Source organism: Tenrec ecaudatus, chromosome 10 (genome assembly GCF_050624435.1).
Source record: "Tenrec ecaudatus isolate mTenEca1 chromosome 10, mTenEca1.hap1, whole genome shotgun sequence".
Taxonomy (NCBI): Eukaryota; Metazoa; Chordata; class Mammalia; order Afrosoricida; family Tenrecidae; genus Tenrec; species Tenrec ecaudatus.
Genome location: NC_134539.1, coordinates 37,078,661 through 37,222,839, shown reverse-complemented (window position 1 = coordinate 37,222,839; position 144,179 = coordinate 37,078,661). Strand labels below are relative to the sequence as shown.

The window sequence follows — 144,179 nt, the reverse complement described above, 5'->3', positions numbered from 1 at the left end:
AAGAGCTAAAGTATGCGGTGGTTGAAAGTAAGTGGCAGGGCCCTTCTGAGACGGACTCCCTAAAAAGAAGGAGGAACTAGGCACACAGTGACACCAACACCTCTGTTTTCTTACATCTTCACGTGTGTGGCAGCAAGTTCACGTGTGCAGGAAACAGGACGGTGACGCTCCCGATGATGAGAAAGCAGGAATGCCCAGACAGCATGACGGAGAGGCTGACCTCACTTCCTGTGGGACAGGGCTACCCAATCCCATGGCACCCCATACCACAGAGACTGCAGTCAGCAGTTAGGAGAAAGGGCCCTCATATTACACATAGGGAAACTGAGGATCACAGCGAAGTGACAGCTGACTTGGAGTGTGGGTGTTCCATGTTCATGGGCTGTTTGCTTTTTTATGTTATCATTCGGTCACCTGACTCACCAGACCATCCATGTGAACTCAAGTGACCCAGGACGGCCAAAGTTACAGCCATATTCGCTCCTTAGCATAAACGTACTGCCATGTACCTGTGGCCTCCCTCTCAAGTGGGACTGAGAGTGACTCTCGGTGCTGTGGATAGCTTAGGGACTTCTGATGATTTGTCACCGTGAGGGGAAAGGGCACCTGATTCAAGTCACGGTATTTCCAACCATCTCTTTTGCAGGTGAAATCTAGACGATGGAAAAAGAGGATGGAACAATCGCTGCACTTGAATGATGATGAATATTGAAAGTGCCGTGGACTGTCAAAAGAACAAATAGTCACGCCTTACAAGGACAGCCAGGATGTTCCTTAGACGTAATGATGAAGGGACATTATCTCACACGCTTTGGACATATTATCAGGAGAGACCAGTCCCTGGAAAGGACGTCATGTTTGGTAAAGTGGGGGAGGGGGTTGTCAAAGAAAAAGAGGAAAACCCTCCACCCCTTGGCGAGATGGGATGACCCAGGGTCCAAACACAGGAACAACTGTGAGGATGGCTGGGGATGGGGCAGTGTTTCCTTCCAACAACGACAAGCAATGATGACATGAAGGACACTGCATTTGAAGTTAAACAATCTAGGCCTGAATCCAAGTATCACCAGGGTGATCCTGGGCACATCCCGTTAACCCCTCTGCACCTCCTTGCCCAGCTGTAACACTAAAGGACCGGCCACATTAAGTTCTAAAGTCCAGCCCTGCTCTAGCACTCTAGAAAGCTATCTATTGGAGCCAGACCATTAAAATAAGTTTACGTCTGTTAAGCATGAAAATAGAGAGCAAATTCCGTTTTATACAAGTGCATGCAACATAAGAAGACGTTATTCCAAAAATTCATGGTTCTTCAGAGACCAATAGGGATCTACAAGTAAATGAGCCAAGGCTGCCTGGACGCGCATCCCTCTACTACCTGTCAGTCATTCTCTACGTGATGCATATGAGAGCAAATGGTCTACCTTCAGATACTGAGGTACCTTTACATGAGAAAATCCACTTTAAACCCTGAAATAATTTCCTTTACGTTAAATAGACACAATGGGAATTTAAATACATCCTGAGACTGTCCTGACCACATAGGAGTGTGTGCCATGGAGCTAGTCACAGCAGCCGGGTCAAGGGAGGACTTTATGAGACACACCGAATCGTTGATTAAACCGCCCAGAGCCTTCTGCCTGTGAATGCAGCCGAGCAGCCTGGAATGACAGGACAGAGCCCCTTGTGGGCAATGCGCTCTTTACGCTGGCATTTAACAAGCCGGAGAAACCCGGGGCGGCCGTGATCATTGATGAGTCCGCGTGCACCCAGGAAAAGGCTGGTTGCAAAGCTTCCTCCGGGGTCTTTGAGGCCATGTCTACACACTAAACCTGGACTAGCGGAGTCCCTCTTCAGAACAGAGTCCTGTCCATCTGGACCTGATGCCGGTGACCTAGGTCAGGGAGGGGGAGACGCTGGAACCTCTGAGTCAATGGCGTCATGGCATCCTCTGCAGGATTGCCCTTTGGGTCTCGTTTCTGAAACTGGAAAGCATGTAAAAGACATCACACCTGTAGACAAACTCCTACTAGGTCGCTATAGAGTGGCTGCGGGAGGCAGGGGGTTTCCACAAGAAGAGTGAGAGAGGCCAAAGCAGAATCAAAAACTGAATTATGCACTTCGATATCAAACCATATGGGAAAGGAAGGAGAGGGGGCAGGCCTGGGCCGCCTATGTGACTTCATGTCCTTTTCAGCCCTAAGAGTCTAGGGTCCTGCTACAGAACCAAATGCGACGCGGCGTGATGGTAATACAGGCCTGTATGTACCGGGCATTTCTTTCCCGGACTGTGCTTGGTATTGCCCTTGAATTCTTCCATGTGCCCCTGGATAAAAGAGAGTGTCTGCCCACTGTGTTTCTATGGTGCTACATCCGATTACCCAAATGAGGACACCGAGAGGCTCAGGGCCACTCCTAAGTAGTAGATTGGGTCCCAGCTCTGGTCTGAGGCCCCCAGTGCATTCGATCCCAAGGGACAGGAGCTACAGCAACTGGGTGGTAAAGGAAGCTGGCCAGAGGCCCAGCCTGCAATCAATTGTCCCTCCTCCTCTGGTGACCTCTTATCAGGGTCTGCTTAGAAGAACAGGAGATTCCGCGGTGAAGGGGCATGGAGAAGCTGCGACGACGTCAAGGGCTGGTCAGAGAATTGTGCTGAGATCCTGAGAAAGAGGGCCAGGAAGTAAGATGCTAATGCTTTGGTTTCTTGGGGAACATTTCAGGGAAGGGAAATCCCCACCCCAAAGCGTGCCCTGTTCCTCAAAGGAGCCACACAGCCTCCTTCACCCTGAGAACCTAGACGCAGCAAGATGCCTGAGATGGGTCAGCGCACCACCACTCCTCCCCATCCCTAACCATCCTGGCAAAGGCCGCCATTTTAGCTGTCCTCGCCAGGGTCTCCCAGTGTGTTCAGGGCCTGTAACCCCTTAGCCCGGGGTTCTCTGCCTGCACTTAGTTCCTAAGGCTAGAGCCAGTAGGACATGAGAAAGAGATTTAAAACTTTGTCTTTCTGTCCCTCACCCTCTCCCTCCCTACAGCCTCTCCTCTCAAAAGGCAACCCCCAGGGGTGTTTGTTCTCCAAGAGGTCCTGGGAAGAAGGATGGTCACTCTCCTTTCTCCCAAAGATAATTGAAAAGAAGTGGGAAGGTACCTGCGTTTTCAGGAGAAATGACGACAATTAATCTCTAAGCAATAGACCTAGCCGTTTAATTCTTTGGAGAAACAACTTTAGGAGTTTAATGACAATCAAGAGAATGAAATTGGATTAAGAGAAACCAGAATTAAATCAGGGAAGACGCTTTTGCAAAGGGGATATCTCGTAAAGGAAATTAAAAGCAGTAATGCTGAAAAATGTGGTGGGCAGAGGTGGGAAAGGGGAGAGCCTGGTGAAGAAGACTCAGCAGCAAAGCAAAGAATACTGGGCTGGGAGATGCACAGTGCGTGGCACGGAACAGGGAGTTTGGAAAGCGTTCTCCTTAAGACACCAGGCGTCTGTTACTTCATATTCATGTCTATAGATACACAACTCCTTTAGGACACACAATCTCCTTTAGGGAACCAGAAACCTCCAATCAGATATAGTCTGAAGGAGCCATAGACTTGAAGAAGGGTGGAGAGCTACCCTGGTTTGCTCAGAACTCAGTTTCAGGACTGAAAGTCCCAGGTCTCAGAAAACGCCTCAATACTTGGTAAACTGAGGTGGCTGGCCACCCCAACTTGGCTTTCAACTCTGGTTCCCAGTGCTGGTCTCAACGCTTCAACTCAGTCAGAGGGTACATGGCTTTGGATGAGCCATTCCACTTCTCCGGGCCTCAGATTTCTCACTTACAAAACGAAGATCTCATGCATTACACAGAAGATTAAAGGAGTTGTGACAAGGGGTCTTTAAAGAGTTGGGGGGGGGGATATGAAATTAAATGATAAAAATAGAAAACAGAAGACTTATTTCTCAACATAACTGCCAACAATGTTGGCACTTTTGTAAGCAACAATGCCAATCATTTCATTATCCCTGAAAACTTGAAGGTCTTGGAAGTTAACCATAGAATGAAATATTTTTACATTGTTTAACTGAAGAAAAATGGGTAATCATTAAAGATTTTTTTAAAGGATTAGGAAACACACATACACACAGAGGTTGGAGGAGCCAAATCCAGGTGATAAAGTGAATGCATAATAATTTCCCATAGAAACTCTTGCAAAACTGCCGTTTTTTGATGAGAGGAATGAGCAGGCGCATTGTCAGTGCATGACTCTCTCATGAAACTTCACTGGGTTTTTTTCTGCTAAATTTTTGGCTAATTCCCTTGAAATAGTCTCATAAGAAGTAGATTTATCATTTTTGGGCCTTCCAGAAAGTCAACAAGTAAAATGCCTTGAACATTCTAAAAACCTATTGCCTTGATCTTTGTTCTTGACCAATGACTCCACTTTGGTGGCCACTGCTGTGATTTTGTCTTGTCTTCAGAGCCATGAATGAGAAATACAGGTATTCCCAGAATTCACAGGAGAAAGTCAGGCCCGCACAGAGGTATCATTGGCCATCTCTGGATTGACAGGCCTTTCCACCCCTACACTCTTAATCCTCATATTGACACCAGATTATGTAACTATCACAGATACTCTTGAGCAGATCTCATCATAGAGATGATTACATTGTATCAGTTCTCATCTGGCATGATTACATCATAATTACTAAACTAATGAGAATCATGGTCCAGTCAAGTTGGTATACAACGTTAACCAGCATGAGGACCTATGATTGACAGCAGAAACAATAGACAACATTATAGACATTTCACTTGGTTCAATTTATACAATTCTGACTGAAAAACTAAAGTTGAACAAATTTCTGCTTGAGGAGGGCCCAAACTGTTACACTCAGATCAGCTGCAGACAAGGGCAGAATTTTCTTTGTTTTGTTTTATTTAGACAGAATTTTCAGTGGAAGTTTTAAACAAGTGGAATCAAGATATTGAAGCATAGTCCTGGAACTATGTATGTTTTTTCTTTATCCTTTTTTCAATCTTTTGTTTTCTTATGTTTGGTCTATGTCATTGTTGGTTTGCCTACTTATATAAGACAGGCATGGGAAGCAAGCTCAGGGAGAAAGCAACCACACCAACAGCTCCAGAGGGTCTTGGAGGAGAAGGTAGGGAGGGGGGAGGGTAAACAAACAATGCCACAGATAGGGGAACAACAAGGGCAGTGGTTCTCAACCTGGGGGTCAAAAGACCTTTGGTGGTCAAATGATCCTTTCATAGGGGTTGCTAGATTCATAACAGTAGCAAAATTACAGTTATGAAGTAGCAACGAAAGTGATTTTATGGTTGGGGGACCATCACAACATGAGGGACTGTATTAAAGGTCATGGCATTAGGAAGGTTGAGAACCAATGAACTAGGGAATTAAAACCAACAAGAAGGAGGCTGTAGAGATCCTGAGCGTGTTGGAGCAACAGCAGTCTAGCTGAGAGGAAGTACTGAGGGGGATTGTGATGGTGGGGCAGGAGGAAGGCAAAGGAAACAGAGGAAGGCTCCAGGGAGCAAAACTATGGATAGAGGTATAAGCATAGTTGTGTCCATATGTAAATACATTATTCCATAAAAATATAGGTTTTGGCCTACGTACATATATTTATATGGCAATACACTGTGGTTGTGGATGGACCTTGGGCCTCAGCTCATTACAAGAACACTTTGTTCTAATAAACTGGCATTTTGTGATGCTCACCCCCACCCCCTGACACAATCACTGGTGTGTTAAAGGCTTGAAGTTAAACAAGTGACCATCAAGAACTGAAGCAACAAGCCCACATGGAAAAAGCACACCATCGGGACCAGGTAAGAGGCATCAGAAGGTTCCTAATAAACAACAAACAAACAAAAACACATTGTCGAGAACAAAGGGGATTGGAGTAGAGACCCAAAGCCCATCTGTAGTCATTGGTACACCACCACCACCACCCACCATAGAGGGGTCATAGGGAAGAGATGAGTCCAGGGTGCAGTAAAGCACCGATGGAACACAAAATATTCCGCTGGTTCCTTGAGGCTTCCTCACCCCCCACTATCATGACCCCAGTGTTGCTTCTTACTCTGGACTAAACCGGAGCATGTACACAGGTATAGATAAGAGATAAAGGTTCACACACATGGAATCCAGGAACAGGAATGGGAATAGATACCAGAAGGGTAGGGGGAAAGGGGTAAGAAAGTGGGAACCAATCTCAATGTTCACACGTAACCACACACACCCCTCCAGGGGGAAGAACAACAGAAACCATGGGGGAAGGGAGACAGTGGTTGGTGTGAGATATGAAATAATCATTTATAACCCATCAAGGGTGGTCACGAGGGTGGGAGGTGGGAAAAAAGAGCTGATCCCTAGGGATCAATAGAAAATAAATGTCTAGAGAAGGATGGCAATAGCCTGATACAATAGATGTGTGGATTGTAGTTAAGAGTTGGAAGAGCCCCCAATAAAATATTTTAATTAAAATATACTCCCCTCTCTCTGCTGACTCCCTGGGAGACATTGCAGCTGACAAGACACGTGGAACTACACTGGTGCCCTGACCTGGAGAAGCCACATGGACCTACCCTGATGCAACTAGACCTCTGAAACCCGAGAAGCCACGTAGGGACCCCTGCCAGCGCTGAGATGCTTACACCACCACTGGATCCAGACACTTTCTACCCACTGGCCTGTGATCATCCTGAATTTGGTGTCATTGCATGTGTTTTGTGAGTCTGAAGAGGACTTTATAGATTGGTATAGGATGTATGGAGTAACACCAGACTTATGGGCTTGGACTGGTCTGGGTTGGGATGCTTTCTTAATGTACAATTACCCTTTATATAAAACTTTCTCTTCTACACACGAGTTTCTCGGGATTTGTTTCCCTAGTCCACCTGGACTAACATAGCAGCCAATCAGGTGAAAGGGTCTTTCTTCGAGGATATGGCCTGCTACTCGGGTTGGTTGATCCTCTGTCAAAGTTCATTTGCTTTTGGCTGGATGTCGATCCTGCATCTGGCTCATCTGACCTCTGGTTCTTTGAACTTGAGCCAGTAGCCTGCTGGTCTGATTAATTCGCCTTTTCACCAAGCAGCCAGCTGTCTGACCAGCTGATCTTGGGCTCATCAGTCCCTGCAGTGCTGTGAGTCAGAAGCTTCCAACTTGCATCTGACCCACAGATTTAGTGTGCCAGCCTCTACAACTGTGTGGGTCATTTCCTTGAGATAAATCGCTTTGATGAGTATGAGGAGCGGGGGGACGTTAAACATAAGCAGAAGCCATTCGAGCTAGTGGTGAAGAAGCATTTCTGGAGATCAAGGAGCCCCACAGCAGCTACAGGTGTGAACGTGCTGCGAAGGGGAGTTTCGAAGCATTGCTGAGAGTTATGCATCGGCTTCCCCTCTCATTTGCTTGGGGGGGGGGGGGGGGCGTAGGCGCAGCTCTAAATGACTTTCATTGTCTTTGTTGGGAGACTGTGTTTACCTGAATGGCATTTTGAGTACATATATTGAAACCCAGAAATATGTGAGTGATAGAGACGACAGATGAGAGTGATGGAGGGTGGAAAGAGAGGAGGACCACAGAAAGAGGAGGAGGAGGGGGGACAGAGGAAGGAAAAAGAGAAAGAAACAACACTGACCCCACTTACATCAGGCTGCTGAGCCTGAGCCAGCACCAGTGATCAGTGAGGATGAAGCGCACTCCTCGCTGCAGTTTGCTTTGATTGTGGTTCACTACCAAACCCACCGACAAGCACTGCGAAAGCTATCCACAGCATCGACAAGTGTCCCATGGTAGATAGCATCTTTTGGCTCTCACAGACCACGCCCCTGCCAAAAAAACCAAACCCATTGCAACCGAGTGGATTCCGAGTTCTCCTGGTACAGTGGGTTACATGTTGGGCAGCTACCTGCAGGGCCAGCAGTTCAAAATCACCAGTCACTCCTCAGGAGAAAGATGAGGCTTTCTACTGCCGTGACAATTTAGTCTGGAAAACCCAGAGGCAGTTCTACTCTGTCTGATACAGCGGCAGTGAGTTTGATTTGGGGGTTTCGTATAGGGTATCCCAGACTATGAATCTTGACAGGAAAAGTCCCATCTTCCTCCCGCAGAGCAGCTGGTAGGTTTGCACCACCCACCTTGAGCTGAACAGCGCATCACACATCACCATGCCATTCTGGTGGATTCCGCAATGTTCTCACAGGAAGAACTGCTGCGTCAGACACGCAGAACCACGACTGCCTGACACCATTGGGATGAGGGTGGGTGGTGGCTCGGGTGCCACACCAGTAGTTAGTGGTCCATCTGGTAAGTAAATGCTTGCCCAGCGTCATGTCCACAGACTTCTGTCTTCCATTTCTTACTGCATCCAGGAGCCAACTGAAGGTTTCCATTACAAGAGTCTACCACAGGAAAGGAAGGGAGGGTCAAGAGGAAGTCTAATAACAGTCTGTTTGGTATAGTTTGTTGTTTGGACAGCATGCCATTTCTCAAGGAATATATCGATGAGTCACAATGAGAGAAGGGAAGGAAGAATCAGGGTTCTGGTCTCTCGGGGCCTCCCAGCCCAACAGGCATCTAATGGTGCATACAACCAGGTTATTAATATACAAAATACAGAATCAAAATGCAGAGTGAGTTTCCCTGGGCACATTACAGACTGCAAAATAAATAGTACCGTGGTTGAAGCTTCAAAGAAGAGTGGAACAAAGCTAACATCTTTGTATGAGTGATATGTCTAGAATAGACTACAGGCTCATGAGACATGGCCAATGGATGACTGCCTTAGAGCAGGGCCTCCCAAAGTCAACGGCCATGGAAGCAACCAACACATCAAGCAACATTGCATTAGGAAATCTGCTCCCTTTAAAAGAGAGGTTCTCAACCTGGGGGTCGAGACCCTTTTGGGGGTCGAATGACCCTTTCACAGGGGTCGCCTAAGACCATTGGAAAACACATATTTCCAATGGTCTTAGGAACTGAGACACCACTCCTCAGTCTCCAAGCTTATCTGCCCCCATGCAGATATGCCCCCATTTGAGTAACCGGCATGATGACATCATCACGCCAAACCCATCACATACACCCGATACAAATGCAGGTGAATGTGACGGTTGGTGCCATAATGTACTTATGCAGACCAGTCACATGTGTGTAGAGAACAGCTACTGTGTAGAGAGCAGCTGCTGTGTAGAAAGTGGCTGCTATGTTGAAAGCAGCTACTCTGTTAAAAGCAGTTACTGTGTTCAAAGCAGCAGTATTGGAGGTAAAATGACACTTCGTGAATTAAAAATACTGGGTAAATGCAAAATCATGTACTGTAAAATCATCAACTACTGCAAATACACACACACACACACACACACACACACACACCATGGGAACTTAATCTGGATGCTGATCGGTCTTTTTATATTCAGCTGTGGTTGATGTGAATACTGCCCCCTTGTGATAGTAACAGGTATGTAAAAAAACAACACAGAATGGTAAATCATAGGAAAATTTAATTAACTGTATTGACTGAACTATGCCATGTATCATCCTTTGTATTATTAAAGCTATTGTCACATATTCTTTTCATTAGCAAACCACCCCATGACAGTGGATCATGTAGAGAAGAACGTTAGGAAAAGGTAGTGAGGATATTTTACAGTATAGTTTTACCTCAATAATCACAGCTGAAATTGAGAAACTGCAATGCATTATTTGTTGTGAAGTTCTATCAGCCAAACTAAAATGCCATTTTGATAGCAAGCATCTGAGCTTTGCCAGCAAGGATACCAACTATTTTAGAAGCAAAGCTGATGGACTCAAGAAAGCCAGGCTTGACACTGGTGGAAAGTACCGCAGACAAAACATAGCAGCCGTTGAAGCTTCCTGTTTGGTGGCACTCACAATGGCCAGAGCTATGAAACCTCACACCATTGCTGAGGATTTACTGTTGCCAGCGGCCAAAGACATTGTTTGAGTTATGATTGGAGACGAATTTGTTATGAAATCGAGTGCAATTTCCTTATCTAATGACACGGTCTGCAGAAGAATAGATGACATGTCTGCTGATATTCTTGATCAGGTAATCCTGGAAATTAAATGTTCCACTTCCAATATTTAGCATCCAGCTTGATGAATATACAGACGTTGCACTGTTCAGTTATTGGTTTATGTGAGGTATATTAATAATGGTGACTTTAAAGATGTTTCTTTTTAGCAAACCTCTTGAAACAACGCACGTGATGTATTTGACACGGTTCATTTCTGAAAGAGCATAAGATCTCTTGGAGAAAGGTTTGTGGTGTTTGCACAGATGGTGCTCCAGCTATGCTAGGATGTCGATCTGGATTTCAACGTTTGGTACTGAATGAGTCACCGAAAGTCATCGGAACTCACTGTGTGATTCATTGGCAAATATTAGCAACAAAATCACTGCCACGATTTACGAGTTACAAGAAGTCATGAAAAGCGTCATAAGTTCTGTCAATTTTGTAAAGGCGAGCCCTTTAAACAGTCGACTGTTTTCACAACCGTGCAATGAGTTGGATGCACCTAATAGTGCTCTGCTATTTCACACTGAAGTGAGATAGTTGTCAAAGGAAAAGTTTTAAAGCGTGTTTTTGAGCTTTGTGATATAATCGAAACGTGTTTTAATCAGAAAGCAAGACCGCAAATCGCTGAAAAGTAAGCACTTTTCAGCGATAAAAGTGAACTGCAGAAAATAGCTTACTTGGTCAACATCTTTGTCATCTTGAATGAATTCAATTTATTACTGCAAGGGCCAAATGCAACATGCCTCGATTTGTCTGAAAAGATCCCATCATTCCAAATGGAACTTCAGCTTCGGCAAAAAAAAAAAGGATGAAAATTTACAAGTTGCCTACCTTATCTGCCTTCTTTGAGGAGCATAACATTGAACCAAACAAAAGGATTACAATGACAATTTCTGTGAAAGAACTCTTGCACATGCTTGCAGACGAAATGCCATCTTACTTTCCAAATCTACCTGACACCCCGTTTGCACTTGCCAGAAGCACATTCACAATCAGATGAGGATGTTCCTGAGACGGCACAAGAGTTCATTGAACTTATCAAAAGCGTTGCAGTGAGAACTGATTTCTCTACAATGCCAGTTACAAAATTCTGCATCAAGTGTTTGCAGTCCTGTCCTGTTCTGAGACTGTTTTGCGCCTCCTTCTGCCATTTCCAACAACATATCTTTGTGAAACAGGGTTTTCCAGCTTGTTGGTTGTCAAGTTTAAACAAAGAAGTAGACTTATGGAAGATGATCTTCGTTGGACTCTTGCAAAGACTGTCCAGGGAATTTCTGAACTGGTGAGAAAGAAGCTATCTGAACCTTCGCACTGACGTTGACTTTTTACGCATACTGTCGCAAAATGTAGTAATGTAGTTACTGTTGTTTCTATTATGACTGCTACCCATGCTCCAAGACAAAATTTCATTTATTTGTAATTAGAAATAAATATTTCACAATGTTTTTGTGATTAATCATTATGCTTTATGTTCAACTTGTAACAATGAAAAGAAATCCTGCATATCAGATATATACATTAGGTTCATAACAGTAGAAAAATATAGTTATGAAGTAGCAACGAAAATACATTTATGGTTGGGGGGCCACAACATGAGGAACTGTACGAAAGGGTCACGGCATGAGGAAAGTTGAGAACCAGTGCTTTAAAGGGTTCAAAAGCACGATGTCACCTTGAGAACTAACCCAAACCACGCTATTTTCAATGACTTCATATGGTTGTGAATGCTGAATCCATGACTACAGAAGGCAGAATCGATGCCTTTGAATTGTGGTACTGGCGATAAGCACTGACTATCCCAGATTGCCAGAACAAACAGGCAAGAATAGGTCTTGGAAGAAGTGCTGGCAGCATACTCCTTGCAAGCAAAGCTGGCAAGGCTCTGTCTCATGTTGGCAGGAGGGTCTTTCCCTGGAGAAGGGTATCACTCGTGATAAGGCATGGGGTCGGCTAAGAGTTCTCAATGGGGACTGGGACAACGGCTCAAGCGGCATCAATTGTGAGGACGGCACAGGACTAGGCAATGGCTTGTTCTGTTGTACAGGGGGGTGTTGAGTCCAATCCAGCCCGATGGCACAGCCTGAGTCACAGGACAAGGAGGCTGGGATCTCCTGCAGGACTGAATGCCCTTGTGGCTCCTGCCTCGGGGAGTCTGGTGTGTCAAAATGTGACGTAAGGCAGTACACATTCCCTCCAGGTGATTGTGAAGCACTCTGAAGTGTGAGAATCACTGAGACAGGGTCTAGGAGGAGTTCCCTCTGGTTTTGTTGTTTTAAAGCCAGCAACTACTCTTTTGAATTTCCACTGATACACAAGCATGGTGGCACCGTGTTTAAAAGCTTTGCCACAAACCCCAGGTTAGCTGTTCAAACCCGCCAGCTGCTCCCCGAGCATTAGAGCAGCACTTTCCCTGCACAGATGGTGCCCTTGGAAACGCTGGGTTAGTGCTCCTCTGCCTGGAGACTCGCTGTGAATCCGTAGACACGTGCTCCCACGGGTGGTTTGCTAGACTCCGGAGGAAAACTGGTGATGCGCGATAGGCATCCGCTTCATGATCTAGTCATACTGCCTTTTACCAGTCAGCGGGAGAAACAAGCATATTTGTGGCACCAATTCAACCCTTTTATGTCTAATTCAAGTGCTTTCTTTTGCTTTCATTTGTTATCAAAGGTACCAACTTCTAGAACTCTCCTCAAAATGGAACCGTCTAGACCATTCACTCAGTTCATTCATGTCCTTACCTCATTTAATGTCTTTTAGCTTGAGATTGACAGAGCAACTGAAGCTGTATGATTCAGACTTACTGTTCTTGACTCATTTTTAAATGGCGTGGGGATGGCATCTGGCCTTCTCAAATGTCATGAGAAGCGTTATTTCTAACAGTCACCCAAAGCGGACTCCTATGAGACAAGGTCAGCCATGCTTCAATCTTCCAACTTTTAAAACTAAAACAATCCTGACACGAACTATTCCTCATGGCCCCTCTACTTCTCCACTACATTTGATGTCATTACAATGGCCATATGAACTCAGAGCCAATACTCACGATTGTGAGGTTTATTAGGGACGTAATAGGTAACGAGTCAGGTTCATGAACACTCAATAGTTATTCAATCAGGACGGCCTCTTCTCAGCCACGCGTGGATGCCACTCTCTGGCTCTCAAACCCTCGGTCCCAGTCTAGCCACTGTTCTCCTTCAAGCAAGTGTTACCCTACTCCAGTAAGCCTCGGCTCCGAGGTGCTGAGTCCTAGTTCCACGGGTCCCCACGCTAACCACCAAGTCCTGAGACATCCCACTCCACTGGCACACCTCCTGCCCAAGGGCAGTCAGCTTCTCCTCCCATGGGCTGGGAAACCCACCCGTCTTGGGTTGCCTCTTGCTTCTGCTGTCTGCTGCCACCATTTCTCTGCCAATGTACCTTGCCATCTCTGGTGTCACAACTGTCTCCTGGAGCGGTCCAGAGCAGTGAAAGTATATGCTCCACTCCTGGCTCTTCTTTGATGGTACTGAATGCCCCACTTCCTGCCTCACAGATGGTGAGTTTTAAGCCTAGCAGGAGGGGAAAACTGGCCAATCCCCATGTTAGGGTTCCAGTCAGTCCCCAAGGGTGCCAGGCAGGCGACACACATTATTTTAGCGTGTGTGTTACTGAAGCAAACACGGTGACATACATTATTAGCAAGCTGTCTAATCCCCTTGGTGGGCTACAAGCACCTCTTATTTGCAAAGTCCTACGTAGTCATGTGGTGGAAATGACAAAGACTATAGATGACTGCCATCAACAGGATGGAGTAGAACTGGCCCCGTGGGTTTCTGAGACTGCACATCTTTAGTCGAGTAGAAAGCCTCGTCCTTCTTCGGCACAGTGGCTGGTGACCTTGTAGTTAGCAGCCCAAAGCGTAACCTATCATGCTGCCGGGGCTCCTACTCCAAAGCTAGAGGAGCCCTGCACCACAGCTCACCTGACACGTGCGGCCATGAGAATTTAACTGTTGAATCAGGTCTGACCGGAATACCTCCACACCTGGAGGGTGGGAGAAGGGAGGTGTGGTCACCCTGGAAGACCCAACCGTGTACTCAAAGGTCACACAGAGGGTGCAGCCTGCAGCCTCCTCCTCCAGTCTGAGGGCAGTGCTGCTTCTGTGCATTGAGGGCTCTGCACACCACGCGGTGTTCTGATGAGAGCAGCTCCATGGAAGGCCTCCTTGTCCACTTTAACTCGGTGCCAGCACCGGCAGGATCTTTCTCAGTTCTTCCTGCAGGGGCACTGGCACCTGGAGAGAACAGGAGGCAGAGTAGCAGAGGGGTGAAGGCGGGAGCAAAGTGGTCCCGAGCCTCTCCAGGAACAGACCGAGCCCCAGCCGCTCTGAGCCCAGAACAGGGGCAGGGCCTAGTCTTTCTACCTCCACTCCCCCTGCCCCGTCTCAGGATTTGAGGCCCCTTCCCTAAGGTGGTCTTTCCCAAGGCTTCAGCAGCCCAACCTCACCGACACAGAACGCATGTCCTCGCCGTCTCTGAGCTCTGGCGGGCTCTCCTCAGCAGGGGCTAGCTTGCCCGTGTCCACTCGGAAGTGGGCAGACTTGCTGTTACCTCACACTGATGGGACAGGCCCCTTTATTCTTCAAAATGAAAACCATTTTACTCAAAATACAATCTCCCAAATGAATGCTTTCAAAATGTGGGTCTGGCGGGAAGAAATAAATGATGACAGACCCAGGTTACATTCATACAATTAAGAACTGGGATGAAAAGAAAGAAAAATATGATGTATGATTCTAGAGACAAAGAACAAAAAAAACCACACCCCACTTCATCCACGATTTCTGGCTTGTGACTTCTTTGCCTATTCCCCTGGTACCAGATGCCCTTCAGCAGATCTGCCTGATGGAGTTCCGGGCACACTCCCTGGAAATCACAGAACACCCAGAGTGACAATCACCAGGGCAGCAATACCTAGAAGAAAACAAGCTGAGGCCACTTACAGCATCCTGGTTCTAAATGAGTCCCTGGTCCTGAAAAGAACTGTCAATCCAACACAGGAAATAAGACAGACATTCTACATAAGTACTTGAACCACTAAAGGCAGAGAGATGACAAGCACTCACAGTCAGGTGCCAGTAATCACACTTGGTATAAAATAATTAAAAAGTTTATTAGCTAAAGGAAAAAACTGTTTTTAATTCATCAAAAGTCAATTCTCATGAAATTCCCTGTAAAACAGTAAGCTTACAGAAAACGTCTTTCTGGTGAACAACAAAAAACCACTATGCTTTTGGTCCAAGATCTGTTGGGTTGCTTCCTCCTCCTTCAGATGAAAGACAGATGGATGTAGCTGAATCTATGAACGAGTGTACTTGCCCCAAATGTGCAACATAAACACAGAAGCGATGAACAGAAGACTCATGACCAATACTGGAACGGGGCCACTAGAAATAAGAAGAGAAGGCATACTTACTTTTAATAATATGTCATTAGATGTCCAATACTCCTGAGGGCCTAGGAAATGGGAGGGGGGGGTGCACACTCTGGGGACCACTTAAGACACATCCAGGAATATGATCCACATCATTATGAAACATTCCCCAAACTGACCTTGTGTGTGTTCCGAGAGTGTGGCGGTGGTCTGGGGGTGGTATTTAGGTAGGAGGAGTCCTGTCTAAGCAAAGCACACTGAACTGCAGTCAGCTAAAGTATGTGATGCCCCAGACTTGCTTGAGAATGGCTTGGTGTGGAGCGGGTGGGGCAGAGCCACGGGATGGGGGTCTGGGGGCTCTGCACACTAGTCTCTCTGCTTTCACCTATTTGCTGTTTCCCACAATAAAAGGATGACAACGGAAATCTGACCAAGCTCCTAGTGCAAATGATCCAGTAACCAAACTCACTTTTCAAATTAAAATTCATCTAGAGACAACCACCTCTGTTGCATAACCACGACTTACTAGGTATACAAAGATAAGTCTCATGTTCTAATTTAAAGCATTTCAGATACGTGATCAAAATAAATTCATCCCTAGTTAATATCTCTAGGAAAGGGATATTAATTTCTATGAATAAGAAAAACCAAGGCTGAGAGAGATATTTACTTCCTAACACAGACTCCGATTTTCTGATTTTGACCTGTGTCACTCATTTGACTGCACTGAGGGGCAGTTTATGCAATATGCATTAAGTCTGATTTCTATTTATGCATTTTTGGAGAAGGAAGTTTATTTCACTCATCGGCTCATCCTTAAATCTAACACTTTGAGAATTTTAAAGCAAGTATAGGGGTTCTTTTTAAAGGGAAAGCCCAAAGGTCTTACACGGCCTGTGAATAGTTCATGTGAAATGTTACAGGCTCAGTCCCTTTCACAGACTCTCACCTCATCACCCAAACACAATGGGGAGCAGGCAATGGGACAGACCTGAGAAGGAGCCTTGCTCATCCTCGAGGCAACATGAGAAACACTGGTGGTGTAGCAGGAGCAACAGCATCGATGCACTAGTGGACAGTCAGTGATGCCCTGGGCACAAGACCTTGTTCCACTACTCCCTTGTTCTCCCACCTGTAGATGATGCTACAGGGCATAACAAACGGAAACACTGCATTTGCTCCCATGCCCCTACTTGCCAGTAAGCAATACCAGTGACATCAGTCGCTGAGCATCCTAACTCAGTACAGCTCTGGTCAGAAAGCAAAGGTGCTGGAAACCAGATGTCACGTGGGAATGGTGTGCTTGGCCCTGTTACTAACCTTCTCCAAGTCCCATTTCCTCATCGGTAAAGTGGAGACAATCACAGCTCCTACCACTCCAAAGGGTTGCTGAGATAGTAGATAAATGGACACATAGACAATGCTAGCTTACAGCAAACACGCATTTAAACATTACTTCTATTACCTGAGAGGGGAAAAATGTTCTATACTCTTAGGGAGGACCAAAAATATAGTTAAGCTGTTTGAATATGTGGACTTGGGGGCAGGAATGTCCAACTGTATCATCTCACCAAAAACACCTTTATGATACCTCAAGGGACCCAAACTTCCTGCCACCGAGTCAATGCTGACTCATGCCACCTATAAGACAGGGTAGAACTGCCCCTTTGGGTTCCGAGCCTGTAACTCTTTATGGAGACAGAACGCTGCTGATCCTCCAGATCGCAGGCCAGCTCACAACCACTAGGGCACCAGGGCTCCTACCCATCTCTGGAGGCCCCCAGGAGCAGTAAGCAAGCCCGGCAGCACACCAGCGGGAGGCCCGCGCACCCACAAGTCACACTCCCCAGGGAGCAAGTTTTCAGGGGACCTTCAACTTTCCTCTCAGAAAGGTGACCTCTGGCCTCTAACAGACACCCAAAGGTTCTCAGTTGGACTGCTGACAATCCCCAGGTCCTCAGCCCCAACAATCACTTCCTAAATAGTCTTGCCTTCCTATACAAATCTCCACTATAATAAAACGGGGGAAAACCAAACCAAGAATTTGAGGGAAGCCTACATAAACCCTAACTGCAGCCTGAGTAAACCAGGTGCGCCAATCAGCTAAACAAATCCAGGCATCTCGTTTCATTTTGTAAGTGGCAGTATGGGGAGAGGCTGGGGTTTATTGAATGGTTCCACTTCTTGGATCTGTTTTGTCTTTGACTGTGTCACCTGAGTCCTGAGTCCCCAAAGTGTCACCCATCTATTTCACAAGACCACCGGGCAGATCAAATTCCATACTGAAAGCTCCGTGCAAAGCCCCCGGCCCAAACCAGAGTCATCATTGTTAGCCAGCCCATCCTTCGCCCACACGGCTCATCACGAACGAGCAGTGCACGGGATCCCCAGGGGTGAGGGCTACTGCCCTGTACCAGCATGCACAGTGGGTGAGGTGAGCTGAGCTTGGGGACCAGAGCATGCACTGCCCACTGCCCATCACCCAATGAGTTCTCAGAGGCCTAAGAACCTGGAGAGCGGCCTTTCCCTCTCTGGGGCGTACTCACCACCCACTGGGGGCAAGGAGGCCAAGAATTTTTGGTACCTCCGTCTAATGGAGAACCCTCTTTCAGGCTGGAGCCCTATCAACTGTGCCTCCAGAAAAGCTGTGAAAAATCACCCCAATTCCTATTCCAACGGGGACTCTGCTTTCTCAGTGTGGGGCGAGCACACCAAAGGAAGGGCAATCCCCGCTAACACGGCCCGGTTCCCTCCAGTGCTCGCTGTGCTCATCACTACCTTGACGGGGCTCCACGCAGGGCCGTCCTTCTCTCCCTCCGTGCAGGAAGGGGTGTCATTCCTGGGCCTAACCTGTCTCAGCCCAGCCCCAGCCCACCTGGCACAAAGGAGGCCCTGCCAGTGTACAGCGCATCAAAGCAAGCCCCAGTGGTGGGGGTGGCAGAGGTACGCACTGTGCCCGCACGCTGCTGAGAAGCACAGGGTCTGGTGCTGAGACTTACACTTTGAGGCCCGGTGAGTCTTCCGTGTAGAAACGCCACATCCCCCCAGTGCCGGCTGAGGTCGTGCGGCCGGCGCTCCGTGTTCCGCAGCTGGCATTTTTCCTGTGGGAGCACAAAGTGTCACTGCCCGCCTTCTCTTGGGGATCTCTGCCACAGCACCGAGAGCAAATACGGAATTCCAGTTGAAAATTGATGGGGTTTTTCTTTTTAAAGCAGCCTTTCTCTTGGCGCCCTCCTGCCCCCCCCCCCCAAATCCCTGTCTGACTCCGCTGGGCTAATAAGACAGCCACTCAGAGCAGAGTCCCTGCCACACGCCACTGCTTACAAGAAGCCTGGGGAGCAGGTCTTGCTTCCATCTTCTAAGTGAGGAAAATCAGGCTCAGAAATGGGGGAGCCAAGTGCTTGAGCCCGATTCTGACTCCAGGCCCAGCCACTTTCCAGTGTCAGGCCACCTCAGCTGGACAAGGCCTTTCGGTGTCTCTTCCCAGCCAATAAAACCTCTGTTTAAAAATGCTTTGAATGCTATAACCTAATCTTCCATAAGACTGTACTTACAACGAGCTTTCAATGTGTCAGGAAAACAGAGCCTACATAGACGCAAACTGCCTTGGAATATAATATTCTATTTTGATTCCTTGCCCACATATCGCAGACGGGAACACACGGGGACAGAGCTTGTGGCAGGCACTGTAAGAAACAGAAGTCGTCCAACAGCAGGGATGTGACAACGCTTGACCACTGCCAGGCCCAGGCCCCTCCCCTCCCTTCCCCTTCCCTCCGGAAGACGCCCTCAGGCCCTGGACAGGAGACCACTTGAACAGGAGACCAGGTCCCCTGCAGCCCGATGCCAATCCCAGCTGGGCATCTCCCTCCAGAGCTCCAGGGGGACAGCGGGAGAGGGGCTACTGAGCGGTGAGGGAAGTCAGCAGGCATCCTCTTCAGTGCATTCAGGTGAGAAACCCCAGAGGTGGGAGGGAAAATCTGGAAGAAAAGGCCCATGGCCACCAAGGTCCCTCTGACTCAGTCCGGCCCCAGGGGGGTTTCCAAGGCTGCAAATTGCTATGGACGAGAGCCTCATCTTTCTCCCTGGGAGCAGCTGGGGAGTTTGGACTGAGGACTTTGGGGTGAGCAGTCCAGCACTTAACCGACTTTGCCCCCATGGCTCCTCCCTCACCCGTCTCCTCTCCCTAATACACTGTCCCAGTGCCTGTGGGCTGCTGAGTCTTAAGCTTTGGGAAAAAGGCAAACAGAAGTGGCCACCACATTCCTACCATCTCTTCTCACTGCCTGCCCAGCGTTGATCATAATCCCCACTCACTTGATGTTACGGACTGAATTCCATGTCCCCACAAAAGCTATGCCTAAGCCCTCACCTCTGGTACCTGTGAGCATGACCCGATACGAAAATAGTGTCCCTGAAATGGCATCCATGAACATGAGGTCTGTGGTAGTTATGTATTCTGGTGCCAACTTGAGACTATTAAGAGTGAAGGGGTGGAGTTAAGCCTGTCAATCAGGGCACAGCTTGAGGACCTCATTTAGACGTGCTATGGAGATAAATAGCTCGCTGGAGGTGGGACACTCCTTCCCTCTTACACATTCCTGTTTACAAGACACATGGAGCTATGTTAGAGCCCTGGCGCTGGAAGACCCACACGGAGACCCTGCCAGGGCCGAGATGCTTCCACTACAACTGGATCCACAGACTTTCCACCCACTGGCCTGTGACCTTCCTGCATTCGGCATCATTGCATGTATTGCGTGAGTCTAAAAAGGAATTTATAGATTCGTATGGGAAATATGGGCTAATATCAGAATTACGGACTTGCTCTGGACTGGGCTGGGATGTTTCTCAATATCCAGTGACGCTTCACATAAAGCTCTTTCTTGCACACATAAGTCTCTCTGAAGTCGTTTCTCTAGTCTATGCAGACTGGATTAGAACAGGTCCTAATCTCGCTGTGAGGCCTTTGTAAAAGGAGGGGAGAGGAGAGGGGAAAGGGGGTTAAGCCAACACGGAGAGACAACAGAGCCTCTCGGGAGAGAACACGACCCTGCCACAGTGTGAATTCAGATTCCTAGCCTCCAGAAGTGTGAGCAATTCCTGTTGTGTAAACCCGGCTACTTTGTGGAGCTCTCAGAAACTCACCACCCCCTGCCACAACCAGAAGCCCACATTCTAAACACAAGCAGCACTGTATACTACAAGGCACTTAATTCAGAGCCATTGGTTACAGGCTATATGGTGATCAGTCTTCATGAGTCTGCCCAGGAAATTTTAACTTCCTTTGTATGATTCATGTTATAAATCCTAAATACAGTTGTACGAAGATTTATAGAGCAACTAGTACACTTAGAATACACACACACACACACACACACACTAAATTAACCAAATTCAGAATCAAGTAGATTCTGACTCATAGTTGGAATAAGCGGAGAGGGTAGAACTTCCCCTGTGGGTTTTGGAGCCTCTAACTCTTTCCATTACTACAAAGTCTCATCTTTCTCCCAAGTAGCGGCTGGTGGTTGTGAACTGCTGACATTGCAAATAGCAGGTAACAACATAACCATTATGCCACCAGGGTGCTCGAGAGCGTGCGTGTGCACACACACCACTTAATCTGGAAGGTAGGGAGCTATGTCACCACAGTTACGCAGTGTGGTGACAGGGTAAGTCACCAGCTGATCCAGGACCAGCTCCCTCACACTTTCTGCTCTCCCCACAACAGCTTCCCAACTTCAGTTCCTACCTTCAAAATCTTCTGAATGACAGACGCCATAGATGAGTCTGAGACTGCCCTCTTTGAGGTTTTTCCTCTCTGCAGGCACATGGGTTATAGCAGAGGATTTGAAAACCAGGGCACCCAGAAACACCAACATGTTCTCAAAATATCTCCCATCACCCGCCACCGGAAAACTGGGGAGGGGCTTAAAGAGAGACCACATGAACCTTTTCAATTCCTGCTTGGAGTGTATTCTACCCTTTCTTCCTGGTCACTGGGTAACTGCCACCCTCTTCCTATACCTTAATATGATGAATTTCATAACTAACCATTTACCTGGTCCGTTCTAACATGATGGCTTACTGGCTCTTGCTCCCAGAAGCCAAGGCCATCCCCGTCTCAGCCTGCAACTAACTATGGGAAAGCCCCGGCCTCCAGAGCGCTGCAGGATTTGCTCCCATGCTTTTTACAGGACTGTCACCTTCTCTAAGTGCTCTATCAAAACACCATCCATGTTCCCTCTATCCCACCACTCTTTATCTCAAACCACCCAACCCACTGCTACTGAGTGGATCCCAACCCACAGCCACGCTGTGGGACAGAGCACAACGCCTCTATACATTTGTAAGGAAGCAAAAAGCTCATCCTTCTCTCCCATGGAGGGACTTCTGGGTTCGAACTGCTGCCCCTGCAGTCAGCAGCGCAACCTGTGCCCCACTACGCCGCCAAGTTACGTTCTTTACTCCGACCAAATGTGATTTTTCTTGATAGGCCTAAAATCACATTATTGCTTTGTCTTTTGTACAGTCCCCACACCAGAATGCCAAGCCAAACCAAAGCCACTGCCATCAAGTCAATATGAACTCATAGAAACCCCCTGTGGGTTTCTGAGACTGTAACTATTCATGGGAATATACAGCGGGCTTCAAAATGATCCATTAAAAAAAAGGGAATGAAACAATAATGGAATTTTTCCACGAACTTTCTGAAACATCCTCATATAAGGCTCATGGGCACAACCCTGTCTTATTCACAGATCTGTCCTCAACAGCGCCTGGCATGTGGGGGCTCCACAGTAACTAATCTTCTAACGACCGTAATGCTCCAGACCCCGGGCCCTGCTCCACCACTATTCACCCTTTAAAGTTCACAGCGCAGTTTTGTTCCTTCCATTTTCACAGCAGCTTCTGTTTACACTGTGGTCAGCAGGGCTAGACTTCAAGCCGGGTCTGACCTTAAACTCCATTCCATTTTCTCTCCAAAGTGCTACGTCTCCTGCCTAACTGAACAGAGAAACAATGCCGATCTGCAGGCAACAAAATGAAAACAGGATTGGTCATGTGCTTCAACTTTCAGATTCACAAAGCGCAAATTCTAAAACAGGACACACTACATGACACACATGAAATAACTCATAAGCGGTGCCAAAATGCCTATAAGGGGACATAGTTGGGTCTCTCACTACATACAACCAGTCTGGTTGTACAATCACACTAGCCTTAGCCACACTGAATCCTAAAGATGGCACCACCCCACAGTACACTTTAGAAGCTGCATCTGCCCTAGCTGCTTATTTCACTAATCCATCAGTTAATCATTTTTGTGCTTGGGATTTTTTTTTTCACCTGTAAACCTATCTTGCCATTACAAGATAACCTTGGGATTCATCTTTAATAAGTTACGAATCGTGATAGCTAGATGTTTGGGTCAATTTGGGTAGGTCAAAATTCTCTGGTTTGGGAGTTTAAGACCTAGTAATCCCCCATGAGGTGACCCGATGCAAAGTAACCACTTGCATAACAGGCTCTGCTGTAAGCAGCCAATCAGCTGTAATGAGACTGGGCTAAGATGCAACCCACTTACTCTCATCACCACCTGAGGCAACCCACTGAAAGTTTCCTCAGGGGAGTGGCCTGCTTTCAACACTCTGGACACTACTGAAAAGGTCCCTTTCTTTTGGCAGAGTCTGGATCCTGTATCTGGCTCATCGACCTCCAGTTCTTTGGCCTTGAGCTCATATAAACTAACCCCCAGCACCACTCCCGCTCTACCCCTCATGTTTCTGTGAATCCCCGTTGATAGCAAATTCTCCACTGTTCCAGGCAAGGTTACCATTTCTGACAGCTGTAGCCAAATGTCTGTGCTCTGAACTGAAACTGTCTCCTCTAACTTCAAAGCATCAGTTAAAGATTTACATGTGGTAGCCAAGATGGGCAAACAGATGGGGCTTTCTACTGCCATAACAAGGTACAGTCTCAGCCACTCACAAGGGAAGTTCTACCTTGTCCTAAAGTGGTGGTTCTCAACCTTCCTGATGCTGAGGCCCTTTCAGGTTCTCAACCTTCCTGATGCTGACTCCAACCATAAAATTATTTTTGTTGCTACTTCAAATATGTAATTTTGCTACTGTTATGAATCGAGTGACACTTGTGAAAGGGTCATTCAACCCCAAAAGGGGTCACGACCCACAGGCTGAGAACCGCTGTCCTAGAGGGATGATGACAGTAGCCCTGGGGTGAGCTCTGCTGACACAATGGTAAAACAAGCAGCTGCTAAACAAAAGATCGACAGTTCAAATCTACCAGCTGCTCCATGAGAGAATGATGAGGCTTTCATGAAGATTTACAGCCTTAGAAATCCTATGGGGCAGTTCTACTCTGATCCCTATGATCAGAAGCGACCTGGTAGGTTTGGGGCCCAAGAAGAAACGTTCCTTCTTTCATTATACCCTTAGACAGTTGTCACTCACGACCCCTGCCAAGTCTTCAATATAGGTAAAAATCCCAACATAACAGAGTTGCTGGAGTCTTTCATTCCTTCGTCATTTATTGTTGGGTCATTTATTGTTGGGTCCGACACTATGAGAACTGGAGATTGAGAAAGTAACTAGTGGCTACTGCCTGCCTGCAGAGGAAATCATTCCTGAGTTTAGTCTTGAGGAATACATGGAGATACAAGCAGAAGGGTTAACAAGAAGGCCTAGGGCCACCAAATGAGATAATAAGTTCTGAAACAGAAATACGCCCCACAGCTACCGGATCTCTAAAGTGAGGCCTAGGCCATGTAAAGCCTCATCCCATTTTCAAACTCCAGCAACAGGAAACTAGCAGAGGCTTTATGCCCAAGAGTGACAGCTGCTGTGTGGAGGGCAGATTTACAGGGGAGGAGAAGTACCAAATGCAGAAAGTCCAGCTGAAAATGGCTGGGGGCTAACAGGTGGTCGTGGAAACTGGGAAGGAAAAACCTGTTGACTTTAAAGTCTGGTAAATGATTGGACAGAGAGAGCAAGAGAAATCTACTGAAACTTCTATTTTGGGTGGAGGAGTGAATAACAATGTCACTTGGAAATAGAGGTATAACTTGGGGCCCAAAAGGGCCTACGTTTTGTGTCAGAGACGTTAAGCGAATAGAAGTGCGTCTGGGACCTCAGCTCAGCTCCAGAGCCACGAGTTTGGAAACACCAATTCCTCCCAGCAGTTGGCTGACCGTATTCCAGTCTGCTACCGTTCTTGTAAGCGCAGGGCCCGAAACCGAGTGGATCCAAGAGGCCCGCAATCCCCGCTACTGCCACGTCGCGTAAGGCTCAAAGCGGGTGAATTTCGAAATCCCCAGCTCTCCCTTCTGTCCTGTCGCGCCGAACCCACAGCCCCGAGGGTCTCACGGATCCTCACCTCTGCCGGACGGTGGATCCCGCCGCCCGGGCGGCCACTGCTTTGCTGGGAGAGCGTCCCGAGGAGCCCACGTTGGTGCCACTGGGGGTCGGGCCAGGCTGCAGTGGGAGACAAGAAGGCGCACCCATCAGCTCCGCGAGCCCCGGCCCTGACAGCGGGGACCCGCACCCGCAACGGGGACTCGGGACAGCGAAAGAGACACGAGGAGAAAACAGGGCTTAGGTAGAAGCCAGGGAGCCTGGGGGCGGAATCAAGCAGGGGAGACAGACCACCATACCATGCTGAAACTACAGGCTGGCAGTAGGCTGAAGCGGGCCGCCGGAAGCTGAGTAGCCTGCGGAAGACCGGCGGCTGGCGAGCCTGGCTCAGACCCCGCCCCCAGACCCGCTGGCAGGGTCCTCACGGACTCCAGGGACGCCTAGGCTGTCCACACGATTTGCCTGTATGAAATTTCTCTCCAGGCGTCTTGGTCAGCTGTTATATGGAAAGCACAGACCTATATCTCCTTGATTTGTACAAAGATCCCTTTCTTTAGTCAGATCCCTACCATAAAAGAGGGCACAGCCAACGTTTGGCAAGAAATTGTATCCGGCAGTTCCTAGGCACCCACAGATGTAGGCTGATGTGGCCTAACCGATTTCCGCACGGCGGGGCGGGGCCTGCCTCCCAGTGGCCGCTGGGAGCCGGGGAGGCCGGGCATTTCCGGAAACTCTACTGGGTACCAGACGGCGGGCCGCTCCCAGGCCATGGCAGGGGAGCCGGACCACGACTGGGACCCGGGGCCCGGCCCGTCTGTGCTTTTCCTGCACCCGGACTTAGGCGTGGGTGGCGCCGAGCGGCTGGTGCTGGACGCGGCGCTGGCCCTGCGGGCGCGCGGATGCGACGTGCAGATCTGGACCGCGCACTACGACCCGGGCCATTGCTTCGCCGAGAGTCGCGAGCTCCCGGTGCACTGCGCGGGGGACTGGCTGCCGCGCAGCCTGGGCTGGGGCGGCCGCGGCGCTGCGCTCTGCGCCTACGTGCGCATGGTCTACCTGGCGCTCTACGTAGTGCTGCTCAGCGGCGTGCAGTTCGACGTGGTGGTGTGCGACCAGGTGAGGCATCTACGGAGCTGCCCTCGACCTGGCTGAGCCGCTGTGCCAGTGCGGCCACGCCCCTGCCCTCGCTGTCCTTCCCTTTCTTTTTATGGGGTTGCACCGCTTGACCCCTTGAGTACTCCTGCTCTCATGTGCTTTGGAAAGACCCGAACTGATCTGGAGAAGTCAGCTGTGGGTGGGAATACGGCTGTCAACCTTTAGTGTTGGCACGCATTGCAGATTCCAGGCACCCACCCTCAGGATTTTTCTTTCTGGAGTCTTCGGATGGATCCCAGAAATCTGCATGTTAACTGGATCACTTGCGGTTCTCAAACAGGAGCCTGAAGAAACACTAGCTTTACCAGCTTTTACTTCGGAGAAGCTCCTTCTCCTTCCCCATCATTTCTAAGGACTCTACTTTTAGTCACATGCATTTCACTAGCCCACGGAGCCCGGTCACCCCACTCCATAGCAGTGCCATGTTAGGAGCACCAAGCAAAACATCTCTTGCTTGTAGTAAAACTTTAAACATGGCTCCCCACTGCACTCTGGAGCAAAGAACAGGATTTTTACCTTGTTCAACCACTACACCACGAGGGCCCACCTGGAGCCCTCGTGGTGTAGTGGTTGATGTGTGTGCATGGCCGGCAGTTGGAAACCACCAGCAGCCCCTCTGGAGACAGGCAGGGCTTTCCACTCTGGGAAGCCATTACAGCCTCGGAAACCCACAGGGAGGTCGCTATGAGTCGGCACTGACTCAATGGCAGTGAGTTTCTTGAGTTTGGCCCTACCCTCTAGTTATTCTAAGCATTTCCTTTCTTATGCGATACCCCAAGTTTATTCTTTTAAGTAATATGCACGATTAAAATTCCAAGTGGTATAAAAGGGAATCCAGTTAAAAGCCCCACCCCAGTTGCACTCCTTGATCCTTCCGGGAATGCCCATGACTGGGCCAGCCTATGTGTGAACTTACGGATACTTAATGGAGACTTGAATTTGACTGCTTAACACATTTTACTATTGGAAGAAAGGCCTGACAGCCTCTTGCCCAAAAACCAGTCCATGAAAAACCCTGTAGCTCACCACGGCCCAGTCCCTCTGTGTACAACATCGCCTTTTTGGAGATCAACTAACAGCAGCTAACAGCACCATCGGGCAGCTTGGATTGTTTCCACCAAAAATTTCTATTCTAGGCATCAATATCAATACAGAGTTGCTTCCTTCTTTGCAACTGAGTTGATTCTGACTCATAGCAACCCTGCCAGCACTGCCCTTTTGGATTTTTAAGGCTGTACATTTTTAGGGGAGCAGAAAGTGTGAACTTTCTTCCATGGAGCAACTGGTAGATTCGAACTGCTGACTTTGCAGCCCAACACATAACCCACTACACCACCATCATTTTTTGTACTGGTTAGAAAATTCACGTTTGTTTGCATATAAAACTCAACACGATTTTCTGTTAAAGGACACTACTGTCTTGGCCAGTTATTTTGTGACTAGGTTAGCATCTGGGTGGGGGTGGGGTGTAGTCTGTTGTTTGGGGAATTCTGGAAACATGTTTTAGGATTAGATTCCTGGGAGAAGGGGTTGTTGGGCCGCAGAGTGTTCATTTTCAAATGCCAAAAGCTATTGCCAAATGTGCCTTCCAAGGAAGTTCTGACATTTTATTTCCACAATGTATATTTAGCACTCACCCAGCAAATGCCTGCCAGCCTCCTATACTCCATCCATTGTACTAGGTAAGTAAGAGTCGGAGGGTACACAGAGCAGCTTCCGTTACCATCCGGGAGGAACCTGCGGACTTGCCACCAGGGGAGTGTCTGTGCTCTTGGTTGATCAGAGTGGAGTTGAGCTGTCCCTTTATGTGCTGTGGTTTTTGCTTTTAGGTATCTGCTTGTATCCCAGTGCTCAGACTGGCCAGACGCCGGAAGAAGATCCTATTTTACTGTCACTTCCCAGATCTGCTGCTCACCAAGAGAGATTCTTTTCTTAAGCGGCTCTATAGGGCGCCAATTGACTGGGTAGAAGAATATACCACAGGCATGGCCGACTGCATCGTGGTTAACAGCCGATTTACAGCTAATGTTTTTAAAGACACATTCAAGACCTTGTCTCAAATAGACCCTGATGTCCTGTATCCATCGCTGAATGTCACCCGTTTTGACTCAGCTGTTCCTGAGGAACTAGATGACCTGGTTCCCAAAGGGAGACCATTCCTATTCCTCTCCATCAACAGATATGAGAGGAAGAAGAACCTGCCCCTGGCGCTACAAGCCCTAGTAGAGCTGCGCGGACAGTTGGCATCCCAGGACTGGGACAGGGTGCACCTCATCATAGCGGGTGGTTATGATGACCGAGTCCTGGAGAACGTGGAACACTATCAGGAATTGAAGGCGATGGTCCAGCAGTCTGACCTTGGCCAGCATGTGACCTTCCTGCGGTCTTTCTCGGACACGCAGAAGATCTCACTCCTGCATAGCTGCACGTGTGTGCTTTACACACCAAGCAACGAGCACTTTGGCATCGTCCCCCTGGAGGCCATGTACATGCAGTGCCCAGTCATCGCTGTTAATTCAGGCGGGCCCCTGGAGTCCATCCTGCACAACGTCACGGGGTTTCTGTGTGAGCCTGACCCAGTGTGCTTCTCGGAAGCCATGGCAAAGTTCATCCACCAGCCTTCCCTGAAAGCCACAATGGGACTGGCTGGGAGAGCCAGAGTGCAGGAGAAGTTTTCCTCGGAAGCGTTTGCTGACCAGCTTTACCAGTATGTCACCTACCTGCCGGCGTCATCAGGTTCCCTTTCGTAAGCTCTGTACACTGCAGGTGTGGGTAGCAGGTGTACAATTGGGAGACCTGAAGTCAACAAAGAAGCCTAGAACCTTACAAACAAACAAACACTTGAGCTACCTTCTTAGAACACCATACCTTCCACCCTTCAGGGGAGGGAAACATCTCAGGTGCTCCAATCAGTCCTTCGCTTACCAGTGTTAAGGTACAAATGCCGGATCCCACGTTTGGCAGAAGACTCATTCTGTTTCTTCTGGGTTATTACTAGTCTGCCACTTCATTTTGAATCCCGTCTGCCTTAATTGGTTTTGATAGTCTGTGTCTCCTTCTCAAAGTTGATTCCGTCGACATCAGCATACCCGAAAGAATTCCTGTCATTCCCAGAAACCTGAGTGTCTGCTGTCTTCTTGGGGGAGATGGTGTCAATCATACTTTTGCCTGAATCCTTAGCAAGAGTACTCTGTTTTTCTTTGCACAGATGATGTGGGTTTTGTTGTTGTTGCGTGTGGAGACCCTTACATGGAAGACAATAAAATTTTACGTTTTGGCCTCTCGGTTTATTTTGTATTTTTAGGCATGTAGCTGTAACAGCCAAGCTGAAGATGGAAAACAAGAGTCCCCCGAGTTGGGGTGAATAGAGTGTTTGCAGTCATGCAGTGTGCATCTTGCTCTGGGCTGGCATCTTAATGTCACCTGAAGCGGTCACCCAGCTTTGTTGATATTAGTGGTTTAGGAACTAACTGTAGGACACCAATGCCTTTTATCCTTCAGGAACTAGTTCAGATGCCACTGCTCTGAAAGTTTCCTGCCTCTCACATTGGAAGAGCTCCTCCCTTCCATCTACTCCAACCCTTTCAGGGCACTGAGCAGCCACAGACTTCACAATTTACCTGTTAACTACCAGCAGCCCGGGCTCCTAGCTGCTAGCAGGCACTTGACCCTTACCTCCCCCGCAACTAGCTTGGTGAACAGGTAATGTTTGTTGAAAAACTAAGAAGCAGGCGCCAATTTTCAACATGCCTTTACAAGGCTAAGGCAAAAAGTATTGCTACAAAGTCATAGAAACTTCATTTTAAAATAACCGAAAGATAAAACATACCTTCCATATATGCCTAGACACTCCTGAAGTGGTTCCATCTCTCCAAACAATCTCGCACTCTGCGGTGCAAGCAATGTCAAACGGCAGTTCAGCACCCTTTGGACTCAAATTGTGTTTGGGTTCTTTGAGTTTGGGAAACAGAAGTCTGAGGGGCACGGCCAGGGCTGAAGGGTAAATGAGTAAGGTTTCTCATGGGGATTCTCATGAGAGCCCCTGCTGCTACCCTTGATGGTGGGGAGATAATCCTTGGGTCGACGTCATTAGCCTTTTCCTCAGCAGTGCAATTCCCCATGTTCTTAAAACTTCTTAAGTAAGCGCCCCTGATCAACCTGTGTCCCCGGACCAGAGGAATTCCCAGAATGAGTCACCAAAACCCTCTGAGCTGACCACTGCCTTGAATCGAACTAACCAGCAGATGCGCTCAGAAGCCACTATTTTGAGTGAACCTTTTTTTTAACCCCCAAGGCACCAAAAATAAGTGCAACAGGCCTGTCTACAGCCATCCGCGTATCCCCAAGCTAAGGTCAGAGATGAGTCCATCTGCTTCCTTAAAGAATTACAGCCTCACACTGAGTCTGCTGTAACTCAGTGGCAGTGGGATGGGCAGCTGAAGAGCCCTGTCTGTCAAGAGGTTCTGCAGTGACTTCTCGGACCATGGGAGGAGCTTTCCCCATAGAAGGTGTCCACAGCTTCTGAAACAGCTCGAGTTAGGGGCCATAGAAGCATGGGACATTGAAGGTGGCTATATTTTTTCTAGTACTTAACTCTGTGCCAAGCCTGTGCTATCTGGCAGCCAACAAGAGCCCCGGGAGGTACAGCTAACTGTCTTTGGCTGGGTGCTTGAGAGAAGGAAAATCAGATGCTGGTTTAGAAAGATGTAGATCAACACATGACTCATGCAGTCACAGAAGTTGACAACTCTGGGGTCAGATGTCAGCTGGCAGCTCCTGACTGGTTTCACTGCAGGCACTGATGAACAGGAAGCAGGAGGACTGCAGGCTGGTAGAAAGAGTGGAATGAACCCAGGTCAGCTGACTGCTGAAGGCTCCTAAGATCAGCAGGTGATAAAATAGGTCTGTGAACCAGAAGCTGGATCAAGATCCAAAGGAAGAGGTGAACTAGCTTCCAACTAGGTGTCAGTTTACACAAGAGTAGAATACACCCAGAATAAAGCCTGTCTACATAGTATCAAGGCTGGCCAGACTAAAGAGGTGGTCTTCCCATCTATTCTTCCCACAGCTGGTTGCTTTACGAAAGATCCATCCCATTGTGGAGTTGACCACCCTGTTAAGATCATATCATAGGAGAGTCTTGACCCAGCCAAGTCGACACCCTATCACAATAATCTAACCACTTTAAATGAGGTGGTTAAGTCACTTGGCCAGTGTGACCCAGCTTTGAAGGAAACTGGGCTGATGGTAAGTCTGCTCCTAGAGCCCAAACCCTTAGCCATCTTCACATCCACCGCCTTTGCTCGCACCAGCTTCCTGACGTTTCTTCCGCCCCTCTGCAGCACTGCACTCGCAGTGGTTCAAACGAGATCGCGGTTTCAAAAGGCTTGCCGATTTTCTCCTCGTTACTTTTAGGGGATCCTGGGCCCCTTTCCACGTGACCATCAAAGAGGCAAACTGAACCCAGGGCTCAAAGTCACAACGAGACAAGAGCCGGATTTAGTCCAGGATTGCCTGGCCCCATCCAGAACTCCCAACACATTACAGGATTCCTCCGCCTGCTCTTGATATGTCCTGCCACGCTTCAGGAAATTCAAAAGAAACACCATTCTCAATGATAGCAAAGGTAGGGGATAAGGGATTCTGTCTTCTCACCCTTTGACCCTGAAGTGACGCTGACATCCCCCGACCCTGTGCCAGTCGCTGTGGGGATTGATCCACCCAAGACCAGCTCAGCACTTCACAAGTCTGCTTCTCTCCATCAGTTATTGCTTTCAAGAAGCAGAAATTTAAGTCAGGTTAGCACAAGAAAATTGATTTTTTAAGAATTGATTTTTTTTCGGTTTTTTTTTTTTTGAGGAAACCAAGCCAGAAATGATGGTGAGGCCTTTCCAAAGACTTGTGAACTGGGAATCAAAGCTGCTTTCTCTCTCTCTCTCAGGTGGCTGTGTTCCCGTTTGTGCTTACTCACCTGTACTCACCTATGCACAAGATGGCTGCCCAACCTCTGACCTTCCAGGCATCCAACGGCCACCAATTAGCTCAAGATCGATACCTACATTCCACAGGAGGGTGGGCATGGATATAGCTGGACTTAAGTTACAAATGGAGTCAAGAATCCCAATGACCACAAAACACAGGCCCATGGTTAAGAGGATTTATTAGAGAAGTCAAGAAGTTAACACAAGTCAGGATCCGTAAACAGTAAGGATAGAAACATCGGTCTACTTAGCCACTGCCACATCTCTGGCTCACAGCCTCACAGCCATGTGGTAGTCAAATCGCTCTCTAGCCTTCCATCTCTCTGTCAATGTCCCTTAGCCTTGGGTTCCACTGGCCAGTAAGGCAGCCTACCAGCCACTGTCCCATATTTCTGTAGTGTTGGGACAGTCTTACTCCGTGGTCTCAGAGCTGCTTCTCCGGGTCTCCGTGGCACAGTCCATGAAGCATCTGGTCTCAGTGGCCTCCCCCACAGCAGACAGAAATTTTGAATGTGCTCTTTCCAGGTCCTTGAGCTGTCTCCCTCACAAAACACTATTTTTTTAAAAGTTATTTTATTGGGGACTCATACAACTCTTATCACAATCCACACATCCATCCACTGTGTCAAGCACATTTGTACATTTGTTGCCATCATCATTCCCAAAACATTTGCTTTCTATTTGAGCCCTTGGTATCAACTCCTCATTCCCCGCCTCTTTGTTCCCCCGTCCCTCATAAACCCTTGATTATTTATAAACTGTTATTATTTTGTCCTATCTTACACTGTCCAACATCTCCCTTCACCCATTTTTCTGCTGTCCATCCCCCAGGGAGAAGGTTATATGTAGATCCTTGTATTTGGTTCCCCCTTTCCACCCCACCCTCCCTCCACCCTCCTGGTATCGCCACTCTCACCACTGGTCCTGAAGGGCTCATCTGTCCTGGATTCCCTGTGTTTCCAGTTCCCATCTGTACCAGTGTACATCCTCTGGTCTAGCCGGACTTGTAAGGCAGAATTGGGATCATGATAGTGCGGGGTAGGAAGCATTTAAGAACTAGAGGAAAGTTGTATGTTTCATTGTTGCTACACTGCACCCTGACTGGCTCGTCGTCTCCTCCTGGCGACCCTTCTGTAAAGGGATGTCCAGTTGACTACAGATGGGTTTTGGGTCTCTACTCTGGACTTCCCCTCATTCACAATGATATGAGTTTTTGTTCTTTGATGCCTGATACCTGATCCCTTCAACACCTTATAATCACACAGGCTGGTGCTGCTTCCATCTGGGCTTTGTTGCTTCTGAGCTAGATGGCCACTTGTTTACCTTCAAGATTTTAAGACCCAAGATGCTATCTCTTTTGATAGCCAGGCACCATCAGCATTCTTCACCACATTTGCTTATGTGCCTGCTTGTCTTCGGCAGTCGTGTCTGGAAGGTGAGCATCATGGAATGCCAATTTAATAGAACAAAGTGTTCTTGCATTGCGGGAGTACTTGAGTGGAGGCCCAATGTCCATCTGCTACCTTAATACTAAACCTATAAATAAATGCACATAGATCTATTTCCCCATCGTCATATATAAATATATGTACATGCCTATATTTAGACCTCTATAAATGCCCTTTGCCTCCTTTTCTGTTTCCCTGAAAATAAAGCAGTGTCTTATATTAATTTTTGCTCCCAAAGATGCACTAGGTCTTATTGTCAGGGGATGTCTTATTTTTCCATGAAAAATACGGTACACATTTACTGTTGAACAACAAAAAAGGAAATTTATTACCTGTGTTCGGTATGGTAGTAGTTGTGGATATTCTTAAAGACAGTTCATTTCACTGAAGGAAACTATCCAGCCAGTGTTGTGATGCTTAGAAGTCTTCGGGGGCGATGTCAAACTTTGGTGCCATCGCAAGGGCAAATTCTTGAATCTGAGCCCTCTTCACAACCAAAGCCTTTGCTCCCCTGTCAACAACCCATTCACAGATCAGGTCTTCCATCTCGGGAAATAACGGTTGCCGACCTGATCCACACTTGCGCTTTTTAGCCTTTCCCTTGTCCACTTGTTCAAAGAGGTGACCATACTCTGCTCGCCATTTGCGGACCAATCGGATACTCACCTCTTTGCAGAAAGCAGTAAGATTTTGGCCTGAAGAGTCTTCCACGATTCCTTTCTTGTCCTCCATGGAGTAGCTTTTTCTTTTTGCGTTCATGTCTAGGGATAAAAATAAATGACACTGGAGTATCAGGGTGGGGGCAGGGGGATCACTTAAAATGACACAGGAGGATCAGAGGGGGGAATCAAAATGACACAGGAGACTGAGAGGGGGGATTACCATTTTATAACCCCTTCTGATCCTCCTGTGTCATTTTACGTGATCCCCTCCCCCCACCCCTGTGCCAGTGGACACCTTCACCAGACACCCCCCACCCCTTTATCAGACATTTCCCCCCTACCTCAGTTACAATGTGCCCGACTCCTGCTCCGCGCGACTCACTGTCTCATTGTGAGTCAGCCAGAATGTGTCAGGCAGAGGGACCAGCAGGTGGCAGCTTATCCTGCTGCAGTGCAGGCTCTCATTAAAAGAGACCTGCCACTTCCTGTCTGCTCCGGTCGCACCGCAGCCATCAGTGAGCTGCTCGGCAGCAGCTGCCGCCACTACAGTCCAAAGTTAGGGTAGCTTCGGGGGACCTTATTATCGAAAGGCCTTATGTTCGTGTGAGGCCTTATTTTGGGGGAGGTCTTATTTTCGGGGGATGCCGTATATTTCAGCGAGAGGCAAAACTGTAAGTAGGTCTTATTTGGGGGGATGTCTTACTTTCAGGGAAACACAGTAGTTCTTTCCTCTATTTCCTTTGACTTTCCTCTTGTCCCACTATCATGTTCAGCCTACATTTGGGTTTCAGTAATTCCTCTCAGAAAAACACTATTTTTAAATCAACAATGCCATCGTCTTTCATCGCACCCATTTCCTCTTTGCAGCAGGACGCATGGCTACTAAAGAACATGGAACCCTTCAGCTAGGGTTTCCATCCCAGCAAGGAACTGGCCTTCTTTCTCAGAACTGGAAAAGGCATCTGTGCAGGACTACGGGGGGCCCCTCTTGGTGCCTTTCCTAGGTCTAGATTTTGGATTTAAGTTTGTTCTGTTTTTCCTTCGAGGTTCTAAGAGGGTTTGTGTTTAGCATTTATTATAAAGGGTACTGGGACTGCTTTTACTATACCTTTTAATAATCATTCTTTATAATCATGGCTCTGTTGGTTAGGCATTGGGCTGCCAATCGCAAGGTAGGCAGTTCAAACTCCCGAGCCACTCTGGGAGAAAGACGCCGCCGTCCTGCTCACCATGTTCTGAGATCGACAGTCTTGGAAGCCCTGCATTAGGTTGCTTTGAGTTGCAAGGATCTGATGGCAATCGGTTTGATGGAGACACATATGCTTCATTTTTACCTTTTCGTCTGTAGCCTGATCAAGACACTGGCTCTCCCTTTTCCCACCCTCAGTTTTTATCCACATTGGTGCATGCTGTTCCTCCGTTATTTTAATACAAATCATTTATTTCGAGTAGTTTCATCTTTCTATTTTCATTTCAACCACATACTTACTTCAATGGCTTGCATTTATTTCCTACACTCTGCTGCCCTCAGCACCTTCCAGACGTTCTCATCCGCTGCTCTGGCAGATCTTCACCCGAGCAGATCTTCAAGATTTGTCTTTACCCAGAGACAGCCTAGTGGCTCCATGATTTGTTCCATGCCGTCACCTATCAACAGCTTGATAATCTCGAACATTCTAGAGGTAGGGTTGTGCTTATCATCGTTTTCTCTGGCAGCTTTTTCCAGCACGTTCCGGGGAAAGTAAATGTAAAACATGCTTCAGGAAGAAGCTTGCCTTGGCATGTAAATATGAGAAATGTCCGGGACCACTGCAACTGCACCAGGTACATTCGCATAGTCACGAGTGAGGCAATGAAGCCGGTCTAGGCTTGTGTGCAGTGTAGCCAAGCCATGCGACCAGGGCACCATGAAAGATCGCAGTAGGTGTTAGCACGCACGATGCAGAAGTCACCTCCTTCCACCCTCACATCAACTCTGTATTGGAGGCAGCCTGGTTATCAGTGGACGAGACCCAGAAACACAACACATTTTAGTGAGCAAGGCAAGGAAGCCCCAGCCGTCCGCTCCCATGGCAGAGCCTAACAGTTGCAGGTGAGAGCAAAAGGAAGCCGCATCTCTGTCTTTCCCGAGTCTGAGCCCCGTAGCTAAACATCTAATTTCTCTGCACAAGAAAGAGAACTTTCCACCAACCAGAACAACCCCGGCGAGGGTGTAATAGAATTTGCGGCAGAATATCAGCAAAGGCCCTTTTGGAGGTAATCTGATTATCGTGGGCGCGAGGGCTCCGACTCTGCTGTTGGCCAACGTCCAGGCCCTCATTGAATGCTCATCACCTCATCAATTCATTCTCCCCAACTGACGGGCAAAACAACATCCAGATATTCATTGCACATCTGTGCCAGGCAGATTATCCATTAGCAATTCAAATCTGGCCAGTGCTCCGGCCGGCCCTGTAAATGCAACTGTTTGGGTGAGATGCCTTGTTGTCTGGGACAGATAATAAGGCAACTCAGTCTAATCTTGAAGAACAATCAACCCATCTTGCGAAGGTGACTGGCTGTGAGTGTCCTTGCCCTGGCATCGCTGCAACAATGGCCCCATCATGCACTCGACTCAGCTGGCCATGAAGTCCCATCCTGATTAGTAGCCCTGGCTGGTGTCAATCACCACAGGATGGATCATTGTCCTCTGGTCCCCAACACCGCTTATTTACAGGAAAACAAAGGCACTGGGGGGGCTATGCCTGCTTCCCAGAGATTGCAAAATAGATTGAGCTGTCAAGCACACAAAGTAGATGAAGATTAATGAGTTGTGTGGACAATAAATATGAAGAGATGACCATGAATATGCTAATGGGCATTATCCATAGACACCATAATTGCCACCAAAATTAAAAGGTGGCACGAAGGCGGTGGGTCACAATGTGACAGGGAGATAATCTTGGATGCTTGAGACACTCACCCCAGATAAGACTCTACAGGTGTCCTTTCCCAATCAAGCCATCCGAAAGCATCATTGTTCACAAGCTGGCTGCTTGAGCTTGCTCCTTTAAATGGGAGCTGGGAGGGCAGGGGGAAGTGAAGACAGCTGAAGAAGTTACTTCAGGGAGAGGTGTCATTAGAATAAGAAAGGTGCGTATCAAGGGGAGCTGTCTTCAGCTGTGGAGCTCCCGCTTCATCCCCAAGGAAAGAGCCCTTGAGGGTTGTCAGTTCCAACTTCAGAAGGCTCACCCCGGAGCTGGGGGCTTCTTCTCACTATGAGACAGTTGTTTAGAGCCCCTTCCAGGGAGGAGTGGGTGATTTTCAAAAGTGTTCTCAGACTCAGCCGGTTTTAAAAATCAACACAACGGAGAAGCTGAGAAAACCACATCGAAAGGCAAAGGAGTCGCTGCCTCTGTGAGTTGTGTTATTTTGGAACAGTGATGCTCTGTAAGGCTGTGACCTGCGTTTCACCCAGCTGTGCACTCAGCCAGTCCTTGCTTGGCCTCTTCTACGCGGCAGGATGGTGTTCTCCATCCCCATTCACCCCTTTCTGTTTCCACGTCTATGGATGGTCACTTAGCATCGTGATATACCGAGGTCACGCTCTGAAAGCCCTTGAACCTTCGAGAGAGATGGGTGCTCTCTTCTGAAGATCCTGGGATCCTAGACCTCCTTTCCCACGGTTTGTGGAATCTCACCCTCTGATCTTAAGAACTCACCATTGCTTCAAGATAGAGGCTGTGTTCGTCTGGGTGGACTAGAAAAACAAAACCAGGTAGACGCATATGTGTGTAAGAGAGACTTTTATATCAAAGAGTAATTGTATATTGAGAAAACATCCCAGCCCAGTCCAGATCAAGTCCATAAGTCCAATATTAGCCCATATGTCTGATACCAGTCAATAAATTTCTCTTCAGACTCATGCAACACATGAAATGTCACCAAGAACAGGAAGATCACCTGCCAGTGGGTGGAAAGTCTTGTGGATCCAGTGGTGGTAGAAGTATCTCAGTACTGTTGTGGGTCTCCGCGTGGCTCCTCCAGCTCCAGGGTTCTGACTGCCATCAGCATGGCTCCATGTGGCTTGTCAACAGGAATGTCTCACAGGGAGACAAGCAGAGAATCTGTGTGTATCCGGCCTCCAGTGAGCTATTTATCTCCTTGGCACCTACAAATGAGGCCATCAAGCTGCAACCTGATTGACAGGCTAGACCCCACCCCTTCTTAAGTTGACACCAGATTACTTAATTACTGTTAGGTTCAAGCTCCCAACCAGGAAGGGGTGGTACACCTAGGTGGGCATTACACCTGGAATGGCCAGGTGAGTTTGATTCAGCCAATGGGGTTGACCAGTGTTGTTGACCACACCTCCCCAACAGGGCCCCTGAAAAGCCAGAGGCTTTGCTCTGGCATTCTCTCCCAGGAGTTCCAACACACGGTTCAGCCCAGCCAGCTGTACAGCCCAGGTCATGGGCTCTGTCCGCCTCGTATTCCATTTACTGTAGAACCTGAAACTGCTTCTCACTTTCATGAAACTCACTTGGATCACAAACCAGGCTTCGGCGTGCATTCTTTCTCGCGCCGAGCCAAGGACCAAGGTATATCCCGAGAGAGAAAGAGAGAGAGAGAGAGAGAGAGAGAGAGAGAGAGAGAGAGATCTAACACTATCACAGAGACCAAAGGCTATACAGCTTACCCTGTGAATGAGTCCCTGAGTGGTGCAGATGGTTAAGTGCTCAACTACTAACCAAAAGGTTTGCTTTTCAAACACAACTAGAGGCACCTAGAAGACAGGCCTGCAATCCACTTCGCAGAGGTCACACCTTGAACGCCCCTGAGTGTGTGTACTGGGGCACATGGGTTGGGGGTTCCTGGTGAATCAGATGGATGAGCAGTAACTGCACCCACGGGAGGTGCTGGCAGGATGTAACCTGGGTTTAGGGATGGAGATAGAAGTGTTAGAAAAGAGGACGAGAAATCAGGGAAAAGAAGGGGCCCCAGGGGACTGTCTAGGCTGATTCTATGTGGACAGAAAACCCGCCAGCATGCAGATACAGCTGTGTGGGTTGGTGCAAATATATGAACCTACCTTACTTAAAGGGATGGGGGAAAGGGGGCCGGCCTACGTCACCCTGAAAAGTAAGGGGGTCTGTGCAATTAAAAGCAGCAGAGACTCCACATCAACCTTGCACTCCTGTCGGTAAGTCTGTCCCCAGTGGGGTGGGGGAGGGCATGCCATCGCTACCCAGCTGCTTCCAACTCTAGCGATCCTGCGGGAGAAAGGAGCTAGCTGCCTGCGGAGTTCCCAAGGCTGTAATGGTCACGCAAGCAGACTGTCACATCCTTCTCCTGGGACTGTCGGTGAGTTCACGTAGCCAACCTTTTGGCCACCAGCCTCCTGTTCAACTGTTCACACCCACTAGGGGAGAGCAAGAGAGAGAGAATAGAGAGAGACGCCAGTAGGATAGTGGATACATATTGGGCTGCTAACCCAAAGGTCAGCAGTTCAAAACCACCAGCCACTCCACAGGACACAGATGGGGCTTTCTACTCCCATAAAGAGTCACAGTCTCAGAAACCCACAGGGAGAGTTCTACCCTGTCCTATAGGGTCACTGTGAGTCAAAATCGGCTCAATGGCAGTGAGTTTGGTTTTACGTGTATATATTTTTTTTAATTCACAAAATTAATTAAGTGAATGAATGGCAGGTAGTGGGAGATTATGAATAAGTAAGAGGTTAAGGTTAGGACATTCGTGTGCTGATAGATTAGCATTGAAGATATAAGTATAAATTAATGTTAGCTTAAATAGATACATACAATATTGATACATATGTGCATATACATGGGTTAGCATATATACATATATTCCCTTGATTTTTTAGCTAAGAACTCAATGTAAGAGGATCCTAGTAGCTACAAAGTTAGCCAACACTCAGATCCTGGTTCCTAATATTATTTCCAACAAAAGGAACCAGGATTCATTGGAGAATTGACTGGTTCTATGACTCAGCAGGAAGTGTACAAGCACCCAGGGATGGGGCCGTGTCAAAGGGACACAGGAGCCAACGGAATGAGCCCCCAGTGGCCAAACCTGGAACCATTTGAGCAGCAAAATATGAAAAACAATCTTTTCTTTTTCGTTATATAATAAACACCCGTGAGCTCACACTAACGTAAATAAACGGACAAGTCAGCATATGAGAGAGAAGAGATACAACCCCCCGGGCTAACGCATTCCAAACCCATTATGTAGACCCTCACCCTGATGGAGGTGGTACACAGCTGCCCATCCAGACTTGCTAGTGCGGTCTTAACCTTGACCTGTGACTTTCTTTTAAATAGGACTCTATCGTGTTTTGGATTCTCGAATGCCAGATGGTGAACAGAAATGTCTTCAGTACACTGGTCAAAGGTCAGCTTTAACTTGCTCATTCATGACTCATAGAGACCCTATAAGATAGACGTGAATTGCCCCATAGGGTCCGTTTCCTCACTCACTGCCATCAATCAAGTCAATGCTGACTCATAGCAACCCCACAGAACAGGGTGGAACTGCCCCTGTGAGTTTCCAAGACCGTAACACTTTATGGGAGTAAAAAGTCCCATCTTTCTCTGGAGGACCATCTGGTGAGGTGATTTCGAACTGCTGACCTTGAGGATCCCAGCCCAATGAATAACTCTACAAATCAGGGCTCAGGTCAGTTTTACTTCCAGTGATTAAAAAAACAAAGTAAAAACCAACTGAATGGATCATAAACACACAGAGTTATAAAATCCTTTTTGGGGGTATTTGAATATCAATTTTACTTTAAATGATATTAGGATTATTATGAATTTTCTTGGTGATAATGGTATTAGGGTGACATAGGAGTATGCTCTTATTTTTAGGAGATTTTTATGCTGAAATATATAGGGATTAAGTTTCATGCCATCAGGAACTTAATTTTAAATGGTTTCACACAAAAAAAATTTTTAAGAAAAAAATGTTTTTTAAAGACAGAGATAAATAAACTACAGAGCTAGTTTATTGTGCCAATCTGGCTGATAAACACATGTGGGGTTAATTGGAGAGCGGGGGGCGGGGGATAAATTGCTCAGTGAGCCTCGCCTTTCTAGTTCTCGGGTCTCTTGCTTTGTGGTGGTCGGACCAGGGTGCAGCTTCCTTAGCCACTTCCGTGCTTCAGCTTGCAAGGCTCACTTCCTGCCAGATATCCCTGAGGAGAAGCCACATGGACCTACCCTGATGCAGCGCTGGGTGCTGGAGCAGCCACATGGAGACCCCAGACAGCACTGAGATGCTTACACGTTCATTGACTCAGCTTTCCTCCTGTAGTCAGCATCATTGGGTGTGTTTTGTGAGATGGAGGAGGACTTTATGGATTGGTGTTGGACATATGGGTTAATGTTGGACTTGTGTGCCTGGGCAGCACTGGGTTGGAATGTTTTCTTTTTTGGTGGGGGGGGGGGATGTTTTCTTGATGCACACTTAACCTTTATATAAAACTCTCTATATACATGAGTTTCTGTGGATTTCTTTAAAGTACCCAGACTAACACAATACAAAAAAATGCTGAAGTACATAAACTCATTGAAATCGGTGACCTTGGTTAATACTTTTTTGTGTTCCTCGTCATCAGCCCTCCACTTCCCTCCCAAATCAATTTTCTGGTCTACCTGGAAATCTGTTTGCTGAATATTAAGATAAAAATTCTCTTTTCCTGCTAATATTTGCACAACAAAATAAAGGCCCAGTTTTAAGCCGTTTGCAAAGAAATTCAACTAGCTACTTCCTTACGTAAATGTATTTTGCTTAAAAGTCACCCTGATTTATCTCGCGCATTAAATGTGATCCCAGAAGGGAAATCTCCTTCTCTGCCCTCTGTCCCAAGATGCTCCTGCCGGCCCCCAGGTCTCCAGAAGGTCTAGCTCCCCACGCCAACACCGCCTTTCCCTCCCCGGTCTGTGTGCCTGCTGCCCTCCCTCTAGAGCCCTCCTACAGGAAAACCTTTCGGGCCAACCATCTGGACGAAAGCAAAAAAGAAAGATGATTTTAAGGAACTGGCAGGTGGCACAAATGGTTTGGGCTCAACCACTCACCGAAAGGTTGGCAGTTCAAACCCCACACCCTACGGCACCAAGGAAGAAAGCCCTGACCATCAGCATTGGGGGGCAAGCGCAGCCAAGAAAGCCCTGCGGCGCTTGATCCTGCTCTGGAACTGTGGCTTCGCCAGCAGTCAGAACCAACCGACTTCAGGGGTGTGGCTCGGCTTGTCTGTGACGGAAAAGCCCTGGCCGCAGTCAGTCGGTGAGAGGGGGATCCATGAAGGCATTCTCAAAGCAACACCTGAACCCCAAGTCCGCGATGGAGAAGGGAATTGATGTTTTAAAAGCCCTGAACGTTGGCAGATTCTTTTCTATTAGTAATTTGTTGCTGCTTTTTATTCAAAGGGATTTATGTCCATTGTGGAAAAATCAGAAATGCGGACAAGAGAAGTGTCATCCTCACCTGAGATGACTGTTACTGTGCAGATGGCATTGCTATGTTGGGAACCAGGATAATCGAAATCCGTGCTCAGTGAGGGCGTGCGCCAGGTGCCCATAGAGCAAGACTCAGAGGGAAAGCTCCCCATTTGACAGGTGAAAACCAGATTTAGAGAGAGGCGGTCCCTCGCCCAGGATCACCCAGCTGGTTAGTTCAGTCTAGAACCAGAATCGGACTCCCACTCAGGCTCCCCTCCAATGCCCAAACACGTCTCCCTCCCTTTGCTTTCTTTCTCTTCTCTCTGTCTCTCAGTCTTTCATCTTTTTATTGTGATCTGGTGACAGCTTACAGAGCACACGTGGTTTTCCATGCAGCAGTTCATGCGCATTGCCTGTGGTGAGGTGGATTACCACACCCCACTGTAACAGCGCTCTTCCCACTTCCTCCCTGTCTCTGTCCTTCAGTCCTCTCTCTCCCTGCCTTCTGAGCTTTCTCTGGGGACAAATGCTGTCCGTTTGAGCTCCCACAGTTGATTGCTCTAAAGAGTGACCCAAGGTCAGCAGTTCAAACCCACCCTTTGCTCCTCAGGAGAAAGGTGAGGCTGTCTGCTCCCATTAAGATTTTCATCCTCCAAAACCCCAAAGGGCAGTTCTTCTCTGTCCTGCAGGGCTGCTACGAATCAGAATGGACCCGATGGCAGTGGGGTCTGGTTTGAGATCTCCCATCAATGCCTGATACTTTCTTTACAAACACAGGATTCCGCCACGCAAGTCCTTCGTGTTGGATGGAGATATCGCTTCCAGGTTGTGGTTGATTCTTAACGCCGCTGCAACAAACCACCACAAAATGAGCAGCTTAAAGCAACAGACATGTAGTTATTCTCTTTTTGTTCTGTAGCTCAGGAGTCCAGAGTGAGTCTTCTAGGTGAGAGTCCGCCCCACGCCTCTCCCTGCATCTCCAGGCATTCCTTGACTGGAGGCTAACTCACACCACCTCTGCTTCCTGTCACCAGCCCCTCCTCCCTGCTCTGAAAGACCTTGTGATTACATCAAGTCCACCAACGAATCCAGAACAAACACCTCATCATGTTCACCAGGTCCAGGGATTACAACATGGGCAACGTAGGGACACCGTTAGTCAGCCTGTCAGCCAGCTTTTCAACCCATAGCGGCTCCTCTAAGTCAGCCCCTCCTCCACGCTCAGGCCGCCATCAGCCTCGAGACTGGCCTCACCCTGATTGTCTTGGGCACGAAGCAGTCGATCAGTGTGGTCTTTGCCCGGTCCTTTCAGGGGATCTAGATGACTCCCGTCCCCACCTCCCATCATCCCTGTCCCGTCCCCGAGGGCAGTGCTGGAACCAATCCCACCCACCCTCTCCATCCCACAAAAAACGAAAGGGTCATCCGCAGGGGTCCTCCAGCCCTCTGGGGCCATCCTTCGCCTTGACATTCCAGTCCAATGACCTTGACCCTCCATCCCTAGGGACTGGAGAACAGGATCTCCCGCCGATATCTTGGAAGAGTTTCGGAAGTAAAAGATGGTCCCTTGCCTTCCGGTTTTCTGCTTCTCATCACCAGGGATGGGAAAGCCCCTGGGGACCCAGACCAGCCCAAACAGCTGAGCACTCAACTGCTAGCCGAAAAGGCTGGCAGTTCGCACCCACCCAGCGGTTCCGGGTGAGGAAGGCAGTGTTCTTCCCGAAGGTCCCAGCCTTGAAAACCCCACGGAGCAGTTCTGTTCAGCAGCATGTGGGTCCCCACGAGTTGATGACAACTTTGCCCCGAAACAATTCTACCCACATTGAACATCAAACAGTGCTGTCCGGAGTTAGTCACTACGGCGGGACCCCCTGCCATCGAGTCTAACTCAGAGCAAGGGACCATCTAGCCGCCCCTGCAGGACAGAGTAGAGCGGCTCCCTGGGAGTCTGAGATGCAGAAACCCTACGGAGCAGTTCTACTCTGCCCTGCAACTTAGATACCAAAAGAAGAGCACAGCTGTTCTCCGTCGCAGCTCTTATTTTGTACCCACAGCTCCCTGCTTTCTGATGGGGAAACAGCCCAGCACAGAAGCCCGTAGATAGGTCAGCCTGTCTATGACACAGTCACTTCCCATTTAGCACAGTATCTTTGGGGCACATCTTTAACTGATATTAGGACACCTGGTGCCACTGCGGGTTTAGAGCTGGGCAGCCAACCACAGGTGGGTGGTAGAAACCCTCTGTGGGGAAAGAGGAGACTGTCTCCCCCCCATAGAGATGGACAGATTGGAAGCCGCGATGAGTCAGAATACTTGATGTCAGGGGCTGGGTTTTTCTTGTTTTAATTCCTTTAATAAAAAGTTCAAGTCCACAAAGGCCTGGATTGTTTTTGTTTTGTTTTGTTTTTCACTCGTAGCTTCTCCTTATTCCCAGCACACTCTCTGGGTTGAAGGTGAAGCACAGAAGTCAGCTCGCGGTGGGCAGAGGAACCTTTGGTCCTCCCGCCAGGCCCTCGCTGGCTGCCAGGAGGATGCCCTGGGCACCCTGGGTAGGGTCTTATAGGGTGGCTGGTCTCGACTGCTCTGGAGAGGTGTGATGTGAGGCTGATAGGTTAAAAAAATCTTCTACAACCCGAGATTCCCATCTTGAACCCTAAACTATCCAGGCCAAAGAGGGTCTCGGGACAGCCTGGATCTCCAACAAGGAGAGGGTATCCCTCAGGAGCACAGCCCCTGCCCCGTCTCTCGAGATCTTGTTCTCCTGTAATGCTGCTTCATCACCTCCAGCCACACCAGGGTGCCTTGTCAAATGGGGGATTCTGTGAGAGGCCCTGATACTTTTTTTTTTTTTAACCCAGGGGATTTCTTCTACCTACATTTCCTCTCTGAGGCTCAGCCCCAAAGTGATGCGGTACATTAGTCAGCAAGTCCCACAACTATGTTGCATAACAAGCTACCTCCAAACCCAGTAGCCAACTGCACCAGCTGCTGACTCTCCTCCCTTACAGCTCTGGGGCTGGACTGGGCAGCTCTGCTCCCAGCTGCAGGCCAGCTGGGGTCAGCTCCAGGCTTGGGGTGGATTCAGATTGGTTTCTTGTGCTCTTTGCAAACTAGCAGCTGCCAAGTGCTATCCATGGAAAACCACAGAGGCACCGAGAGCCTGAAACGCATTTGTCTCTCAGGGCCTGTGTTCCCCACAGCCCCCGCCGTCTCCGCCCACATGTCACCTGCCCCATGAGTCAACTGTCCCTGCTCGCTCAGTTGGTGCATGGTTCAGACAGCAAGGGGTGGATCCCTATTCAGGGCTGAACCTTGTGATCCCGTCAAACCACCCTTCCCCAATGACACGACTCACAACACCCACTTATCTGCTTCTAACAAGACCACACAGAGACCCTCCTTATCTCTGCCTCTTACATGAAGAACGTGTCCCAATCAGAAATGAGATCTTTAGTAACCAAAGATTACTTGGCTCAGCTTCTCTACTTCCTTGAATGTCGGCTTGCCCTCCATCAACAGATGGGTGGCCAAGGAGTTGATTCCAACTCATGGCAACCCCAAGTCCATTGGCGTAGAACTGCCCTTCATTGGATGTTCAATGACCAATTCTTCAGAAAGACATCGCCAGGCCTTTCTTCTGAGACCCTTCTGGGTGAGCTCGAACCTACAACCTTGCAGTTAGCAGCCCAGTGCATTAACATTTGCATCATCAGGGACTCCCGGGCCCATATGTCACCCCCCTTGAAGGGCCTTTGGAGCCCTGGTGGCACAGTGGTGGTCTATTTGGCTGCTAACTGCAAGGTCTGCAGTTCCAAACCATCAACCACTCCTCAGGAGAAAGACGAGGCTTTTGACTCACGTACAGCACAACAGTCTCTTAAACCCACAGAGACAGTCCGATCCTGCCCCGTAGGGTGGCTCTGAGTCGCCATCAACCTGTTGGCAGTGAGTTTGGAGTGGGGTTGATAAGGGCCTTTCCAGGAGACTAGGTGTACTAGTCTGGGTACTTAAGAGAAACAAATCCACAGCAACTCATGTATAAGAGAGAGTTTTATATAAAGGGTAAGTGCATATCAAGAAAACATCCCAACCCAGTGCTGCCCAAGCCCACAAGTCCAACATTAACTTATTAACCCATATGTCCAACACCAATCCGCAAAGTCCTCCTCCATCTCACAAAACAGACACAACAATGCCAACTGCAGGAGGAAAGCCGAATCAGTGAGCGTGTAAGCATCTCGGTGCTGGCAGGGGTCTCCACATGGCTGCTCCAGCACCCAGGGCTGCATCAGGGTAGGTCCATGTGGCTTCTCCTCGGGGATGTCTTGCAGGAAATGAGCCTTGCCAGCTGGAGCAGGGGACTGGCTAAGGCGGCTGCACCCTGGTTCGACCATCAGAAAGCAAGAGACCCGAGAACTAGAAAGGCGAGGCTCACTGAGCCATTTATCCCTCCACGCTTCAATTAACTCCACATGTGTTATTCGGCCCGATTGGCACAATAAACTTACTACCTCACTAGACTAACCCTAGCAGTAACTGTGCTGACTTCCTGTCCAAGAAAACCACTCTCCCACCCCACTTGCCCTCTCACTCTGGGCCGGCATGAGTGGAGTGGCCATCAACTTGAGGGCAACTGGTCAAAGTGAGAGGAGTCCTGAGGGTCAGACTCTGCTCTAGAGCCCCGAGGCATGTGTGATGGGTGTTCTACAAAGACCTTGACACGCTGGCTAACCAGGGCCATCCAGTGGAGAGGGGACAGGGCACGGTCTTCTCACTCACAAACCAGGTCCCTGCCCTCCTCCTTCCAGTCACGCGAATCTCCAAATCTCAAGACGTCTTGGTTTGGCCCAGCCCAAACCCAGGATTCCCACCCATCCCTCCCACTGATGGGGAAAGAGGGAGATGGGAGAGGCTTCTTTGTGAATTCTGGGACAAGGCCCTGCTCCAGGTCACAGAACAAAACGTGAAGGGCTGTACATCATCAGTATAAATTCCTGGCCCTAGCCTATTTATTTTAGTTGGTGACTAGGAATGTATGAGCAGTGTATAAATTTATGGTCAGAAAACATTAGCATTGAAACCCAGTCCACCTGCCCCCCCCCCAGCCCCTGCCGTCACTTCTATGCATTCAGATTGTTTTCCTATTTTTTCATTTGCCATCAAAGCTTCCAGGGCAGACAGATTTTAACAGGTCAGTCCTAGATCTTGGATTTATTCTTGCCCATAAACAAAACTCTGATATTAATTGCAAACTATTTCTGATTCTCAGTGAACGGTCTTAAACATCTTGTGCCCCGGGGGACTCTTTGCCCTGTCATATGAAGATGATGTTTCAAGATTAATATTTCCCCAAAGAAGCAAGTAGATCATAAAACCTAATGTATTCCGTGGTTTGGAATGATAATTTCACCAAGAGATCAGGGAATATTTCACCGTGGGTCATTACAAGCTCCACATAAGGTGTTAATATACTACTGCCCTCTAAATATTCATCTGGCTACTCTATAAAGCAGGTCCTCTGCCCTCAGAGTGGGCTGGGGGTGGGGGAGGGATCATACGGTGGGTGGGAGGCCTAATGAGGACAAAACTGTGGGCAGTTCTTGGATTTAGGAAGAAGGACAGGAGGGTCCTGGGACAGGAGCAGAAGGGGGGAAGCTGTTGGAGGCAAACTGACCAGTGCTGGGCCGCGCAGATTGCCCCCTTCTCCCTGCCAGTCACCTTTCTCCGCTGCCCCCAGCCTGCTGCCCAGGGCTGCTCTCTGTAGAACCAACGTTGTCTGTCCAAGGAGGCGTGGCTGGGGCGGAGCCAGGCCGTGTGCAAAAGCCAGGTGCTCCCAGGGAGGGTGAGGAAGGAGGGAAAAGAAAGAGGCATGTGACCCAGAGAAGCCACCTTGACCCTGTTCAAACAGAATCAATACGTCTGATGGCGGAAGTCACCTGCTCTAAGTCTTTTCTACATTACTGGCAGAAATACGAAGGGGCTTCAGAAAGCTCATGGAAGAATTCTATTTTCTTTTCCTTCCACTTTCCGCGAACTTTTTAAAGCCCCCTTTGTATATGGTATAACTTCTCTGGGCAACTTGGAGTCTCTCTCAAGCTTACAAAAGCAAGTCCCTAGTGAGCAGGTGTAACGAGTTGAATTGTGTTTCCACAATTGTTTTGTTGTTGTTCCTGTTGTTTGCTAATCTCTTCCGGGTCGCTTGGGGGTTTCCTTCCGTACCAGATTATTGATTGTGGGCCGCCTCCTGAGAGGATCGAATGTGGACCAGTTCTCTTTGGTACAACGACTCTGTAGCTTCCTTCCATCTTCTTTTGCAGCTTCCTGCATCGTTCGATAGTTTGCTGATGAAATCATTCAGTGTTTCAACTCTGAGGCTTGAATGGTTTTCTTCGGGTCTGTCCATTTGAGAAATGCAGAACGTAGTCTCCCCGTGGGGATTTCAAACTCCAGGTCTGAGCACATTTCATTACACAGAACACTTTACCTTGTCTTCGAGTGCCCTTTGAAATCTTCTGTTTAGCTCTGTGACATCATTATTTTTTTCCCCTTCTAGTTGCTCGAGAGCAAGTTTCAGAGTCTCTTCTGTCATTCAGCTTGCTTGCTTTTTCTTTTGTTTTTCCTGTGTTTTTATGACATTTGCTTTCTTCCTGTTTCATGTCTGTGAAGTCACCCCACAATTCACCTGGTCCTCCATTTGTGTTCAAAGCATCAGCTCTGTTCTTGAACTGACCTCTAAACTCAGGTGAAATATACTCACGGTCACATGCGGGCTCTCGTAGACATGTTTTCACTTTCTTCGGCTTCAACTTGAAATGCATATGAGCACTTGGTGGTCTTTCCCAAAGTTGGCCCTGGCTTTGTTCTGACTGTGATGTTGAACTTCTCATCATCCCTTCCCATAGTTGAAGTCAAGGTCATGCTCACACATTCCATCTGGCAAGGCCCATCTGTACAGTCACCACTTAAGTTGTTGGGTGGGGGGGAGGAAGAGTATTTGCAATGAAAAAGTCATTGGTACTGTAAAATTCTCTCATATGATCTCCAGAATTATTATTTTTAAAACATGTTATTAGGGACTCATACAACTCTTATCATTATTTTATCCCTGAGGCCATTAGTTTTCCAACTGCAGAGCCTCCTCGTTTCCTAGTTTTGCATTCCAATCACCAATAAATATTAGTGCATGTTTGATCGATTTCAGACTGCGAGACTTGATAAAAATCTTCAATTTCTTCATCTTTGACATTAGTGGTTATTTGAATAATAGTCATATTAAGTGGTCTTCTTTGTGCGTACATGTATATTACCCTATCCCTGACAACACTGTACTTCAAGATGGCTCTTGAAATGTTCTTTTAATGATAAATTTTGTGCCAGGCCTCATCAATTTGTCAGGCCGAGAATAGTAGGCAAATGGTTCAAAATGGCCCCACTGGTCCATGTTAGCTCTTTAGTGCCTAGGATATTGATCATTATGTATTTCACTTTATTTATGTATTTATTTTTAATGTATTTTTATTTATTTATGTGTTTATTTATTTATGTATTTTATTGATCATTATGTATTTCACTGATGATACCTATTTTCCTCAATTCATACTTCACACGTTCCATGTTCAGATTATCAATGGATGCTTTCTGCTATTTCTACACAACTTCAGTTGTGCAGGTCCCAAAGCGTTGCTCCGCCCCTTCATTAAGGTCAACTCCACTTTGAGCTCTTCCCCAGTCATGGAGTGAGCACCTTTTAGCTCGAGGGACTGAGCTTCTGGCCTTGAATCAGATGATGTCCCTCTGCTATTCTGAAGGTCCTCAGTGACTACATTCTCAGAGTGCACCCCCTCTTCCTCCTCCCTAGCCCGCCCGAGTCTGGAGACTGCTGAGCCCTGTTCACCACGAGTGGCCCTCCTGGTATTTGAAATGCCGATGGCATGACTTCTAGCACCTCAAAAGCCACCCCCACAGCCTGACAAACTGACAGTCAAGTGATGGGATAGACTGTGCACTGCCAGAAGAGCAAAAAGACCTTTCTTGGAATAAGAACAGTCAGAAAGCCCTGTAGAAGCTGGCATGGGGGTGTGGGAGGAATGAGGAGCTGATCCCAAGGACTCAAGTAGAAAGCAAATGTTTTGAGAATGATGATAGCAACAAATGTACAACTGTGCTTGATTGGATGGATGGATGGATGGATGGATGGATGGATGGATGGATGGATGGATGGATGGAATGTGATAAGAGCTGAATGGGCCTCCAATAAAATGATTTTTTTAAAAAGCTGGCATGGTGAAACTTCATTTGCCACACATACTTTGGACATGCTATCTAGAAGGTACACTCCCTGGGAAAGGACATCATGCTTGGGACTGCAGAGAATCAGTGGAAGAAGAAAAAAGGAAGGCCCACAATTAGATGGCCTGATACAGTGGCTGCAAGAACAGGCTCAAACTTAAGACTAATCCCGAGGCTGAAGCAGGACTGAGTGGGGGATTGTCCTGTTGTCCACAGGGCTGAGATGGGTCTGAGTGCACTCAACAGCACCCTGACAAGAAGAGTGATCTCGATGGGTGCGCATCACCAGGCCTCTCTCCTGCAGAGCCTCTGTGTGGGGTCAGTCCTGCAGCCAGTCAGCTAGCAGTCGAGCCCAACCCAGTGCAGCACAGCAGAAGCTGTAGAAAATGCCTGTAGCCAGTGAGTCCATTCTGTCTCAGTAGTTGAAAGGTCGGTGGCAATAGATTCGAATAGGAGGAGCTGCCACGATCAAGGAATTTTGCTTAAATAAACGGTGCCAATTAGAGGGGGGGGGGTTCTACAAAAAAGTTGCTGCGTAGTGAATTACTGTATTTGCTGTTAGTAAATTACACACCTCTAAAAAGTTGAATTGGCAATGTTTATATATCTATGCATATACATAGGTCTATTCAACAATAATTACTAAAAAGTAGCTGCCGGGGCTGCTTACGTACACTGAAACTCCTCATGAGATTTGGTCCTTGCTTTGAGATAACGGTCTCATGAGATAGCCCAGTTCATTGTCGTAACTACGGGCTGTGTTTCCGTTCTGCCAGCCAGTTCATTGTGTAGAGTCATCGAGTAGAGCCTGGTGGCTCAGGAGCTTGCAAGAGGCAAGCCAAGGCACAGCAATTGTTTCCTGTTTCTTGGAGCAACCGGGGAGCCAGGAGAATAAGGAACAGGGTAGGATGTGGGGTGTATGGCTAATGTCCTCCACGAACAACCGGCCCTTGGGCATCAGACTGGAAGACCTGGGTGGTGCCCGCTAGTGAGCAGGCTCCTCACCAAAGGGGCAGGGCCCAGGTAGAGCATAATTTCACATCTTCATGGGCTCCCAGACTCTCCGGAACCATGGGGGCTGGATGAAGCCCGCAACTATTGCCTTGAGATGATCCTGAAGCCTTACATCGAAAATAGCCCCTGAAGTTTTTTGAAAGGCCAAATACTAGGTTAGCTTAACAAGCAAAGCATGTCCACCTTGAGCATTAAGCTCCTTTAAAGGCGATGCAGATGGGCTCACACTGACAACAGCAGCTTGGTGGGCACGTCACAGGGGCACTGGGTCTAAGTTAAGAGGGACCAAGTAGAAAAGAAGATGAGCATGGCTGGGCAGCGCCAAGAATGTAATCAAAGTCACCGAACTGTGCATGCAGGAGCTGTTGGATTTGAGCATGCTTTGCTGTGTATATTCTCAAAACAATAAAACAGGAATGGGAGTAGCGATGCCAGGTAGAGGGAAGATGGGGATAGGAGGGAAGGAAAGGGGAACCAATTGCAATGATCCACACAGAACCACCCCCACCCCATCCCCCAGGGGACGAACAACAGAAACCACGAAGGAAGGGAGACTGTGGGCAGAATAGGATATGAAAATAATATTAATTTATAATTAATTAAGGGCCCACGAAGGTTGGAGAGTGGGGGAGGGAGAAAAAAAGAGGAGCTGATACCAAGGGCTCAAATAGAAAATGTTTTGAAATGATGATGGCAACGTATGTACAAATGTGCTTGACACCATTGATGTATGGGTTGCTACAAGAGCTGTAAGAGTTCTGTTTGCCATCAGAACTTCAGTGCGAACGCCTGGCTGGCAGAAGGAGAGGAACGGAAGCAGGGTGGGCTCGCTGGGACAAAGGCAGTCACAACTGACCGTGAGGGAGCTGCTTTCCTGGAGGAGAGTCGACCAGGTGACGTGAGCCTGGTGAAGTCTGTGGGAGTGGGGCCTTCAGGATTTACGTTTGCTGAGGGGGCACAGCTCAAGGCCAGGTGACACAGCTGCCAAAGTTTTCTAATGATCAGAACTTGGAATATCAAGGTATGAATCTAAGAATATTAGAAGCTATCAGATATGACATGGAATGCATAAAGATTGATACCCTTAGCACTAGTGAGCTGAGATGGACTGGCATTGCCCACTTGGAATCAGAAAATAATATGGCTTAGTCTTCTGAGAATGGCACCATCGAGAGGAATGGCATGACATTCATGGTCAGAAAGGACCTTCTAGAATCCATGTTCAAGTGCAACGCTGTCTATGGTAGGGTTTTATCTATCCGCCTTGAAGGAAATCCAACGATCACTCAGATTTATGCACCAAACCACAAAAGACAGTGATGAAGAAATTGAAGAATTCTACCAAAGACTTCGGTTGGAAATTGATCAAATATGCAATTAAACATGCATTGATAATTCTTGGTGATTGAAATGCAAAAGTTGGAAACAAAGAGGAAGGAATAGTAGTTGGAAAAGAAGGACTTGGTGATAGAAATGAAACCACAGATCTCACGATAGGATTCTGTAAGACCAACTACTTGATCATAGGAAATGCCTTTTTTCAAAAGCAATTACACGACTGGATTTCTACAGATGGAACACACAGAAATCACATCACCTACATCTGTGGGAAAAGACGATGGAGGAGCTCAATATCAGTGTCTAAAATCAGGTCAGGGGCCCACTGTGGAACAGACCATCAATTGCTCTTTTGTACGTTCAAGTTCAAGCTGAATACAATTAAAATAATCCTATCAAAGCCAAAACATGATTGTGAGTCTAACCCACCAGAATTTCGAGAACACCTCCAGAACAGATTCGACACCATGACGCTAGTGACAGAAGACCCGCCGAGCGGTGGGAGGACATGAAGACCATCCTTCATGAAGAGAGCAAAAGGCCATTAAAAGGACAAGAAAGAAACAGAAGCTCAAAGTGGATGTCAGAAGAGACCCTGAACTTTCTCTTAATCATAGAGCAGCTAAAGCAAAAGGCAGCAATGATGACGTCAGAGAGCTGAATGGAAAATGTCAAAGGACAGCTTGAGAAGACAAAGCCAAGCGTTATCATGAAACGTGCAAAGATCTAGAGAAACGCAAGAAGGAAGAACACACTCAGCATTGTTTAAACTAAAAGAACTCAAGAAAAAATTCAAACCCAAATTGCACTATCGAAAGAGTCTCTGGCCAAATATTGAAGGATGCAGGGGGTATCAAAAGAGGGTGGAGAGAATCCACAAAGTCCCTGTCCCACAAAGAAGGAGTTCACATTCCACCATTTCAGGGGTAGCATATACGCAAGAACCAACGATGCTGAAGGAAGAAGTTCAAGGTTCACTGAAAGCATCAGCCAAAAACAAGGCTCCAGGAAGTGGTGGAATCCCAATGGAAATGTTCCAACAAACTGATGAAGCACAGGAACACATACTCAACCATGCCAAGAAATTTGGAAGATGGATACTTGGCCACCTGACTGGAAGAGATCCATATCTGTGCCCATTCCAAAGAAAGATGACCCAACAGAATGCTCACACTACAGAACAATGTCATTGATAGCACATGCAAGCAAAATCTTGCTGAAGATCACCCAGTAACGGTTTCAGCAGTACACAGACAGGGAGCTTCCAGAGGTTCAGGCCGGATTCAGAAGAGGACGTGGAACAAGGGACATCATTGCAGATATCAGGTGGATCTTGATGCAAAGGCGAGAGTACCGGAAAGATGCTCACTTGTGTTTCATTGACGATGCAAAGGCCGTTAACTGAGTGGCCCATAATAAACCACGGACAACCTTAGGAAGATGGGAATTCCAGAATACCTCATTGTGTTCCTGAGGAACTTGTGCATAGATCGAGAGGGTTGTATTCTCTCACCATACTTGTTCCATCTGTATGCTGTGCAAATCCTCAGAGAATCTGGGTCACATGAAGAAAAATGTGGCATCGGGATTGGAAGGAGGCTTATTAACAACCTGCAATATGCAGACGACACAGCCTTGCTTGCTGAAAGCGAGGAGGACTTGAAGCACTTGCTGCTGAAGATCAAGGATCGCAGTCTTCTGTATGGATTATAATTCAATGGAAAAATGGCCCAAATCCTCACAACAGGACCAAGAGGTAACACCACACAAAAAAATGTAGAACAGGCTGAAGTCGTAAAGGATTGTGTCTTGCTTTGATCCATAATCAACGATCATAGAAGCAGCCGTCAAGAGATCAGAAGACACATCGCATTAGGTCAATCTGCTGCACAAGACCGCTTTGGAGGACTGAAAATCAAGGATGATAATTTGAAGACTGTGGTGCGCCTGACCCAAGCCATGGCATTTTTAATGACCTCATGTGCATGTGAAAGTTGGACATTGAAGAAGGCGCCGGAGAAGAAAATTGAAAGTACCATGGGCGGTTAAAAAGACAAACGGATCTTTCTTGGAAGAAGTATGGCCAGCGTGTTCCTTAGAGGCAAGGATGGCAAGACTTCATCTTACCTACTTTGGACATGTTGTCAGGAGAGACCGGCCCTCGGAGAAGGACAGCATGGTACAGTGGAGGGGCTGTGAGAGAGAGGAAGGCCCTCGGAGAGGTGGATCGCCACCATGGCTGAAAGAATTGGCTAAGCTTAGGAGCAGTTGTGAGAATGGTGCAGGACCTGACACGATTGCCATCGGCTGTGCGAACGAGTCGGAACCAACTCGACGGCCTCCAACAACAACTACACAGGTGACAACAGAAGCCGCAACCCATGTGCTGGGTCCACACAGGGATCAAGCCTCGGGTGAGTCCCCTGTGACCATAGCTGAGGGCTGGGACAGCCTTGTCATCAGGACATCGTGAGTTCAACTGTGGTAGTCGATGCAGCTAGGTTAGAATATACTGGCTTATCACTTGCTCTCCCTTTGACTCATGTTAAAGTTGTTTCACGATACAGGTATAGAGTGAAGGGCACATACAAGTAGATTAAACTTCTGGGGAATCCCTTCTGCTCAGGGACCAGGGATGTGAACAGTCTTGCTAACATGCAGAACGCACTGGAAATCGGATTATTGCAGGTGCAGTTAGGTTAAAATTTAGCACCTTATCAGTTGATACACCTTACGGCCTATTTTAAATTTGTTCTAGTTTTAAAAATATTTTCTGCTTTTTTTATTGTGATTTTTCATCTGTTTTACTTTGTTATTTTTGTTAGTTTTTTATAAAAGGTTTTTTTTGTATGTAAAATCCAGGAGAGATAAATCTACAGAGATGGTAACTACATCAATGGTTCCTGGGGTGGAAGGAGGGGGAGGTTGGGGATATGGGGAGCTATTAATCATGAATGCAGGCATGAGGAAAATGTTCTAGAACTGATCGTGGTGGCGATTGAACAACTCCTCTTGATGTGATTGAACGATTGAATTGGATGACATGTGAATTAAGAGTTGCTGCTGACTGGCTCCTGGCAACCTCAGGTGTGTCAGAGAGATTGCTTCACCTTTTGGTGAGCAAGTCAAGCACTTAGGCATTTGCACCTCAAGGGCTCTGGTCTCCTTACGAATTTAAGCAGCTCCTTTGCTTCTTCAGAGGGTAGAGGCGAGGCTGGCTGCTCCTATGAAGATGGACAGTCTCAAACCCTATACAGCGCCACTCTGAACCAGAATTGATTCAGCGGCAAAGGGCTTGGTTGGGTTTGCTCCCTTTCTTTCATTCAACCACCTAGATGTGGCAGACAGTCCTCACCAGTCCTGCCAAGCCTCCCCCAAACCCAAATGCTACCTCGCCAATTCTGACTCATAGTGACCAACACGGAGTCTATTCCAACTCACAGTGAGCAGCTCGTGGGTTTGAACCACCGACTTTCAGCAGTCCAGTAGCACCAGGGCTTCTTCAAACTCACTGCCATCGAGTCAGTTCAGACTCTTAGACATATTATAGGATGGTGTAGAACTGACCCTGTGGGTCTCTGAGACTATACATCTTTTTTTAAAGTCATTTTATTGGGGCCGCATACAATTCTTATCACAATCCATACATATATCCATTGTGTCAAGAACATATGTACATTTGTTGCCATCATCATTCTCAAAACATTTGCCTTCCACATGAGCCCTTACTATCTGCTCCTCATTTTCCCCCTCCCTCCCGAGACTATACATCTTAATGGGCGTAGGAAACCTCATCTTTCTCCAAATGGAGCAGCAAGTGGTTTTGAACTGCCAAACTCATGGTTAGTAGGCCAATGTGTAACCCACAACACCCCAAGGGTCCTCAGATGAGGGAACTAGAGCTCACACAGAGCATCTGCTGAAATATCCAAGTGGAGGCCTGAACCCAGTTCTCTTGATTTCTCACAGTTCAACGATCCTTAACCACCTCAGAGTCATTCGTAAACCAGATTGCTCCCTAGGGCGGCAACATGCCACCCTAAAGGTTTTTTTTTTTTACAAGCTCTGGAGGCAGGGGAATGGGGGTGGGGAGGGCTGGATTTCTCCAACAAAATCATCTTTTTACAATTCCCCAGGTTTCCCAACCAAACAAATGCTGGCACGCGGGGATTGCCAATGTGTGGACGACAGCCGCCCTCTTGTGGCTGCTGGGCAGAGTGCTTTGCAGCTGTAACTGGGAGAACAAAGGCCAGTCAGTACCCGAGGGGCTTCCACTGGCAGTGGGCAGGGGTGGGCACAGCAGTTTTCTATCCGGGGACTCTTCGCTGCCAGGCTTCACTGACGAAGGAGTGTGCATCAGCCCAAGAAGCAGCAGTTGAGCGCCTGTCCAGAGGCTGAGTCTGAAGGGTGTCCACTGCTGAGAAACTGCCTGCCCTGGTGCTGCTCCCCTCCTGGGAGAACAACGCCCCTCCCTCCTGCCTGCAACCCACCCCCCACCCCAGTCCCTCAGCTGGCACTGATATCCAGCCACAGGGACCAGCTCTCACACCCTGTGCTCCAAACGCCTTGCTTGAGCTCTGGGGCTCCCCGGAGGAGATAACCACTCACACTTCTGACACCCGCTCTGCCATCGCAGAAAGAGGCAGGTCTGTAGCCACGGATCTACTCCGAAGTTTAAGGCTGAGGGCAGAGGTGGGGTCCCGTTCAGCTCCAGGCTGAACTCCATGAGGGTGCGTGCATACGCACGTGCATCTGTTGATGGAGAGGGAAATTTCAGTCCAGCCCTCCTTCTCCCAAACCCACCCCGAGCCCAACAGGAGGCCCAGGCTGCTCTGGAGCAGCCTGGGCCCTGTGGGTGTCCTGAATGTCAGTGCTTTGTACCGGGTTGAGGATGAGAATGACTCTTCAGAAAACATTTCGAAGAGGAGGGGGGTGGACTGTACAGCCAGCTTCCAAGCTTGCTGCTTCCCCTGCGGACAGCCTCCCCTTCCCAAGGAGCCTCAGAAAGCAAGCCTGTTCTCACACCCCTCTAGGCACCCATCAGTGGGGGAAAGAGTCCTCTGGGCCTGAGCTTGGCTCTGCAGGGTGGGTAGCTCGACACCTCCTTTCCTCAGTAGACACAAGGAGTAAAGAGGACACGCGCCCACAGACATGTTGTCCTGTACCCAGCAGGCGCGTCTGCTCCCTATGCCCGGGCTCTGAGTTCTGTGGGGGCCTTTCCCACCAGAGCACTCACCCAGCTCCTGCCGCAACCTTACAGAACAGTGGTCCGGAGCCCGGGTGCTGCCTTTCTGTGTGAGATCCGATTTGTTCCAACTGGAGAGGGGAGACGGCACCAGCATTACCAGGGGCGCGGGAGGAACTGACAATCACAACGCGCTTAGGAAGGGGATCGGCACTTCAGAAATGCTCCTGCGTCCTGCTGTACAAGCAGCAGCATGGAGTCTTGCTGCTTGCTGGAATGGTGGCTCTCAAAGACAGGGGGGGGGGGGGGAGGAGAGAGAGAGAGAGAGAGAGAGAGAGAGAGAAATGTAGTACAGCTTGAGTACATTCGTTGCTTTTAAAGTTTATCGAATGAAGCGTGGATCAGGTTTTGTTTTTTCCACACACTGCCTTGCCCTGCACGCATGGGTCTGGAAGTGAAGAAACAATAAGCCACAACAGAGATGCCGGGTGGCATTCTGCACCTGCCCGCCACACCCCCACCGAGGCTGCCAGCAGATAGGGGAGCCATACATCTCCAGGGAACCCCGAAGCCCTTCGTGCCAAACCAAGACCATTTAATATTTCCACTAATGACCTGAAGGATGGAACCGAGACTTGGCTAATGAGATTTCTGGCTGATGCGAGGCTAGAAGGGATCTAAGCTACTTTTGGAGGGCAAGATTAAAAAGCCATCCAAGCCTGACGAATTACAGAGGTGGGTCTAAATCAATAAAGAGAACAGCGATCGAGCTGAAGGCAAGCGGCACTGTGCAGAGCCCAGAGAATGGCCCCTGCCCAGATGTGGAGGAGCGAAATGTGCTTCAGGAGGCAGGGAGGAAGCATCTGGGCTTGAACTGACACTCAAGACACAGTATCTACTTCTAAAGTGGAAGCCCAGCCCTGGCATCCTGTGGACAGTGCACAGGCCAGGTGGGAAGTTCGGCCCTGGCCAGAGACTGCTGTTTGGTCAGCTGGGCATGGGGCTGAGGGGCCCAGACTGGCAGACAATCCATAAACAGACCGCAGACAAAACCCTCTGGCTTATACACTTATTCTCCAAATATTTTACTCTGTGCAGCACTTAACCGTGGCCGTCTCTGTGAGATGTGGGCTTCACGGTCAAGTAAGCTTGGGAAAGGGTCTGGTAGGGCGGGCGGGGGGGAGGGGGCGGATCATGAGGCAAATGAGCATAATAAGAAAGCAAAAATGCAAACTCACTGCCATCAAATGACGCCGACTCACAGCGACCCTGTAGGACAGGGTAAAACTGCCCATGTGGGTTTTCCAGGGCTGAGCCCCTCTACGGGAGTGGAAAGCCCTATCTTTCTCCAGTGGAGCAGCTGGTGGTCTCAAACTGCTAACCCCGTGGATCACAGCCCAACAAGAAGCCACTATGACTCCTCTACGCTCAGCCATCAGAGAAGCCACTGCACTTGCCTGGCAACCTGCTTCCGAAAGATCTGGGCCTTGACATCCAACAGAGGCTGTCTGCGCTGGGATTCCTGTGGGATTCCCGGGAGTCGGGGTCCCCTCGATGGCAACTGCTTTGGGTTCGATTTGGGGTTGTTTTTGTCTCTTAAGAGTGCACCATCACCCCAGATCGGAGGAATGGGGGAAGCAGTTTTCTTCTCTGTGTACATTGTCTTGGTTGAGAATAAGCCAAAAGGTGTTGTCTGCTTCACCATTCTCTGTCCCGTCCTGGCCCAGAGTAAGAGCACTCCGTAGTGTTGAGTATGGCCAGGGGCCAAGGCCAAGGCATAACCAGTACACCACCAGGGCTCCTCAGATACTTTCCTAGCAGTAAGAAACACTGGAAGAGCCGGTCACAGTGAGCCTACCTTCCCACATGGCTGCCTGGAGCTGGGGCAGACTCCTTCCATTCATCCAACTCCCACAGAATTACTGCGGGGCATGATGCCTTTCTCTTTCTGGAGTCATCCTCACGCAGCCATTTTTACCAAAACGTGGAATAAACTAAAACCCACAACCAAAATCATTTGGAAGGACTGCCCAAAGCAGTAGAAATGAAGCAGGAGACAGAGCAGGGAGACTCACATGAGGTGAGGAAGAGAGGTGGGGGGAGTAAGGCAGCAGGCCCGAGAGAGAGAGAGAGAGAGAGAGAGAGAGAGAGAGAGAGAGAGAGAGAGAGAGAGAGAGAGAGAGAGAGAGAGAGAGAGAAACATATTGCTAGACAGATGGACATTGGGCCTCTACTCAAGTACTCCCTCAATGCAAGAACACTTTGTTCTATTAAACTGGCATTCCATGATGCTCACCTTCCCGACACGATCGCTGAAAACAAAGCAGGTGCATAAGCAAATGTGGTGAAGAAAGCTGATGGTGCACGACTATCAAAAGATATAGCGTCTGGGGTCTTAAAGGCTGGAAGGTAAACAAGCGGTCATCTAGCTCAGAAGCAACCAAGTCAACATGGAAGAACCAGCCTGTGTGATCACAAGGTGTCTATGGGATCAGATATCAAGCATCAAAGAGCAAAAAATCATATCATTGTGAAGGGGGGGTGGTGCAGAGTGGAGACCCAAAGCCCATCTGTAGGCAACTGGACATCCCCTTACAGAAGGATCACGGGGAGGAGAAGAGACAGGGTGCAGTGTAAGCAACGATGAAACATATAACTTTCCTGTAGTTCCTTAATGCTTCCTCCGCACCACCACCCCTGCCGCCCCCACTATCATGATCCCAATTCTACCTTACAAATCTGGCTAGACCAGAGGATGCACACTGGTGCAGATAGGAACTGAAAACACAGGAAATACAGGACAGATGAACCCCTCAGGACCAGTGGGGAGAGTGGTGATACCAGGAGGGTGGAGGGAAAGTGGGGTAGAGAGGGGGAACCAATCACAAGCATCTACATATAACCCCCTCCTATGGGGACAAACAACAGAAAAGAGGGTAAAGGGAGATGCCAAACAGTGTAAGATATAACAAAATAATAATAATTCATAAATTATAAAGGGTTCATGAGGGAGGGGGGAACAGGGAGGAAGAGAAAAAATGAGGAGCTGATACCAAGGGCTCAAGTAGAAAGCAAATGTTTTGAGAATGATGATGGCAACAAATGTACAAAGGTGTTTGACCTAGTGGATGTATGGATTGTGATAAGAGTTGTATGAGCCCCCAATAAAATGATTTTTAAAAGAAAAAAATAAAACAAAACAAAAAACACACTGCTAGAAAGTGAGGCCCACCCGAATGGAATGGGCAGGACTGCAGTCACATGCATGCAACATGGGGTTGTAGAAGTTATTGGTTAGCCTGCCCCTCCCCACTGAAGAATTTATTTTAAAAGACGGCATTGAATCTGCAGCTCGGGAGAGGGTCTTATCTGATCGAGCACACGGGAGCAGATGAAGGGTGAGGAGGAGAGAGTGGAGCACATCCAGGTCCACCAGGCCTTGAGGACTACTTCCAATTAGAGCAGCCAGTCCACAGAGAGGACCACATGGCCAGCCCTACTATGAGACATGTCGCCCCTCACTGACCCACAGTCCTACAGGGGACAACGCCGGAGACACAGTATGGGAATTGAACCCGATCTGATCCCGCCACACCGAAGCAAAACACTAAGGGGGTGCAACAGAACAGCAAGGGAATAGAGTGGCGAGGTCCCCAGGGAATGCTGAAGGTGGACTTTGGGGCCAGGGCGTGGTGCCCCAACAGATTGGACTGAAAAACACTCCTAAAGGCCAACAATCCTTTAACTAACCACAAGCTTTTCTTGTGTTTTGTCATTGGTTTGTTGTTGTTGTGTTGTATATTGTTACTTGGTTTTGCTCTGTCTTGTTTTTGTGCATGTTATTATCTCCACAGGTCTGTCTAAATAAGATAGGCTGGATGAACAATCTGGAGGAGAAAACGGGGCCAACAGTTCCGGGGGGACATGGGAGAGGGGGAGGGGGAGGAAAGGAAGTGATGTTAACAAACCTAGGGACAAGGGAACAACAAGTGATCCAAATAGGTGGTGAGGAGGGTATGGGAGGCATGGTAGGTTATGATCAAGGGTAATGTAACCAAGAGGAATTGCTGAAACCCTGGTGGGGACTGAGCATGATATTGGGACAGGAGGAAAGTCAAAAGAAATCGAGGAAAGAGCTGGGAGGCAAAGGGCATTCATAGAGGTCTAGATAATGACATGTATATATGCAAATATATTTATATATGATGATTGGGAAATAGATCTATGTGCCTATATTTATAGAATTAGTATTAAGGTAGCAGAAGGACATTAGTCCTCCACTCAAGTACTCCCTCAATGCAAGAATACTTTCTTCTATTAAATTGGCATTCTATGATGCTCACCTTCCCAACACAACCGCTGAAGACAAAGAGGGTGCATAAGCAAATGTGGCGAAGGAAGCTGATGGTGCCTGGCTATCAAAAGATATAGTATCTGGGTCTTAAAGGCTTGAAGGTAAACAAGCAGCCATCTAGCTCAGAAGCCACAAAGCCCACATGGAAGAAGCACACCAGCCTGTGCGATCATGAGGTGTCAAAGGGATCAGGTATCAGGCATCATAACAAAAAATCTTACCATAGTGAATGAGGCGGGGAGTGTGGAGTGGAGACCCAAAGCCCATTTGTAGGCCACTTGAGGTCCCCTGGCAGAGGGGTCTCGGAGAGGAGATGAGTCAGTCAGGGTGTGATGTAGCAATGATGAAAAATACAACTTTCCTCTAGTTCCTAAATGCTTCTTCTCCCCCACCCCTCACTATCATGATCCAAATTCTCCCTTGCAAGTATGGCTAGACCAGAGGATGTACACTGGTACAGACAGGAACCGGAAACACAGGGAATCCAGGACAGATGATCCCTTCAGGACCAGTGGTGTGAGTGGTGATACTGAGAGGGTAGAGGGAGGGTGGGTTGGAAAAGGGGAACCAATTACAAGGATCTACATATAAACTCCTCCCTGGGGGACGGACAACAGAAAAGTGAGTGAAGGGAGATGTCAGACAGGGCAAGATATGACACAATAATAATTTATAAATTATCAAGGGCTCATGAGGGAGGGGGAAGAGGGAGGGAGGGGGAAAATGAGGAGCTGATGCCAGGGGCTTAAGTGGAGAGCAAATGTTTTGAGAATGATGAGGGCAATGAATGTACAGATGTGCTTTACGCAATTGATATATGTATGGATTGTGATAAGCGTTGTATGAGCCCCTAATAAAATGATGAAAAAAGAGAGAAGTTATTGGTTCGCATGAGGAATTTCTCCAGGCTTGCTGTGATGCTCAGGAAGTGGGGGGCCCAAAGAGAAACCCCTCAAAGGGGACATCTTGCTGGAAAGCAGCTTCCCTCAGAAGCAGCTGAAAACACAGCATGCGTGGTCCACGCAAACAGCCGACCCATTCCCCTGGGGAGAGAAACACAACAAGATACACTCTCTCGTCACTGCTTGGGAGGCATGCTAAACAAACTCGTGTGCAATACCTTGTTTCTTTACGAACCGGTGCGGAGAGGAGCCTGTGGAAACAACCAGGCACCATTCTGGTTCTGTGGACTCCGCTGGGCGGGTGGGGAGACAAAGGTCTTTCTCAAAACAATCACACAACCTGCAAAGGCAATGCCATGCTTACCATTCAGGACCGAACTCCTGCTCAGTACCCCGCCTCTCCGAGACTCTTCTCTGATCACTTGTTGGTGGGTCCCTGCCAGGGTCTGTCGAAAAGTTTTGCTACCGGAATTCTAGTTCCTACACGGCGAGTTTAATGCAGACAAAACGTGTCCAAGCTCATCTCTGTCCGCGGTGGGCGCCACCTCGGTGTTACGCTTGTCTTAGCTTCATTAGGGCGTCTTCAAATAAGGAGAGAGAGCTTCTGGTGCCAGGAAAAGGGGTGGGGGAGGGCTTTGAGATCAGAGTGACTTCCAGATTTGTTACAAAATCCAAGTGGGCATCTTCTCTAATCATTGAAACTTGGCGACAAGTTCACAGAAAACGACAGGTTTGAAATGGATCAAGGATTTCCAGGAAGGTCAGAAGGATCCAAAAGATGCGCCTGCGTCTTTGATGGGAAGACCAGCATGCATCTCTGCAAATGAAGAAACGGTAGCCAGCGTCTCGGAAGCGGAAGGAGATTGCAGATTCACCATTGATGCCATAGAGACTGAAGTTAGGATCTCACATGATTGGCATTTTCACCTGTAGGCAAACCCTGGGCTTCAGCACTCTTTCGGCTGGATGGGTACCCGAAGCGTGACGCACACCTCAGCCCCATCATCAGTCCTTTCCGCAAGATCAAGGCTATGACGATGACTTCCCGGACCAAATCGACTGGGATGCGTCTTGGATTGACCAATACTGATGGGCATCATTGCCGTGTGCAGGGTTCTTCAGGACAATGGTAGAGAGGAAAGCCCTGTGTTCAGAAGTATGCGGGTCCGGCTGGAAGAGGTGTGGAGAAACAATAGCTTCCAAGTGTGGCATGCTTGCTTAGTAAGGGGGTCTCTGATTTTGTAGCAAGATTTCTGGACTGACCCGGCTAGAATAGCGCCTGTCTCGTAGGATGGTTGGGTCATTTTCAAAAGACCGTGTGTGTAAGACCCTTAGCTCAGTGCCAACCCATAGTAGATGCTGGTGCTTGTGGCCATTAGCATGATCAGTAGTGGCCTCCGCCGTGAGTAGCGGAAGTGGTAAGAACAGTACGAGGCTGGAGAAGTTGTTGTGAGAGTGTGTATCAGGGCAGGGCTGGAGGGACCGTGAAAGGCTCTCTGGGAAAGAGCAGAAGTCAGTAGGCAGAACAAAAACAGATTTATAAAAATCTTGGAAATGATTCGGATTTCTCCAGTGTGTGGCACAGGGATGCAAGCTGAGCTGGGCTATTTAGCTAGATCCCAGGGGCCCTGGGACCACTGCGGACATCTGAGACAGCCGTGAGCTTCCGCCCCCAGCCCACTCCGCCTTTCCTGTCTCCTGTCAGCACATATGAGCAGCCTGGCGGGAGCTAATGAAATGTTTACTGAAAAGATTAGCTTGTCAGTGGAGCCTGGACAGATGGCTATTGATCCTCTCCTTGTCTGTCATCCCAATCCCACGGGAGAGGCTGTGTGAGAGCAGCGTCTCTCTGACCCAGCACTCAGGGCTGGGGCTCAGGCTCCAGGTACAGAGCCAGGTGACCTACTCTCCCCAGCGGGTCACAGGAAAAGGCACTTGCAAGGTGACAGCGTCTCATTCCTGCTCCCTTGTGTGGTTCCACTGGGGGATCACAGGAAGAGACTCAAAACTAAAGCCACTGCTTTCAAGTCCGTTCCGACTTACCGTGGGCGCAGAGGGCTTCTGAAGCTGTAAACCTGGAACAGGAAGCCTAGTTCTTCTCCTGTGGAGCCGCTGGTGGGTTCAAACTGCTGGCCTTGTGGGCAGGCCAATGGGTCACCCACTACACCAGGGGCCCTCAAACTTTTTTAACGGGACCAGTTCACTGTCCCTCAGACCCGCTGGAGAGCCAGACTATAGTTTTTTAAAAAAACAAACAACAAATTCCTATGCACACTGCACATATCTTATTTTGAAGTAAAAAAATAAATGGGGAAAAAGCACCCGGCGGGCCGGATAAATGTCCTCGGTGGGCCGCATGTGGCCCGCGGGCCGTAGTTTGAGGACGCCTGCACCGCACCACGAGCACGCTAGGAGAAAAAAAAGCATAGGATAATCTAGCTCCAATCCTGCCTTGATTGTTTGTGACGTTTAATTCTCTGAGACTCAAGTCTTCTCATCTACAAACTGGAGACAATAACACCTACTTCATGGACATGTCACAAGATTTACATTATGAAGTGAGATGTCGACAAAGTCCACGTGGAAGAAGCACGTCGACGTGGAAGAAGCACGTCGACGTCCAGGACCCAAGGATGTAATGAGACAATCTGAAACCGGAGGAAGGAACAGTACCAGAGCCTAAAGGGTGAGGTTTGGGTTTGCAGCAGGCTATGGGTGACAGTGGAAGCCCAAGATACATTGTTGCTACATTGCGGTGAAGACAGGAAATGAGCCTTTGGTGACTTCCCTCTATCTATGATCGAGGGAGGGGAATAAACTGGTTACCAAACAGAGTATTGGAGAGATGAGTACAGGAGATAAAAATGATAACCCGACCTGAACAGTTACAGCCTAATCACCGATTCCCCTTCGCATACACGTTGGACCAGATCTGGTTCTTAACATTTCTGTGGTTTGGGTTTTCATATTGGAGTTTATCTCTGGTATATTTTGTCATTGTGGGTAGCCCTTTGTATGTTTTAATACATTTTTGTTTTCCAGTAAGGGAGCAAGACCCAGAATTGATGCGCCTGTCGAGATGACAAGTAGAACAGGCCTCCTGGGAGGTACCGAGGGCAAGGGTGGGGCCTAGGGGAGCAGATATCAGGGAGCTAAAGAAGGAAGAAAACGGACTGTCCTGGCAAGTGTACAACACTGCTTGATGTCACTGAACTACCGAATGCTATCTGTATTGGCCCCTAATAAAATGATTGGCCGGTGAGGGCGGGGGAGACTTAAATTATGACCCGAGTGTCAAAATTCCCAGACGCAACATTGCTGAGATGTCTGTTTCCTTTGTACAAATGAGAGCACTGAGGCTGGGATTAGAAAGCCTGCTCTAATCCAGAATGATTCCAATGTCTAACACCAGCTCGTCTCCAGGACTCACGGGACTGTCCCCAGAGCCTGATCTCGAAGGAGCCGAACCACTGAGGAAAGGGTCTCCTTAAACATGGTAGGTCAGTAAGAATGAGAGGGACACAGTGACCATAATGGCAGAGGGAATGCAGAAGACAAGATGGTTCTAGAGGTTCTTCAGAGACTGACTACATAGGGGTTGATGATTGATTGATAGACAAGACCTGAGGTTGGGGAGGCGGCACGATTTCCCTGAGCATAGGGATGGATACCTTTCAACGAAAAGGTTAACACTGGCGAAGCTCATTTTGAACATGGTGCACATGAGATGCTTACAATGCTTTCAAGTGCGGTATCTTCAAGGCAGTTGGATCCCTGAGGAGCCTAATGTTCACGAGTCAGGTCCTGACACCGTTCAGCTGTGTGACGAAAGCCTAAAAGCGTCACCAGCTAACAAACCCACTGCCACTGAGTTGATTCCAACGCATCTTGACGCTAGCAGATATCGTAGAAAGCATCCCTTTGGGTTTTCAAAATTGTCAACCGTTTACAAAATAGTTTTATCAAAATATAATGCACATATCACCCAATTCAGTAACTCAATCACATTAAGCAGGGTTGTTTGTACAAACACACCGCCACCAGCTTTGGAACATTACTTTCTTCTTGTGCCCATGGGTGTCGACTCCGCCCCCCTCCCCCCCAACTTCTTCCGTGTCCCAGGTCATTAATCTAGTTTTTGTTTCCTTAGACCCACCTATCCCGAATTCCCTATAGAGAAAAACATACAAAGACAACAAAAAAATGACCCAGTAACAATGACAAGGGCAGAGAAACAATGAAAACAGAGGAAAATGTCAATCGAAAAGAAGCAAAACATATTTAAAAACTGGTCAAAAGGGAGCTCAAATGACAAGGTGTTACATGTCAGCCTACCTACAGCTGCCGACAGCACCTAACAATGCTGTCTGACATGAAGGCGGCTTACATCCCTAGGCTGGGGTCAGAGGAGACTCAACAGGCTTAATCCATGTAGGACCTTGCGAATGGGTTTGGGGCTTACACTACCATTCAGTGTTCTGTAAATTGGGTGTGTAGAATTTAAGCTGACACCATTCCCTTCCCTGGGTTTGGATTTTACTATTTAAGCTCCTTGATGACACAGGCTAGTTGGCTTCTTCCATGTGGACTTAGCTGACCTCGCATTTAGATGGCTGCTCTGTAAGACTCCAGACCTTATTCTGTCTGGTAGCCGGGCACCATCTGACTGCTTCACTACATTTTGCTATAACACCCCTCTCTTCAGTGATCTCATGAGGGCGAGTCTGGAAGAGGCAAGGCAGGGCCTGTACGGGGGAAGAAAGCCTATCCTTCTCGTAGGGAGCAGCTGGTGGGTTTGAACTGCCAAGCTTGCAGCTAGCAGTGCACCGTGGTGCAACCCACTACACTGTCAGAGGTTCTGTGGGCAAGCGTAGAAGGGCACGTTAGAATGGGCTGCCTTTCGGAAAGCCTGCGCTGCCCTCCAGTTGTGAGTAGGCACGCCACCTCTTCCTTTCCTCCAAAACCCACTGGGCGTGGGCTTCCTGAAGTGGGAAAACCCCAAACCAGACAGACATGCTGCGGCCAGGGCACGTCAGCATTCTCTTCCGTTTTCTTGGCCTCCATTCCCCACTCAAGCTATCAAGAAGGTCGGATCTAGGAGATCTCTGGTAAAAGTGGGGTTTTATTTCTGAGTGCTTTCTGTAACGTGAGGTGCTGGCCAGAGACGGGTAGGGTCCAGCTCAGAAACACAAAACGCAGAGTTAGCGGTGAACAGTCTACACAAGATCTGGACTTGAGAGGGTGCTCTGCTAATGAATGGCTTCCTTTGAGGTTATTAAGTTAGACTGGGTAGGTGTGTGGCCTTTCTTTCTACTGCCCTTCCAATTACCCGGTGCTGGCTTGGTAAATGTTAATTTAGAGTAATTGGGCGTGCAGATGAGGGCAGCAGGCAGGCAGGGAAAACAAAGCTCCTTCTACTGCAGGTTAATTGCCAGTAAGTGCTGGTCCCCAAGCCCGGTCCTGAATGATTAATGGCCTCCAAGTGCCTGCTGCTGCTGGAACCCAGGAGGATCTGGAGGCACAGCCTGCAGGTTTAACCCCTCAGCGACCAGGACGAGGACAGAAAAAAGTCCTAGTGGGTCTAGGCTTAGGAGCAGACCTTGCAGTGACTGGCAAGTCAGTGGCCCGGTTCCGCACCTCGTGTGCTCACCTGTGAAGCGGGCTCATCAGACCACCTGTCCACTGTCTCGCTACAAAATCACGTATCCACGAGGCTAACCACGGCAAAACTAGCTGAGCTGGTGGCTCTTCCCTATTTTACATCGAGAAGAACTGAGTGGATGGTCAGCAGTGGTCTGGCACCACTCCCTCAGCTCCTGCTCGCAAGCATGTCCGATCGACTAGGTCAGCCTGTGATGGTCAGTTTGCTGTGCCCAATTGGTTAGACTACCGTTCCTCACCCCGTGAGCCGCAGCACGACCTCATGCCCACAAATTAGCCTGCCCTGTGGATTTTGGATTCACCGAACCAATTACCTGAACTGGTCCCTTGCTATAGGAGCCCTGATAGCATAATGGTTATGCTTTGGGCTACAAACCACAAGGTTGGCAGTTCAAAACCACCAGCTTCTCCACTGGAAAAAGATGAGGCTTTTTCCAGTTAGTCTTGGAAACCCATAGGGGCAGTCTTACCTTGTGCTACAAGGTCACTGTTAAGTCGGAATCAGCTCCAGTGAGTTATCTCTTGCTATCAGGAGCCCTTGTGTATTGTGAGTTAGGCTGCTAACTCCAAGGTCGGAGGATCAAACCCACCAGTGGGTCCATGGGAGAAAGATGGGACTGTCTGCTCCCATAAAGATTGATAGTCTTAGAAACCCCTTTTACAGCCACTGTCAGAAATGACTTCATGGCAGTGGGTTTGGGCTTGGTGTTTTGGTTCTTTGCTTAGAATGTGTACTACTGGTTCTGTTTCTGTTGAACCCGACTGACCCAGTCCATAGGGCATCCCGACCTGGGCCTGTCCTCTGGGCCACACCTATCTCCTCCACTGCAAGTCCTGGAAATGCAGAGCTGGAGGGGCTCCCAGCCTCAGAGAAACTCCTTGCTCCCACCTGGACTCCGAGAACCCCCCCACCTCAGCTGTCACAGCATGTGTCCCTGACGTCTTCCTTTCAGGATAGATAGTAGTTATAGAAAAGAAAAAAGAATTGTAACCTGCATGGGATACTAGCTATACATGCTTAGTTGTGAAAAAGAAAATGTTATAAATATTTATTATTTGGGTAGAAAGGTGGTATATGATATACATTCATATTTACAAAAAAGAACCACTGGGAGGATAAGAAATGAACAAACTAGGTTATCATTGGGACTGGTGGAATCAGGTGAATTGGACAAGGAAGAGTGACATAAGTTTTACATTTTAAAAAAAGCTATCAGCCATTTTAAAAAGTGCCCTAGTGGTATAGTGATGATGTGTTGGTCTGTGATCTGCATAGTCAGCAGTTCAAAACCACCAGCAGTTCTAAGGGAGAAAGACTGGGCTTTCTACTCCCATAAACAATCTCACAAACACACAGCGGGTTGATATGAGTCAGCATTGACTCAAGGGCATATTTAAAAAGGAGTCCTTGGTGGTACAATGTGTTGGACTGCTAACCTCAAGATCAACAGTTCAAACGCAGTTCTGCTCCCATAAAGACCTACCGCCTCAGTAGCCAGCAGCCTCGCAACCCACAGGCAATTCTACTTATAGGATCACTGTGACACAGAATCTACTCAACTACAGAGAGAGAGAGACAAGGACAGAAGACCTTGTGATGGACGGAGAAGAAAGCTTTCCTGGAAGATATAAAATGGGTGCTCGACAGAATTCAGACAGGATGGCGGAATGTCGGGAAGACAAAGTTGACAGTACACCAAGACGGCCAGTGTCCCCTGGGAGACAGAGGGGCCCTCTACAGAGGCTCTCTTATGGGAGTGAGACCATCCTCCCCCACCAACCCACACCTTTTCCATCTAAGATGAGTTGTCTTCTCTCTTCTTGGAAAAGTTCCAGCAAGAAATGGTCTCAGACTCAGTGCTTCTGTGAAGCCCGCACATCTACAGTGCAATGGGAACTACAGATGGTCTATTGCTGTTCTAAGTCTGACACGCACGCACACATGCACGAACGCACGCACACACGCACGCGGCAGTGAAGGAACAACACTGCCATCTACTGAGCTGCTGCCGAGGTCTTGGAGGAGTTGGGAAAGCTTCCTGCTCGGAATAATTGTTTTATAGCGAAGCTTTACACAGCCGTTCGGCTCCATCAACAGCTGGAACGTGACGCTGGCTGCCTTCGTCACCACGTGGACACAGCCTCCCTGTCTTTGTTCGGGTTGTTCCCTTCTCTCCCGGGAATCTAGCGTCCCTGCCCTCTGCCCGGCTCACCTGTTTAAAGGAAGTGCCGACTGTTGGGTCTCATCAAGGTCATGTTTTGGTGGGGTTTTTATAAATTAAAAAGGGGTGATTTTATCTTAAGGGTGATATTATCTTGTGAGCCAAGTTGTTATTGAGCTACACGCCGACAGTAGGACTCCCGTCCTGCTTTTAAAGGGAACAATGCCTTTTCAGATCAACACCGCCGGAAGTCTGGTTTCTCTGGTTTCCACCAGGCCCACAAATTACTAGATGCACGTGGCGGAAGAGCGCAGGTCCCGGCACCGCCCTGGGAGGCGAGGGGAGCCGGTGAACGATCGGTCTCAGGCAGAGCGAGGACGCAGGGGCACGTGCTCTGGAAGTCTGCAGCGCTGAGCAAGGCAACGGCGCAGGGCGTGGGGGCCCCGGAGACAAATCGGCGAGGTGAGAGTAACTTTAGTAAATAAAAAAGAGTGTTTATTTTCCCCAATAGCTTATGTTGTTCCGTGACCAGTGGGTGGTCAGACAATCTGTCCACAGAGGGAGTCTGATCCCCATCTGGAAGTTACGGAGAACCAGTAAGCCACCACCTCCGAGTTGGTGCCGGCTCCCAGGGTAGACCTGTCCCGAGGTCCTGAGTAAAGCCCCGTCTTTCCCCCTCCGAGCGAGCCGCTGTCTGTGGAATTCTGAAGGAGTCCTGACCGTACGTTGGACTCTGTAATTACAAAGCCTGCAGCTCAAACCCCCCAGCTGCTCCTCGGGAGAAAGGCGAGGCTCTCTGTACAGCCTCAGAAACCCTGCTGTAGGGGCTGCCGCCATGCGGTGACAGTGACTCAGTGAGTTTGGGCTCGAGCAGGAAGTTACTTAGATGCTCCCTGCAGGCATTCATGACTCAACCAATACTGAGTGCCACTCTATGCCAGTCTTCATGCAACCCACAACCACGGCTCCGCGGGGGGCTGGCTTTCGGAATGACTTAAAGGTCAAGGTCCACTGGGGCGGTACAAATGGTTTGCACTCAGCTCCTCACTGGAAAGTGAAAGGTTTGAATCCACCCACCAGCACTATGTAAGAAGGGGATTCCTGGCGATCTCTTTCCGTAAGACTATAGCCGTGATGTTTTCCCTCGTTCCATACAGTTTGCAGTGGCTTTATGAAGTGAGCTGCAAACGCCTCCTGCGTGATCTTAGTCCGGAAGCTCTGCTGAAACCTGTTCACTTCCCATGATCTTGCTGGCATCTGCAATACTGGTGACATGGCTTTCAGCAACACACAAGCCACTAAGTGGTGGTCCTCTAAGGTGCATTCTGGCCGGCTATCCTTCTCCCAAGACCAACCTTGGCAGTCCACATACTTTCACGAGTCCTCACCAGCACCCTAATTCAAAGCCATCGATTCTTCCGTCCTCTTTATTCGATGCCCCACTTTCACATGCGTATGAGGCGGTTGAACATGGCTTGTGTCAGGTGCACCGGAGCCCTCAACGTAACACCTTTGCTTCACAACACTTTAAAGAGGTCTCGGCAGCAAATTTACCCAATGCATCCTTAGAGCTTGACTGCAGGAGAGATGAAATCCTTGACAACTTCAACCTTTTCTTCATTTATCTTGGTGTTACCGATTGGTCCAGTTGAGGATTTTGGTTTTCTTTACATCAAGTTGTAATCCACCAAAGGCTGCACTCCTTGATCGTCATCAAGTGCCTCGTCCCGCTCCTTCAGCAAGCACTTATGTCATCTTCACATTGCCCTCCTCCAATCCCGATGCCGCCCTCTTCAGTTAGCACCCTATTCTATTGGTACCTTAAGTGCTTGGGAGGGGAAACAGAAACGCTACCTGCTTCCTTAAGTAGAACCAGAGTCCCAAAGTTCCCCCACCATGTGAGCCTCTGCTCCCTGGCGACTCTGGGCACCAGAACACTGCCCCTGGGCCAGTGGGTACGGGCGGTGGGAAGCCATGGGTTTCTAGTGGCTAACTTCTGGAAGTAGGTCTCTACTCCTTTCTTCTGAGCTTTCACCGGAAAACTCTGCTGAAATCTGTCCACCACCAAGGTCACATATCGGCCTGCATTGAGGGGGAGGTGGTGGTTGTGGCTGAGGAGCACTGGCTGGGGAGGGACCTTTGACTCCCACAGGGAAGGTGGCAGGCAGGTAGGGGTGGGGGTGGACACAGGGATGAGTTCGATTTGAAATTAGGCTGAAGTGATTGGAAATAGTGCAAGGGAATAAACCCGTGGAGCCACCCGAGGGGAATGACACTGGAGGGGAACCTGTGAAGTGATTCATTAGCATGACAGGAAAAAGAAGAGTGTGGTGTTAGCAGCGAGAAGTGTCTGCACAGAGAAGCAGCAGGTGTGGCAGGGTCGGGTGTGGGGGCATGAGATTATGTAGTGCGACTGACAAGCACACTAGGCAGGAGAATGGCAGTGACTCCCCCAACCCCACAAGTCTTATGGAGGTAAAACTCACGTACCATAAAACGCACCCTTTGCTTACGCACAGTGAACGGTTCCTAGTAAATTTATAGTTGTGCCTTCAACACCCAAGTCTAGTATCAGTGTGTTTTCCAGTCTCTTTAAATCTCCTGCCTGTATAGGATCAGGTATCACACATAAAAGAAGAAAAACCCTATCATTGTGAGTGAGGGGAGTGCAGAGTAGACGCTAAGCCCATCTGTAGGCAAATGCACATCCCCTCACAGAAGGGTTGTGGGAGGAGACGAGCCAGTCAGGGTGCAGTATAGCAACGATGAAACATGCAACTTTCTTCTACTTCAGCGGTTTTCAACCTGTACGTCCCGACCCCTTTGGGGGTTGAACGACCCTTTCACAGGGTCACCAGATTCGTAACAGGAGCAAAATTACAGTGATGAAGTAGTGTTAGGTTTCTCTCTCCGGCCTAAATCTCAGCCTCGGTCCTTGGCTCCACGCAAGAAAGATTTCCTGCCGAAGGCGGGCTTGTGATCCAAGTGAATTTAATGAAAGTTCAAAGAAGCATCAGGTTTTACGCGGCGGCACCCATAGGATTCCTTTGACCATGCGGCCTGGCAGAGACTGCTCCGGGACACGCAAGGATCTCTCTCCTCCCACGAAGACCACCAGACCGCCCAAGCGAGACAAGACCAAGAGCCCAAGAGCCCCTCTCCCTTCAGGTCCCTGCCTTTTAAGGGTTCCCGGGGGAGGTGTGGTGAACGACCCCAGGTCGCTCCCATTGGCTGAATTGCAATCACCTGGCCCAGGTGGGCTGCTCCAGGTGTAACGCCCATCCAAGCCCACCGGCGGGAAAATCCAGCTTTGTCCTATGCTGGCTCTCCTGGGCATGCGTAATGGACTTCCCAATTCCCCAGGCTAAGCTACCTAACAGTAGCAGCGAAAGTAATTGTAGGGGTGGGGGTGGGGGTGACAACATGAGGAACTGCATTGAGGGTCGTGGCACTAGGAAGGCTGAGAACCTCTGCTCTAGTTCTTTAATGCTTCCTCTCACCCACTATCATGATCCCAATTCTACCTTACAAATCTGGCCAGACCAGAGTATGTGCACTGGTACAGTTAAGAGCTGGAAACACAGGGAATCCAGGACAGATAAACCCCTCAGGGCCAATAATGAGAATAGTGAGACCAGGAGGATAAGGGCAGGGTCGAACCAATCACAAGGATCTACATATAACCCCCTTCCAAGGGGACAGACATCAGAAAAGTGGGTGAAGGGAGACGTCGGTCCGTATAAGACACGACAAAATAATAGTTTATAAGTTATCAAGGGTTTGTGAGGGAGGGCAGGGATAAAATGAGGAGCTGATACCAGGGGCTCCAGTATAAATGTACATATGTACGTGACACAATGGTTGGTTAGAAATCTGCCTGTTTTCGTGTGGCTTCTTTCACACGGTGGTCCTTGGATTGACCCGTTGCAGTACGTATCAGTAGCTGTTCCTAGTTGAGGGGTAGTCATCTGCGCCACTCGATGGACATTTAACTGTCTCAGTTGTTTACCATTGAGTCACGCAGCTCGCACCCTTGACTGACCTCTTTGTATGGACGCGTCTTCCTGTTAATTAGCTGAAGGTTGTCAAATTTAGCGAGTCAAAAATATGAGCTGTCCAGTTAATGGGACTTCTGCTGCATACTTTTCTGGTGCAAGGGTATTAAAGTGTAACCAGGTGTCCTGTGTTCCTCTGGCAACCCTCTTGTGTATCCAAACCCAAACTCAATGTCATTGCGTCAGTGACCCTCTAGGGAAGAGGAAAGCTGGCTGAAGTTCTTGTATGGTTAACTGGGAGGTCATATGAACTATCACCCCATTGTTCAATCACGTCAAGCAGAACTGCACAGTTGTTACCAGTTTCCAAACAACACACACACACCACCCCCACCTCTACCACGACCACCCCCAGCCCCCGCCACAATCACCAGTATTGTTGACCCTGAAACCCTGATTGTACTTGCCCCTCCTATAGAGAGTTCATCAATCCTGGGTTTCATGCACTGAAAACAGAAACATAACACAACTTCATGAGGGTGATCCCCAATGACAACACCTCGGAGATAAACCCTAATATGAACAAGCCAATAAGAACAAAAATACAGAAAATGTTGAAAACCAACCAGATCAGGCCCTGCATGCATCAGAGGAGGGATCAACTGACAAGGTTTTAACTGTTCAAGTCAGGTGGACCCTTTTGATCTTCTGTACTCGTCTCCCCAATGCCCCGTTTAATGACCCCCGTCCTCCCATGCCTGTTATGGACAGAGGGAGGTCACTGGAGGCTTATTTCCTAATGGTCCCCACAAATGTATCATGGGCTCCCACTTCATACACAGATGCTCAGTTTAGGCTCCCACACCAACCCTTGATTTACAATCCCTCGGTGACTATTGGTGTGCTTCTTCTACGTGGACTTAGCTGACATCTCAGTGGGCTGCTTGTTTGGAGACAAGCCTGTAAGACCCCAGATGCTATTTTATCTAATAATCAGGCACCATCTAACTTCTTTACCATACTTTGCTACAGCACCCCTATCTACTGTGTCCCCTTCCTGAGGGCGAGTATCAAGCAGGGCCACGTGTAAGAACTAATTGTTCTTAAGTTGGAGCTAGGATTTACTGCAAACCCCAAACCCATTCCTGGGTCTATTTTTGTTGTTGTTAGTTTATCTCAGGCTGAATTTCCTTCTGAGAGCAAACAACCTATCTTTCTCCGGCAGAGCCGTCAGGGGGTTCAAACTGCCGACCTTGTGGTTAGTAGTCCAATGACTCATGAACGATGCTGCCAGGGCTCCTTCTGTTGTGGATGGTGTGTATTAAGTGCTACTGAGCCAATCCCAAGTCATAGCGACCCAGCACAACAGAACACAACCCTCTTCGGTTCTCTGCCATCCTCACAGTCATCTCCCCACCCGCAGCCTCCTCAAAGTCCTTTAAGAGTGCCTCCAGCCCAGCGGGTCCCCACCTTCCTCAGGCCGCCACCCTTTCACACAGCTCCTCGTGTGGTGGCCATGCCCAAAACATAACATTACTTTTGTTGCCACTTCATCACTGTCATTTTGCTACTGTTATGAATCAGGCGACCCCTATGAAAGGGTCCTTTGACCCACCCACCCCCAAGGGGTCATGGCCCACAGGTTGAGAACCGATGCCCTAGCCCTACGGTAGAGTGACTACAAGTTGAGGTGCTAGCTGCAAGGTCACAAGTTGTCATCGGCTTGACGCATGAGCTTAGGTTGGTTTGGGCTAGCTTTTGCCCCATCCTGTGCTCCGATTCAATTTCCAGAACAGACCCAAGTCTGTTACGTCCCCAGCAATCACGCAGTGGAGAGTTGCAGGGCATATCCCCCAGGACGGAGATGTGAAACAAGCTTTTCTCTGAATCAGGAAACACCAACGGCCCAAGAGACCCCTATTAAAATCTAATTCTGCTACTTCTCTGAAAATGCCATTTAAAAATAATCTCACTCTCCCTTACCTGCCTTTTACCGGAAGAAGAAACAGAATCCCCATGTCCGGTCTTCCGGAAGAAGTGACTGATCATGAAGAGCCATCTCACCTGCAACACCCCCAGGCCCCTGTCAGTTGATCCAGCTTCCTTCCCACTGTTCCCACCATTTCCCTAGTTTTCACGTCCAGCAGACTAACAGTTCAAATCTAGCTTTAAAATAAAAGGCCTATTTTTAAATTAGCAATGAATATGAAATGTTCTTCTTTGAAAATTATTGAAAAGCTCTAAGAATCAAAGACCCAAAAATACCACCACCACTTGAATACAAATGCAGCAGCCGTGCGGAGCCACCACACTGGCTAGGGCGCCTCTGCAGGGGGTCCTGCCCAAACATGGCTGCCTGAGCTCTTTGAGCCCAAAGACCCTTTCTGCACCCTGTGACGGCAATCACATTCACGATACAAACCAGCCTCGACTTTTCTGTTTTCCTGGGGTGTGGCAGTTTGAGGTGGGGGTGAGGGTGGGTGGTGGATGAGGCGGAAGGGTGCATACCCAGTCGTTTAAATGATGCCGCTAGAACATTGGGAAAAAAGTAATTTATTTGCATTGCTTCCATTTCTCTACTGTAGTGTTAGGACTTAACATAGCATCCCTCAACTACTTCTATTTACAGTCAGTCCACCCATAGTACTACTACAAATACAATACACAATTAAAAAACACGGAGAAATGCAGTTTATAGTTTTCTCTCCTCTAGAAGTTTCTCAAAAATCACTCAACTTAAAGGAGAATGTATATGGATTTTTTTTCTTTACATAGCTGGAAGGGCAGATAACATACTACCTAAAGCCAAAAGAGTTGTGCACACATACAATAAAAGATAGAAAACAGAAAGTAAAGTGTGATGTCATTTGGGGGTACAAATATAAACAATACAGTACCATTGGAGCCATTTAGCAACATAATACCCATATTTTATAGAAATAAAACTGCAAACTTGGAGAATGCTCTGACAAATATTCAACATTATATACACAGTGAGGTAAATGTATGTTGGTCTCTTGAGAGGTAATTTAAGTTTAAAGCAATTGACATTTTGAAGCATCTCCTTGACAAAAAAGAAAAACGAAACACGCCTGGAACCGTCTGTTCCATTGGCACAATGTGTAAAGGGGCGACCAAACAGGGTTCAGGACACGCGGTTCACAAATCAGGTGAAATAAGAAAAGAAAATCCACTGAAGTTCTTTTTAAGCTTTAGGAAACAGGCTGAATGTTATTAACCCCGTTTTTCAGAGTTGACAATGAGCGACTAAGAGCACACCGGGGGATTGAGAACTGCCAGCACAGGGACGACCTGCAGAGGGCCCGCCAGCAGTGGCCCTCCAGCATCCAGAACAGATACAGGAAGCTTCCGGCGGACTGTTCCCTAAGATGTCGCACTCTGCCGGGTTGTAACAGAACCCTCCTTTGGAATCTCCGCCGTTTGGCGCCAGAGCATGGCCATGGTCAGGACACAGAACGCAGCTGCTTTACAACCATCACCTTGTTCAGTGCACGGGTGCGGAGCAGCTCCTGATAGTGCACGTCTAGTGGTGGGAGGCAGATTTTACTGTGCATCTTTATTCGCATTCTGCTGCCATTAAAAAAAATATTGCGTCTGATCGTTCTGAGAGAAAGCAAAAGTAATTCAGGGCTGAAAAACAGACGTCCCAGGAAGAGCTGAATTTCTTCTACGTGGCCTCCAGGCACTTCTTGAGCACTGCCACTACAGTGGAGGCACAGGCTCAGCCAGGCAGTGCTTGCCAGGTCCTAGAGAGGATCCAACTGACTGGTCACAGCTTCTGCCACAACCTCACTGCCCCCGACTCCTCCTCCATGGCTCTGGAGGCTCAGCCCTACCTGACAGCATCTAGGACCTGGAAGTGCGCCCCACAACTTCTATCTGTGCCTCAAAAGCAGCTCTTCACTGCCAGCAAGGCTATGGTCTCCGAATCCAGGACTGGCAGGAGGGCACGGTGGCAAACACAGACCTGCATATCAAAAAAGGTCCAGGGGTGTCTAGGCCTCACTTGGGCCTAACCCCCTCTGCATCTCCATACTCTGGCATACTGAAAAAGCGGACAGGCAATTTGTCAGATGTTCTAGCTAAGTCGACTCTGGGAGGCGAAGCATCTTAGGATAGGCAGTACAAACAAAGGCTTACAAGTGACAAAATTAATACTCAGGCCAAATTTACCTGCCGTTATGGCCACAATAATCATGCGCCATCACCTGTAAGTCACTTCTATTTTCAGTATTAGCCAAGTAGGGCTCACTGCTAGCCAAAAGAAGAATTAGCTGCGGTGGCAGGTAGATCAAATTTAAAAGTAAATTCAACTTTTAAGAAAATGTCCTGAATCAAAAGTACATTGTATCCACCTAGGTTATGAACAGTATAGTTGTAGCTCAATCTTAGGTTTTAATTTAGAATACCTTCAGCAAAAGTTGATCACCTTTTATAATGAAAGTGGGAAATCATGTCCCAGAACTTTGGGTATGTTCTTAGAATTCTATGAAAATCGTTTTAGTGATTAAATGCATTGGTCCCTGGATTTCATAAAGCAGATCCGGGTAGGCTTAGACATGTCAAAAGGAAAAAAAGTACCCGATCACAGAGTTTTATTCAGCAGGTAACATAAGACAACTAGAAAGCAAACTCTCAAATGCATTCTCCTGCTTCAGTGAAATCATGGTAACTACAGAAAAAAAAACCCTCAAGTTTTTAGTCAAAATATTAAATAGCCTCTATGCACATTTCCCCATGATGTTTAACATATGAAATTGAAAAAAGGTATTGTTGCTCTAAGATCACTTTGGTTTTAAGACCAAACAAGTCTTTAAAATTTATTCTTACCACGTGTAAGCAATAAGACATTGTTCAAAATGCACCACAGTCGGTGCTAAAGGCTACTCTCTCTCACGGACCCCATACCGGAAAGGTTAGGCTGAGCCTTTCACCAGGCAGCTGATAGCACTACAAAATCAGAGTCTTGCCTCCCAGCTGATGTTTCATCCAGAACAAAATCACAGTGATCAAAAAAAGCCCCAGAACCTGACAAATGTGAAACCCTTACAAAGACTTTATAGCACTGGAAATTAAAAGCCAGTTCTTCTTAGAAGCTCAGCTCAATGTAACTTGAGGAGGCCACGAGGAATCTGCCCTTAACATTTGACTGAAAACATCTGTTAATGGAGTACAGAATCTCCACGCATCCCCTAGCTCCCACCTCTCCCAAATATGGATGGGGCATGCCGAGTTCCTTACTCAGAGATGCAAACTCAGCAGGTGCAGTACCTGCACGCTTAAGGAAAGACTGGATTAAAAGCTGCCTTTCTCAAAACCCTCAAAACTGCACCGCCTCTGCACTTACCTACGAAGTCGCAGAGAGCCCGCGGAACTCCCTCGGAGAGAACTAAGGTGAGTCTCGCACACCTGTTATCTACCGAGTCCAATGCTCAATGACCTTCACCCTCCCAGAAAGAGGTCTACCATTTAACATGAACCACCCTGACTTTAAATGTAATTAATTTCTTTAAAAAAAAATAACACTGCCTCAGATCAGATAAAGGGGGAAATGGCTTGCAGAATGTCACACAACTTTCCAAAGTAGCTAGACAAACTTTCCTTTTTTTGAAAACTAGTCTGCATGCTACAAATTTTACATTATTAAAGTACTATAAGTATCTAGAGAGTGCCACTCGATTTTCAAAAATATATTCTTAAGACAGCACAATGAACCTGGGGCGTTGGATGTGCGAATGAATGCTCAACCCCGCCCGGAGGCAGCCGGCTAGTTGCCGACACTTCATTGCGTTAGTGGTTCAAGCACAGTTTGGTTGGAGAAAGGCATTTTAAGGATGGAATACAAATGAAACACCAGGACAACCCTCCCAAAAATTAAAACAAGAAAAAAATGAGGGTTATCCAGATAAATAAAACTTTCAAAATGCAAACACTATCAAGTTTTAAAACACAGAGACTTTAAGCAAGTCTACTACTTTTCATGAGAGAGACACAGGAGTGGCACTTACTGGTATAGTACAATCCCATTTTGAAGGCATGTAATGTTCTGAATGTGTGAAAGAACAATAATCGTATACAAAATACGATTGCATAAATTATGTTCCTCACTGTGATATGAGGTCACTTTTAGACTCGTGGGTTCAGTTTAAAATCCTGAAAATTGAGAGCAGTACATTCAATGTCTGATTCAAGAAAACTCTTACTTTAGTGGCCCAGCATCCTCTTGAGAACGTACTAACCAGGAGTGACTCGCTCCTCTAAAAGGAAGCAGTGCTTCCTGGAGCTCGGCAGTCCAGCTCTTTCACTGCCAAAGACGACCTTCGGCACAGCCGAGCTACCAATGTGAAGACCAGCAGTCGGCTTTAAGCACGCGCACGCACACACGCTTCATTCAGGTTAACAGAAAATAAAGGTCAACTACACGACATCTCTAGCTGTCCTGGGACAGAAGCGTTCATAGTGCACAGGAAGGATCCACACGGCTGATCCCTGGAGCCAAGAAGTCCCGGGGAGTGCTTAGTTGACCTGGTCCCACTGCTGCTACAGGAAGCGAGCCCCTGTGTCCCCTCGCAGTGAGGTAGAACGGACCTCCGGCACAAAAGTCAGGAGCGGTGCTGAAGGACTCGCACAGCCCAGGCCACACTGCAGTTACATTTTGATGCCTTCCTGCTGACTGAGTTGAGACAGTGTTTTCTTAATCCGCAAAGCAGTCAGTCTAGCTGCTCCGTTGGCATACCAACATTCTCTCATAATTTTAGCCATTACTCTCAAAGCCTGCAAGGAAAGAAAAGAGAAACGATTGACAGCGTGTACCATGGGTTTGAGAAAGACCCATTGCCTGTGCAGTTTCTGTTTTGAAGGCAGGATGTGCGCGGCCTTTGGTTTCAGCAACGATGAGCAGAAACCACCCAGATCTCTACCAGCAGCAGGAAGCAGATGGCCCAGGGAGAGCGTGGCAGACCTAACCAGTGAAACCCTATACCATCACTGGACAAAGCAAGAAGGAATCTGAAACTCCCCAGCAAACCAAAGAACTAGCTACATCGAGTACCTCAGATGCATGTGGGGATGAAGCTCATGTTCTAGACAGAAGGATCAGTTCAAATATGCTTATGAAGTAGGTGGGATCCCACCACAGACCTGACCTTCAACTTCACACAGCCCCCACTTCCACAAGAGCAGAAGGCAAGAGACAGCAAATCACAGTTGTTGTTTCTCGAGAGAGGCTGACACAGAGCTTTCTGGCCTGGGGAAGAGGAGGGCAGAAAGGTCTGTGCTAAGCACATTCTACTACCTGCTTCTCCTGTCAGCATGGGCAACACCTGGACCTCTCTCTCCAGAAGACCGGAAGTGGCCCCTGAAAGGACGTGATGCGTCCATGGGGAGAGACCCAGGGACTGCAAGCAGTGGCTCTTGAAGGGCCACCCTAATGGTCAGCTGATGAGCTCCATTTGCAAGGCCTCCCCCCATCAGCTTCCAGAGCCCCCTTGAAGAACAGGAAAAGGCACTGTTGGCGAGATGCTGGCAGAGGGAAGGAAGGGACACAAACCCATTATCATTCACATCCTCAGGGAGGGAGACGCTGACCTGCCTGGCCCACTGACCGCACCGTGCTTTCCCTTTCCTTCCCTGGCTGTGGCGTTCCTCCGGTGTTGCGATGGGCTGTCTGGTAACCAACAGGAGGCTACAAACCAGACATCCAGAGAACAAAAGCCTGCTCCTTGAAATTCCATGGAGATAGCTCATGTGGAAGACAAACAGAATGCTGGAAAATCTCCCAGAGAATTGAGAAAAACAAGGAAGAGAATAAAAAACAGGAGGGAAAAGTATTAGCTCTACCCAGGAACGCCAACCTCCAAACAGCTAGCCAGAGTGAGGGAAAGAAGACAACGAAAGGGCGGAGAAGAAACCTAAAGAAGTGTTTCAGCAACAAGTCCTAGGAATGAACATTCCTTTCCAGATCTAAAGGACCATGTGCATACACATTCACTGAAGAAATCTCTCTGAGGGGTTAGCAAAGCCAAGAAAGACAACAGCCATCCTCACACAGCTTCCTTCCCCTTGGGGTAGGTTCTGTACTCAGAAAGCGAGTGAGTGGACTATGTCAGGTCTGCCAAGTGCTCAGCAAGGAGCTAAGCATGCTGGGGAAGGACAGGGCCATTCGAACCAGGTAGAAAGGGAGCAACGCCTGAGCAGAGACCTGAGAATAGTTAGCAAATGAGTAAAGCAGAAAGCAGGCATACAGAGAATTCCGGAAGGGAGACGCAGCCTAAGAGAAGGGCAAAGGGAACCAAGGATGAGAGGTGAGCAAAGTCCCCAAAGGACAAGTGAACAGACAGGGAGCCCACAGAGCGACCAGCCCAGAGGGAGCAGGCCCCAGTGAAGGGAAAGAGACGTAGGTATGCATATGTCATGTTTCCCACAGCACAAGACCAAATTAGTACTGAACACACAGAAATCGAATGAACGAAACGACAACAGCGACATAAATTCCGCAAGATAGGATGGAAACTTCAGGCTGTAAGAGTGCTCTTAATGTTCACTGTTAACTGTTTCAGTTCTAAAAGCCATCTGTTTGATATTAATCTGCTCTAATTCTGGAAAGAGTCAAACAGTACTTCAAATCTGAATTTAGTAGTATTCAAACCAAGTTTTAAAGAGACAAAATCTGGTCCTCCTCTCTTTTGTTAATTATATCATATGCAAATTCTTTGAGCCTGCTGACCCGTGTCCTATCTGGGCCTGGGTCTCTGATTGTGTTTTAAGCAGCTAAGACCTCGCTGCCGAGAGTTCTATTGAGTTCTGTCGTGGGATTTCAAGATGCCAATCAACTCCTTCAAGACCAGTTTTCCATTCCCCCTGAACTGAGACATCCAGGCTGGAGGAAAAGGCTGTAACAATGATAAGAGTTAGCAATTAAGGACCAGCTAAACCAAATCAGTCTAATGATGACTTTAAATTATGAACTAAGTAAATACTTCTGCTAGGAAGATTTCCCACAAATTCCTAGTGAGAGGTCACATGGCAATTCAATCAATAAAACATACCACCTTCAGATTTGTCTAAACCCCTCACTTTTGAAAATAAAGGCAATCATAATCAGATTTCTATGTTGGCCGGTTTATGATTGTTTTTAGTCACTGGCTTAATTGCCATGGGAAAGAACATTCTCTCGACTCTTTTCCTTAAAGAAAAGTGACCAAAGTTTCCCTTTAATAAGCCGTTTAGAAATGTGTGAACTACCCAACAGAGACACTCACTTCACAGCTCTGCCATCTGTTTGGAATATTTGGTCTTAACTTCTGTTCACAAACAACTTTCCTCATTTCTTCAACTGATGGATCAGAAGGTACAAGATCATAATAAGGCAGCTGGTAATCTTCATGAATTCCTGTAACAGTTCAAGAAAAACCACAAAATTAATTCCTAAAACTAGCTGTTGCCAAGGGACCAACAAAGATGGCTGTGATGACGGCTGACTGTGAGCTGTGAGGGGAAGACTGAAATCTGCTCCCCCAATCAGGGGCACCAACGGAGAGACCTCCTTCTGTGGGCAGAGGGGAATGTACACCCTGCCGTCTAGAGTCAATCTGTGGAACAAACCTCTTTCCCCCTGTGCATCTGTCTAGAACAGGCCATATTTCCTGTGAGGCACTTGCGGCTGCACAACAGCCTGTGCCTTTGTCTTGGGAGTCAATGTTCACAGGTGTCCAGAGTGACTATCTAAAAGCTAAAACAAACTTGTCTTTTAAAGTTGGAATGCAAAGGCTACAATCAAGATTAAAAAGAACACCCCACCCACCAAGAAGGGGTAGAAACTCATTATTTGTAAATGATTTGTGTGACATATAGCAAATGACCACACAAGCAAAAGTTTGCGACCTAACCAAGATGCCCATCTCTGACATGACCTCTCACTGAGAACAAGCCAAAATTACTCCCAAGTAAGGAAATGAGGGTTCCTCAGGAACATGCCACATGGGAGCAAACAGCCCCAGTCTCAAGGGAAAAACTATCAGTGTGACCCAGATACCCCTGAAGAAAACATTTCCTAGGTGGCTTATCAGTCACTCATTCTAAATAACAACCATCTAAAACAGCAGTTCTCAACCTGTGGGATGCAACCCCTTTGGGGGTCGAACGACCCTTTCACAGGGGTTGCCTAATTCCTAACTAGCAAAATGACTGATGAAGTAGCAACAAAAATAATTGTACGGTTGGGGGGTCCCCACCACAGGAGGGACTGTCTGAAAGGGCTGCAGCATGAGGAAGGTTGAGAACCACTGCACTAAGATCAAACAGGCCAGGATCAGAGGTGTCCCAAGATGTGGGCGGCCACAGAAAAAGACGACAACAGGATAAAGCTGTGCATTTGCTTATCATGTGCTGTTCCCTCATTCTCTCAGGTACCCTCGCTCGGCCATCACCTGTAGAACTAATCTCACATGGTGACTGTGTCACTGCCATCAATCAAAGAGAAGGTAACTCTTGACCAACTTCTTTTGGGGACAGACTGTTGGGAAGGAGAGCAATTTACCACCAATGGAACATCGTCGAGCAATTTCCCAGAACACTAAGCCCATTGCGTAGATGTCGGCGCGCTTGAAGGATTCAAAGTGTTTCATATTTATGGAGTCGTCTAGGACTTCAGGGGCCATGTACCTAAAAGAGAAGCCAGCATTTTATTTTATAGAATATAAAAAATTAATCAACTGTACAACTGTTCCCTCTGGTGGTTCTACTGCTTTTAAAAGCATGCTTCTTAAATATTTAAAACGTCCTAAAATAAAAAGAGGAAACTGGTGGCATACTAGTTACGAGTTGGGCTGCTAACGAGTTTCTACGCCCGTAAGAGTGACAGTCTTGGAAACCCACGGGGCAGTTCTACTCTGTCTGACAGCATCATTATGAGCCAGAGCCGTTCTGTGGCAGAGTTTGGTTTTGCGACGATGAAAAGTGAAGGAAAAAACCCAATCATCCTATTATTCCTACACAAGGTTAGCTGTTTGAGGAACATCATTGCAGACATCTCTCTATATTACATAGATATGTAGGTAAAATATATAACAGATTACATTAGACTCAAGAAAAATACTAGATGTTCACAGTGGCTTGAAAATTAACTGTCAACTGAATCCCATAAAAAACTGAAACAGCAGTTTCATGCTAAGTGAGCTTAGGTCTTCAGTTTCCAATGAGACACAGATAGACGATCGTGACTACTACAAAGGCCTTAACATACACCACCTGTTTTGCCATGTATGATGCAGGGATTCTATACTTTAACCTCAAAGTCTTCTCACTGCAACAAGATAAAAGGAACCAAGGGACACACTCCGCTGAGTGAGAATGAGTGTCGGTCCTCACATGTGTGCCACATGGGAGGGAGGGCTGCTGTGGCTTTGGACGTCTCGGATCAGAGGGCGGGACTCATAAAGAGCTGGGCAACCACTGTCCTGAACGCATGAGCCGGTCAAGGGTGCTGAGAATCCCAGCTGAAGGCAGGACCATGGATTCAGTATGAACAGCCCGGCAGGGGTGAAGGCGTGATGTGGCAGCGCGCTGGGGTGCACACAGCAAGAGCAGGAGCTTTGAAGCCAGGCAGCCCCAGGTTCAAAGGTCAGCTCGTCAGCTTTCTATCCGTGTGGAACTGACAGAATGGGCACATGGGTTAACATCCATATGGGAACTTTGCCATTTGTGCCTTCGTGGTCATTAAACCAACCTCCTAAGGTTCTTTCGAGGGCTGGGGGTGCGACAAGTATGCCCTAAGCAACCAGCAGAATGAGAGGAAGGGTGGGGTACAGGTTAGGGAGACAGTGGTGAAAATATGCTCTAGGCACAGGACATGCCAAAGAAACTGAGACAGTCTATATGAAAGAGCGATTAATATGCTTGACATGTAAACAGACACTCTACACACATTAAAGACAATTACATTTATAATTAAGATAAGCAGCCATCCTATTTTCTGGAAGTCAAGTAAGCTTGGCTTCAGGGTGGGCAATCTAATAGGGTACACATTTGAGTCTCAGAAGATAGATCTGTGTGTGTGTGTGTGTGTGTACACATGTGAGAAGGAGGGGGAAAAAGAAATAGATTTCACAAGGTATTAAACAATTATTAACAAGTTTACCTTTTTGTTCCCACTCTGTGGTTTGGAGCAATGTCAATTGTATCGGTGGCTGAATCATGTCTTACTGCCAGTCCCAAGTCGGCAATACAGCACGTCCCATTCTTCTTGACCAAGATATTCTTTGACTTCAAATCTCTATGTGCAATGGCCGGTTTCCCTAAAGAAACAAAAGTTAAACAAAGCTGGCTAAAAGGTAATGCCAAAGCCAAGCCTCAACTTCAAGTTCAAAAGCCTTTCTTTCTACTCCAGCCCAGATCACCAGCAACACCCAGGCAATTACCAAACTCAACCTCAAGCGAAACATTAGCCAGTTACTGAAAGTTCATTTCACTGAAGAAAGCAGACACAAGACACCCCAAATAATGTTTAAAAAAAAACAAACTAAACACCCTGTAAGTCTAAGGACTCAAAGACTTGGGACACTAGTCATATATTCCTACTTCCTGCCCAGGAACCCAAGTTTATGGATCCCTTTCCTACTTCCTGCCCAGGAACCCAAGTTTATGGATCCCTTTCCTTTCCTGTCCATTGGAATGTGCTCACTTCCGATGGATCACCTCAAATACAAAACATCTGGGAAGGGACTCTGAAAAAGAATGACGATGCAGAACAAGGACAAGAACCTTGATCCGTGCACCACTGGTGGGAATAGGCAATGCGGGTTTCGTAACTGGTTAAACACAGACTGTTCATGGACGCAGCAATTCTGCTCCTCAGTATACACCCAAAGAGAATAAAAACACGTCCGCACAAACCCAGATCCCAACGTTCACACAGTACTCAGAAAACTACAAAGGAACCATGGAAAGATCAAGACCAGTGGGTTTACAACATGTAGCATATTCAAATGCACAAGTTCACAGGAGGAAAAATCCAGTATCTTTTCATTTCACTCTTTCCCCATGAGCTTTTTGAAGTCCCCTCGCCCCAAAACAGAGTGATAATCTGTAGACATATTAAATGAAAGAAATAATTGTGCCAGGCACAAATATCTCATGGTGTGATTACTGTATGATTTGGTTTCATCTGTACAAATGTCCAGAGTAGGGCCGATCCACAGACAGGAGCAAAAGTCGATTGGTGGACGTGCAAGGCTTAGGAAATGGGCCGGGAAGTGGCCGCTGCAAGAGTGGTCAGCTCCAGGAAGGTGCCTGCATACTTTACATGGTGAACTGTATGGCATGTGAGTCATCTCTAATAGCTGTTATCCAAAAGAGATGACAATTACAGAGATGAGGCTGGCCAAGATGTGACCTGAAACTCTGCCCTCGGTAGGGAGGCCTGAGAAAGCAGGTGGTGCAGACAGGGGTGACGGCATCTGACATACGTGACACAAAACCGCCCTCCCCAAACTCGTACCGGAAAGCGATTTCCTTTCCAACTGTGCAACCGCTATCAGATAGCCTTCTTCTTATCTCAGAAACCAGTACACCCCACTTTTACATTTAATTTGACATATTCCCTTCACCTGGAATACACAACTTACAGCTTTCAAAAATCCCAAGACAGGCTGCTCCTTTCAAGAAGGCACAAAAATAGGATGGCTTACAGAATTACCTTGGGTCCCAACAATCTCCATGTGAAGATGGGCAAGTCCACTTGCTGTGGACAGAGCGAGTTTTATCATTCCTTCCACAGTAACTGTGTATCTGTTCAAATAATCAAAGAGAGATCCATGCTCATGGTAATCTGAAACCAACCAGAGCTGAGTCCATGTACCATTGTCTGCAAAACAAACGAATGTTCCAATCGGATTACAGTGATTCACTTACCTTTACAATCAATCCTGAACCACATCCCTGCGATATATTACCCACCTGTGATTGTATGTATTTCCTTCATATTTTCTTTTATCTGTACTGTGTCTTACACTTTTCAAGATATATCCACACACATACCCTTCAAAGTTTCACAATAAGACTTCCGTTCTTGAGCTGAATCAAGGATTATTTTTCTTAAACATAACACGCTCACATAAACAACCTACACAAACTCCTCTAGCCTGCAGAGCTAGAGCTCTTAATGCCCAGAAAAATGCCTGGTTCGGGGCTGATGTGCAGGCTGTTTTGGGAGAAGGAAAACAAGAGGAGACGAGAGAGGCTGGAGAAGGGAGCTTTATCTGGGGCCTAGTGTGGGCCGTGGGAGTGAAATATTAATGAGACAAAACTGAAAGCTTATTTTCGATGAAGTGATGAGCTTTAGTGACATTATATATGCATATAGTTCACAAAGTAGTCAGCCGATTATGATTCTAAGGTTGCTAACTTAGGGAAAAAAAATTAAAAACAGCAGGACCACTGACCCCTGGGGAAGCTGCGATAGGTTTGGAAGTGTCAGAGGGAGGAAAAGGAGTAGGGTTTGAACCAGAGTGCAGACGAGGCAGTTCTGAAAGTCCCTCAGCAAAGAGATGGTGTCGTAGTGGTGACGGTTCTGGCAAGACTCCTAGGCAGGTCCACAAAGTCCTATCTAACTTAAAATTTAAATATGGGAGACATCTGGTATCGCACATGTTCGAGGAGATGGCGACTCAATCGCGCATGACAGCAATACAAGGAGGCAGGGTTGTACACTGCAGAAGTCCCACACTTAATGGCACTCTGACCTGGGCGGGAATCCAGGGCCAGGATGTTACTGAAGATGTGACCTTGGACAAATTTCTTAACCAACCATGCTTCTGTTTCTTCTCTGATACAAGAACAAGACTTACTTTGCAAGGTTGCTACAAGTCTTTAAAAATAAAATTTTAAAGCAATGAAGCACAATATTGCACACACACAACATTTCCAATCAATGGAAGAAAAAAAAAAAACAACCAAAAAACTCCAACCCTCAAAACCCAAAGTGATAAAGGATCAATTGGAATTCTGATTAGAAGAGAAAAAGGAAGGAGATATGAACTTTTTGGGAAGATGCCTTTAGAGTCAGATTAAGGTTCTTTATACACCTGTTCTTTGTGATTCTAGAAAATGACTCTGTTCAAACAGACCTTTTCTATTTCTTGATATAGCTGCTATCAGTAGAACCTATCTGCATATCGATTTGTTAACCATGACTGAATCCTGAAGGGCTCAACAAAGACAACAAACAAACGGCACAAGGCCAGATGGCAGAAGCGCTCTTCTGGAGGTAACTGACTAGACAGGCAGAAGGAAGAGGAAACCCCTTTGAAGGGCTGCCTGAGGCAGAACTGCCTGCGTGCTGAGGAACGAAGAAAAAGGATGAGGGTGGAAGGCCTGGGATCTGTGCAGTTTCCTTCTCACCAAATCCACATTCGCTGCAGAGTGGATTCTGAGTCACTGCACCCCGAGAAGACAGAGTAGACCTGCACCTGTGGGTTTCTGAGGCGGCAGCTCTCTCCAGGAGTAGAAACCTCGTCTTTTTCTCAAGGAATGACTGGTGGTTTAGCCTGCTGACCTTGTGGTTAGCAGCCCAACGTATAATACCTATGCTGCCAGTAGTGGGGCCGGCTAGTTCCCATGGTGACCACCAGATGACAGCACCAGCCCAGACAGTGCTTGAACAAATGCAAATGCAAGGAGAAAGCTGAGGTGACAGCAGAACCAGCTCTTGGCACGGGGCTGTATGCTTGCAACCTGAGCCAGGCCTTTATACAGGGCAGGGCGAGGCCTCAAAACACGCCGATTAGACCATGAAGGGAGCACAGTAATTACTATTTGTAGAACTAGAGACTTGATACAAATCAAAAGAGTAAGAGTTCAAGGAAACAAAGCTAACTATTAAGAATACGAACAAACAAACAAGCAAAAGAGCCCAGGGTCCTACAGCACTTAATGAAAACTTGGATGCAGCTAACTGGTGTCAAACGCAAAAGAAAATGCGAACTAAGGATTCTGGCACACTATGAGCACTGCTTTTGTGTTTTAAGGAACAATGAGTTTTTAATTATAACTCATCATAATGGTATTATTGTTAACATCAATAATTTAATTTAGCCACATTCATCACTGTCCCTACCATCATTCATAAAAAGAGATCATGAAAATACAGGGTGTGTTTCATCCTGTGATGAAATAGGAAGCACACAACAAACTTACTATGCATTTTGGGGAAGACAACAAAACCTGAGTCAGATTCAGCCTCCAGCGCTATCAGTTTTCAGAAAAATACGGTGAAGCAGGGTAAGAAGAGCTATGAAAATTCCATCAGTAAAATCCAGAATGTGGCAAACAGTATAGTTTCTTCAACAAATAAACTGTATATGGAGAAAAAAAGAAGGGGGAAATCTAGAAATTTAAAATACTTGCAAGAACTATCAACTCAAATGCACTATATGGACTATGGATCCTGATTGGAATAAGCAATTGTTTTTACCTCAAAGGAAAAAAAATCTCTTCACTTAGAAATCCAAATTTAAAATATTTATGGACAGGAAGATATTATCTGGTGTCAACTCCAAGACAACTCAGTCAGGAGCAAAAAGTAGATGGGGCGTTAAAGATAAATAAACACAATCGACAGTGACGGCAGGTCAGTACCCAATTCTCAACTTTTCTCCCTCATTGAATTTTTCAGCAAATAAAAGCCTAGAAAATAAACAAGTAACACGTGCCAGCTGTAAGTCGATTTGAAACCGAGAGAGGCATAAAACATACACATCACCAACTGAAGACGAAGGACTGTATTTTGAAAACACGCTGCTGAATGCAGTTCCAGGCAGGTAAACACCAGTGACCGCCCTTTTACAGAGGGACGTTGGGAAATGCCATTAACTGGGTGTGGCTGCTGAGAGTGGAGTTCTGAATGTGCGTGTCTGGAGGTGTCTGATGGGCTCCGGCTACTGAGAATAGTTGTGGGCAGTATGGTCTCCACAGGAGCTAAGAAAGTGAAAGGAGCATCGGAAGCAGATGGTCTCCAGTCTCCTTTGGTGACTCTAGGGGTTTCTCCCCACTCTCTGTGGTTCCCCACTAACACAGCTCCCACTCAGCCGCCCTGTTTTCTTCATCTGATCTGACCCTAAGCTTCAGGAAGCAAGTATCCACACAACACAAAGGTTCGCAGGGATGAAGACGGTTTTAGATCAACCAGGCTATTTTATATTTTTGACAAACCATCTTTTCCTATTTAAATAAATTTACTTAAAAAATGGATCCACTTAAGAGAGCCCGATGGAAATCCTACTGGATGGAAATCCTACTGGTCAAGAAGCGATTAAAAGGAAACATTTGAGCCCTACCCTGCCCCCAAATTGTGAACTAGAGTTTATGTATCTTTTTGGTTATTATGACTATGCTCAATAACTGCCTTGAACTAAAATAGCAAAGGCACCCACTCTCCCCCAGTTATTTACATTTTATACATCAGCTTTCTTTAGAAACATGTTGCAGAGTTCCTGTTTCTACATTCACGTTTCTAATACAATCTGACTAATTTGGTGAGCCCAATCTATAAGACAAATACCTATGTCTCAACCAAACGGGAAATGTGGCGTAGCTACAACCAGAAAGAGGCTCAAGTCAATTTTGTTACACTCGGAATAAGGAAAAGCAAGTGCTACCAACCTTTGTTGTCTGCTGCTATAAATCCCAGGATGTTCTCGTGACGTAGCATGACGGTTTGGTAAATCTCTGCCTCACGAAACCATGAGCGCTCTTCTCTAGAGGAGAATATCTTAACAGCTACTTCTTCTCCCCGCCACTTTCCTCGCCAGACTTCTCCAAAGCGACCTTTGCCGATGCTTTCTTGTAGCACAATAGTTCTTGCTATTGTTCTCTGGACAAGCAATGGCAAACCTGCAGAAAAAGACCCAGACTGTGTAACATAAACAACCTTGGGCATCTGACCCAGAAGAGGCATCAACGGGAGGCCCAGAAAGGTGAAATTTCTTCAGAGCTACTTTTAAGGAATCTGCAACCTGATGGAGATATAAATGACATTTGCAAAAAATAATTAACACTGAGATGAAAAGAAGCGAACACAACAAAAGAATGGAGAAAGTCCTGCTTTGGGTTTAAAACCCAGATAGGCTTTTAAACCCAGTGGACCGTGGGCAGTGCTCTAGGACCAGAGGAATGGAGGAGGGAGGAAGGAGGGCATCTACAGAAGGTAGAAGGATGAGTGAAAGGCGCTCGGAGGGCCAGCGTGGACAAAAGCAGAGAGAGCGAGCATGGGAGAAGGGAGGGGGGAGGGAGTGGGAGGAGCAAAGCATGAAGACTTCTGAGTGCCGAGCTACAGGTGGGAAGGGGAACCATTAAAGCTTTCTGGAAAAGGACTGTGAAGGGAAAGAAAGACAAAAGAAGTGTCCTATTTTAGAAAGATGAATCTGGTTAATGGGAAGAGAAAAGCGTGTGAACACAAGAAGCAAAATAAATTCTGTTGCAATTTTTAATCATAAAAAAATACTAGAGAAATAATTTCAAGGCAAGCAACTTCCTTGCTAGGGACTGGCTTCCGAATACCAGTAGAGCACCCTAAAGAAGTATTTTCCAGCAGAATTGTGCAATACAGTACTGTTTGTTTTCCTGGCTGCAGTTTCCATGGGCGTTAGCTAGGGATCCAAGTACCCGGGAAAGCTCGCTACAATGTTTTCTTTATGGCGATGCTGCTTTCGTGGTCCCACTGTGAGTGCTTCGTGTTCGTGTGCACGTCAGGCCGCGCTTCAGGTCCTCTTTCCTCGGTCCTGTCATCTGCGCCCGCAGGCTATTAGTGAGGTTCCTGCAGTCTTCTTCTACAGCCGGTCTAGACAGTCTGCTCAGCGCACAGGCTGTGCAAGTCTGCTGAAAGGATGCAGTCCAGAGGCACATCTGCTCTCCTGGCTTTAAACCACACACTTTAAAGCCTGTTTCGTTAGAACTACTACTGGTACCTCGTGCTCTCTCTACACAGAGGTTCCACGCGAACACAATAAAGGGTTCTGGAAATCCCATTCTTCTCAGTTTGTTAGGAGCCACACAGGCCAATGACTTTGCATTGCCAGGAAAACAAATGTAAAAGCATCTTTCTGGTGGTATTCCCTGCTTTTAGCCCAAATCCATGTGATATCAGCAATGACATCCCTCATTACATGTCTTCTCTGAATCCAGCCTGAGTTTCTGGCAGCTCCTTGTGGATGTATTGCTCCAACCATTGTTGGATGATCAGAAATCATTTACCTCTACACGATGCTGTGGGAAAGCCATGGGGCCATAGCTGACTTCCTCTGCTACACACAAGAGGAAAATCCAACTGTCTCCTACCCAAAGCCAAGTGCCACAAGAAGCAGTCAGACACACCTCCACCCTCCACACGGCCTCACCTATTCTGACACCAGCTATCTTCCCACAGCCCTCTACTTCTTTGCTGGGTCTGACAATTACTTGTAATGGACACAGACAAAACATGCAGTTCTGGGAGTTAGCTAGGGAGCGCTGACGAGTAAGATTACATTGGCCCACAGCAACCTCTCCTCAGCCTAAAGCCAGGTTCCTTCCTGGTCCTCCACCTCTCTGCCTCCGTGGACCAGGAAGTCCATCCACTGCTCGGCCTCACAGCCTCATGGTCTCCACACTGCTATTTCACTCAGTCTCACGGTCTCCTTGCCTCGGCCGCTGTTCCCCTTGGCGTGGCCTCGCCACCTTAGGCAGGGATTCTGAGCATTCTTCGCAGGTGGATCTTCTTTCTGGATGGTCCCAGGGATTCACTTTGCTCTGCTTCTGCGACAGCCCTCTTCTACTGAAGTGTGGTTTTTGTCTGCCAGATCATACCCCCAAGGAGACAAAACAATGGTGACTTGGTTCATAGACTCTAATAAGGTGGAGACTCAGAATACGTAATTCTGTCCATTGGCACAAAAAAGAATTCCCTCCAAATTGGGATTATAACCACAGGCACAGAGGCTAGAATTTATAACACATCACATAAGGCATTATGGCTACAAAGGCCATAGCAACTGACTACGTCTCAGCTCTTCATGACACTGATGACCCTTCACATTCCGTTGGATCGCTTTCCTTTGGAGTGCACACAAATACGGATCTCTTCTAGACGGTTGGTGAGGTAGCTGTCTTCCATGTTTCTTGGCATAGTGCCTCTTCAGCTTGATGACATTTCCAATCGTATTCCATCAACTTCTGGAGCCTTGTTTTTCACTAATGCCTTCAGTGTAGCGTGGACGTCTTCATTCAGTGCCGTTGGTTCTTGATCATAGTTCGCTCCCCTGAAATGCTAACCACCAACCAAGCCTTTCTGGACCGATGGCTCGTAAATGGTATCAGGTGCGGTTGGATGGGTTCCAACTGCAAACAACTCTGTGCAACAGAGTCAAACACTGTGCCCTCCTGCACCAGCTTCACAATGTCTGTGCGCTTTGGGGCAGTCACTGGGTTGGTCCATCTCATTAATCTTTTTTTTTGGGGGGGGGGTCCTGAAATATCCTGCCCCTAATGTGAAACTGCTTATAAATTCAAGCGTTAAGTACTTTAAAGTAATCCGAAGCTCTTTTCTTTTCACCTTTCCATTTCTTGGAGAGCACTACTTCCCTTCCCTTCTCACCTCCTACAAAGGAATAGTTAATTATGTAGGAACACTGTCTTTATAAGGAGACTGCTAGCAAAAATCGGTAGGAAATCCTACAAGAAATTCTTTCACACTATGAATATTCAATCCCTAATTATGCTTTTATATCAGGTACAGACTTCAACATGTACTGAAGAGTTAATTTCAGGAGCTGACACGGGAAGTTACAAAGGCACATAATAAAGGAGAACAGGGGTGCAAACGGAAGTCTGGAAATGCCTGACTCATTCAGGACTTACGTAACTGGCATGGTCAAGACACTAACATGACAGGGAAAGTTCTGTCTTCTCCACTCACCACTGGATTCTACACGCATAAAATTCAAAACCAATCAAGATGTAAACTATCTGTATCTGTTTAACCTAACCTGCATGAACACCTGAGCACTTTAAAAAGTGGTCATTTCTTTTGAAAGAAATCAAACAGGTCTCTCATCTGCCTCATGGGCTATCCCTTTAGAACCAATCGAGAGAAAACTTCAGCAGGGAAACAGGGCCGCAGGCAGCAGACAAAGGAAGCATTTCTGAGCAGCACGTTCAAAAGATTATAAGCACGCAGAAGACAAGACGTAGCCCACGCGGGTCTAAGAGACTCTCCAAAGCAGGTCCACATGGGCTCCCTTCTCACTCCCATTAAACACGAGCACACACAGTGCCAAGGACCCAGGCATCGGGTGAGCATCGAAGGAAGTGCTGCCAGAAGGGCGCTTCTCCACTATCTTCAGCGGGTTTCCAGTTAAAGGCACACCCTCTGGGAGACAGATGGAGGGGGGGGGATCGCCTTATTTCCGTCAGGGTACCGGCTAATAAACAAGCACTCCTAACATAGAAGGGCTTGTTTGACCACGTCCTCAGTGAAATGAGAGATGAAAGCGGCTACTACACGCTGTCATTTTCTTAGCCACAGGCACCAGGCCCGTGGACACTGTGGCATCAAGGCTTCCGCAGGACTAGGAGGGGACGTGGCACTTTCTGCCATCGCCCCTTACAGGCAGCCTCTGTCGGGGCAAGCTCAGACGACCCCGAGCACACCACAACCCCTACAAGTATAAAGGAGCCTTTATTTAAGCCTTTCTGGACTATGAAGCAAAGTGATATTATATGACAATAAGTTTTTAATGGGACTAACATCTGTCCCAGGGGCATAACTTTAGAAAGTATTTTCACAAAATTGCTAAACTCATTTGAACCTCAAACTAATCTAATGATGTGCTTAGGGCAGGACTCATCACTTTCATTTTAAACACAAGGCACTCGGGCCTGAGGTATCAGCCAACTGCCCAGAGTCAGAGCTGGCCAATCAGTCAGCCAGCGTATCGGGGCCAAGTATACAGGCAGGAAGAGAAGTTTGGACAGCAGGCTGCTGTTCCTGGTGGGAAATACATACAGAGTAGAAAATAATGAATTCCTCTTCTGTATTTCATGCCAATATCATACAAGGTGAAGGTCAACAACTGCATTCTTACTCAGCAATCAACTGCCAGTCTCGCAGCAATCTCTTTAATCATCTAGGTGGGTCTCCTCCCCTTGAGGCTTGGCACGCACCACCCATGCTAAGTGACACGAGTTGCTTTGGTTTCCCTGGATAGAAATTTGCTAACAACAGAACTGGTCCAAGGGATCAGTTATGAATGATCGGCAGACACCTTGATATCCTGGGATTTGGGGTCTTGGGTTACCACAGTTTTGGCCCACAAATAGTTTGTGAGAATAAACTAGATCCTTTCATGTTATCTGATTATACAATCAGTGAAATCCTCATTTGCTGCATTTCCAAGTCTTTCCTTTTACCCATGAATTCAGCCTCTTATTTCAAGCTGCTGTATACTTGTCAAAGGACAGCTTTTTAAAAACAGGAGTACTATTACAATGACTTCTGCGTCTCATTGATGGAAGAAACAAATGCCCAGAGAGGAAACATGGTTTAGCCAAGGTCACAGAGCAAATAATAACAAAGCCCGGATTGGAAACTAGATCTACGTACTATTGGCCTAGCAACAAATTCCAACATTCCAGGGGATAGATGTGTTCCTCCTCTTAGTAGTGTTCCAAACTACAAGCAGGCAAAAATAAAAAGATAATTACCCGCTAGTTTAACCATAAAGCATCACCAGGCCCAAAGCCATGTCAGGGGATGAGTCAGGCATTTAACCAGTCTATTCATGATCTCACAAAACTCAACAAACACACTATGAAAAGCAAATACTATAGGGACTATGGATCCACAAAGCTACTTAAAATAACAAGTTGTATGGCAACCTATGTACAAATATGCTTGATACAACTGATGTATGTGTTGCTGTAAGAGCCTCCAATAAAATGATCTTTTAATAATAAGAAGAATAAAACAGCAAGTTGGTTAGCTTGCTTTAAGTGAAAATGAAAATGACTAAGAATTCATTAGTTAAGGGTGGGAAGAACCTGAGTTACAAACAGCAATTTTGTACAGCATTAAAAAAGCAAATAACCTTGAAAATAGACTTTCTGTCATGCCATCTTTCGAATACACAAACAACACTGCTGAAACAAGCCTGGGTGGGTTGGGGAGCTGTGCCCAGGGCAGACCACGTGAAGAACCTTCCACCCGAGCCACGAGAGGCGCCACTGGCCTTTTCATCGCACAGCATCGAGAAGCGAGTGAGACTTCGCGAGGGAAAGTGCCTTGGAATTTATGCAAACGTGAAGCTGACTTACTGATCTGCCTAGAAAATAAAAGCAAGTCCCAATCTATCTACAAAACTAGCCAGTTAGATACAGATCAAGTTTAAAGACCTTTATTAGACTCAAGTCTAGAATGCGGACACAGCACTCTAGGATTTAACCAGCCAAATCATCACCCGCCACAAAAAAGCCTGTGGCTGCCATTGAGTCCATTCTGGTGTCTGAGGCCCTGTGTTCCAGAACTGCAATCCGTGGGCTTCCTTCCCGGGACCCTGACCTCTCCGAACCACATCACCAGGCCTGTCTTCTGAGGTGCCGCTGGGTTTCAACTGCCCACCTTCCAACAAGTAGTCCAGTGCTTAACCTTCTACACCACCCCGGGGACACCAGTAGGATTAACTCAGTATCAGAGGAATTTCTGTCTTAGAAAAAAGGAAAGCATTACATTACCTGATCCAGAACCCGAAGTTGTCATATCATAAATCAAATCTTTCAGTGTAGTACCCTCTGAAATGAAAGGACGATCCAATGAAGGGTCCTCTTCGTTTGGCACTCGATGGTGGCCGACCGTGCGGTTATGGCAGATATAGACCATCAACATGAGTGAGATGCAGACGAAGCAGACTGGGCCAGCAATGACGGCCGCCAGCTGGACGGGGCTAAGGACAGGTTGTGGCTTTACTGAAAATGGGCCAAAAGTGAAATAAACATTCATGGAAACAGTGAAGATAGCAACGCGTATTCCTGAGCCTCTGTCGTCCCTGCACTGGTCAGTGACACAGAGGGCCTCAGGGTTCAAACCCAGGCTTCTCCAGTCCCTCTTGTGCCCAGCCTGCAGTTAGGATCGCCAGCTCTGACACCCCCAAGCACTCTCCATACAGTTTGTTTTCTAACCTCTACATACTTTGTTGAGTTTGCAGATGTATATTTTCTAGTCTTTTTAACCACCTGGACTTGGCCTCGAGGAGCTTCCTTCTCGGGTTGAAGCGACAGCTTAACTACACTGCCGCCGCCTCCTTTCTCCCAAGAAGTTGGTGGTTAGAACTGTCCATCTTTCATTTAGCAGACAAGTACTTACCAACTGTGCCGCCACCTGGACTCCTATACTATTACCAAGAGCACCAAAATCTAAAATCCCGTATAGTAATTTATGTACCGTATATACTCAAGTATAAGTTGGATTTTGGCACATTTTTAATGCAGTTTTTGTGGTAAAATTAGGTGCCTCGGCTGATATTCGGGTCGGCTTATACTCGAGTATATATGGTGTATATATAAGGTGACCAGACGTCCCGATTTTTAACAATTTTTCCTGTGTCCCAGTGTTTTAAAAAAAGTCCTGATTTTTGGAAAGAATGCACGACAAGCTAGGGTATGCGGTTTTCGGCGGCCGTGTGGCTATTTCACCAGGATATGAGTTTTATCAATGGTGTCCCGCTGGTGTCCTGCTTTACCAATGCTAAAATCTGGTCACCTTATATACAGATCATAAAAGCATGTCAAGTTTACAAAATGAAGGCATTTGAACTATTTAGTGCCGTTCTTAATCACCAGTCATTCAAATACTGTGACTGCTTTAGAAAGTAGGAGACATTTTCCAGGAGGAAGAAACTGCAAACAAAGTGAGAATACTCTAGGACAGAGTGCTTTGGGGGCTCTGTCATAATTTCCTTAGGAGACTGGTTTTTATGAGCACAAGCCCTTAGAGAAAGTCTGTTCTGAAACCAGCCTCTCAAACACCATATACCCAGCAACGTCAGGATCTTGGCCACTCCCTAACTGCAACTACCACGGACCCGCTATTTCTTGCTCAGAACTGAGCAGGCTGGGCTGGATCACAGGTGCCAAACAAACATACATGCACATATACATGCGTCTATATAGACTAATAACTCAACACCCCCTTGGCAATGGAGAACATTTGTACTAGAGCTCATAACCCAGGATAGAGTGGATGCATCTGCCGGGAACCACGCACGCTGGGAAACATAGGCTAGATGATTTCTGAGATCCCCTCTAGCGCTGAAATTATAGTAAGGAGTCTTACAGCTGTTCTGTGGCATCAGAGGAAACGAAACCTGCTATACTCACTTACCGGGCGTTGGGAGGTCTATCTTATTGCAGTGGTCCTGCTTGCAGCAGTATGTTGTCGTAGAAGAGCCAGCTTTGGAAGACGGTGCACACACGAATGGCCTGTCCCGAGGAATCAGGTCGATCTCCGCGATGCACATGCTATTGTGTATGACTCTGTCTGTGGTCTCTGTGACCGAGACAAAGCAGAGCCCATCTGTCACACAAGTAAAGTTGTCCTTCGTGCAGAGGTGGCAGAAACACTGTAAAGCTGGAAGAGGAGAACAAGATTCTGTTAAACATCCTCAAGATTAAGAGCTCGGGCAAATCCAAGATTCAGTACAACAACACATTCCTCATCCACCCACCATAATCCGTTTCATTGCACCACTCAAAACACGAAACTTGTTTTCACGCTTAATAACTCTGCGTTCTGTTGAGAACTGCGAGTCGGACCTGCTGTTTTTCTAAACAGTAAGCTTGCTTCCAAGTGTAGAAAATCTTGAATTTGTAGTCACCAAGGTAAGGCCAGCATTTGCCCTCCAGTTTGAAACAAACTGCATTTAAAAATGTTTAATGGGTGTGCTGTTCTTATCAGCAAGAACTATGTCCTCTTATGCTCCCCCCACTGAGGAACAACATGTGAAACTGCTATATTACTGTTAAATATTCACTGTACTTTAGGAGCTGTCACATGGAAGGATTTGTGATAGTGGGGCAGTGGATCTGTATCTATATTGAACTGATCTCTTTTCCCCCCTTCACGGACACCCAGAGAAGCCAGGCATCTTCTAGTTGAGATCAGGGTCCTCTCAGTAAAGCCAAGCAGGCAGCACCAATATGTTCCAACCACACAAACCACTTGGCTACAGAAACGGACAGAGAAACGTTAACTTCCATGACTGCGTGCATCTCTTCAATCTTCATGGCTCAACTCCCAGAGTGACCTCTTTAGCAGTATCTCACCCTAATTAGCACCAACACCTTCCCACGCACAGATCCAGACACCCTCAGCCATGCTCTCGAATGACGTTGGTGCTGATGGGGTTAGGTGTTGGCGCTATTGCAGCTTTTAGTATCACTCAAGTTAAAATACAGAAACCAATTTGAGGCTATTTTTTTTCCTGCTGTGAAACCCAGACATCAGCCTTCTTGCAGTTGGCAGACAAGTGTGCTCACCCCTTTTGATGAAATGATAAGATCCTTGAGGCAAAAGACCCAAACTAATCATCATCTATGTCAATGTACTACCACACGCTGAACCTGGGACACAGATATCAACACGCAAGAACTTGTGCGGAGGCCGGGAAGGCTCCCTGTATCTGGAAAAGGAGCCGCTGGGCAGACAGGCCAGAGGACAGCTAACACCCAGAGCGGCTCAAACCCTGGACTTTCCCACGAAGAGTCTGTCTTCAAGACACCCTGGGTGAGCTTTCGGCCTGGGAGACATAATCTGCCTGATGCGAGTGTGTGGACGTCTGTAGGCTAACAGCACTGGGGCCTGGTCCATTTGGAGCAAGTCCATTTATAAGGTGATGGCAATCACCTGTGTTTTTGTTCTTAAGGGGTCAGAAGTCTAAGATGCTAGGGGCAGGTACCCACAGGTACTACAAGCCCAGGGGACTGAGACAGACCCCCCAATAAAAACCCTGGACATCTGTAACAGAGAAGCTTCCCTTGTTGGCAACAGTCTACACATGGAGCCACCCATGCCGGCTGAGCATGTCCCAGTACCCCCAACATCTGGTAGGGGATACAGGCAAGCTCTCCCCTGGTTTCTCCCAGATTTCACCTCATGCACCTCTTCCCTTCGATTGTAGGTCTGTATTGCCTTCACTGGATTTAACTGAGAACCATGAACATGAACTGTTTTTCTGAGTCCTCGTAATCATCAGGCCCGAAAGTGGTCTTTGACTCACTTGCTAAACTGAAACTCAGAAAGAGCAGGCTCTCCTAAGCAGTTGTTTTAATTAAGCAGACCTGTCTCGTTTAATTAAGCAGCTTTGTCTATTATCTTTCCAGTTCAGCAACAGGTTAGCATACTCATCTGTCTCTTTACAGATAGGCAAAGTTTTACCTGAACCATTATAATTTTTGTTTTTTTTTCTTCACAGACAATTCAACTAATTGGCCTGACTCTTCCCCTTTCAAGACCTATTTAATAACAGACACAGTAATTGTTCAAGGTTGGACTGGTGGTGCATTCGCTAGGTGTAATTGTGCGAGGAAAGATCCTGAGCCAGGAATCCAGAGTGGCTTCCGGAGCACATGATAGCAACAGAACCGCAATGGGGTCTGTGACCAAAGCGTCAAACCACCACACGGGAGACTGCTAAAACTCCTTCCAAATTCCTGTTTCTTTAAGGCCATTCATCCAATCAATGTCTTCTAAACCTTAACTCTAATCCCTCTACTCTAAGCTAAGGATTCAGAGATAATAAACAATACATAATCATGGCCCTTTAAGAACTATGTAGGAGAACCGTGCCATACAGTTCTGTAACTGTCTCAAACAAACGAATGTACACACTCTCCTCTTCCAAGACCTTTCTCGGTCCCCTGGGCACGTCCGAGAAAGCTAAACAAGGAGCCTAACAATTCATTTACATCTCACATACAAAGGCCATCGCAGGGCCTCAGGCTGCTCACCATCTCAAAGGCATGTCTTTCATAAGCTTCATCTTTGCACATCCTCTCTCTCTGCTTGGTTGCCTTATTTTAAACCCACCCTCTGTGGTAGGCCTGGCGTTCTGGAAGAACCTATTCAAACAAGATCCTCGCCAACCTTTCCTCTACCCTAAGGTGCCGACAGCCCCCTTTCAATAGGTCTGCATAACACTCTCCCTGATTTGGGGTATCTTAGTATAGCACTAAATATTGGTATGTGAGCCACAAGGTCAGTAATTCAAAACCACCAGCAACTCCCAGAGAGTACTCCTGTAAAGAGTTAGTCTCAGAAAATCACAGGGGCAGCTCTACCCTGTCCTATAAGGTCACTATATAAATTGTCATAGACTCCAGGGCAGTGAGTTTTTTGGGGGGAATTTGGTTAGTACTGGATAAATCAATCTATGTGGTTTGCTGTTAAAATCTCTCTCAGATTATGAAAAGTCAAGTTTTGTTTGGAGTTGTCCTTCCCATTTATTTTAATCCTGGACTGCTACAGGGTGTTGAGAGAAATACTTGCTAAAGCAATGTTTCTCAAGCAGGAAGTCACAAATATATGGACAGAGGAAGAGCGCTCTAAGATCTACCTATAAACATTTTCATTCAGAAGATGATCTGAGAACTACGGTAACACTCTGGATCATGAGGAACCACCATCTATTTAAATACTACCACTTGGATTTGACCAGTGTTTCTTCAGTTGTCTTATGATCAATCACCTTTAAGTCAAATATACAAGCAAAGATGTCATACTTATGGAAAGAGTGAAAAATAGGGGGAAGTTGAATGATCAGAGAAGGTGGCGATATAAACCAGTAAACCATTTGCTGTCAGGCCACTGGCCCATGGAAGCATGGGCGTCAGGAGTAGAAGTGAGCTCCGTAAGGTTCTCACAAGCCTGGCTTCTGAAGTGCCTCGGCGTGAACTCAAACCTCCAACCTTTCAGATAGCAGCCAGCACAAACATTATTTGCCCCCCTGAAGAACTCCCACAGCCCTAGAGGGGAATTCTAGAGCCAAAAGTCTAATAGCCAAAATTATACCAGGAGGCTTTAAGCAGTTGGTGGAAAACTTTCACTACTTCTCAATTCCATTTTCCAAATTTGAGACCCTCTTGCATGCACACTATAAGCACTGTATAGATCCCATCTGTTGTACAACTTGCACAGGTTCAGTGACAGTACATATGTAATGACTTCCTCCAGTCTCACCTCCAACAGTAATTGGTTTAGAGAGGCATTTAATGAGGATTCCAATAACGACATTTTAACTTATCTTAGAGTAAGACAGCTGACATCTCATTAATATTGATATGTGAGGAATACTTGCTGGCAAGTGTTTCCTTAAGTATGAGGACTGATAATTCTGAACTTAAAAACAAAGCCTTGAAGCCATTAATTTCATCGTGCACCCCTTTACTGTCGAGAAGGGGCACTGGCAGCTTTTCCTATCACCGAAGTTCAAGTACAGAGACAGATTTAATGTGAAATCAGACCCAAGGCGATTTTTCTCCAACTGTGAAATCGAAACATCATCTGTCAAACTGAAGAACTCGATTTTGATCTTCCAGGTTTTTGCAGTTTTCTTTGTATTTAATTTGCAGATTTTGTTTATAGTTCTAGGTCTAGTGGGTTAAATATATACTGATCCCTGACTATACAATTTAAGCACTATTGTGAAAAATACATGCTGGACATTTGGTTTCAAGCTTTAGAAAACATCGTTTACATTATGAATGCAAGGTAAACTGCAAAACTTGAAAAAAAAAGTGCAAAGAGCTTCTCCTAATTACTTTTTCAATGAGCAGGGCAGGTCATTAAGACAAAAACAGACATCAGAAAACATGAACACTAACAAGGTGAGGACATTTTAAAGTGCTCGCTGCTTTGAATCAGAGTACTGACTGCATACGTGATTTTAGCAGTCTGCATACAGTCCCCATGCTGCCTCCCCCACCACACCCCAGACACGAAATCATGACCCCAGGACTGACTCCTACTCATCATAAGCCTGTGTGGGACTCCCGAGGCTGTGAGTCTTTAGAGGCACCAGCAGTCTCATCCTTCTGCCAAAGAGCGGGTAGTGGGTTTGAACCACCACTCTTGTTAGCTGTCCAATACTTAACCCAACAAGCACCACTCTTGAGGAATACAAGTGGTCATACACACAAAGGTCACCAAGGGTCTTCAAATAACCAGCTGCTGTGCAGCTGACTCAGAGTCTCGTTAACCTTGACTCTCAGAGACCTCAGGAAGGCTATCCAAGAAGGTCTGTGCCCCACGGCTAGCCCCTCAGAAGTCGATCTCCAAGCTGTCCTTTCAGACAGTGAACAGCCAGCTTTGCTGAAGCTTCCGCCTGCTCAGTGATCTTTAACCATCTGTGTGATCTGGAATGGGAAATGAGAAGCAAACCTCAGAGACAGCTAGTCACACCCACGAGAAGGGTGATTTTTGAGACAAAGGGAAAGGTTTGGAAGAAACTAGAACCCTTGCCCACTGCATGTAGGACTGTAAGCTGTTGCTACTGTGGCAGTTTTCCAAAAGGTGAACACAGAACTCAACTCAATGCCATGGAGTCAGAGCAGCCCCCTCAGACCTGCAGCTAGCACCTCAATGCTGCCAGTCGTTACTACCATAAAAAAAATCCACTGCCATCATGGTGACTCATGGTGACGCTACAGGACAGGGTAGGACTGCCTCTGAGTTTCCAAGACTATCGTTCTGTATGGGAGTAGAACGATCCAGCTTTTCCCCTCAGAGACTGGTGGTTTCCAACAGCTGACCTTCCAGTTAGCAAGCAGCCCATCATGTAACCACTACACCACTCCCAATTCCAGGTACATGCCAGATGTATCGGCCTGCAAACATACATTTTACATCAAGGTTTACTGCATCCTGATTCACAACAGCAGAAGAGTAAAAATGATCCAAGTGTCCACCAATAACAGACGAATGGACTCAAGAAGATGTAGTACATGATACATTCATGGAATATTACTCAGCCATAAAGAGGAATGAGGTTCTGATACATACTATAACATGGACTTATACAATAAGTCCTTCACCAAAGGGCAGCTCCTGGGTGAGTCCCCTTAAAGTATCTCAAACAGACAAATGTGAAGAGACGAATACTTGCTCCTGGTTACCAGGGAGGGGTGTGAGATGCAAAGGGTCAATTATTATATGAGGGGGCACTGACTTTCTATATAAAGGGTTGAAATATTTGGTAAGGTGATTGCTGCACAATAAAATGAATGCAATGTCACTGAATTATATGCACAAGTGGACAAAATAAAAATATATATATTTGTTGAATTTTACCTTAATGGGCAAACCAATTCTCAAAAGATTTCACTTTGAGTCAAGCACTGAAATTAAAAGCTACCTTGCTCACAAAAAACTGTCAGTCCCATACCAGGAACTATAATTACTAGATAATAGGAATTCCCCAAATCTTACAGAATATCAGTTTTTTCGAAGTTGGAAGGTGCTGGTGCAAAATGAAGGACTGTCAGAAACCAAACATCTGGTTGTCAAAGGAAGTGACAACAGTTAAAAAAAAAAAGAGCAGGACAAAATGGGGTTAAAGTCGCTCATATAATCAGCTTCACTGTATCTGAGTGATGAATCCAGAGTTCAGGTGCTCTCTCGTGGCCACCACTACAAAGACGTCTCCATCCACCACAGCCACTTTCTAGTGTGTCTGCAGATCACAGCGGGAGGCCCTAATTACCGTACCTACTCGAGTATACGCCAACCCGAATAGCAGCCGAGGCACCTAATTTTACCACAAAAACCGCATTAAATAATGTGCTGAGAAACTCAGCTTATACACAGAATATATGGTCCTTCTGCCTGGCTCAAAGGCGGCCCAGGAGGTCACTCACAAGCCTGTATAATTGGTGAGAGAAGGAAGGAGAGCAGACAGGGTGCAAATCGAATATGGAACATTCCTACATTTATGATTCGGTTGAAGGTTTAAGAATTAGTATCAAAAAGAATTAGTATCAACTCCACACCTGGAGCTGAATGGCCACAAAACCTAACAAATACCTCAATACGTACGTATTCCTTTTCCAGCTCTTGGTAAGGTGACCAGACGTCCCGCTTTTGAACAATTTGTCCCGCGGCGTTTTAAAAAACGTCCTGATTTTTGGAAAGAATGCACGACCAGCTAGGGTACGGCGGGAGAACAGGAAGGGAATGTGTGGTTTTGGGCTGCCAGGTGGCTATTTCGCCGGGATATGAGTTTTATCAATGGTGTCCCGCTTTACCAATGTTAACATCTGGTCACCTTATTAGGCCTCTCTATCATTTCATCTCCCATCTTCCTCTGGTTCAGAACTCCTCAGAAACATCTCTTTGGATTCACTAGTACTGCCCTTCTAGCTGAATTCAACATATGTTCTAAAGTTTTAGGACATGAGGCACACTGAAACACCTTTATCCGTTAGTGTGGCCCTACAACTCCCAAGAGTCCACACACAAGAGGGTAACTGAGACCAGCTCCTTCAGCCCTAGGCTACATCTCGGCTTTGCTCTCCACTCTCAGCTTTTAACTGCACTACAAACCTGTATTTCCAACCCCTCCAGCCAACACTGCAGATTCCTGCTGGTGGGACGGCAGCGTACTACCAACCCAACACACCATTAGTCTTCTAGCCCACACTGCCTGTCCCTGCCTGGATGAAAAAGCGCCTGGAAGGGCTGCTGGGTTCCTTCTGGTTGAGACAGCTCAGCAGATGAAAATGAAATGAGGGATGGAATTTCTCTCCCCCAACACTGAACTCCAACCTCTTCATCACTTCTGACTTTTCTGGTGATGCCTTTCTTCCCTTTTCCTCGTCACTAGAACCCTATTCCACTTTACTACACAGTGAGAAAAATTCCAAATATGCACAAGAGGCAGGTGCAAGACCTAGCACGCATGATGCCTTGTGTCCAGTCCAAGTGGCTGCATGAAGAGTTGATGACAACAACGTGAGTAGAGGTGACAGCAAAATTGAGATGTTATTAGCAAATCCTTCCAGGAAAGCATGCCCGTCTCCTTTACCACCCCCCTCGAACATCCACTCCAGTTCCTCTGAGGAAGCCACCTTTCTCTGCTTCTCTCCATTCCCCAATGCCAGGCCCCAATAGTCCCTTGTCCTGCCCCCTCCCTCAGTACAGAGCGAACACACAGTTCTTCCTTGTGAGTCTGCATCTCCCTCTGACAGGGTGAGAGCCCTGCCCTGGCTTTCCATCTCCAAAGCACCCAGTGGCTTTACCTCAACTCAACCCCAACGGGCCTTACTCTGCAGCAACAAGGAGCTTGGTGATGCACAGAGCCCCAGACCACGTAAACTTTCTTCTACTGTAGATTACACACCATCTGCAAATTTCAAGCGTCAACATAAAAAGCCTGAATTTTTTCCTAGACTTTTCCCCCACATACATTCTTTTCATTTTTGCTAACTTTAACATACACCGCATCCTGGAGTTATTGGTCTTGGTCCACACCTAAATTACCAACCACTTGTTTTTTCCCACAATACCTCTATTCTCATTCTAGGTACCATGTACTTAATTGACCTAATGCTAACTGATATCAGGGGGGAAAAAACACATGAGAAATTTGTTACTTATGTGTCAAAATGAGATTTAATAGAGATGATTAACAAGATAAACATCTGCTCAGCAAGTTTAGGGGATTTAACAACACATTCTAGTTGCTGCTACCAGAGCCCTGGTAGTGCAGTGGGCTAAGCAGAAAGGTTTATTGTGGGGCTTGCTTTGTTGCTGTGGCCGGCCCGGACCCACAGCATCACCAGGGCATGCTTACACATTCTCACTAAGCGACTGTCTGGCCTTTGTTTCTGCTCAAAGAATTGAGGAGCCATGTGTCCCCAGAGAGCAGACAGGCACACAATCCCTGAGCCTTCCCCAGCCCCTGCAGGGATGGCGGCTGTGAACGCAGAAACAACATGCTCTTCCCCTCAACCTGAGTATGCTATCATACCTGTTTTCGATTTGATTTCATTTTAAATCATGGGCGTTAGGTGAGTTAAACTGAAGGGATTTAGAGGCTGAAAAGGCCTCCAGGTCAAGGAGTCCCCGGGTGGTATAAAGGGCTACGTGCTTGATGCAGTGCTAGAAAGCCCGTGTGCGAACCCACACTCGCACTATAGCTATGGCCACCAGGTCCCTTTCGCCTGTTCCAGTCCCGAATCCAACCATGCAGAAGATGGGTCTGAGGGTCCATTCCTACTCAGCACACATGGGGTCCCCTAAGTAAAAAACCAGTGACAACCAACCACCACAAAACGGAAAGATAACTTACATCTGGCGGCACCTGGAAAGGCAGAGCGCTGCAAGAGAAGGAAGGTGCTCCCACTGACCCTGTCAAGGCCGGAAAAGCCAGCATTCCCATCCAGCGCAGCACAACTGAGGGGCCCGCAGTAGTGAGGGGTCTGTGAAAAAGAAACTGTCCCCCTTGCCCCCGCCACCAGGACACAGGGCAGAGGTTCAATCATTTAAAAAAAACAAAAACCTGTTTGAAACCTGTCCGTTGATAAGTGAGTCAACTTCAGTCAGTGCCTTAACTTCTTGGCACTCATTTCTCAAATTTGTGTATTGGAGATAAGAGTCATAACCCTGGAAGATTTGCAGATGAAATGAGGTAATGGACAAAAAATATTTAGCACAGTGCCTGGAACATATTAAAATCCTTAAAAATTCATTTATGCACTCGTTCAACAAACAATTGTTTATTTAACATCCACTATATGCCAGTTCCTGTACACAGGTCTTGAAGGCAAAATTCACAAACAGGACAGTGTAACCATGTGCAAGACAGTAAATATACAGCAGCTATTATCTTTGTCCACTCCAAGATATCCATACACAGTGGTCTCAGTAATACAACTTTTTGAATATGACTAGCCAAGGAATTATTATAACAACAGGAAGTACCTACACAAAAATATTTTCAATCCACCCCAAACTGACCAAGTATTTAAACGTTTCCTGACTGTAGGATCAGTGTTTCCCAAAGTAGGAGATACGGGGCCTCAGCAGGCTGCTGAAAACAATCCAGGAGGGGCTGCAAAAGCAGATACCTACACTTTATTCAGGATTGTGGGCTACAGTACAAAAGACGTGCATTGCCGGGGGTAGGGAAGGAGGGAGGGGTGGCTAAGTAGTTTTTTCCTGGAAAGAGGGGAGGTGGGCCAAATAAGTTCAGGAACCTATGGTGGAGACTTACATACAACTCCCCTAACTCTTAACCCCGTAACCCTGCACTGAGCATGCTGGCAAAGACCTGATACTGAGCGCAGCATCAACGGCACACACCATCATGATAAATAAGGAACAGTGGACGTTGTCGAGAATTTCATATTACAGTCAATGTTTCCAGAAGCAGTAGTCAAGAAATCAAATGACATATGGGACTGGTCTTCAGCACGAGTCCTCTTTAAAGTGTTAAAGAGCTGGTGTGCTTCTCAGGTATCAGGTATCAAAGAACAAAAAATCAAATCATTGTGAATGAGAGGAGTGCAGATTGGGGACCCAAGACCCATCTGTAGGCAACTGGACATCCCCTTACAGAAGAGTCACAGAGAAGAGAAAAGCCAGTCAGGGTGCAGTGTAGCAACGACAAAACATACAACTTTCCTCTAGTTCCTAAATGCTTCCCACCCCTACCCCACCACTATTCATGATCCCAATTCTACCTTACAAATCTGGCTAGACCAGAGGATGTACACTGGGACAGATAGGAACTGGAAACACAGGGAATCCAGGACAGATAGTCCCTTCAGGACCAGTGGTGAGAGTGGCGATACCAGGAGGGTGGAGTAGAAAGGGGGAACCGAGTACAAGGATTGTCATATAACCTCCTCCCTAGGGGATGGGCAACAGAAAAGTGAGTGAAGGGAGACACTGGACAGATAGTGCAAGATATGACAAAATAATAATAATTTATAAATTATTAAGGGTTTATGAGGAAGGGGGGAGCAGGGAGGAAGAGAAAAATGAGGAGCTGATACCAAGGGCTCAAGTAGAAAGCAAATGTTTTGAGAATGATGATGGCAACAAAAGTACAAATGTGCTTGACACAATGGTTGTATGGATTGTGATGAGAGTTGTATAAGCCCCCAGTAAAATGATTTTAAAAAAAGGAAGTGTTAAAGAGCAAGGATGTCACTTTGCAGATAAGTTGGACATGAGCCAAGCCGTGCTATTTTCAATTGCCTCATATATGTGTGAAAATAGGACAACGAATAAGCAAGGCTTATTGAGAAGAACAAATAATCCGTCTTGGAGGAAGGACAGCCAGATTGCTCCTTAGAAGCAAAGAGGGTAAGACTTGTCTTAAGTAGTTTGGAAATACTGTCAGGAGAAATTAGTCCCTGGAAAAGGGAATCAGGATTGATAAAGCAGAAAGTCAAGGCTAGAGATCTCTGGTGAAATGGATTGACACATCTCTTGTACACTGGGATTGTAGGAACTGTACATCGAGTAGGAACTGACTCACTGGTACAAAATAACAACCACACCTAATTTTATAAATGAGGAAACATAATTGTCTGATATGGTACACTCACATAATTGAGATTAATTCTAAAAGCATAGAAAGGCGAACAAAGATATTAGTCTATGACGATTTCTCCTCAGTAAAATGAGACAAAGGCTTCAGCCCTTTCCCTTTGGAAAGGCAAACTCGGCTGTAGGAAGCATCGTGGCTTGCTTGTATAGATACCGAGATGTAGGGATGATCTAACTGAGAGCAGCAAATCATTCTGGGCAGGAGAATGTGGTAAGAGAAGAAGCCTGCTTGCTACCTCTGAATTAGGGGCGGAGAGTTCCACCAGCCAGGAAGCAGCAAAAGACAGCCTGAAGCCACAGTTGAGGTTGCCGGTGCCTGCAGTTCCTTAGTAATTTAGAAACACAGCAAGGCCTGAGCACTTCTACGCGAAAAGGGCGATGTTGGAGCCTGTGCAGAAAGTATATACCTCAGCAGACTTCGCATGATCACATCTGATTCACACACTTTCCATAAAGACACTCACCAATCTCATTGCTGTCTGTTGAGTGAGTCCCACTCACAGCAGCCCTGTCGGACACAGAGCTGCCCCCACAGACCTGTCGGCACTGGAGGGCAGAGACCTGGCTCTCAAAGCGCTCACACTGCAACGCAGAAAATATGAATATGCATGCCTCTGAAAAACAGCAATGAGACCATCCATGCACAAGGAGAGCACAGAAACGGGGGGGGGGGGGCTGTGAAAGATAGTGTACACAGCTATATCCACTTTGTTTTCCTCGCCTTCCCCATCTAAACTGTTCTTCAAAGGAAACGCCAAAACGAGACGTTCCATTCTGGAGGCAGTCTACTTCAGCAACACGGTGAAACTTTGAAAGCCCAGCCAAGCTGCTGAAACACTGAGTTTACAGTTCCCTTGAAGCCAGGGTGTTGACTGAAGCCCTCTCAAGGGAACACTGACCCCAAGACTGAACTAAGTGTAAGAAAACTGAAGCTTGGGATACACTGTAACCCGCCTGATCCAAGTTTTCAGACCTCAAAATATAAACGTCTAGAAACTTGGCATGAGGAAAGTGTGTTTCAAATTGTTGGTAGCGCTGATGCTAGCTAGCATGTTGGTTACTGAAAGAAGAACTCTACTGGGGGTATCTCTGTGATTGTTGTTGTTTTGTTTTTTAACTTGAGGGTCTACCAGGACTTGATACTTTTAGGAAAGTACAGCTAGATAATAATTTTGCCAAATTATGAAGTTTACATGTTATGAGGAGGACTCAGTTGCTGGAGATGGCTCTAGCTATGGTTTGGAGCCCTGGTGGTACTGTGGGGTAGCGTTGTTAACCACAAAGCCAGGAGTCAAACCCCTAAGGCACAACTTGGGAGAAAGAAAAGGATGTCTGCTCCCAAGGGCTCAAGAAGAAACAGAATGTTTTGGAAATTATGATGGTGACATATGTACAAATGTGCTTGATATAATTGATGTATGGACTGTTATAAGAGCCCTCAATAAAATTATTTACTTGGAAAAAAATCTACCGTCTTGGAAATGCTCTTCAGGGTCACTGAGTCAGAATTAACTCAATGGCAGTGGGTTTGTGTTTGTTTAGCTATTAATTTAGAATAGTTTATAGGTGATTTCACCAATTTGCTCCATGATACCCCTACCACCTGACCCCACCCCTCAATGCAGGGGCTCCAGGCTATATTAATGCATTCACCCATGTGCTGGTAGCACACATTTCCTTGGGGAACACCATCTGTTTGAAACGCACAGCCGATTCTGAGCCTGTTGGTCTTTGAAAAGTACCTCCTAAGGTCCATGCCTGATGCCTAAAACCCAATTCCCTTAAATGCTTCCTTCCCCTTAGTCATCAAAAGGCATGGGCAGGATGGACCTGACAGAAGTTACAGAAGACGTGGATGAGAAAGGGGTGGGGAGGCTCTAGCACTAAGGGCAAAGTGAAAGAAACATTGTGATCATGGGAAGAGAGAGTAGATGAGACTGGTCCTTATACATGCAGAGGAGAAAGGCTCAAGTAAACGGTCTGTACTGTGGAGGAAAGCAAAACATTGGAAAGGCTAAAAAGGAAGCATTTGTTCATAGTAAAATTACTTCGTTGCTGTTTGCAGCCATCGAGTCAACTCGGATTCCTGGTGAGCTTATGGTCAACAGAATGAAATGTGCCTGGTCCTTCGTTAGATCACCTGGCCTTTCTTTCTAGTCTGAGGGAATGGAAGCCTCAACCAAAACTCAACCTCCCCTTGGTCGCTGCTGGCCTTTCAAAGTGCTGGTGGCACAGCTCCCAGCATCCTGACAACGTGAAAGCTGTAACAGGTCGGCCGGCGGGTGGCCCTTTTGTCATGGATCCATCTCTAAGGGATCTGATTTGAGAGGATCTTTCACAAATTACTTTTTAAAAATCATTCTTCTTAAAGGAGTCTTGAGTCAGAAAAGGCCTATTAGATGAAGTCCCAAGTTCGATCGAGGCCCGATTCCTATTCTGTCCTTGTCACTGAGGGTCACGGGTGACCTTGGATGGTAGAGGAAAGTTACAGACAGTGCCTTTGTATGCATTGGCTTGTTCGGTTGTTTGGTATAGGCCTAGATGAAGGGAATTATAAATCTGTATAATGTACAACTCATACCCACTCACTGCCATCAAGCTGACTTCAATTCATAACGAGCCTGTATGAGAGAGAGAGTAGAACTGCTCATGTGGGCATCTGAAACTGAATCTTTAGAGCAATAGAAACTGTCTTTCTCCCAAGGTGTGATTCGTGGTTTCAAAATGCCAACTTTGTGGTCAGCAACCCAACTCGTAACCAACCACTGTTGGCACCAACACACAGCTATCATTTGTAATTTGAAAAAGGGAGTGGGGAGGAAATGTCAGACCTATGGCTCTCCGTCTCTGGATAACATCAACAGAGGGCCTGCACTCCAGAGGGATCTGGGCCCCAAGTTTTTCATCTCCCTTAACTGCAGCAAATGCTGCTGGCTTATCTAGGTTTAGGCTGATCAGTAACATAAACACATCTGAGGTGGGAAAAGGCCTTTTCCCCCTTTATTTTCTCAACATTTTAAAACATTCAGAAAAAACTAACAGAACTGGTAAGTGAATGCCTAAATACTCACCACTTAAATCCCATAACCATTACTATTTTGCTACATTGGTCATCTCACGTATCCATCTGTTAGGGATCTGATTTGAGAGGAACCGTCACAAATTACTTTTTAAAAATCATTCCTCTTAATGGAGGCTTGAGTCAGAAAAGGACCTATTAGATGAAGTCCCAAGTGCGGTGGAGGCCTGATTCCTATTCTGTCCTTGTCACTGAGGGTCACGGGGTCCATCCCAATTCACAGTGACCCTGTGCGACACAGTAGGAACTGTCCCACAGCTTTCTAGGCTGGAATCTTTCCAGCTGCGGGTCAGCAGGTCTTTCTCCTCGCTGACCGCACTGTCCTGAAATACCACCTACCTTCTAAGTCCCAGCTCACACCTGCTAAAATATAAAAGCCAGATGAAATGATGACCAGGATCCTACAGCCATCGCTCCTTCAGTCTAAAAAGCCCACGATTCTGTAAAAGACAATGCTCTTAACGATAACAACTATAATTCACAGCTGTTCTCTATGTACCAGAAACCAAGGACACACTTGACTTGTATATCAGTGCATCTTCACAGGTCCTGTAAAGTTTTGACATAATATATTCATGACAACTCTCAAACATTTTTCATCACACACAGACACTCTGACCATTTCTAGTCGCCCCACCTCCTACGTTTCAATATTCCGCACCAAGACCAGCTTTCCTGCTTTGGTGGAGCAGTTCAGCAGACATTATCTTTCCTCTCTGAGAAACAAACTCTGGTCCTTTATTTGTCATTTTTCTCTGTGTAATGAGAGAAAATAGCTACAACTATTTTAACTTGTTTATTTTGGTAAAATAATTATACATAATTATCGTTGAGGAAATCTATAATACACAATTTTACTGTTTTCATTTAAATCTATTGCACACTGAATAACAAAATTAAGATGTCAGTTTTTCAATTGGAGAAAGTACTTAAATCAACAGCCATGTACTAAACAAAGAGACTCAATTAGAGTACATTATGGTTCGATTTGGGAATGAATACATCAAGTGGAGAAAAAACCTTATCTGAAAAGCCACGGTTACTGCTTTTCTATCTCAATATTCCTCCTGAAGTTAAACTATCTCCTCCTCCATGTTTAGCACTCCAAATATGCATGCTATTGTCAAGTGTGCAGCCAACACGAGCTCACGGTGACGTTATGGGGCAGAGTAGAGAGGCCCAGAGTGGGTCCCAAGCTGCACAAGTTTACAGCAACAGACCAGGTCTTTTACCCCCAGAGCAGTGCTATGCTGCTCCCCCTTCCTCATGCTGCGACCCTTTCACACAGTTCCTCATGTGGTGAGGTCCCCTACCATAACAGTATTTTCCTTGCCACTTCATCACTGTAATTTTGCTACTGCTATGAATCGGTCAACCCCTGTGAAAGGGTCGTTCGACCCCCAGGTTGAGAACCGCTGCCCTAGAGAAACGGGCGGGTCGAACTCAAAACCTTTCCATGTGCAGCCCAGTGCACAAGCACTGGACAAACCTCCGGGGCTCCTTACAGCAACCCCATATTCTAGTAGTAAAAGGCACTGTCTTTGCTTTTACTCATGGGAGCGCTCTGTATTTCAACACATATTTAAAGATCTTATATTGTGGAAATGTAACAGGATGCCTGTACGAGGTGTCCTGGAACTATAAATATACACCATTATGTAATCAGTGAGGCTCACACCTAGGGAATCTAGATAGAATGATTACCCTGAAGTCAGTGAACAGAAATAAGGAGGGTATCCCTGTTGGTTGGAGCAGGGAAGCACCAGGCAAAGACCTGATATAGCTTAGCAACCACCGTCAAGCGAGGAAATGAATCCACACAAGTCAGAGTGCGACAAAGTCAACTGCTCACGTTATTTTCTACTGGCCCTACACAAAGACCTCTAAAGTACATCTGCTCAAAGGCAGGGGTAAACTTATTTGCCCAATGACATCAGGACATTTCTTTTTTAAAAACCATTCTATTGGGGGCTCTTATGTAAAGGCTCTTACCACACTCCATCCATCCATCCATTGTGTCAAGCACATTTGTATATATGTTGCCATTATCATTCTCAAAACTCTTTCTACTTGAACCCTTGGTATCAGCTAATTTTCCCTCCCCCATCCTCCCTCCCTCATAAACTCTTGATAATTTATAAATTTTCTTTTTCATGTCTTATACCGACTGCTGTCTCCCTTCACCCATTTTTCCATGCCCCTGGGAGGGGGTCATATGTAGATCATTGTGATCAGTTCCCCCTTTCTCTCTTTACCTTCCCCTTACCTTCCTGGTATCACTACTCTCATTATTGGTCCTGAGGGGTTTATCTGTCCTGGATCCCCTGTGTTTCCAGCTCTTATCTGTACCAGGGCACATCCTCTGGTCAAGCGGCTTTGTAAGGTAGAACTGGGTTAATACTAGTGGAGGAGAGACATCAGGACATTTCTAACCAAAAACTTCTCCTCATCCTACTGCACGTGGGCATCTGTTATGATGACAATGAGTCTTGTTATCAGAGCTACACTCCATGGGAAATGAGCGTTACATTTCTACAGGGTCATCATTCCCAATGTACATCCCATAAACCAGACGGGAAATTCAAGCAGAGAGACTGTGTGATCTTGGACCTGTCTGAAGAAAGATCACTTTCGGCCCTCTTTCTTTGGTGGCAGTACTAATATGTGATCTGTCCAATGGAGAGAGGCCAAAAGTTCAGGACATGCAGAAAATGCTGCGTAAGCCAGGTTGAATAGCTTCATGTGGCTCTCTATTCATTAGCCCCTGCCTCCTAGCGAAGTTTGCATTAAATGTTCCAGGCTTATATTTTTATTCAGTTACACTAAACTATTATCCCTTACTTATTACCCGAGCAGATTCCCAAGAGGCCATCTGTTTGACTGCAGAGAAAGCAACACAGCTTGAAGGATCATTTCAATAGAAACAGAAAAATGGAGGCTAATTCTGAGTATAGCGTATATACTTGAATATAAGCCGACCCGAGGATAAGCCGAGGTACCTAATTTATTACCTGGGAAACCAGAAAAACTGATTGACTCGAGTATAAGCTTAGGGTGGGAAATGCAGGATGTGAATTAACACAGAGACCAGAGGGGAGAGACTGAGCGCAGCCACAGACACATCCTTACCAGTTCAGCTGATGGCGTAAGTGAATCACTACGGGTGCTTCTGCGAATTGGAGCCATCACGTCATAGGACGGCTCTGATTGGTTAGATGTGAGTAAACAAACATTCAAAACCCTGCAGTGTCAGCGGGGCTTTGAATGAACAGCGGAGGAAGGGCTATCACCCGCGAGATGTTACACCTCGCTGGGGTACCACTGACCCATGTATAAGCCGAAACCCAGTTTTTCAGCACATTTTTTGTGCTTAAAAACTTGGCTTATACACGAGTATATACGGTATATTTCTTTGGCATCAGTGAAACAAGGAGGGATGAAGACAAAGGATGAGTCAGTAAGCCAGGCGGGAAGGCCAGCCCTGTGAACTGAGCCGGGTTCCAGACCCAAACTGGGACTAAACAAAGCCACCCACGTCGCTGAGTTGACTGGAACTCAGAGGCCCTGTAGGACAGGGGAGACATGCCCCACGGGTTTCCAAGGTTTTCAGTCTTTAAGGAGCTAGACGACCCCACCCTTGCTCCTAGTCCAAACTGACAAAGTCCCATTAGCAGTAGAGTGGCACCAGGGTTCTGAGCTAGGGCTACAAGGTCAAGAATATATTCCACTTCAGAGGGCCTTTTAGAGTACTGGAATACAATAGAGGAAGAGCATGAGACGGAATGCAAAGAATCTAGTAACTTAATTTTTGTCATGGTCTAAGGTTCTATCCCATTGCCAACCAAATTCTCTGGTCTTTTTTACTTTTACTGCTTATTAGACAGTTCTACTGGAGCACCAAAAGTTGGACTTTCACTGGAAGGCAATCTGTTTGGGTGTATTCTACTTTCGACCTGCCCAGACCAGAATGCACTGCCTCTCAACCTTTCTCTCACCAAGTATTAGGGAGTGAAAACCTTGAAGTCATCCCCCACCGTCCCATGAAGTCCTTCTTCACCTTTTCACAGCTAGGACCTACTTCCAGTTGACAAGTACTGACTGAGTGCCTATGTTGCACTAGACACTTGAGTTGCTTTGGTGGGTAAAACAAGATACCCACTGTCATGAAACTTATGTTCTCATCAGGAGACAAAGCATAAGAAATAAATATGGCAAGTACATATAGCGCATTAGAAAAGAAAAAGTAGAGTAGGATAGTGGAGGAGAGCAGGTAGTATTTTGTAAAAAGATGGTGAGAAAAAGGTGGCACTCGGAGCAGATTTGAGATGAAGGAGCAAGTCACATAGGTAGATACATAGGGGAAAGGTAGACCCTGCAAGCCCCTACTACTCACTCTCCGATTTCTTCCCTGAATGCCACAGAGCCACGCTCGTACCCCAGTCCCAATGCCACCACAGTCACTCCACCCCCCCCCCCGAGATATCATCTACTCTGTTTCTAATGCCTTTCCACATTAATAGTATGCCCGTTTTTCAAAGCCCACAATTCTGTGACCCCACTTCACAACATGAACTTACACTCCAACGCTCAAAAGTCATCAAGCATAACAAGTTCCCTCTGCATACAAGTTATCATCACCCCATCAATCAGGAAGGCTGCCCTCCATGCCTCATTCTTCAGGTGAAGGGCGCAGAAATCAAATCCTACCACTTAGTATTTCTCCAGCTCACAATTTTACCTCTTACTTTTCCTTCAATTCACACCTATGATCACTAACATTTGTTGATTAACATTAAATGTGCTAATGCATCTACAAACTGAAGGTCTTTGCCAACTTGGGGGAAAAAAAAACTTCTGTAGGTTTAATTCACTGCCATCAAGTAGTTTCCAACTCCTAACAACCCTACAGGGCGATGGGGAACTGCTCCTGGGGATTTCTAAGTCTGTAACTCTTCTTCTTAATCATGTTATTGGAAGCTCTTACATATGTCTTAGCAGTCCATCATTCAAGTGGATCAAGAATAATTGTACAGTTGCTGCTATCAGTTTCAAAACATTTTCTTCTTGAACTCAATCAGAAGTTCAGAAACTAGCAACCAAATTGATGTGAAGGGGCATGGATGTAGTGGAGACCCAAAGCCCACCTGCAAGATCACTGAACTGTCCCTCTCAGAAGGGGCACACAGAAGGAATGATACATCCAGGGTGCGGTAGAGCACTAATGAAACACATCACTATCCTCTGGCTCTTTGCTATTTCCTCCTCTCTCTTTTAAGGCTTAGTTTTACGTCAGTATTATTGTTAGACCTACGTGGGTTCATTGGTATAATTAAGATTGTTTGAGGCAGGAATGCCAGGATGGATGACCCTTCAGAAACAGCAATGGGAGCAATGATTTCCTGAGGATATGGGATGGGGGTGGGGGGAGGGAAGGGGAAACTACTAGCAAAGAGATGACTGTATAACCCCACTCGAGAGGAGTGATTAACAGAATTGTAGGTGAATGGGTATATTGGATGGGGTGAACTATGTCAAAATATCATGATCTATATGAGAAAGATAATAACAATAATATATAACAATAAGGGTTCCTGGGGGGAAGCGAGGGGGAGGAAAGGATTAACTGGAAGCTGAAGCCCAAGAGTTCAGGTCTGTAGTGCTTTACAGGTGCAGAAAGCCTAGTCTTCCTCCTGAAGAGCAGCTATCCTTTCTCCTCTCCTCTAATTCAGTTCTATACTCAGGCTTTTTAGAACCAGGGACTTGATGTGGATATATACAAATCCCAGCAAATGATGCGTAATTAGCTATCATTAGACTCATTATCAGTGAGATTCAAGTTAAAAAGATATCAGAGAAAGATTGCAGTCATTTGAGTAACCTACACGTGAGAGCGCTACATTGCAATTGAGAAAAGATGAAGCAAATTCTCATGGCTTAAGAAAGAAAGACAGAAAACTTTCCTCCTAAAACGAACACAAGGTAAGTCCTGTATATGAAGAAAGCAGCACACTTGGGGGAAATCACAGCCCACTGCAGGGATGTGAATTATTTAGTGTGGCTCTTCTAGCCAAGGCTCTCACTCCCACAAGCGACCTTTCCCTGCATGGGTTTGGTAAGAAGGTGGGAGAAGATACTGATAGGATTCCCCTGTGAGTGACTGTGAACAGTGTTCCCTGGGATGCCATCCTGCTGCATATAAAATGAGGCCCCTGGGAAGCAGGAGGCGGAATCTCATTACCAGCAAGAGCCAAGGGCAGAACTCATCCTCTGGACCAGAGAACCATGCACAGAAAAGATAGATGTAACATCGGAGAAGTAGCTGCAGAACCAGGAGCCAGAGGATGAGCTGAGTGGTAGCTTTTCAACCCACAGAGCAAGTGAAGCTGAGTGCTCTGTGCAGGAGGCTGGCTTGCAGAGTGGGGTGCATCCGGGCATTTAATTGGGGAATCTGGGCTTGCTGACCCACGGAAGTGGAGGTAATTTTGCTTGTGGCTTACTGGAGAGGGGTGCCTCTCCACACTTAATTCGGGGAGCTGGGTTTCCCGACCTACAGTGCTTGAACTAAATACCTTCAGGTTCAGGCTTATAACAGAGTGATATGCCCCCTTGGGCATTTATTAGCAGACTTGAAAGAACTTTGCAGTATGTCCTGAAAGACAGCTATCCTAAGCATTTTTTACTGGCATTACAACCTCTTAAGTTCTGTCATAAGCCTTTGAATCACAAGTGTGTTTATGCGTTCTGTGTAGCCATTGCAGTGGACATGGAACCTACTTAAAACAACCGAGTGTCCACTCGTAGACTCGCCATCCAGTAACAGCGCGAGCTCAGTTTCCTGGACTGGAAAATGGAAACACAGATGTTTTTCTATTTACAAATGTCATAGACACAAGCCAATCTTACAAGCCCTGTCGCCTCTGCCTGCCCACAGCAGGTGCAGTTAAAGGTAATGCAAATCACCTCAGCCTCCGTGACTGGGCCACTCACTATTACTCTGCATCTATTTTCTATGAAGCACTGTCTTCCTTTTACAAGTGTGTGGGGGGTGGGGGTTGGGGTGGGGGTGGGAGAGAGAACAGCAGAGGAGAGAGAAGGAGGGAGGGAGGGAGGGAGGGAGGGAGGGAGAGAAATGTTAAAGGATGGAAGACACAGTGTTAACATCTTCCTTTGGAGAATGTTTAAGAGAAGGCAAAGAATCTTGGGTTGGAACCAATGTCATCAAAATATACTGAATGTACTCATATATGTAAGCTCTGATCACATCTGTCCAAATCTGGAAAGAAATGTTGACTTACAAAAGTGTCTTTTTGGAAATTAACTTGTATATTAGTAAGAAGTTTTTGTAATATTGGTTATACGGCTATCGTTCAGGATTGTTATGACAACTGAATGACACAAGGCAAGAAGAATGCCTGCCATGTCTCTCCTCTACTGGTTAATGCCATGGTGTGAAGGCCATGTCAAAGCAACCTGTACAACCTGCACGTCAGACTTTGTTTAAAAGTTAGGAAGCCTTCTTCATAGAGGATATTGCTCTCAGCCAAAACGAGGGAGGCAGCTACATCTAACTTATGAAATGGCTCATAAAACCAACCAGACATACTCCTCTAATGTTTAAAAAAGTAAGTCAGGAAAAAACCCTCCAAGTCAACAAATCACAACTTCATCCTAAGAAGGGGGTATAACCTCAAGAAACCTACCTGCATACTATCTGGGCCAAACCAAGCCATCTAGCTAACCATGGATCTCACTCAGAATAGCAGCAGATCGTAATGTGCACGGAGAGTGCTTGGAGACGTGAGAAAATTCAGTTGCGGGAGGCAATTAAAAGTATCTTAAATTCTGGACTTAGCTGAGTCAAGATAGATCATAAACTTGAGAAGATTCTAAAAGTTTCTCGGAGCCAGCCACGGCACAATGCATAAAGCTCCCTAAGAAACAAGTCCGCATCTGCCTTTAATTTCAGAAGCAGGAAGCAAAGATGTGACCCCATCACATGATATCAAACCTCAGCCCATCTGTTCAGAAGAGGCTGCATTATGTAATCTCTGACCAAGGCAGAACAGCAAAAAGACCTGTGGTTGGTCAACATCTGCAGGGGGCACTATGGCTTGAGGAGAAATGTTTTTCCACCAAAAAGACCATCCACAAGATGACATTTTCAAAGCCCACTTCACTGGATGCAAACATGGCTGATGCAAGACAATGGCATTACCAAGAATGTCAGTGAGTTGGGACAGCTGTTTCAACTAGGCCTAGACCCTCCCCTCCCTTAGAGCTGGCTTACCTACAGGAACAAGAGTTACTTCCCCTAAGGTTTTCTGTTCCTCCTTGAATTTCAACAACAAAATAAATCATCGTGAATTCTAAACTTAGCCACGCACCTCAAGACGTTTCAATGATAAATTGTATCCCAGCTCAATTAAATTCTACTTCTTCAAAACTAAAATAAGCCAACTATTCTCAATTGAAAAAGGAGCCCTGGCAGCACAGTGGTTATGAGTTGGGCTGCAACCTTCCAGGTCAGCAGTTCGAGACCACCAGCCACTCTGAGGGAGAAACACAGGGCTTTCTACACCTATAAAGCGTTACAGCCTCAGAAACTCGCAGGGGCAGTTCTGCCCTGTCCTGTAGGTTACTATGAGTCAGCATAGACTCGGTGGCAGGGAGTTTGGCTTGGTTTGAGATTCTCCACGGATAAACAATCTATGCAAGCTGACTGCCATCAGGCGAGTTCCCATGCACAGCAACCCCATCGAACAGAGCAGAACCTTGGGCTTCTGAGACCACATTTTTACAGATGAAGTCTGTCTCATCTTTTTTCTGCAGAGCAACTAGTGAGTTCAAACCACTGGGCCTTGTGGTTAGTTCAGTGCATGGCCCACTGTGCCACCAGGGCTCCTTTAACAAGGAGCAGAGCTGGTGTAGAGGTCACAGAAGGTCACATGTTGAGTGGTAAGCTCAGCAGCTCAAAACCACCAGCGACTCTGCTGCAGAAAGTCATAGCTGTCTACTCCCAAGAAGAATTACAGTCTCAGAAACCCACAGGGGCAGTTCTACCCAGTCCTATAGGATCACTATGAGTCAGTATCAACAGGACGCAGTGAATTTTTTTATTATTATCAACAGAAAAAAGATAATGACCTACTGGAAATTATTTCCTCTCCCTCCCACCTTTAAGACTCACTTTTAATAAGTTCTGTGAGGTTCAAGAGCAAAGTCATTCAGGGAAGAATCTCCACTACTCTCATGCCCACCCCACCCCCACCTCTGTTATGTTGTCAAGTGCCTTAAAGGGCAGGATTTGGAATCAGAAAATCAGAGGCCCTGTCTCCACTCTGCTCCTTGTTATGCAATCCTGAGAAATCCACTTAATCTCTCTGAATCTGTTTTCCCAGCAGTAAACTAGTGTTAATACCACTTTCCCTTCAGAATGCCTCATCCTGGGACACCCCACCATGCCATTCCCCTTCACTCACGCCACTGAGATTGCCTTCCAATTTGTTTCCAGGCACACATGACACGTTTCTTAGAATCAGAAACAAACACAACAGTGGTTCATACAGTCAAGCCCCCCATTACAGATAACGGGGCCAGGTAATCAGTAAAAGCTCTGCTTCCTGCCCTGGGCAAGACTGGTAAACACAGCCTTCACACACGAAACATAGCCCTCATCAAAAACACTTCCCCATTCCTCGCCCCTTCTCTGCCCATCCGAAGTTTGAGCTGCCCTTCAAAATCAGCTTAAAAGCCCCGAAGTGTCCAATCAACAAGGATGTCTGACCAATCAAAACAGCTGAGCCCAGGTGAACTGCTGAATTATTACTAATAACACAAACTAGGTTCCTCAAACTCCAATACAACTTTCTCAAGTGCTCTTCACAAAGGCAAGGGAGCTGTCATCCCACTTTCTGGAACTTGCAGGTGGAGCTGTCACGAATACCACACCTAGTAGCCAACTCCTGTGCATCTGGCCGCCTTGGCCACACCTGTCACATTCTTCCTGATCCTACCCTCTCCCCCCCCCCCCCCGCCCGCCCCACGTACTGGGACTCCCTGCAGGACAGAGCGCTGCCCCTTTGAGCTGCCCAGGCTGTCAGTCATTAGGGAAGCTGGCTGCCACATCTTTCTCCTGAGGAGCAGCTGGTGGGGTTGAACCGTGACTTTTCAGTTAGCAGCCAAGCATTTTGACCATGGCTCTTTCACCACCAGAGCTGACTGTATACACAGAACTGTTCATTGGTATGGCACACAGGGTGCTTACTTAATACCCCAGTAGGAAATAGGAAAGACATGCTCAGTCATTCGAATGGCATGCTTTACGAAGAAGCACTGAAGTGAGAGCATAAAGCACAGTGCTAGGCTCTGACGGCAGAGAGAGAGTAAAAGAAGCTCCTTGCCCCCTGGGTCTCTGTATTTCTACAGCAGTGCAGAAGACAGAAGTGAAGAAGACACACTGTAACTGCCATGCAATCCAGAGGCTAGCGAGTTCTAGGTACAGACAGCCAGGACTGGGGACGATCCTCCTCTGTCACGAGCAAATGAGGGCAGAATTAATTATGTAGTGGAAAACCTGGCCAGAAAGGAGTCGGTGGGAAATCAGAAATCTCTGGAATCGCATGTGCAGGGCTGAGAAGTGAGATTATCCATTTAGATAACTAGAGGGGCCTTGGGACATGCTCTACGGCCTGAAGTGGTCCACATTAAAGACTAGATAAGAGAAACAACCCCTCCAGTGACGGGAAAATGGGAAGAGACATAGTCAAGAGAGACGGATACGAAGACTTTAATTTAGAAGTTATGACACGGCAGAAAAGAGCCACCCATCTCCCCTGTGCTTTAGCAAACAGAATGGTATGTAATTACACAATAGAGGCAGTAAACAAATTTCTCCAGAGAAATCCATGTTGTGGAGCACAGAAGTTACGCATGGGAACAGAAGCCAACACCCAGCTGAAAAGGACCAACTACAAAATGTTGAATAAGGAAGCCAGTAAGAAAGTGGAGAGAGAAAAAGCTCCGTTTCTTCCGCTTGTAGGAAAAGGCTGAACTGAAACATCAATATAAAGCACACAGGGCAGGTAGGCTAATTTAGTGCTCCTGGCTTGGAGTAGTAAGCATCTGGATTCGTTTTTTATCGCCTGTCTGCCATTGGAGCCTGTAAACTCCTTCAGGGCACGGATAGAGAAAAGTTCTGTTCACCCAATTAAGTCCAAACTGTCATGTGAATTCACGAATATTCTGTATCCTACAAAAGTGGGAAAGTGTGAATTATGTTGCTTAAATTAATCCTACTGCCAGGGCCCTGACTCCCAGGACCAGACAAGACAAGGCAGAACTGCCCCCTAGGGTCCTTGAGGCTGTAATTCTTTAGGGGAGCAGACAGCCTCGTCCTTCTCCATACGAATAGCCCTTTGTGTTTCAACAGCCTTAGGAGGCCAGTGTCAACAGCAGTGTGGACATGTCACTTAACTATGTCAGTTCTTCCACTTGTTCACAAGGTGATGTCCCTCCTTCCTCTGCAGAAAATTCACTGTTCTCTCCAGAGTGACAGGGTGAGGAAAAGCAGAAATGTGCGATGATGAGTCAGAAAACAGGCCACCTAACACTCATATGGAAGGCCTAAATCTGAAAGTGAATAACAAAGACCCATTACCAATTACTTTGAGATGCCTGAGGGGGGAATGAGGAAAACATGTCAGGGGGTGACATTTGGTGTGTAGAAGGGAGATAAGCTTTGGAAATAAAGCCCTGGAGGCAAACCCTCCTGCAGCACTTATTCAGAACACTTCACCGCTGACCTCAGTTTTCCCATCCATACAATGGGAGGAAATGTGGTGAGCCTTGAAGATTTAGTTGAGAGGATTAGCACAAGTAATCTAGTGGATTTTCTGCATCTAAGGCAGAGTAAGTGCTTAATAGTGGCTATTCAAAGTATTAAAATCTGCCGCCCTCGATAATGAGTTAAGACTTTTGTTTTGGGTTATTCTATTTTGCTTTTTAAAATATGTATTGTCCAATTTCAGAAAAAGATGTCCTTTCATCGGTATTTTAATTGCTAAAACTAAGCCTCTGTACCTTAGCCTCTCATATTGTCCTTTGGTTGCTAATTTGAAGTTTTTCTACTCCTCCAATGGGGCATAACCACCCACCCATCTTGATTTAATATTTTAGGACCAAATGCACATTTGCCCGTGAAGTCCAGCCACAGTGATGGTTGGCCCACACTGGAGGAGCCTTGGTGCCACAGTGGGCGGGGCTGCTGATGCCAGTTCGGCAGTTCAAAACCACCAGCTGCTCCCCCCCCCCCCGTGAAGATTTAGTCTCAGAAACCCACAGGGGCAGTTCTACCCAGTCCTCTCGCGCGGCAGCGAGTCAGAATCCACACCGCGGCAGTGAGTTTAAGAGTTCTCCTTTCACTAAGAAGACCGCTAACAGTTTTCTTCGAGGAACCCAGCGGCGTTGGATCAATGCGGAGTAAATCCCATTCAAACATTCCCACCCCGCAGAGTGAGAGAACGTTCAAGTTCCCACTCCGAAAACCGCCCGCGGCCCTCTCGGGGCTGCGTTCCCGACCCGACTCCCCAGACGCCCCCAAGAACCCACACTCGGCAGACTCGGGCCTCCTAGCACACAATGCCTTTCCGAAGCCAGCCCGGGCACTGAAGCACACCCCCTTCTCCGCAGGGTCCGGGGCGCTGCCGACCCCCGGAGGGGCGTCTCAGCCACGCGCGCCCCCTCCCACCGCTCAGGAGTCCTCGGGACCCGGCGCGCGCACCCCCATCCCAGACCCCCAGCCCGCCTCGGGGAGGGCGGCAGACATTCGCGGGAGGTGAGGGCAGCAGGGACTCCTCCGCACGGCGCCCGGCCCAGGTCGGGGAAGTCCCCGCTCAGCGCGCCCCGCCGGCCTCCCGCGCTCAGCCCGCGGCCCGGGCCCACTCCGCCCCGAGCGCAGCCCCCGGCCTTCGGACGGCTCCCCGGACGCCACCTCCCCCGCGGAGCGCGGGGCCCGGAGCCCGGAGCGGAGGCGGCCACGGGATGCCCGGCGGCCACCGCGCTCGCACCCACGCCCCCGCCCCGCCCCCCACCCCGCCGGCGGCTCCGCGGCGGCCGCGCCGAGCCAGGAGCCCCAGCCCGCGCCAAGTCCCAGCCCCGGCCCGGGCGCCGCCACCTGCGCCCCCGGCCCCGCGCCATGTTTGAGAAAGAGAAGGAGCGAGCCAGAGGCCGGGCCCGGCCCGCCCGCCCGCCCGGCCGCGCCCCGCTCACCCGCCGTCCCCCGGATCACCGCCGCCGCCGCCAGCACGAGGAGCAGCAGCCGGGGACGCGGAGCAGCGGCCGCCACCTCCATGGTCCCGACGCCGCCGCCTGTGGCCCGGCCCGGCCCGGCCGCCGCCTCGCCTCAGCAAGCCTCGCCTCGCCCCACCTCCCCAGCCGCGGCGGCGGCGGCGGCCTGGCTCTGGCCCTTTGTAACTGCTCCGGGGCCGCGCGTCCATTGGCTGCCGGGGCCCCGCCGACCCCGCCTCCCGGCCGTCTGCGAGCCGCCCTGCGAAACCCAGCCCGGAGCCCCGCCCGCGGGCCCGCCGGGCAGCCAATCGTGAGCCGCGGGAGCCCGGCCCCCCCCAGGCCACGCCCACAGCGCTCCCCGGGGGCGGGGCGGCCAGACTCCAGCCGCTGCCCGCGCTGCCCGGGGTTCGGGGCAGCGGAGTGGGGGCAGGGTCTCGCCAGCTCCAGTCCTTGGGCGTCTGCAGGGGCGAGGGCTGAGCCGCGGGTGTGTCCGTCTACGGGCCGTCGGCTTAACCAGCGGTGACCCCTGTGCACAGCCCTGCACTTCCAGTCCTTGGTACTTCTCCCTTCGAGTCGCAGTGGCATCGGACACCTGCATTTAGACTCCAACTTTCAACACTTCTTCCTTTTCCTCCAGCTCTAGCCACCACCACTACCCACCCCCCAAAAAAAATCTAGGCTCAGAAAGTTCCCAAATCCCAGCCTGCGACCCAGATCACATAACCCGCCGCCTTCCTCCAGATCTCAGACCGAGCCACCTTCTCCATTCCCCTCGCGATCCCGGTTAGCGAGGAAAGCCCTCTCCCAAAGGAGGAGGGATCCCCCTTCTCAGCTCCCAGTGCCGACGGGGCCGGGGCGGAGGAGGAACAGTCAGTCATCATTCTCCCGAGCCTTCCCTGACACATCTGTACGATCATTCTGAGGTGTCACTAAAAACCCAAATAAACTCAACTACGTTTTCATTCTGAATTCCTAATTTACTGTGAGACGCTCCACCCACCTTCCCTCTGGGACGCCAAAATGAGCTCCAGATTTGTAATTCTTCCTGTCAGACTAGTCCTTTCTTCAGACTCAAGCACAGCCAAGGAGGCTGGAACTGAGAACAGAAAACATTCGTCGTCGTCACCCCCCCCCCCCCACTCCCGCGGAACCTTTTAAGGAGAAAGCCGTTTTATTTTCTGTGTAATTTGAACTTGGAATGAAATAAACGTTGGTTGAAAGCCTGAGAACCAGCCCTGAGGATCGATTTGTAAACTAGCGCCCCTGGAAGAGCATTTTACCCCTTACTGAGCGATAAAGTGGGAGAGCAGGGGGCAGGGGCGGCAGTGGACCTGCCCTATTCTCTCCTGGTTCAGTCGCTTATTGAGCAAACCACGGAACCTTTCTGAGCCTCCCAATCCGCACCCATAAAATAGAAACACTCTCTACCTCCCAAGGTTAATTAAGGAAAAGGCAGTGCTTCTTTCTGTTGTAAAAAAAGGATTAGTAAGAATCACAACCCACGTGATAGCACCGAACAACAACAAGGTTAGTAAGAAACGTTTAAGCCTCTTTTCGGAGAAAAATGAAGCTTTCCATAGAGTTACATTCTTAGAAACCCAAGAGGACAGGTCTATCCTGTCCCATCCTGGGAGGGCAACGAGTTCCCAGCAGGGCTGCTAAGCCCCAGTTGGAAGCCACTAGGGATCTTCAGGAGAAAGTGGAGTCCGTCCTGGGAAGGTTGCAGCCTTAGAAACCCAATGGGACTGTTCTACTCTCTCCTACAAGGTCACTCACTATGAGCCGGAATTGACCGCACGGCTGTGGATTTTTAGTTCCCGGTAACCCAGTGGGTTGTGGGCTGCTCACCTCAAGGTCAGCAGTTCAAAAACCACCAGCCTCTCCCTGGGAGAAGGATGAGGCTTTTCTACTCCCATAAAGAGTTAACCTGAGAAACCTCCAAGGACTGTTCTGTCCTGTCCTATAAGGTGTCTGTGAGTCAGAATTGAAACCAAGGCCATGAATTTTTGAAAAGTTTAACTAAATTGTGGTAAGAAGCACAAGTGACTAAATCACCGTGGGTTTTTATACTGGTTCACCTTCTAGGCACTTCTTCCAGCTCTTTTCTCGCTTCTTCATCCGGCAAACAGGGAAGAGCCTGGTATCCGCTGCATGAACCAGGAGTGCAGTCCTGCTGAACATGTTCTCTAGAGCTCTGGACCACCAGTTCTGCTCTTGTTGGCTACAACAAGCCAGGAAGAGCCTGGATCTGGCAGGCCGGGAGACCTGCTCTGACAGTTCATTTCTGTTGTGGGGTCTTGGGTTAGCTCAGGGTCCGGGACAGTCAAGCAATCCAGACTGCCTTTCCCATGCCTAATTCTCTGTGTCTTGCATTCCATAAAAGCTCAAGAGATATTTATTGTCGCTTTGGCCAAGTGACGGTTCTTCATTTCTAAAATTGGGATAATAATAGTACCTTCCCATTTATAAATAAAAGGGGTTGAATCATGTCTTGGATCCCCTAAATGATGCAATGTCTTTGGAGCAGTGTCTGGAACATAGTAAATATTTAGTTAATGCTACTTCCTTTGCTCTACCACTTGCCTGTCCGTCTGTCCTACTGTGGTGGCTTGTGTGTTGCTGGAAGCTATGTCACTGGTATTTCAAATAACGGCAGGGTCACCCAAAGTGAACAGGCTTCAGCAGTTTCCGGGCAAACAAACTAGGAAGAAGGAATAGGCTGTGCACGTCTGAGGAATTAGCCACGGAAATCCTTACGGATAACATCGAAACATGGTTGGATGTTCCAAGTGAAAAACTGGTCCTTCTGAAAAATTGTCACTTCCCAGTCAGACTCCTTGGATCAGTTTTAGAAGCTCCTCGTTTCCTATGGGAGGAAGAGGAAGACCTTCTATTCCTGTAAAAGTTAACAATCTCAGAAACCACCCAGGGCAGCTCCACTCTGTCGGTAAAGGCTCTATGAGTTTGGACCATAGCAGTGAGAGAGGGAATTTTCTACACATTTACCATGTTCAGATACTGAAAACCTCTTGAATAGAAGCAGAATATTATCAGAGATCATGCCAGAAGATGGGCTCTTCGGATCAGAAGACACTCAAAATATGACCGAGGAAGAGCTGCCTTCTCAAAGTCGAGTCGACCATAATGACGTGGATGAAGTAAAGCCTGCAGGAGTAAGGCTTTCGGGACCTTCGCTTGCTGATGAGGAATGATCTAAAATGAGAAGAAACAGGGGCAAACACCTATCAATAACTGGAACTTGTAAAGTATGAAATATGAATCTAGGAAAATTGGAAGTTGTGAAAAATGGAATGGAACACATAACAACTTGCATTCTGGGCATTGGTGAACTGAAATGGATTAATATTGGCCATTTTGAATCAGAAAAATCATACGGCTTACTATATTGGGAATGACAGATTCAAGAAGAATTGTGTCAAATTTCTCATATCCAGAAGGACATTTAAGTTCTACCTTGAAGTGCAATGCTGTCCGTGATAGTGCTAGTGATGCAGAAATTGAAGAATTCTGACAACATCTTCAGAAATTGATCAAATATGCAATCAAGATGAATTGATAATTATTGGTGACTGGAACACAAAAGTTGGAAATAAAGAGGAAGGAACTGTAGTTGAAAAGTATGATAGAAAGGATGAAGACAGAAAGATGAAGCAAAAAAGCTGAACGGAAAATGTCAAAGAGCAGCTTGAGAAGACGGGCAAATGTTATCATGAAATCTGCAAAGACCTAAAGTGAGAAAACGAAAAAAGGAAGAACGCTCTCAACATACCTTAAACTGAAAGAAAAGAAGAAAAAATTCAACTTGCAATATTAACTGAGGCAGGAAGCCTCAAGGGAAGATGGACAGACTCACAAGAGTCACTTTACCAACAAGAACTAGTCAACATTGCAAGAGGCAGCACATGAGCAAGGACCAATGATAGTAAAGGAGGGTATTCAAGCTCATGGAAAGCATTAAACAAAAACAAGACTCCAGAAATTGATGGAATACAATTGAAATGTTTCGACAAGCTGATGAAGGACAGGAAGCACTTATTCATCAGGAAATTGGGAAGAGAGCTACTTGACCATTTGACTGGAAAAGAATCATATCTATACCCATTCCAAAGAAAAGTGACCCAACAGAATGCTCAAATTATAGAACATTATCACTGATATCACATGCAGGTAAAATTTTACTGAAGATCATCCAAAAATGATTATAGCAGTACATTGACAGGGAGCTGCCAGAAGTTCAGGCTGGACTCCGAAGAGGTCATGGAATAAGGGATGTCATTGCTGATGTCAGATGGATCTTGGCTCAAACCAGAAAATACCAGAGAGATGTTTGTTTGTGTTCTATGGACTATGCATTTAACTGTGTGGATCATAGGGCGCTCTGAATAGACTTGAGAAGAGAGAGGATTCCAAAACGCTTCACTGTGCTCATTCCGAACCTGTCTATGCATCAAGAGGCAGTTGTGCTGATAAGGGAATACTGCATGGTTTACTGTCAGGAAATGTATGTGTCAGGGTTGAATCCGCTCAACGTGATTATTCAATCTGTATGCTGAGCAAATCATCAGAGAAGCTGGCTTACCTTAAGAAGAAGATGGCATCAGGATTGGGGGGAGGCTTATTAACAGCCTGTGACATGCAGATGACACCACCTTGCTTACGGAAAGTGAGGAGAACTTGAAGTTCTTGATGAAGATCAAGAATTGCAGCCTTCAGTATGGATCACAGCTCAATGTAAAGACTAACGCCCTCGCAACTGGGCCAAAAGGCAACATCATGAAAAATGGAGAAAAGCAAACACTCCCTCAATGCATGAATACTTTCTATTATTAAATTGGAACTCTATGATGCTCACTCTCCTGACACAACTGCTGGAGCCAAAGTGGGTGAACAAGTAAATGTGGTGAAGAAAGCTGATGGTGCCCGGCTAACAAAAGAGATAGTGACTGGGGTCTTAAAGGCTTGAAGATAAACAAGCGGCCATCTAGCTCAGAAGCAACAAAGTCCACATGGAAGAACACACCAGCCTGTGTGATGGAGTGGTCCCGAAGGGATCAGTTATCAGGCATCAAAGAACAAAAAATCATATCATTGACTGCACACCTCCATGATAGGATCACTGAAGACAAATGGGTGCATAAGCAAATATGGTAAAGAAAGCTGATGGAGACCGGCTATCAAAAGAGATAGTGTCTGGGGTCTTAAAGACTTGAAGGTGAACAAGCGGCCATCTAGCTCAGAAGCAAAAAAGCCCACATGGAAGAAGCACACCAGCCAGTGCGATCGATCACGAGGTGCCAAAGGAACCAGGTATAAGGCATCATGAAAAAAAAAAAGATATATGTGTGTATGTGTATATATGTGTGTGTATGTATATATATACCACATTGAATGAAGGGGGAAGTGCAGAGTGGAGACCCAAGGCCCAAGTGTCGGCCAATGGAGATCCTCTCATAGAGGGGTTTAGGAGAGGAGATGGGTCAGTCAGGGTGCGAGGTAGTACCGATGAAGAACACAGCTTTCCCCCAGATCCTGGATGCTTCCTCCCCCCAACTACCATGATCTGAATTCTACCTTGCAGGACTGGATAGGGCAGAGGTTGTACACTGGTGCATATGGGGGCTGGAGGCACGGGGAATGCAGGGTGGACGATACCTTCAGGACCAAGGGTGTGAGGGGCGATGTTGGGAGAGTGGAGGGTGAGTGGGTTGGAAAGGGGGAACTGATTACAAGGATCCACATGTGACCTCCTCCCTGGGAGAGGGACAGCAGAGAAGAGGGGGAAGGGAGACTCCGGATAGGGCAAGATATGACAAAATAACGATGTATAAATTACCAAGGGCACATGAGGGAGGGGGGAGCGGGCAGGGAGGGGAAAAAAAAAAGAGGACCTGATGCAAAGGGCTTAAGTGGAGAGCAAATGCTTTGAGAATGATTGGGCCAGGGAATGTATGGATGTGCTTTCTACAATTGATGTATGTATATGTATGGATTGTGATAAGAGTTGTATGAGTCCCTAATAAATTGTTTAAAAAAAAAAAGAAAAATGGAGAAAAGATGGAAGTAGTCAAAGATTTCATCTTGCTCGGGTCCACAGTCAATGCTCATGGAAGCAGCAGTCCAGAGATCAAAGGAAACATCACATTGGGCAAACCTGCTACCCACGACCTCTTTAAAGTGTTGAAAAGCAAGGATACTACTTTGAGGACTAAGGTATGTGTGACCCAAGCCATAGTATTTTCAATCGCCTCAAATGCAGGTGTAAGTATTGAAAGACTTCCAAAAGGACAGTCTTGGAAGAAGGACAGCCAGAAGGCTGCTTAGAAGCAAGAAGAGTGAGACTTTGACCATGCCATCAAGAGAGAGCAATCCCTAGGGAAGGACATCATGCTTGGTCACATCAAGTAGCAGCAAGAAAGACGGATTGACACAAGAGCTGCCAGGATCCGCTCAAACCCGACAACTGTTGTGAAGACAGCATCGAGCTAGGCAGGGTTTCCTCCCGGTGTTTGGAGTCTCACTATGAGTCAGACCGTCTCAATGGCACCCAACAACAACAGCTTCCTTTGCTTCTGCCCCGTCCAGCTCTGGGATGTTAATCAGCAGTGCTTGACTAGAGGAGCTCCGGTGTTCCTGTCACTGACTGCAGCTCAACTCGTGGTCAGTTCAGACCCACCAGTGACACCTTGGGAGAAAGATGAGTCTGTCTGATTGGGGGAGGTTTACAGCCTCGGAGAACAAGTTTAGGATCACAATTGAATCTAAGGCCTTGGGTTTGGGTTTGCTTTGCACTTCAAAGCCTCAGGAAATCCATGTGAAGAAGCCATCTTCTATGACACACCTTCAGCTCCTGAACTTTTTCCCACGGTGCTGACTGTGTTCCATAGAAAACTGGGGAAGCAGAAGAAGGAATGGACTATTTTTAAAATTTATTTTCCTAAAAAAATTTATTTTCCTGATATTTGGAGGAAATTTCCACACGACATGGATCCACAAATAAACTTCTTTGCAATGGGACAAGAAGTTTGAGAACAATAAGTTCTCAAACCAGACAGAGTCTCCACAGTACTGCAAGAGGGGTGTGGCTAGCCCCAGGCTTAGCCCCAGGCAGTCTGGTTTCAGTTGATTTGGTGGGGGACCCATAACTCTGCATTTGCAGACAGTATCCCAGGTGATTCTACAGTAGGTTTAAAAGCAGTTTAAAAAGGGTGAGCTTAAAATTCAGGTAGTAAAGTGGAATGTGCACAATTGATTTTTTGTGGAAGGATGAGCATTAAAACTGGGCTGTGGGGCCGACAGGCCTTACTGGGAACCCTGGTTCTGCCACTGCTAAGTACGGAGCGAGCCTCTCTGAGATCCACCAACCTCCAGTGTACGATGGAATCCTGAGACCTAAAAGAGCTCTTGAACATAAGCAACTTACCATAGAAGAGCATTCCCTTCAGGTTCTACAGGTTTTCAGGTTATTGACTCCAGTGTCTACCTTAAAAGGGCAGCGAGACTCTGAAGACCAGTCCCCCAGCAGCACGGTTGCAGGGGCAAGCCTTACAGAGGGCTTGGTCTTACAGGAGGATGCCTAGAGACTTACAGCAGGACCTGGTCTTACAGGAGGATGCTCAGAGACTTACAGCAGGGCCTAGTCTTACAGGAGGATGCTCAGAGACTTAGCAGGGCCTGGTCTTACAGGATGCTACCTCGCCCCTTTCGTGCGGAGATCTTCATGTTTGCTTTTCTCTTTATTTTCTGAAGATGACTTCCCCAAATGGAAAACAGAGCTGCCTATTCCATGTCTCCAGCTTCTAATTAAAAAGAAATAAATCTCATTCTTCCAGGCTTCCTTGCAGCTAGGCATGCCATGTGACTGAGTTCTAGTCAGTGAAACCTAAACAAAAATCTATCAAGTGAAGCTTTTGAGAAAGATATGTCCTTTGGTTTTCTCTTAAAGAGACAGATTCATCACCTCTGGCTTCCTTCTTTCTGCCAGAAGGCAGTTTTAATGCCTGGAGGTAGAGCGGCCACCTTGTCAATAAAAAGAGGATGTTTTTAAATAGACTTGGGCGGTACAGAAGCTGGCCAGAGGATGGGTCCTTTTACATGATCTTTTTTGAAGTATCTGTCCAAGTAATTATATTCATTTTATAAATGATTTATAATAGTTATCTATATAACCAGTATAAAAGACCTTTGTCGTTTTTTGCTTAGTCTGTTATTTTCTTAACTTTTTAAAAATTTTCAAAGAGCAAGCATTTAAAAATTTTTTTCTTTTCTAGTTTTTTGTGTCCTGCCTAGAAAATTCTCCCCTTCCCTCAATCACAAATGTATTCGCCTCCATTTGCCTCTAATTCCTTTATAGAGATATAGTGTTTACATTTAGGTGGTTAAACCATTTAATCACTTTGCCAACAAGAGCTAGTCAGCATTGCAAGAGGCAGCATATGAGCAAGGGCAAGTGGTACAGAGGGTATTTCGTGTTTACATGTAGGTGGTGAAACCATCTTGCACGTGGATTGCAGCCCAACAGGTAACCACTGTGTTGCCAGGGCTACCACAGGACTCAGCAGTTCTGCTCAGAGGCAAAGACCCAAAGACTGGAAAGCAGAGCCTCAAGAAGAGGCACGTACGCCGGTGTTCACTGCAGCCCTGCTCACCACAGCCAACGCGGACACAACCCGTATGCCCATCGACAGGAGTGGGCCCTACTTCTAATGTGGTCCATAGACTTCCCACGGAATCCTACCCAGCCAGTGCAAAAGGCTGCAACCAGTCACCTTGCAATGAGCAGCCCAGCACGTACCCACTACATCACCGGAGTCCCCTTAGCACAATTGCAGCTTTTGTTCGGTTTCATCCACCCATGCGAGGGTTAATCTACCGATTGCCAGAAGCAGAGCTTTACGTAAGTCCAGAGGTTCCGAATAGCAGTCCAACAGCAGACACTGGGTTGTTCTGAGGAGCCCTGGTGCTGCAGTGGATTCCACCTGGGGCTGCCAACTGCAAGGTCACGCATGCAAAGGGACCAACTGAGGAGGCTTTCTGTTTACTTGAAGGCTTCGAGGCTCAGAAACCCCACGGGGCAGCCTTACTCTGACTTCAGAGGGGACCCAATGGCAATGAGCTTGCGTTGAAGTCGCCCTTGCTTGGCAACAGTGCAGCCAATCCCTACAGTTCTTCCTCACGGTCATCGTCACCTGCTGCACGCGCGGCTTTTAAATCACTGAAAAGCCTTCGAGCCTTTCCGTGCACAAAAGAACCCAAACCACACTCACCTCCATCAAGTCAACTCTGACTCGTCGTCGAGACCCTCTCGGACAGGGTGGAGCTGCGCCTGTGGGTTTCTGAGACTGTCATTCTTTGTGGTGGTTAGGTCCACCGAGTCGGCTCTGACCCATAACGACCCTCTGCGCAACAGAACAAAACGCGCCGGGTCCTGCGCCATCCTCACCACGTTACCAAACAGGATGTCCTTCCCGAGGGAATGGTCTCTCCTGTCACGTCCAAAGGGTGTAAGATCGAGTGCTGCCATCCTTGGCGCTAAGGAGCACGCTGGCCTTCTTCCAAGACAGATGTCTGTGTCCTTAGAGCAGACTCTCTGTACAGGAGTAGAAAACCAAACCTTGCTCCCGAGATGCTGGTGGTCCTTTTGAACTGCTGATCTCAAGGTTACCTGGCCAACACATCACGCCTGCACCACACAGCCCCTTCCTGGCACACAAGTGAGGCTAAATAGAACCAAATACAGCGATACCAGCTTACGAACACATTCGACTTCAAGACACCGTGGGAGCAGCTCTTTCGGTGGAATTTGACGGTGCCTGAAAGGAGCACATGCGTGCGGTGCTTGGGAGGAAGAGTTTGTTGTGAGTAGGGCGTAAGGAGCCCTGGTGATGTAATGGTTACTTCCATGTTGGGCTGTGATCGCGTGGTCGACTGTTCACAACCAAGACAAATTGTGCTTTCTATTCTCATCAACCGACAGCCTCAGAAACCCACGGGGTTTGCTATGAGTCAGCACTGGCTCAGTGGCAATTAGTGTGTTTTTTGTTGTTTTGGGTTTTTTTGAGGAAGTAGGAGTTGACACTATCATTTCAAAGTGAGAGCAAGTTTACATAATTTTGAAGGACAAGTACAAGTTGTCTAGAAGTCAGACATTCAGACCCAAGGACGGGCTCTACTACCTAACTTCTTTCTCACCACTACCCCCCATTATATCGAACCCCAAACCAAACTCACTGCCACTGAGTGGATACCAACTCAGAGCGGCCTTATGGGACAAGGTAGAATTCATTACCCCTGTGAGTTTCTGAGACTGTAACTCTTTATGGGAGTAGAAAGCTCAGGCTTTCTCCCATGGAGAGACTGATGGTTTCAAACTGCTGACCTTGCAGATTGCAGGCCCACGCCTAAACCCTGTGCAACTAGGGCTCCATGCCTCTCTATACAGACAGACTTAACAATCACTCTCAGGTTTTCTGTTGCAACAAAAACGGCCTTAACTGGTACGAGTACAGAAGAAGATTCCAACACAGACATGTTGCCCGTGCTGTAGGACAGACATTCGGCTCTTGGGTTGTTGCCACTGCTGGTTGAGGACAGACCATGTGCTTGCAGGCAGTCTCTCTCCCCAGTCCCTCTGCAAGCTGGTTTCCCCAAATGCTCGTGTTACTTTACAAAAATTGTAGCTTTCAGTGTTTTGTTTTCACTTAGACTTTTGTTATGAGCATCACGTTTAAACACACGATGGACAAAGAATTTGCCTTACACTTTCTCTGTGTTGAGGCATTTACTGAGCTCCCGTAAACTTAAGATTGATTTTGCAAATATCCTGTGGATACCTGAAAACAGAAGTAGACTCCGTATGCAGGTGTGAATTTGTTGTACGTGAGTGGGCATGTGTGTGTCCATCCTGGCTTGTTTTTGTCTGTTTGATCTCACATACTCTGGTCTTTACTATTCTCTCTACCTCACCACCGACAGAACTGAAAACCGAGGGCAACGTCCTGGCTGGGTGAGGACTGGGGCCAGCAGGTATGGCCCGTCTTCTCTCCACCCTGAGAAGCAGTGCCACGCCTGGAGTCAGTTGACCTCGGCCCACAGCTTTTGCTTGCCGTGGCCCCCTATACCAACCATGTCCTGGGACAGCTGGGCACCAAGAAGTGCCAGCCTCCTTCGCTGGGACTCAGCTCCCTGACTTGCACCTTATCTAAGCTACTATTCTGCTGCCCCGTGCTGCCCGCTGTAAGTCCTCCACGCTGGCCCAGCTTCCCTTTCCTCATTCCCTCTTGCAGAGGCTGATACCTGAGACCTAAATGCAGCCCGGTGGATGAGTGCTTGCTCCCTACACAGGGACCACCTAGTGTGCTTATCTGTCTGTTGTTCAGGGACCCGTTACTGCTCTCTCTTTGGCTGCGGGAAGGTGGTGCTACCTTGCAAGACTATCTGAAGTCGATTGTATGTCGTCATCTATGACTCTAGCCATCTGACTAGACCCACTACCTCACCAGCCCTACGGGCTGTCTCCTGGTCTATGCTCTCCACTTGAAGTTTCTCAGAGAGAGCCTGGCTTTTCTCCAGGTCATTCAGGAAAATTCCTTCTGGTCAAGAAAAAGTTGACGGTTTTGAGTAGTGTATTAGTCCAGGTAGACTAAAGAAACAAATCCAGGGAGACTCATATGTGTATAAGAAAGAGCTTTATATACAAGAGCAGTTGAATATTGAGAAAATATCTGGTCCAATCCAGATCAAGTCCATAAGTCTGATATTCGCCCATATGTCTGATGCAAATCTATAAATTCCTCTTCAGACTCACGCAACACATGCAATGATGCCAAATGCAGGAAGATCACAGGCCAGTGGGTGGAAAGCCTTGTGGATCCAGTGGCAGTGGAAGCATCTTAGTGCTGGCAGGGATCTCCATGTGACTCCTTCAGCTCCCGAGCTCTATCATAGCTCCGTGTATCTTGTCCACAGGAATGTCTTCCAGGTAGTGAACCTGTGTCCTGCCTCCAGTGAGCTATTTATCTTCTTATTGTCTCCAAATGAAGTCATCAAGCTGCAACCTGATTGACTGGCTAAACTCCACCCCTTCACTCTTAAGCCTCAAATTGACAACAGACTATGTAACTACCACAAATAGGTTTTTCTACCTCTTTCTCCTGAACTAAATTTTCCTTTATCACGTGGTCTGCAAAAGTACTGATAAAACACATGCATACTTTCTGGAGTTCTCTCTCTCTCTCTCTCTCTCTCCTACAAAGTCACATTTACATACAGAACTATACGATATACACAAAACAACAGCATTCACGTATACATTCACAACTGTATGGGAAAATGGAATGAAAATATTATGAGGTGTTTTTTTCCCCCTGAACTTTTTGAAGCCCCCTCCTATATCCAAAACCCAAGGAGTCACACCTGATGTCAGGGTTCAATGGAAACACAGCCATAGTGTGGAAAGCTTACTACACTCTCTTCATGCCAGTTGTCTCCGACTTACATATCTGCGTCACACTGGACCACACTTATGGCTGCCCTTTTAAAAACGACTTGTGTATTTTTATGTAAGTGCTACCAACATGAAAACACACAAATCGCTGTGAAAAGAAAACCCGGCGGGGGGGGGGGTGCTGTTTTACAATCCGCCACGTATCTGTGGTGGTTTGTCAAATACTAGCAGGGTCCCCCATGGTGCATAAGGTTCAGACTTCCAGACTACATTTGATGAAGAATGGCACCAGGCAATCTACTTCTAAAAACACGGCCACTGCAAACGGGGAACCGTGCCTGATGTAGTGCTGGAAGATGGGGTCCTCAGGGGGAAAGAGACCCAAACGATCTGGAGGAAAGGCTGCCTTCTCCAAGCAGAGTGGACCCGAGTTACATGGATGCAGAAAAGCTCTCGGGACCTTCATTTGCTGATGGGACAGGGCTCCAAAGGAGCAGGCCCGGATGTGAACATTGATGACTCCTTGGAATGGATGAAGTAGGCACCTGGGAAAGGTGTAAGCTGTCAACAATGAGATGGAACGCTTAAAGATGAGGATCTTGGGCATTGGGGAGTAATAGTGCGTGGCCGAGGGTCTCCTATGCCTGGAACGACAGTGTGAACAGGAGGCCAGCTGCATTCTTCCCCAACAAGAACCGTTCAAGCTCTCTTCTGAAGTACAACGGTGTCAGTGACAGGCTAGTACCCAGACGCCTACAAAGAAGGCTAGTTAGTAGGACTGCTATTCAAATAGACAAAGATGACAAAATTCACAATATTTTACCAACTTCGGTAGGCTGAAAAGGATCAAACACACATGGACATCTAAGAGACCATTAGACTACGTTCAATGTTCAAACACACTTTGATGAATTGATCATTACTGGTGAGTAGAACGTGAAAGATGGAAACAAAAAGGCAGATCAATAGATAATACAGTTTGGGTGATGGAAGTAACACCAATTTGACAATAGAATTTTGCAAGATCATTGATTTATTGATCACAAATACCATTTTCAACAATATAAACAGCGGCTATAGAAGTGGCCCTTGCCAAATGGAATAGACAGGAATCAAATCTATTACACTGGCAGAAAGAGCCAAGGAGAAGCTCAATAACATCAGTCGGAACCAAACCAGAGGCTGACTGTGGAACAGACCATCAGTTGCTAATAGGCTAGTTCAAACAAGCATGAACCTTGCGTCCATGCCACATGAATTTAGAAATTATCTCAAGAATAGATTTGACATACTGAAGATCAATATCTGAAGACCAAGCGAGTTGTGAGATGATATCAAAGATATCATACATGAAGAAAGTAAAAGGTCATTTAAAAAGGCAGGAAAAGAGAGTAAGACTAAGCGAGGCATCAGAAGAGACTCTGAAAGTTGCTCAGAAGAGACTCTGAAAGTTGCTCTTCAATGTCGACTAGCTAAAGCAAATGGAAGAAATGATGTAAAAGAGCTGAACAGAAGATTTCAAAGGGTGGCTTGTGAAGACAAAATCAAGTATTACAGTGACATGTGCAAAGATACGGAATTAGAAAACCCGGAGGGACGAGCATGCTGACATTTAACTCAAGCTGAAAGAACTGAAGAAAACCGTGAATTCCCCGGTGGTTGGGGCACAGCCATTTCAGGAGGTAGCACATTGATCAAGATCTGATGGCATTGAAGGAAGAAGGCCGGGCTGCACTTGTTTGCTTCTGAAAACTTGACAGTGAACAAGGAAAGCCAAAGAAAGATTAATGCCTCTGACTCGGGTGCTGGCAGAGACTCCTGAATAGACCATGGGCTGCCGGGAGAATGAACAAATCAGTCTGAGGAAGTATAGCCCGAAGGCGTGTTGGAAGTGAACTTTAGACATGTTATGGAGGGACCACTCCCTGAAAGAAGACATCACGCTGGCAAAGCAGAGGTTCAGCAAAAAGAGGAAAACTTTCAACTAGGTCAGTGGTTCTCAACCTGTGGGTTGGGACCCGATTCATAACAGTAGCACAATGACAGGGATGAAGTAGCAATGAAAATAACTGTATGGTTGGGGGTCACCACCACATGAGGAACTGTCTGAAAGGGTCGCGGCGTGAGGAAGGCTGAGGACCGCTGGACTAGATGGATTGACAGTGGTTCCAACAGTGGCTTGAGGACGGGGACGGGGACGGTGCAGGAGCAGGCAGCATTCCTTTCTGTTGTCCATGGCGTCGTGCTGAGGAGGAATCAGCTTGACAGCAGCTAACAACAACCTGTATTAATGTATGTGTAATGTATGTGTAATGTATGTGTAATGTATGTGTAATGTAATGGTTCCAACCCCCAGAGACAAATTCAGATTGATAAAGATATCCATAAAAAATGAAAACTGAAAAAAAGAATTCAAATTACATCAGAACCAACAACTTATGTTGGAGTCATCAGAAAGAAACACTAGCACAAGTCAGGACTACCTGTATTTGACAGACTAAGCAGTCAAAAGCTTAGCAAAGATTATGTGTGCAGATGGAGATTACGAATAGCCATATACTCACTGATACAGACCCACATTCACAGGAAACAGAGTCCATATCTGTTCTGATATTCCTGGTACACTTATAAAACTGACTGTAAGTTAAGATTGCCCCCACAGAACGATATCTTGCTGAATTCCCCAAAGCAGGCATGGGAAAGGACTAATTATTTGTCCATAGTATGTTTCAAGTTAGACACACATAACAAAAGCCTATGTGAAAACAAAACACACACACACACACACACACACACACACACACACACACAGTCCTAACATCATCCGAGAATTTGGAAAACTTAACTTGAAGGAAGGAGAAGGCGAGAGAGCCTGTGAGCATGTTCTCGACATGGGGGAAGCAGGGACACCGCCAGAAGCTGAGTCTCTCTTGTTCTGCTTCCGCAAAATAGTTTTGTTTGAATTTCTTTCCGTATCTATCACGATGAGGGCTGTGTTCAGCTACAGGAGAAGTGGAGGGTGGTTTGCAAGTTTGTGTTGAGTCAGGTGGGCAGCTCGAGAGGGAACAGTGGGCGTTCTGAAGGACCAGGCACACCCAGCAACCACTCAGTATCAAGGACACCCCATACAGGTAAGCAAGTCCCCTCCCACCACCACCACCACCACCACCACCACCACCACCACCGCATGCAGCCTCCCCCACCCCCCGCTCTTCACCAGCAAGCTCCAGCTTCGCACAAATCCTACGTCCCTAACAGGGAAGGCAC

General features: G+C 47.2%; 3 protein-coding genes across 3 annotated transcripts; 1 reads left to right on the top strand and 2 right to left on the bottom strand.

Moving 5' to 3' along the window:
* Nucleotides 1-15,193: 15,193 nt before the first annotated feature.
* SEC61B (SEC61 translocon subunit beta) lies at nucleotides 15,194-25,272 on the bottom strand. Its single transcript, XM_075560215.1, has 4 exons — nucleotides 25,147-25,272; nucleotides 24,870-24,967; nucleotides 18,473-18,574; nucleotides 15,194-15,486 (listed from the first exon to the last, which is right to left on the bottom strand). Exons 1-4 carry the CDS (start codon nucleotides 25,147-25,149, stop codon nucleotides 15,399-15,401), a joined length of 291 nt encoding a protein of 96 aa, XP_075416330.1. The 5' UTR covers nucleotides 25,150-25,272; the 3' UTR covers nucleotides 15,194-15,398.
* A 283-nt stretch (nucleotides 25,273-25,555) lies between these two features.
* Nucleotides 25,556-29,287, top strand: ALG2 (ALG2 alpha-1,3/1,6-mannosyltransferase). Its single transcript, XM_075560214.1, has 2 exons — nucleotides 25,556-25,963; nucleotides 27,832-29,287. Exons 1-2 carry the CDS (start codon nucleotides 25,616-25,618, stop codon nucleotides 28,750-28,752), a joined length of 1,269 nt encoding a protein of 422 aa, XP_075416329.1. The 5' UTR covers nucleotides 25,556-25,615; the 3' UTR covers nucleotides 28,753-29,287.
* A 48,687-nt stretch (nucleotides 29,288-77,974) lies between these two features.
* On the bottom strand, nucleotides 77,975-128,610 carry TGFBR1 (transforming growth factor beta receptor 1). Its single transcript, XM_075560213.1, has 9 exons — nucleotides 128,432-128,610; nucleotides 100,861-101,106; nucleotides 99,216-99,446; nucleotides 93,114-93,344; nucleotides 89,152-89,319; nucleotides 87,595-87,751; nucleotides 85,996-86,120; nucleotides 84,719-84,849; nucleotides 77,975-82,232 (listed from the first exon to the last, which is right to left on the bottom strand). The coding sequence occupies exons 1-9, from the start codon at nucleotides 128,511-128,513 to the stop codon at nucleotides 82,107-82,109; spliced, it is 1,497 nt and encodes a 498-aa protein (XP_075416328.1). The 5' UTR covers nucleotides 128,514-128,610; the 3' UTR covers nucleotides 77,975-82,106.
* Between the last annotated feature and the right edge of the window lie 15,569 nt (nucleotides 128,611-144,179).

Excerpts from the sequence above, each read along its gene's own strand:
- SEC61B (XM_075560215.1), bottom strand. Across the intron at positions 18,575-24,869 it reads GGATCCACCGTCCGGCAGAG|GAAAAATGCCAGCTGCGGAA; the intron begins GTGAGGATCCGT and ends GTGCTCCCACAG. Across the intron at positions 15,487-18,472 it reads GACTCACCGGGCCTCAAAGT|TGGCCCCGTTCCAGTATTGG; the intron begins GTAAGTCTCAGC and ends TCTTATTTCTAG.
- ALG2 (XM_075560214.1), top strand. The coding sequence starts at position 25,616 with ATGGCAGGGGAGCCGGACCACGACTGGGACCCGGGGCCCGGCCCGTCT. Across the intron at positions 25,964-27,831 it reads ACGTGGTGGTGTGCGACCAG|GTATCTGCTTGTATCCCAGT; the intron begins GTGAGGCATCTA and ends TTTTGCTTTTAG.
- TGFBR1 (XM_075560213.1), bottom strand. The coding sequence starts at position 128,513 with ATGGAGGTGGCGGCCGCTGCTCCGCGTCCCCGGCTGCTGCTCCTCGTG. Across the intron at positions 99,447-100,860 it reads GATAGACCTCCCAACGCCCG|TAAAGCCACAACCTGTCCTT; the intron begins GTAAGTGAGTAT and ends GCCCATTTTCAG. Across the intron at positions 93,345-99,215 it reads AACTTCGGGTTCTGGATCAG|GTTTGCCATTGCTTGTCCAG; the intron begins GTAATGTAATGC and ends CTTTTTCTGCAG.